Consider the following 121896-nt stretch of genomic DNA (forward strand, 5'->3'; position numbering starts at 1 on the left):
GAATCAATACATTTGGAAACCGTTGCCTTGCTTTAAAGGAGCTATAACTAATGGGTAAAATGAGTCTTAATGAGGAGAGATCCACCAAAAAAGAATAAGCTCTCTATCATATTCCAAAAAAGGTAAAAAACAAAGCAACTGGACTTGTTTTCCGTAGTTGAAGACGTTTCGCTTCCTCTCCCGGAAGCTTTCTCAATTCAAAAAGTCTGGAGTAATGATGAGTAACAAGCTTTATACCATACCAAACAAAGGCCTGTAATGGCTTAGATAACATGCAAATTCAACCGAAACAGGACCACCCCTTAGTAATGGGCGGTCGTAAAAACCATTAAGCCAGCGGAATGGACCGAAACTGGTCCACTCCTCTGTAACGAGGAGTCGTTAGAGTGTTATTGGCTTGGCTTAAAGGGACAATGTTTTAATCACCTGAATGAGGGTGAGAGTTAAGTTGACGATTGGCTGGAATTAATCCTATAGCTGTGTTATAGGTTTTTGAGAGTTGGAACCTAAGGCCTCCTCCTCTGTTTAAGGTTGGTCTTTCTCTCTTGACGTAGATGGCTTCCTTCACACCCCTTTCAAACCATCTGTCTTCTTTGTCCAAAATGTGAACATTTTGGTCCTCAAAAGAGTGTCCTTTGTCCTTTAGGTGTAAGTGGACCGCAGAGTCTTGACCTGAGGAGGTAGCTCTCCTGTGTTGAGCCATGCGTCTGTGGAGAGGTTGTTTGGTTTCTCCAATATAAAGATCAGAACATTCCTCACTGCACTGAACTGCATACACCACTCCGCTCATCTTAGGTTTGTAACCTTAGTAACCTTAGGTTAGTAACCGCCCATTACTAAGGGGTGGTCCTGTTTCGGTTGAATTTGCATGTTATCTAAGCCATTACAGGCCTTTGTTTGGTATGGTATAAACAAAAGCCATTACAGGCCTTTGTTTGGTATGGTATAAAGCTTGTTACTCATCATTACTCCAGACTTTTTGAATTGAGAAAGCTTCCGGGAGAGGAAGCGAAACGTCTTCAACTACGGAAAACAAGTCCAGTTGCTTTGTTTTTTACCTTTTTTGGAATGACCATGACCTGGATGACTGAGAATCTTCACCAGCATACTCTCTATCATATAACCCTGCAGTTTAAATTTTACCCTTCTCCTCCTCAAAGTGCTGTGAGATTGAGCCTCAGGGAAAACTTAGCTGATCCAGAGCTTTCAGCATGGGCTCATTCATTTTCCATAATCCCTCTCACATTTCACATATTTCCAAAGAATATTAAATTGTACATGTGCTCTCCGCAGGATGTGGTGCAACTCCGATTTTCTGAATGCTCCCCGTCTTCTCCCAGATGGCCGCACGAGCACAGGCTTGCAGTCCGACTTAACTCATCACAGCGTGAAAATTAGAAACCACTGTTTCATGGATTCTTTTTTTATTTTTTGCTTACAGCGGTCCGCAAGTCATCATATGGGCATCGTCTGACACACCACATAGAGAAACCAACCACAGGAATACCATATTTGATTCAACATTAGGAATAAAATCAATAATTCCCTATATAAAGGTAGTGAATATCTTAGCATTTCAGCAACAAGACCATGTACTAAATAGAGTTTCATCATGGATATAGGTTATTTATTGAATATTCACATCCAAGATCGATTTGTGCCCTAATGTAGACTGTATAAAAAAACATGTTCCTTTCTAGCTTATGGTAAAAAAAAAAACAATCAAGCAACAAAACAAAAAGGGCCTGAGCCAATTAAGTGAGTTAATATTTGTCACAGGTAAAATTTAAAGTTACAGATTCACATGTTGCTAATACACACACACACACACACATACATATATACATACATATATACATATGTGTTCCCTCTGTGCTCATATATATATATATATATATATATATATATAACAGATATACATATGTGTTCCCTCTGTCTATATATATATATATATATATATATATAGATATATATACAGAGCTAATATATAACTTATCGAATTATATATATAATATTATATATATATATATATATATTCATATTAACTACCATATAGAATAGATATATACCATATACATACATATATATATATATCAATAATAATATATATCTATATATACGATACATATTACATACATAATATTACAGATATATATATATATAATATATAATACATACATATATAAATATATATTATATAATATATATATATATATATATATATATATACATATACTATAGAATATAATATATATATATATATATATATTATTCTGATGACTTTTTATGCAATTTGATTTTATTATGTTACAGCTGTAGTTAGTATAAGTACAGAAAATAGATAGTATATATCCTTATTCTTTATTGTGTAACTGTTCATTTCTCCCTCATGCTTCCCTTTTCCTTGTTTCTTCCTCATGCCCTTCCTTCTTTGCTTCCTTTTGCCTTTACTTTTCCCCTTTTGTGTCTTTCTATCATTTCTTCCTCCTATCTTTCCATCCTTTCATCATAACTCCATTCTTTCTGTCTGTCCTTTGTTGGATGCTTCTTTCTTCTGTTCTCCCTTCTTTGTGTCATTTTCTTTCTTATTCCCCATTTTCTTTCTTATTCCCCTATCCATCTTCTCTTTTCTGTGTCCTACCTCCCTTCTTTGTGCCATTACTCACACACACAGATCAGTGATATTGAAAAACACCACTGGTAGGCTTTACAGTTCACCAAGTCGTGTTGGATTCTGTCGATTGATAGTTGTAAAAGTTTCCGCGTCTCCATACATTATGGGACTGATTAATATGTTTAACTTAATCCAAATATATGTATTAACCTAAATGAATTCTACGGGTACATCAGACATATGTTCATCATTAACTGTTGCTCATTACAAAGTGAATATGAAATGCCTGCAACTAAAAGTGATTCTTACAGGGAAAGAAGACGCATTATCTAATGAAATTAGCCCCTCCTCCACCCTGGTGGGAGATATCTCAAGGCCTGAGGAACATTATCAGAAGTAATTAACTAGGTCCTCTTTTTAGCTTGCTGGTGACTGGAAGCATAATAATAATCACTAAGCAAGAGATCTATTTTTTTTGTCCTGCAGCTCAGCATATGAATATAGAAACCCTTTTCAAAACAATTATATACATTTCATTTTTCTTATCAACCCTTAAACGATTGTTTGCATTTATCCTTATTCTCCTTTACCTAAAAACCTCATTTAATGTAGTTGATTGGCAGAATAAAGATGCATAGTGCACTCTGTATCAAACATATAGGGATGTGCCCTTTGACATTTAAAACATTTCCCACAGAAGCTGTAATTAATTTTGAAGAATTAATTACTGCCCAAACTCTGAACAAAACTACTCATATTTAAATCATAAGACTCACATTTTAGAGAGGCAACATAAACTTCAAAAGGTACATGCAAAGGACACATCACTCTTCTAAAAATTACTTGGCATGTGATCAGTGCTGCCCGGCTAAAATAAGCTTTAGCAGCACCTGGGATTGAGTTAAATATGACAGAAATGTTCTCCTTTAAAAGTTGTGACAATAGTTTCGCTGAAAACCAGCAAGTACAGTGTCTGCAAAGTTCAATGCTACCTCTGGTAAAGATGCATAAAACGCCTTATAGCATATTTAAAAACAATAGCTTTCAACAAAATCACCAGAGGCACAATTATTTGCATGCTGCTAATACAAGGTGTAACCCTCTTTTGTGAATAGGGCAGCCCCTTGTAACATTTATGCCGTGTTGCTCACTGGTTCCGAAAAATCCTGCGTATATTCAGGCAAACAATGGGAAATGCTGAAAAAATTGGAAAGTCTTCTTAGTTTGGAATAAAAAAAATAAAAAAAAGTCGGCCTTTGTGTTCTGGCTCCTGTAACATTAAACTAATTGGTATTTTGGAGCTGGAACAGATAACAGCACATTCATAATAGAATGAATGTGCTGTGACTTGGAGTAGGACAGGTCAAACAATATAACAAATATCTGTATTTGTCTACTTACATCAGATTTTTCCTTCATTTTATTTAATCACATCTTTAGTGTGTGGGTGTGCATGCGTGCGTGCGTGCGTGCGCGTGTTTGTGTGTGTGTGTGTGTGTGTGATCACATCCATTCTATGCATTAAAGACCCTTCTCTCTCTTGACTGGAAACGAATGGAAGAAAATGCAAGGTCCTCAGGAAGTCTGTAAAACACAGGTGTGTGTGTGTGTGTGTGTGTGTGTGTGTGTGTGTGTGTGTGTGTGTGTGTGTGTGTGTGTGTGTGTGTGTGTGTGTGTGTGTGTGTGTCTGAACCAATTGTACAGGTGCATATCGTTTCTCTTGTGTATGCACATCCTGCTGCTCCTCCTATCACACATCTTCACAACTCTTCTTCAAGGTCACAAATCAGGCCAGGTGGCCATTTGGAAAGATTAAGGACACATTCCAGAAGAAGAGGTGTGTCTGATTTATCACGCACTATCCCTGCCTTACAGGAAGGGGGTGGGGTGGGAGGTATCGGCAGACACCCAGGAGGTTTCAATCCCCCTAAAACCCTTCTAAATGTTACCCACCTAAATGTCTGCAATGAAACAGAAGGAGGGCAGACATGAGGGGGTAGAGTGGGATAAGGAAAGAGTAAGAGGAGGGAGAAGGGAAGCAAAATGGCATAGTGTAAATGAGACAGCGATATTAAACCCTCACTAGACCCTTTGACAGATGCTTGCCGGGGCGGCATGCGAGGGAGGCGAGGTCTTAAGGTGACAGGCGCCGCCATAGTAAACAAAACTGATAATGCCATATGGCCATAGGATGGCAGCTGTGGATTCCCGTCAAACAGGCGCGATCAAGGAATAATCCGCCCACTGCTGGTGCAGGTTTTTACCCTCCGTGTGGACGGAGGAAAGCGGGGAAAAAAGAGAGAAGGTTGGCAGAAAAGGAGACAGCAGGAGGAGGGGCTTGCTGCAGGGAAAAGGCCACCCTGATGACCCCCGCCTCTTCTTGTCGAACGAATCATATACCTTTCTCCTAACTGTGTCAGCTTTCAAGTTACACAAGAGCTGACATAACTATTGCTTGTGCTTCTAAAATCTGGTGGAACATGCTAGGATTTCAGCGGGAAAAGCACAGCCACGAGAATCTCTTGTGCCTACAGACTGCAGAGCAAGGATTATGCATTGTCACAGCTGACACAGAGGCTTTACGGAGCTGGCAACTGTGCAAAATGTCAACGCAAAGCCACCTTTTCCCAGGGTGCAAAAAGGGCCAGGGCGCACAGAGGAAGGAGAGGGGGCTCCTTGTGGCGAGAGCAGCATTTAATTTGGGATGAACAGGGACCGGGAGCTTTGGGGTTAGGCTTAAATGGAGCACGGCCAACGAAAGAGGCCGGGCCTAATTGTTTGATTGATTGGCCGCGACTGCAAGGCATATTTCTGAGGCCCCTCTGTGCCGATCAATGAGTCGATGAGCGCCTCGCCAAACCCAGCAGCTTTCAAGCCTCGCAATTCAATTATGCGGAGGCCTTGGTGGTCCCTACCTGCAATCATGTTACAGACGCAGAATACAAGCTCCCCTCGTCCCCCCCTCCCTTGCCTGTTTCCATCTTTAAACTCGGCACTTATTGCTGCAGATACAGGATGGGGGAGCTGAAGCCGTGTATGTGGAGGAGGAAAAGGGTTGAGAGGAAGATGCAAAGGGGGGGCGGGGAGATCTGCTTTATTAGATTGGTAACAGACACTACATACAGTATTGGACACAAATCAAGTTACCCTCCTAATCTGTCATTTAAACAAATTATCTTAGGTGGTGATGCATCAGCAGTATCGCTCCCCTCCAGGGGGTGGAGGTGAGGGGGAGGGATGGAGGAATGGTGAAAGGGCGGGGCAGTGATGGAGGTCTGTGTGAAATAGAGAGATAGGAGAAGAGGACACTTTATCAGGGAAGCAATGAAGGGGGAAAGAGAGAGGAGTTGATGGTGGCTGAAAAGCTATGCTTTTTGACATTCTTTACAACAAATAGGGTTTTTGTGAGTATTGTTGGTACAGCCGCTACATATAAATAATATATAAAAGCTGTTTGGTACTGGCAGTACTGGCACAGGCTAGTATTTTATGTGCACAGCCCACATATCCAACATTGCTGCAAAACCCAAAAGTGCATTTTCTTCATAAATGTGATACAAATTAAAGGGAAACAAGCAGGCTCTCAAACAGTAAAAGATGTATTGCCACGCATAGTTCTGAAAAAGAAATCTGCAACACATAAATTTCCTCACTTTCTGTGCTAAGGTTAGTACCACCGGCAAAACCTCAACTGACTGTTAAAAGGCAGAATCAACCCTTTAAGTTGTTTGTGGTTAATGAATGTCATCTACGAGTTTGATATCAATCTGGTTCCCTTTTAATGAACGGTGCTGTACTAGAAGAAGAAACATGGGCTGACTTTTAATGCGGCTGTCAGCTTCTACGTGTTTGGTTGAGGCCGGGTTCAAGGCTGAAGACACCCTCACCGAGAGCTGACAGGTTCAGACATAAACATATAACCATCCATCTTTAACGCAGTGCAGTGATCTTTGTATAGTGGTAGCGCGCTGTGTTAAATAAACTGCGACACAATGATCTATGGAAGCTGAAATTAAACTAGAAAGTACCTTGTGTTGATTCTCTGGCTGGTGGTATTTCTGATGACTTAACACTATAATTTACAAGTGAGGGTATGAAAAGTGAGGGTATGAAAAATTCACAGGGTTTTTATTTATTAGCTAACGGCTAGCTAGGCCATCAGCTAACAAGTTGTTCATATTGTTAGCCTCATATAGCACCGTTGTCAGTTTAAAACTGGGTAAACACTACTCGTTGTACTCAGATACAGCCCAAACTCCACAACGAAACCACAGGGTTTAAAAGTTCCCTGCTCATGATATCTGTTCTTACACTATGCGGCCCAATGCTCTGATGCGACCTGGCTGCTCACTCTGTACGTCCAATAACCACACATCGGACTCAGCCCAGTAGAGAGATGGCGCTTGTCGGACTCATCTAGCCAGAAGCCAAATGTAAACAGTAGAAGAAGAAAAAGATGGTGTCAATGCGTACTGTGCACATACTGTGAGCATGGTGGACTCAGTGTTAAAGCTCACTGTTAAATATGAGGCTCACTAGAACGAAACACGCTGCCTTGGCAATTCTACGAGTTGCTCCTCCATAGTTTGACTCCTTGTCACACGTACCGCCGCCATGCTTCTCTCCACTCTCACGTTTTCGTCTGAGAAGAAGAAGAAGAATCCCCTTGTTGGCACATGCGCAGTGCACAAAGTTGTGGGAAATCGGTTCGCAGACGCTTGTAGCTCTGCTTCAACAGCAGGACGCGCTCACGATCATCTCACGAAGGCCGACTGAATTTCAAACGTTTGATTTTCATCCGACCGTACGATTCCTGATGGGGAGGTGGTCGTGAGAGGCTAATCGCCCCTCGTTACTCCCTGTATACTGCACGACGCAGGACTCACGATGCAGCTGAAACTCGGCCCGATCCAAAGGATTCTCGCACGATGGAATAATCAGCCCAAAAAGCGCAAGCAATCGTACAGTGTATGCCCAGCTTAACCAATTGGAATATTTTGGAAACTTTATATGTTGAGTATAAATTATCATTTCATGTTGGCAGTTTTGCTAAAATCTGTGTGTAGATTAAAGAGATGTTCCTGTGTTACTTAAGAAAGGTTCCAATGATGAGTAAAACCTTACGAAATTCATGTTTTAAGACTAAGTATTTTAATGGGGAGATTATCTGTTTATAAGTTATGAAAAATTTTACTTGATGTAACAGTTCAACACGTTAATTCACCTATGATTTAATATGTATTGAATTGATTAGGCAAGATTTATTTATTTACTCTGTACAAAGTGTGCAGACTGTTTTTGGAGACCCTTTGATCGAGTGAGTGGAGACTTTGGAAGTGATGGTGAGCCAGACCCTCGGACGACGCTTGAAGAGTCCTGCTAGTAGACTGGACAGATGCTGCAGGGATTCACAGTGAAGTCATTTGGAATCAGGACTTCCCAGCTAAGGAAATACACATACATATACCTACACCGAGTAGGGTGCATGAGAGACATAGAACTGTACAAGAAACCATGGAAAACCCTCACTATTACAAAAAGGACTTAACAAAACAACTGGGGTTTGGAAACAATTTACTCCCTGTTCTTGTATTCCATTAAAATAATTTTATTTTGAAGGAAATAGCTCTATTTTGTTTTGTGTGGTGCGCACATGTTGCTGCAATAAATAAGCCAGTTGTTTCCTACCAATCATTTTCTTCCTTACTCCTCAGACCCTAGTTCTCAGTGGCATAAATCTTTTGTGAACTACAGAACAACTGCTACATATTACTGACTGAAAATAACTAAATCAATGTGTACGCTTGCATTTTAAAGAAGGTTTGTTGCTCTGCAGCAAAATTACAGTTGAGCTCGTTTTTTTAATAAAAAGACCCTCAACAATGTTGGTGTTTTTTGTTTTGTTTTGGTTTACTGACAAAATAATGCATTGAACTAAAATGACGCTTATACAACATTGCAATTGCTTGAAGAGATGCAAAAAATACAACAGGCCTCCGAGGCTTAAGGACCCCCTTTCAACCTCTGGATCTCCACCTAAAGAGTCCAAGGTCCACCTAAATCCCACTTGTTTTGCCCCCACGCCATCCTGTGTATCATGTCATGTGATGCTGAGTGCACTCTTTCCTATACTGCTGACACAGAGATGCAAAGGGTCAAGGAGCAAAGTGCTGCTTTCAGTTTGTGGCCACTGTTATTTGCACGACCCCAGCTATCTCAGCAGAATTAGTTTCCTACTGCGTGCATTGGTTTTTCATTATGTTTAAATATACAGTGTGTGTGTTACGTGTAGTTTCCAGACTGGTAAATGCCACTTTACATTTACCGGTGCTGGAAAACACATTGAAAGGTGAGAAAAGTCAATTGTTAACCAGGTGAAGACGCCAACACTGAGAAAATCTTGTATAGTCATCTCTCCACACACAATGTCTCTTGTACTCGAGTAAGAGTAGCACTACTTCAACATATTTTTACTCAAGTAAAAGTAAAAAGTTGTCAGTCAAGAAATTACTCAAGTAAGAGTAAAAAAATATTCAGCAAGAAGGCAACTCAAGTACTGAGTAACTAATCATAACAATTAATGATTTAATATTTAAAAATTATGTAATCAAACAGACAACTATATAAGGTTATGTGCAAATTCTGGTATTTTAAAGACAAAAATGAAAAAATATAAAAATAATAACATAACTCTCTAATAGCAAATTCAGGCAGAAGAAACACACTTCAAAATATTTTTGACCTCATTTGACTCAAAAGCAATACTTACAGAAGTTAATGTATATACACAGTATGTTAGAACAGTGCAAAGTACTTCCAATGACAATATCTACTGTTTATTGTACATTCATTCGACCTCAAAATGGCTCAATGAGCTCAGCAGATAAAATATAACATTAAAATGACAAACGCTTGTGTTCAAATAGGAAGTCTCACTTTGACATAAACTCTAGGTTTTTGTCTCTGGTGCATTTTTGGTTTAAACACTATGTTCTTTATTCATGAAGTTACTCACAGTAGAGTAGCTGGAAATTTTCCTCAAGAGTAGCAATACCTGAATAATAATATGACTCAAGTAAAGAAGTACAGTGCAGTAAAACTACTCCTAAAAGCACAATTTGTTAAAAAAGTTACTCAAGTAAATGTTACTGGTTACTACCCACCTCTGGTCTCCGTGTGCCTTTCTATCTCTCTCAATATCTGGTCTGGACATTTTATATTACACAAAGAACCAAAGTCTTCACAGGTTTCCCCACAGCAGCACACCCAATTCATATTTCTCAGACAACACACACATAAAAAGTTCTGCCCAGAATAAGCTTCAAGAGCATGCTGCAAGAACTCCTAAACCAGGGCTGCAAGAAAAGAATGATGTAATTTTGTTTTTGCACCCATGGGAAAGAAAACACATCTCTCTGTTCTCGCGGAGTATATATTGCACTTTAAGGCCTGTACATAATCTATGAGACCAGAGAATTGTATCTTTTGGTTGTATTTTGGGAGACATATGAAGGCAGAACTTTTTTTCTTGTGCTTGTCTGACAACTATTGAGTGATTGGCCAGAACTTTGAAGTAGGGGTGGTTATAAAACCAATGGACAATACAGTGAGAGTGCCTTATGAGGACTTCCCAGAAGTTTTACTCTGTTGTTTACTCTAAATTCTGAAATGTACTGACCTGAAAATCTTTGTACCTTATTTTTCGGATCATAAGGTGCACCGAAATATAAGGCGCACTATAACAATCTTTCAAGTTATGAGATGTAATTTTCTCTCAGTTGCTTCTAGGTGCTAAAGACGTTTGACATTGGACTTTAAGGAGTTAAAAGAAACACATTTTTAATTACATAAGAACACAGACTCTGGAGTGACAATGTCAATCACTCTGCTGCAGCAGAACATGTTTTCTAAGTCCACTGCGTATTTATTTATATGTGTGTGTGTGTGTGTGTGTGTGTGTGTGTGTGTGTGTGTGTGTGTGTGTGCTCCCCTCAAACAGAATCTCAGCCCAAGTGGCTGCTGAAATATGAATATGCGATGTAAATGCTCTGCTATCCACTGCCTCTGCAGTCGCCGCCTTATCGCAATGAGCTGTGACAAGGGAATTCAGGGAGAATGGGTTTGCATGAAAAGCCATTTCTGCTGCCACTAATTGTCTGTCACAGCACACCGATAGGCAGCAGGGCACTGACAGCGCTGAACATGGAGGGACACACTCAGATTCTGTGAACCCAGAGCAGAAAGTGAAGCATTTAAATTCCCTGATTATGACGATGGTCTACAGTTACAAGAAAAAGAAAAAAAAAATCCCTGAAAATGATAACATGCATAGAACTGGTAGATGAGACTTTATAACATTATGCAAGTTTAGTTATGCCTGCATCTCATCAAATGTAGTTTTAACAACTCAATTTAAAATGCATTTGCTTAGACTTCAAAAGCCTCATCAGGGGATTACAATAAAAATCTAAGCAGTAATGAGTTAATTTAAAATGGGGGTATAAACTATAAATCATGTTTGAGTTAATTACCAAAACAAAAATAAAACATTTAAGTTTGTCCTGTTTTAGCTTTGAAAAGTTAAGTTAATGGACGAAACTGACAGTTTCTTTGATGATTTAAAAGCCGCTTATTGTAAACGAGACTAGGCAAGTAGTAGCAAACAAAAAGTCAACTTGGTTTTCCAATGGTTTGTTTTCAATCACACTAAAGCTTTACTATAAAGTAAGTTATCAAATCAATACTTTTACACTGTATTTTCTAGCCAGTTGTTCTCAGACTCAATAATAAAATAATCTATTGACTTATCTAAAGGGCATCTTTGTTTGGGTGTTGAACTATGAGGGAAGTTAAGAGCGAAAACCTAATTGGAGAACAACAAAAACCTGAAAGAGAAAAAAAATCCATGGAAAGGCCAAGCATCTGCCTGTCATGACAAGAGTTCATGAAGCCATGCATTCTAACACGGTTGCTAGGTCCTTTTGAAAGAGAAGCAGGCCCACAGCATCACAGACCCTCTATCACTGTGTGCGGTGCAAAGATAATTAACGGTTCCTGTCAAGCCTACTGGCTAAGAGAAGTTGCCGTTCTGTCATGTCAAATTACTTACTAAATTAATTAATAACTAGAAGTTCCTAGAAATTCTGATCAGCTTAAAAAAAAGATGTGTTTGTCTTATGTTGTCTCTTTGGCTAACTGAATCATTGGAAATTATGCTTTCAAACATAACAGAAAAGTGGTATCAAGAGTAGTATTAACCTTGGTATAATATTTGATGCTGAAATGTGATTGGAGTCTTATTCTCATGGATTAATCATAAACGGTTGTTGCTTTTGGCAAAGAAACATTTCTAAGGTTTGAAATCTGGTGTCTAACGCTCAATTACAAATGATAATTCATCCTTTCATTCCATCTCATCTGGATTAATGTAGCAACCTTTCTATATGTTTACATAAAAAAGACGGTGGTCTCATTTATAAAACATTGACTAGGATCAATACTAAAAGACTGCATACGCCTATAAGCTGAAAATGGTGTATGTAGAAAAAAAAAAAAATCCTGATTTAAAAAACCATGTGCACGCACAACATCACACAATTTCTCTTTATAAATCACAACAGCACCTGAACGTTTGCGTTCCAGGTTCTGCCTCATGTGCTGCTCTTTATACGCCCACATTCAACAAGAAATGGTCAGTGCAAAGCATCTCATGAATGTTAATGTGTATTTAAATGAGCCTTTAGAAAATCCTTTTTTAAAAGTGTAAAAAAGGTAAAAGCATATGTTGTCCACATTAAAAGAACTAATTTTCCTGTCCCAATCAATAAGACTCTGTGCTCGGTGTAAAAGTTCCTGTGTATATTTAAATTGACTTGCAGGAGTCTGTGCATCTGGACCGTTAAAAATTTTAAAATGTCCTTAAGTGTGGCACTTGGAAGTCCTTTCGATGTGGAAAGAGTAGCAGCTCTGCTCCAATCTTCCTTGAATGATAAAGCTCAAAACCCTATCTCTAAGGATGACTCAGTCAACCTAGAGTGGAAGTCTGTTCTAGCCATTGTTGATGTCCCTAGAACATATAAATGTTCTGAATTTAAAGCTGCTTTGCATGAAGGAAATATAAGTCCATGTCACAATGACGCATTTTAATAAGTTGGATTTTTGTTTAGATAACAATTTTTCTTTCATTTTAACTTTGTTCTCGATCATTTAGTAGTTCAAACATTGTGACACCGTATTTTAGTAATTCATGTCTTATAAATGAAAACCCAAGTCTTGATGAAACTACCTACATACATAAAGGCTTAATAATAATAATTATGAATACGCAATTGTGAAAAAGATGATATCACCACCTCACCCCCTGCAGCGGAGCCGGCGGAGAGGCAGAAGGTGTGGCTGCCCTGGGCCCACGGTTATGAAGGGGCCCACGCTGCCCACCGCCAGACTGATGGGGAATAAAACAATAAAGTAAAGTCAGTCTCTTAAGGCTGGTTCACACTGCTGGATAATTGGCCCCAATTTTGCCCCAAACTTCCCCTTCCGACAGGCCCTGACTATCTTAAGATGTGTTAAGAGTGATCCAGTCCGCTCGGTAGAACGTTGATCTCAAATCGTGGATATTCAACATGCTGGATTTGTCTAGGCCCGGTGTTCCCTGAGGACAAACGAGCACGCAGCCTGATGAATGTGACTTGCAACCAACCAAAAAGCGAGGTGATGGAAACCGCGTCAGAGAAATAAAACAGGTCACCACTAATAAAGAGGGACCCCTGTTCACACGGTCTCCTCTCCTTTAACCAGCGGCTTTTCTTTTTTTTTGTTATGTTTTTTTTTTTGTAAATCAGCCCATAAACTATCGCCATTGTTCTTCCTCGTCGTCCATGTTTATTTTCTCTGAACTCACGTTTGATCTTGAGAGGTTTCACAAGATTTCCCGTCTGACATCTGATGGATTCTGAGTGAAATCTGTTCGTGTGGGATGTGTTGTGCTTGCTGTTGACACTGTACAAATAAAACTGTCCTATCTACGATTTCCCCCCACCACCCCCACAAAAAAAAAAAAAAAAACAATGCGAAAAGCATCTTAGGAAGTCGATGGTTGCTGAGAGCTGCATGGGTGTGAGCGTAGGTGCACCTGTGCTCTGGGGGTTGGAGAGCGGTGTTTCAGCACCTGGGTGGGAGGCGTAAGCCAGTCTCCCCTGCAGGTTATTGCACAAATCAGTGCTCGGTGTCTAAAGCAGCACATTAGCCATCATTGGCCAGGAAATATTTAACTCCTGAAACCACGTGTTCCTGCTAATTCTCCCATCTGCAAGGTCTTCAAACTGTGCCAATGCATCCACCACCGAGCAACATTACACACGAGTGTATTTGAGTGTTTACAGCAGTTAAAGTAGGCTAACTGCCTCACACCTTGACACAATAATCTGTTGATCTGTGGAACACATCATCTTGGTGATCATCGGGAGATGTGATAGTTGAAAACGCCAATGAAATGTTGTGCAGACTTTTATTTATTTGAATGGTCCTTTTGAATAGTTGTGCGTCACCAGCGGCAGCATGAACAACACTGATGATGAAGTCAATCTATGGAGTGAAATTGAAGTTTGAAAAGAATCATGATGCAGTTTGGCTGTGATTCACCACTTTACCATCTGCGTCGCCAATTTCCTGCGTCTCCAATTTTAATTTTAATTTTTTATAGATCCCAACGTTTGCGTGGAAAGTGGCATACTCCCGTTTCAGGCCCCATTTTGTGAGTACACAAGCTTTATCACCCAGAACCGTAATGTGAATAGTTAAAGGAAATAGCCAAAAAGATATAAGGGCCCCCACTGTATGTCCCCGTCTCTCTGTAAAGTGACACTGGCTCCGTGCCTGCTACCCCTCCCCATGCTTACCCTCGACCTAAAGCAAGTAAGGCATAAACACGTACGCCATGAGCCTTCTTTATTTCAGCTGTATTTCTGTGATTGCTTACAACACCAATTGCAGGCCTGGCATAGCTACCACAATTATTTGGCTGTTTTTGGTTATTATCCAATATGTTACCAATGGCTTAGAGCTCATCACCAAAGAAACTGCCAAACACCATTGGAAACATGCAAAAAGCTGGTCGGTGATTATAAGAAGCGTTTAATTGCTGCAGTATCATTCTTTACTGGGATGTATGCAAATAATTTAAAATGCCACCTCTGGCTCATAAAAGTTCTATATATTTCTGTAACCACCTTCATTATAGTATATCTGTTTGGCATAAAGAGCTGATTAGATGTCATTGCCTCAGATTTATGGGAAAAATACTTTATGTCTTGTAAAACCAAACAATAATCCAAGTAAACTAAAGCGTAAGTTACCTATTGTATAACATAATTAATATGTGCTTTTTTAACCACCTCTGAAACACATTCACAAAATTCAGCTATCAAGCTTCTTACTCTTTGCAGTTACCGGGATGTGACACAGGATGTTCCATATGGCATATATAAATTAAAGCTAAACTCCCAAAGTCAGGGTTATATTTACACTCGCTGGTGTGAGGTGGGAAAGGAGGAGCATTGCTTCACCTGCTGTGTTGGTGCTGGGTCTGACTGAGGTGTGAGAGCAACAGCAAACAAAAGGACAATGCAGGATGGAAAACACCTGTCTGGATTGCTTACACAGACTGTTAGGAGGCTGATTCAACACTGAGAGGTCTGAAAATATCCCTGAAGTGTCTGATGTTAGCAGTTTGGTGTGATTATCTCTATGGAAAATATGTTCCGTCTGGCATAAGAACCAGGACTATTTAGCTTCTTGGAATTGTGAAAACTGTTAGTTAAGAATGACTTGCTTTTTTATTTATGAAATATTTGGACAGTGAAACAAGTTTTGTTATTTTAGCTGTTTATGAAAACATTTTCTGGATACAATTATATAATCAGTATGGGTTTAAAGTGCAGACTATCAGCTGTAATTTGATCCAAGTTGGAGCAAGGGTTTAGGAATTACATCTCTTTAATACCTAGCCTGGACGTCCACGGAAGACAACATGGTGGATGATCGCAGAATCCTTTCCATGGTGAAGAAAAACCCTTCCAAACATCCACTTAAGTGAAAAACACTCTCCAGGAAGTAGGTGTATCAGTATCTAAGTCTACCATAAAAAGAAGAGAGTAAATACAAAGGATTCACCACAAGGTGCAAACCATTAATAGAAAGGCCAGAATTGACTTGACAAAAAAAACACCTGAAGAAGCCGGCCCAGCTCTTGAACAGCATTCTTTGTACAGATGAGACTAAGATCAACCTGTACCAGAATGATGGGAAGAAGAAAGTTTGAAGAATTGGAACAGCTCATGATCCAAAGCACAGCACATCTTCTGTGAAACATGGTGGAGGCAGTGTGATGGCATGGGCATGCATGGCTTCCAATGGCACTGGATGACCTGTATTTATTGATGATGTGAGAAAAGACAGAAGCAGCTGGCTGATTTCTGAAGTGTACAGGGATATACTTTCTCCTCAGATTCAGCCAAATGCAGCAGTTGATTGGACGGCACTTCACAGTACAGATGGACAATGATCCAAAACATACTGCAAAAGCAACCCAAGAGTTATTTTTTAAAGCAAAGAAGTGAAATATTCTGCAATGGTCGAGTCAATCACCAGATCTCAACCAATGGAGAATGCATTTTATTTGCTCATTACAAAACTTTAGCCAGAAAAACCCACAAACAAGCACCGACTGAAGACAGCTGCAGTAAAGGCCTGGCAAAGCATCACTGAGGAGGGACCCCAGCATTTGGTGATGTCCATAGGTGCCAGACTTCAAGCAGTCATTGCCTGCAAATGATTCTCAACAAAATATTGAAAAGTAAACTTTTACTCAGGGTTATGTTTTTGTCCAATTCCTTTTGAGCCCCTGAAATAAGGAGCGTCTGTATAAAAATGGCTACAATTGCTACATGTTTAATCATATATTTTTGTTCAACCCCTTGAATTAAACTTTAAAGTCTGCACTTCAGTTACATTGTAGTTGCTTCATTTCAAATCCAACATGGTGGCACGCAGAGCCCAAATCATGAAGATTGTGCCACTGTCCAAATATTTCTGGGCCTAACTGTATATCACATTTCCCTCCTTTTGTCTTCACATGTTTGAGTTTCTCCTTCCTCAGCCTCCAACTGAGTCAAAATTCTTTTTTATCTTTTCAGATAGCTGTGCCTCTGTGTAGTGGTACAGCCGTGCTGAGACACAAGCCCTGTGTATCTTTTTCTTCTCCTCTTTGAGGATCTGCGAGATGGGCAGCTGACCCAATCCAATTCAGATCCTGAAACCAAAGGAGATCTTACAACCAGCAGGCCTGGATGGATGTCCTTTGTTTTTTGCTTTTTTTTTATCTGAGAATTTTTTTTTTTTTTAAATTCAGACCGTTGTTGGTGTTTTCGCTGCATTGCGGTCATTCTGAACCCATCCGTTTTTCCACTGGGGAAAAGAAGCTGGAACAAAGAACAAAAGGGAGATTAGGATAGTGTGCAGGCTGTGAAAAAAGTGGGGAAATGCTAATAAAGGGGTTTTGTTATGCGTCATCCATCCCTTTATTCTTCAGAGACGGGTCTGCCACTGTGCTGAAAGCCACTGACAGGACCCATCCAAATGTTGCAGTCCAGGGCTCAGTTATGCGTAAAAAATGCCCTGATGTTCAGTTATTCCAATTTACCCTGTCTACCTTAGATTTATTGATCAATTCAATTTTATTTACATAGCGCCAATTCATGAAGCATGTCATCTCAAGGCACTTTACAAAGTCAAATTCAATCATGTTATACAGATTGGGTCAGATTATACAGATTGGTAAAAAAAAAAAATCCCATACAAGGGAACCAGTTGATTGCATCATAATCCCGACAAGCAGCATTCACTCCTGGAGAAAACAAAATTCTGAGGCCCATGCCGAAGACAGCAGGCCACTTTACAAAGCACAACTATTCAACTGCTTGTTAACCCAAACACAGAATCAGCAAATCACATGGCAGCAACTCAGTGCATTTAGGGCCCTCAGACAAGGTGATGCTTAAACTGAGCATCTGCATGGGGATTTACAAGACTTTGAAAATGGCATGGTTTGTCACAACAGATAACAATAATTCTCATGTATATGATAACTTAGAACTAGGCTGACCCACTTGCTCTCTGCTTCTCCATGTCTGCTCTCACACTTGTCTCCTCCCTCTCATCTTAGTATCTTTCTACTTGCCATGTGTAAAAATGAGTCAAAACAAAAATTCTTGTAACAACGTGAATTCATCTTTTGCTCTGTGGTTGAGTGACAAACAACCCACCAGTCTGCGGCCTAGTGTTTGGGGTCCCATGGTGTAGAAAATTTTTTTTGGCACTACCTGGGCCACTTAGTGCTAACCGATCATCAGGTAAATAGTAAATACCGCAGCCTATCTTAGTATTGTTGCTGACCTTGTCCGTCCTTTTAGGACCACAGTGTACCCATCTTCTGATGCCTTTTTTTTAGCAGGACGATTGGTGCAATGTTCTCCAGTGAACTGATCTCAATCCAAAACAGCAACCTGAGATGTTATCATGTAAGACCAGAATCTCCGAACAATGTCGTTGACACCTTATTGTTACAATGCAATGAAGAATTGAGGAACTTCTGAAGCCAAACACAGTACCAGCAACGTGTACCTAATAAAGTGGCCTTTGTGCCTACCAGGTATCCTAGTCTCCTGACACCCCTTTGGGAGAAAATTAAACAAGGCAGACCTATAATCGCCAGACTGTTGCCCTATAAACCCCTTAACTGGGCCACAGGTGGCAAGGGGAAAAGGACAGACAGGAACAGCTGAAGCAGGAGTGAGATAGTGAGGAATAATCAAAACAGAGGGCAGATGGGAGAGGAGAAAACAGAAAAACAAGAGACACGTATAGGAACATTGCTTTTTTTTCCCCTTTTCTTTTTTTTTACTTCCGCTGTCAAGCGGGCCAAACGCACCCACACGGTGAGATGTGACACATGGGTGTGTTGCGTTCGGCCCACTTTCAGATCCTGTGAGTGTCTGGTTTTCCTGGCCCTAATCCTCTCACTGAGACTGACACGATTCCTCTCCACCTACACAAACTGGACCACCAGCCCCCCCCCCCCCCTCCCCACCCCTCTTTCTTCTGTACTTTTACATGATAACAGCTTAATAGAGGGCAGACAAAAGATGTAAATGGTCCAGTTTCTCAAGCAATTGAAACACCTTCATTCTTTTTGACATGTTGCTGCAACAGGCCGACTCGGATAGAGGAAGGAAGCCAAGCAAAAAGGGCGCCGTGGAGAAGCATAACGAAAGAAGTGCCGTTTTTAATGCTGAGAGCAAAGACCGAAACGGACCGCACGATACAAATAACACCGAGCTTATCTGTGAATGTGATTAAAAAGTGCGGAGACACATGATGTTTAACCTAAATACCTGATCTCCTGTGATTACCACCTAGAAAGTCCCCTCTTATCTGCTAATAGACCTTTGTAATCCTTCAGACATACACGCACTGCATGCTGGCAGGTTTTTAATGAATGAGAATGATGAGTTAAATGAGAAAAATGAGAAAAATGCTCTACTAGAAAACAAAGGACAGTTAATTCTACAGCACCTTGTGCCTTGCAGATGGGTTGGAGGGCATGTGTGAACCTCAATTTTCAAGCATTTTCACAGATTTCCAACCGTATTTACATCTGGGTCGTTCTAACAGATCACTTTGCTGTGATTTAAAGCTCTGGACGTATGTTTATGGTTGTCAGCCTTTTGTGTGGCGACTATTACCTCTTTATCAAATCTCCTGCAGCATCCAACAGGTTTTCTTTAAAGATACATTTAGCGCCCTCGAGCTTCCCATTAACTCTGCTTTACCCATCATGATTGAAGAAAAGCATCTCCGCAGCTGTCACGAACATGTTTCTGTGGGGATGATGGGTACAGAGTGATTTGGTTTTACATTTAGTGTTTCGTATGCAGGCTGAATGTCAAATGCTGCTCTTGTGTGAGCTGCGACTCTTCTTCCCTAAGCAGCTTCCAGGTACCAGCAAATCAGACATCTTATGACTTTCTTCTATTCAATTCAATTCAATTTTATTTATAAAGCGCCAAATCATGAAACATGTCATCTCAAGGCACTTTACAAAGTCAAGTTCAATCATATTATACAGATTGGGTCAGATTATACAGATTGGTCAAAAATGTCCTATATAAGGAATGTCCTATATTCTGTCTCCTCTTTCAGGAAGGCCAGAAGGCCAGATTTGTGGCATGTACCAATAATAGTTGTAATGTTGGCTGATTCTCTGTTTTGCTCTCCTTGCCTGACCTGCCAGTTCAGGTAGAAGGCCATGCCTTGTTAGGTTTATGTATCACAAAGGGAACAATGTGAGGCCTTGACAGAACAGATGTATTTATCCGTGCAGGTCAGCTGTTTTTACTAATTAGTTGACTTCTAATGATTGGACTAGATTTTATATAGGGGTTTCAGAATAAAAGAGGCTCAACACAAATGTATGCCACACCTACCAGATTTTTATTTGGGGAAAAAATACTTGAAAGTAATTTTCTTATTTTCTTTCCACTTGGTCTTTCACATCCAGGTCTAATTAAAAAGAAAAAAAAAAACACAACACTCAGGGTTATAGTGAAACAAAAAGTGAAGTGCCACGGGTACGACTACTTTTGCAAGTCAGTGTATGTGCTATAAAAGCAATAACGGCGATAATCCGCATGACAAACTTAATAAATCACATTGGTGGAAAGATGGCACCCAAATTTCAGGCCACTCAAACACATTGTATACAGTAAGATTAGACTGTATGGTGTTCAAATAACCAGCTACAGATTTTTGTTCTCCTTTGGATGATCGTGAAAGACTGAAATCCCGTCAATCAATTGCTCGTGGCGAGTAAAGTGGACGAACAAGAGAGAGCGAGCGTGCTCCATTGGATTTGGGGGGGTGGAGAGAAAAAGAAAGTGCAGAGAAAAGGAGCCTGCAGAGAATGAGCTGTGGAGATCAGCAGTGTGACCATAACCACAAAATTAGATTAAATGAATTAGAGGGATTAGACTGAATGCATCTGGGTTGGAGCTGGTGCCTGTAATAATAATAATAAAAAAAGGAGCATATATGCGAGCAAATGAGAGGGAGAAGGAACAAGGGAAGGGGGAAGGGGAAACTTTCTTAAGGAGTCGAGCATAAAAGTCATATTGCAGCAGAGAGAGGGGCAGAGGGAGGAGACAGCTCAGCAGATTTAGCTATCTAGGGTAACTTTTAAGGGCTGGCACTAAAGTAAAGCAGTTGACGCTATCTCAGTTAGTGCACACTGCTGAAGGTTCACTTGGGATCCTCAGCTCCACATGACTGAGCTGAAGCTGCAGCGCCCCTTAGTGGTGAACTCAATGAACTTCTGAACATGGCTAGTTAAGGGAAAATAAACATTGTAAATGTATGATCAAATATGCTGAAAATCCTTGAAACTGCAACATGAACAGGAGGCCATCATCATCTTCTTGATCTAAAGCAATTTGTGAAGTCAGGGCCGTGTGTGCTTCAGACCGCATGGGAACGTGAGGATCCACAGGAAGGGAGAGCCAGAGCTTTAAGCAGTGGCGATGGCACCTTAATCAATCTGATTAATTCATGTTAATTGTTGCCCTCTGGTGTTAGTGCCATGCTCGTCGTTACTTTGCTGAGACACGTTTTTCCTCACCGCCCCCCCTTTTCCGGAAGATAAATCTCTCAGGTCGATAAAGAAACAGATCCAAACTCCTAATGCTTGCAGCTCTAGACTGCAGCAGCCTCTGTCTGAGACGAAGCATAAAAAGTGAAAATAACTAATCTCATTTTACTGATCCCCCACAACTCCAACCACGCTCAGTCCTCTATCGGAACATGGACGATATTAAGCTTGGTGCGCTGATGGATCATAGACAAACAGGAAGTGACAGGTTTTGTTATGAACTCTCCCTCCTGCATATTCCAGTGTAATTTAGAGGCTTTGCACAGCATGCGCTGCAAACCTAAAGGGCGTCGTCTGCATACTGATATCCTGCTCACAGGATTGGAGGAAACAGGGATATTAAAGGCTTTTCTGAAGGAATGCCTTCAAAGGACAAACGCACTCAGTGGCACAAGGACTTTTACACTGAGTCAAACCAGCTGATTTTAAAACAGTATCTGAGAAGAAACTTTCATTTCCCATCCCTTAGCCCTGGTTACAGTTTAGAAAATGAAGCTACATGAAGCACGAATTTGGCTTGTTAATAAAAATTGGATTAAATGTTTTTACACTTTAACTTAATTTATGTTTTTCTGTGTATGACTACATTATCCCAAATGGTGAGAAACCAGCAGTGTGTGTGTGTGTGTGTGTGTGTTCTTGTACTTGCAGCTGAGCAAGAGCATTTTTTTTTTTTTTTTTGCACATTTAACTAGTTTAATGTCTCAGCGGGCTTGACTTTTATGTAAAGTGAGGAGCTTTATTTTTGATCCTCACTTTTTTTTTGGGCTAGGGGTTACATTTAGGACTGAGGTGTCAATTAGGTTAGGGTTATATACTGGTAAAGGTTAGGTGTAGGATTAGGGGTAGGGATAGTGGTTAGGGTGAGTCCATTGAAAGGGTTGAAAGTGAAGGCAAGGTCCTTACTTTGTATTTAAAACAATGACGTGTGTGTAATGATTCGTAGCCACAAGAGACAAGTCTTCAACAAGCGTTACAAGCCTAAATCACATCATCCATCTGATGGTGCAGCATCACCCGGTGCTTCCACACGAGTTAAAGATTGCATGCCAAGGCTCGTCTGAAGCTAGTTTGTTACTCAAGTCAAGTCAATATCTACTAGATTATTTTCGAGAGAGTGCGCTCTGGGTTTAATGATACGGCCACATTGTAGCTGTCCTGTATGTGTACGTAAAGGTGCGTCTCAATATATTATAAAGTCCTTTTTCTAAGTCAGTTCAGCTCTAAATGAGAAGTTTTTGTATTATTCAGATTCTATAAACAATGATGCATTTTAAGCATTTCTTTTTAATTTTGATAATTATGGCTCACGTCTAAAGAAAACCCAAAATCAGTTGCTCAGAAAATCTAAATAAAGCTCTGCTTAAGATCAATAAAAAAAAGTATTCATCATACAGAAATGTCTACTGAATACTGACACTTGTATGCTGTGCAGTAGTTACACTTAATACTTGGTTGGGGTTCCTTTTGTATTGCTGCATCTGGGTGGCATGGCATGGATGCGATCCGCCTTTGACACAGCCAAGGTGTTAATGGAGCCCTTGTTGCTGGGCCTTAAAAATTAAAGGTGCATAGTGCAAGTTTTGAAGTTAAATATATTTTTCTTTCCCTCCTGAACATGCCCTTACAATTGACCGACATATAAAGTGAGTTATCCTCTGTTTACCACAGTTGCCTCTATAGGCTGAGTATTCAGTTCATGAGAGAGTTATTCAGGCCTCTGGGCATGCGTGTGATGCACTAAGCGCTCTCGTTCACCTGGCTTTGTTGTTGAGTCTCAGCCATAATTGATGCATTAGTGAGAGAACACAGGCTAACTTCAATATTTATGTCTTCCTTACCTCAGAAGACATCACGCCTCTAAACAAAAGATTTGTGTGGTCGCAGGTGCTTTTCCTCTTCTCTCATGCACAACACTGGTGTCACTGCAACTTGTCGCCAGAGGGGGGCAGACGTCTGACAAAATCCTGGAAATTACTCTATGCTCCTTTAAGTAACTGAATAATTTTGTGCTTCTTCGTTTTTTTGATTCAGACTGTAATACCTTGGCTTACAAATAAAATGTAAGATTCACTTTCGTGTGAAAAGAGGACTCAGGTAAGATGCTTGAAATGTGCTTCTAGTTCAGGAGAGGTACCTAATACAGTGACAGTCGTAGCTCAGGTCATATTCATGTTATATTCTTTATTTATTTCTCTCTTTCTGTTTTAACCTGTCTGGTTTTGCTGCACGGTGTTTGAATGTGTGTTGTTTTTTTAGTTTTTTTTTTGTGGCTGTCCTCCTGCAGACTACAATTAAAAAGTACCTTTTTCTAATTTGACATATTTACATTGATATTTTCATGAATATACAATGTTCCTGTTAAATAAAATAAATGGCCTGGAAACATTTCTGCATGGTCGTTCCAAACTCAAGCCTCAGTCCCAATTTTTTCTTTCACTCAACTTTCCATTAATATGCTTGGACACAAAACAGCGAGCTAGTTAGCAATGACTTTCTTTGGTCTACAGTTTTCTTAGATCGTGTCAATGACTCGTGTCAATGATTGTCTGCATGGACAACTGTCAGGTCAATAGTCTTTTCCATGGTTGTGTGTACCATAACATTTCTGTTCAGCAAAACATTTTGTTCTTCTGAGTTCTTTGGATTCAGAAGAACTGCAATATAATGTTTAGAGAGGCGACATGCTGGGTTTTCACTACATGAAAGCCATAATCATCACAGTTAGAATAAAAATACCTCATCTACACCGCTATTTGTGTCATTAATACAAATACGTTATGTGTTTACAGTTGTTGAACTTAATTACTAAAATATACATTTTTCAATGATATTCTTATTTACTGACGTTTCTGTACTTTATCCTTCACCCATGAGCTTGGCTTTTATTTTTATATTTCTTTGGTATGAAAACTGTTAGCATCCTTCATGGTTTGTTCCATAGGAGCTATAAATCAGCATCTGTGAATTTAAATAGCATAAAAACTCGGTGGAGAATTGGGTCACCGCTCATCTTTTGCAACAAACCCCATTTGTCTTATTATGCTAATTTCCAGCAGGTGTTGAGGTGATCTTTGAATTCCCCTTTTTGTTTATTCATAAAGGTCAAAGGGTAGATTTGCAAATCAAAAGCTACAAAAGTACAAATAATGTATATATATTTTGACCAAAAGTATGAAGGCCAGTATTTGACAGAATACAGATTGACACAATAGATAGTGTTAGGTAACGCTTATCAGCATAATAAATGATGATTCCAGCATATCTGACATTGCACTCCACAGGAACTCAAAGGCAGAGGGGAGAATTGGAAGAATGGACTGCTCAATTTAGAGCAAACAGCTGTTGTGCACTTTGCCTCACTACACATCTGCCAAGTCACTGTGGGAAAGAGCTGAGGTGACCTAAACTGCACCGGTCTGGATTTCTCCTTGGATCATATTTAAATTCTGCCTTTTTTCCCTCCCTCAGTGGGCTTGAGCAAGGAGTTACTGGAATCCACACAAGTAGTTGACAGGAAACATATCTAAGGAAGGTCAGAGGCCAATTCCAGCCTTCTTAAAAAGCAAGTTTAAAAAGATAGTTTAGATGTGCTGACTGTGTCTGGAAACTGCAACTCACTATTGGTCATACGGGGAATATTCACAGAATACATTCACTGCAAAAAGGGAACTGAAATTAAGTAAATTTTTCTTGAAATTAGTGCATTTTTTCCTCAATTTGAGCGGGTAAATATGACTATTTGCCAATGGAATAAGATTTTTGCACTTAAAGTAGGAAAAATTCATCTCCATAATCATTTTTCAAGTGCAGAATATCTAATTATCTTATTTCAGGCGTAGAACTACTAATCCCATTGGCAAATAGTCTTATTTACCTGCTCAAATCAATGAAAAATACACTAATTTCTAGAAAATTTTACTTACTTTTAGTTCCCTTTTTACAGTGTTTTAACTTTGGTGCAGTGTAATGTCTTGGCTGTTTACCCCTTGGAGATTAGCTAAACTGGAACCATGAAAGAATTCCTTATTGTCAGTTTATTGTTTTTTTTTAAATCACACATCATATTCGCTCTGATCATCTTTTACCAATAATCAGCATGGATGTTTGAGTAACTATCAAATTGCCTTAAAACGTAAAATCAATGAATAAAATATAAGCTTGTCTTTTTTTGAAACACTTTTTGCCACTAGATTATGAAAGAGTTGGAATCCTAGCTTCAAAAAGCGGGAGAAGAACACAGGAGAATCCATGCTACTGTGATGATGGAAAAACTCTTGGAGTCGACAGTGAGACCGCCCAGGTGATGGTGTCCTCTATTAGTACAAAACGTCTGCTGATCTCTGCCGAGTACATTGAATCGAATAACAAACGCTCTGTAAAGAAATTATAGTTTCGGTTGCCACTATTCACTCATGGGCGCTGTTTGTTTTTTTTACAGTCACTAGTTGGCTCCCTCATATTGTTTTGTATATAAAACTATTCTGAAGACACAGTTGTTAAGATAGGAGGAGCTGCCACACGTTCATCAAAGTAAAAATCTGGGTCATAACCAGGGCAAAAATAACAACATAGTTGAATGCTGCCAGATTGAGATTCTTTGATTTGGAATGTTTGTGACAAACATATGTTCATCACTGTGGTGAATTCTGGCAGAAGACCTTTACAGCCCTGGTGCCGGTTTGTTAGGTTTTCAGACATCTCCTCCCAGGACATAAGTCAATATAAACATTGAGATGAACAACTGCCTGTCCCCTTACATATTTGTTCTATTTTATTTTTTCCCCACTCTTAAATGGTCAGATCATTACAACAAATAATTCATAAAAAAACAAAGATATAATAAGTAAATACAAAGCGCTTCCATTAAGAAAAAACAAACTATCCAAACCAAACTATCCATCTGTGGTTAGCAGTTGATCAACCAAAATTACTCCAAGGGTATTGGAGGGTCGGATAATAATCAGGCTTGAGTTTGGCTTGTAAAATTAAGTTCTTACTTTTTGGATGATTTGGGTAGTTATGTTCCCTTAATGAATGAAATCATCACAACTAAAAAGGGAAAACCGAGATAATTTGAATTAAAATAAGTTACTTAGCTCAAACCTAAAATGTAGTGCTGTTTCTATAAATCAAAGAAATTAAAAGGTTTAAAGCATAATTCCTTTAGTCCAAGCGGTTTGTAGCACATGCTTAGCGCGACATTTCTCTCTATCCCAGTTTCTAGAATAAGTGGGGGGGTTGTTTGTTTTAGTAAAGACTTGATATGAGGTAAACTTGAGCCTTCACAAATAAATCTATTGAATCACAGCATAGTTTTTTTAAGTGATGATGAAAACTAGAAGTATAGTTCAGTTCATTCGTACTTCTAACCTTTGGGTGTAACCTGTAATTACTTCCGCTGAGCCTTTGGGGATGTTGGTAGATTAAAAATGAGGAGCCCTGGGGGCGGCTGGCTGGCTGGCTTCTCAGTGAGGCTGCTGCTAAAAGTCTGCTGAGGCTTACACTTCCTGTCTGAGAGGAATCCCAATGCACCTCTGAAGGTGAAATCTGACTGCACCAGCTTTCCAGTTTCCTGCAAAGATGCTTTAAGAAATAAGTTGGGTACTATGTGCCACTGATGGCAGGAGTCTCTTTGTATGTAAATCTAAATGAGCAATGAGTAAGACAATTACTATAAAAAATAACCAAAAACAATCTCATTTGTCACCCAGGATGGAAGAAACAATCCCTATAAATAATTTGTCCTCTCCTTAGTCAAATTGTTCCTCCTTTTAAAACCTAGACATTGGTACGAAACAACTTCGGTGCAGTGTGTAATCCATGTTTACTTCCTGGTTGCTGAGCCAATCATGAGTGTTCCCAGGGTTCCCAAATCATTTGGTAGTTTATCTTGGCAAACGAGCAGCAGGCTGCTAACTTGGAAGCCAGTAAGAGAAGCAGACCAGAAATAAAACAGAATACAACATCATATACCTATCCTGTATAAGTAAAAATTCAGTGGGATATTTGGCCGCGTTTCACAGCAGCGTCGGACCATTGAGGACACGCCATACGGCATTGTCAGAGGCAGGCTGTTTTGTGGATCTCAAGCTGTTTATTCAACAATAAGAAGTTACTTTGGCTGTATACGTTGGATTCAGGGATGCTAATTTTGCAACACAGAATGATATATTGTCATGATCTTGGCACTAGTGCTGGTCTGATTCACCATTTGACACCTGTGCAGCTCCGCCCCTTTCTCATCAGCCTTCACCAGGTCCACCTGCACCTCTGACTGTATAACCAGCTCTCAGACCAGACACTAGTGCCAGATTTTTATTAGCCACCATCCAGTGTTCTTGAATCCTGTCTGCCTGCCTGTAACCTGACCCGTTTCTGCATCCTGATTCTCTGAGCATGCCTAACCCTCATTGGAGCTGATTATTGTGCCGTCGGGATCTCTGACCTGCTTCTGTGCGCTGACTCTGCCCCTGGATTCTGTTTTGGATTTTCCCTGAATGTCTGATCACTTGGCTCTGACCCTGGATCTGCTCTTGGATTTCGGACTCTGGTTATTCCCCCTGACCATCCTGCCTGATTCTGCGATCATGGTTCTGACCCGGTGCCTGTTTTTTTACCACCAATTTCCTGCCAGTCCCAGGAGTAAGGTCCTTCAAGTTGCCCTGATGGGACTCTGGATCACATTGGGCTTCACCAGCCTTCACTCACCCTCCCAGCTTGTTTCCGGTTTGTGAGAAGTGGTTCCTGTCTCAGACGCTGGTGATTCACCCTCGACCTGCAGCAGTTTGCGTCTCAAACTGTTTCTTAACACCATCTTATCTTGTCTGGCTGAATTATGGGTCCTCTGTTTCCAGCCATTGCATATGCACTGTTTAAAAAAATAAATAATGGGAACACTTGGAGTTACATTGTGTTCCGTTTATTGAATTTTTTTGAGCAGTATATTTTGGTGTGATCTGAACAAATGTATAGAAGTCAATTGGTACTTTAGATTCACTCGTAGGTGTTTGTGAGAGTGTCCGTGTGTATGTCAGGTTTTTCCATAAGAAAAATGCTCAATAGCGGCTATGAGGAGCCAAAGACCCCCCTCCCCCAGAGCACCACGCTAAATGCCCGAGGGACCCCCTGAGTAAGGTACCCAAGAGGGGTTAACACAGGAAAACCTGCCTCCCCCATCCCGGGGAGGAGCAGAGATGAGCACCAACATTTGGGCGTTGTGGCTGTTGGGGATTTTTGTATTGGCCCACTTCCAATACAAAAAGTGAAAGTCACTTTATATAAATTCATAACATACAAAATAATAAATTTCAGCTTACAGAAATGAAAACTTGAAATTCAGCTTCCCAATAATAATAATAATAGCATAAATCGAATGAAATTAAATTTATAACAGAAATTATATGTTTATCAGAAAGACTGACTTTACAGTTGACCTGCAGACACACTCCCGACAGAGTTTACAGAAGATGGCTGTTCATATCAATGTTTTAAAACAACTATGCAAAGTCGTGTAGAAGGAAAACGTGTGGTAGACGAAGCTTCACAGGGATAAGTGCAGCCTTCGTTTACTGATGTAAGGTTATTTTGTGTAAAACTGAACTGTTAACATTACTCTGCATTACTAACAAAATAAATGATTGAAACATGTCCCTCGTGTGGAAATTCTAACTTTTAGAGTTGACTTATTGAAATTAACTTTTCAATTATGTTCTAATTTCCCAAACACACTTTGACATGTGAACGGCAGGCACATTTGACAATATACCTTTTAGGAATTGCACTCTTCCAGGGGCCCCAGTCCTGCAGGGGCCCCAAAGCAATTGCAAATGTCCCTTTATGCTTCATGCCAGCTTTGCCTACGCTGACTGTGGCAAATGGCAAACGGGACTTCTAATAGCTTTCTTTTGACGATGGCCGGGGTTAAAGCTAGTTCAAGAAAAGAAAATAATTTTCAGATTACTATTAATTTTTTAAACTTGCATTTTTAATAAATGATTACGAGGCTCTCAGTCATATAGTTTGCAATCTGACTTCATATGAAAAAAAATAAATGCTTGGCGGTATCATTGGCTTCTGGTTTTGCTCTGTCACTAAATGGAGCAATTAGCAATAGTGAATGCTTCTCAGCTCTTAATTTGCACATTCGATCCAACACGGGTATCACTGAACTAAATCACAGCGAAAATCAATAATCAATCCTGGACAGCAACAGGACATGGTTGGTGGGTTTTCCTAAATACTAGAGCACCCCTTAGTGGTAAAAAAGAGATGGTGTAATTGAAGGGGGAAAAAAAAAGCTTTATGGAAATAAAAACCAAGATGAGAATTTATTAGATTTTTAGCTACAAAATAGTATATGAACATACACTAAACTTGTGAAATTAGGTCAAATTAGACCACACAAGGAGCCTCACTTTTTTTAAATTACTGCGAGAGGAACGGCAAAAAGAGGAACAAATGCAAATGGTTTTCAGAAGGAGAGAAGGATGATTCACACTGGTTTGCAGAGTGAGTAATAGCAATGGAGTCCTGTGCCAGGACTTTAATGATGATTACTTCGCCATCTCAAGCCCTAAAATTTACAGATCATGTTTTTAAGCTGCAACTGGCCCTGCTTGTCACATTGATTTGCATCATTAATAGGAAGATGAAAATAGTGTTAAAATGAGAGAAGGGTGGGGTGGTTGAAGCAAAATGGATGCAGTCTGAATACTCAATAAAAAAAAAAGTTTCCCTCCTTCGGGAAAAACTGACATTTTTGGATGGCGTAATGGCAATTGATAAACTAACAGAATTTCTTAGTCAGCCTAACTAAAAGGTGAAAACAGTTACACTTCAGCTGAAGTGCTACTGACATTGCTTGATTGCCTCAAAATATCGTGCAACATCACCATGAGTTAAGGGTACCATAATCTTTCTCCAGGGGCCTGTCAAACAAAGTAAGAGTGACCAATTGCAGCATAAGGGCAGATAAAGCTGGGCTCAATCAAACCTCATCAGAGCAAAAGAGAGAAGCAGCTAGATGCCGGGTTTAACTAAACCTGCTAAAACATGACAGCTGTTTTATAAATCTACAAGGTTGATCGCAGAACTACTGATGCCGGCGTAGAAAAAATGATCTTGTTAACCTATTTTACATGAACAACACAGTAATGGACCTGAATGAGAATTCAAACTTCATAAGAACAAAAACAAATAAGTATATATTGAAAGAGATTGCCTAAATAGTAACTTCTGTGTTATACTCAACAAGACATTGTTCTGTCATAAATAAAGATGGTCAAGTAAATTTTGCGCCTAAAATAAGAAACATTTATTTTTGTTTCAAATCACACTGAGACACAGTTCTGTAAACACCAGGATCCAAGCACCTGTGGGAGTTTGTGAGAGTTTGTTTGTATATGTAAGGTTTCTCCATGAGAAAAATGCTCAGTAGCGGTTGTGAGGGGCCACAGATAAGGTGCCGGGGCAGACACCGGGGAGACCAGCTCCCCAGACGTCTGAAAGTGGTCCCGGAGTGCGGGAGCACGAGGAGGACCAACAAAAGGATAGCTGCATTCCCCCTCCCAGAGAAGAGCAGAGCTCCAGGAACCCCCCCAGCAAAAAGCTCCTGGAGAACTGCAGTAACGGCCCCGCGTGCTCCACCGACAGCCAGCTATGCAGGAGAAGATCCAGCCATGGGCAAAGAGACCCAAGGGCACACTGCTGCCCAGCAGGTCCCTGACAGAGCCAGGGGTCGAGGCCCCATGAAGCAGACGCCTGGAGTGAGCCAGCACACACCTGAGCACCCAGCCCTGGACACTGACAATAGTGTCATTCTAGTTTACCCCGTTTTATGTTTTTTGATCAAGAAAACAAAATTTTGAGGCCCATGTCGAAGACAGCAGGCCAAGTTACAACGTCCAACGGTCCAAGTGCTTGTTAACTCAAACACCGAATCAGCAAATTACATGGAAGCAACTCTTTTACTCTCTGGCGACCCACGGACCGGTCCACGGCCTAGTGTTTGGGGTCTGTTAGTGGTCTGTTAATGTATAAATATTTTCTTGACACAAACTGGATATAACAAGACATTTTGAGTAAGAGATTTAGTTTAGTGTCTTATGAGCTGTAAACATAGTTAATATTGAACAGCTTTGTAAAGCCATTTTCTCCATTAAATCGCCGCCTTACATTTGGTGGAGGGTATACAGGTTTCCAGAGTTTCCTTTTTTCACCTCAGGAATATCGCCAAAATTAGAAACATTCTGTCCAGGGGTGACGCTGAAAAAGTAGTCCATGCATTTGTTACTTCGAGGCTGGACTATTGTAATTCTTTACTATCAGGAAGGCCACAAAATGAAGTTCAAAATCTTCAGCTGATCCAAAATTCTGCAGCAAGAGTTCTGATGAAAATCAACAAGAGGGATCATAATTCTCCAATTTTAGCTTCCCTTCATTGGCTTCCTGTTAAATCAAGAATAGAATTTAAAATTATTTTTTCTAACATATAAAGCCCTTAATAATCAAGCCCTATCATATATCAGAGCTATGATTACCCCGTATGTTCCTAACAGAGCACTTCGCTCTCAGACTGCAGGTCTGCTGGTGGTTCCTAGAGTCTCTAAAAGTAGAATGGGAGGCAGATCCTTTAGCTATCAGGCTCTTCTCCTGTGGAACCAACTCCCAGTTTTGGTCGTGAGGCAGACACCCTGTCTACTCTTAAGACTAAGCTTAAAACTTTCCTTTTTGATAAACCTTAAAGTTAGAATGGCTAAGGTTACCCTGAGCTATCTTTGTAGTTATGTTGCTATAGGCTTAGGCTACTGGAGGACATCAGGGCCTATTTTTCTCACTCTACTGATTTCTACTTTTCTCCAGTTTTGCATTGCATTGCATTAAAATGACTATTGTCATTTCAGCTTTTAACTTTTTGTTCTCTCTCTCTTTTTTCTTCATAGTAGGTACACCTGGTCTGACGTTCTGTTATCTGTGACATCATCCAGAGAAGACAGATCACCTGTTATTACCATCTAATGTATAACAGATTACTGGATCAATGTGTGCTTCTGTGCTTTCTTGTTGTGTCTCTGCTCTGTCTTCTGTAACCCTCAGTTGGTCGAGGCAGATGACCGTTCATACTGAGCCTGGTTCTGCTGGAGGTTTTCCTTCCCGTTAATGGGGAGTTTTTCTTTCCACTGTCGCTTCATGCTTGCTCAGTATGAGGGATTGCTGCAAAGCCAAGGACAATGCAGACGACTCTCCCTGTGGCTCTACACTTCTCCAGGAGTGAATGCTGCTTGTCGGGACTTTGATGCAATCAACTGGTTCCTTTATAAATTTTTGACCAATCTGTATAATATGATTGATTTGACTTTGTAAAGTGCCTCGAGATGACATGTTTCATGAATTGGCGCTATATAAATAAAATAAAATTGACTTGAATATACCCATGAACCTGAGGGCTATGCTGCCTATTTCCTCTTTTGAATTGCTGTGGTCTCCCCTGCACGGCTCTTCTCGCCCCACCCAGCTCGACTCCACTGTACCCCGTCGGTTTTCAACAGACCCGGTAAGGTGGAGAAAGTCTCCACAACCTGAGGAATTTCCCACTCATTGTTTTAATTTTGTAAATACTAAATCATGCTGTGTAAAAATAATGTAGGAATTTAAAAATTAATATTAAAATAGTTCATAAAACAAGACATTTTTTAAAAACTAAACCATGGTAACTTAATATTTAAAAAATGTGCTGTAATAGTACTGTGTATGTCTCACAGTTTTATTTTGTAAATATTATAAAGAGAGACAGATAATGTCGGGTCTGTTATCATTAAAGACAATCATTAAATGCTGTGAAGCCATTGAAGACAACATAAACAGTTTCTTCCAGAGACCATGGATATAATGCCACTGATATATCCGCTGTACGATAGGACACAGTGTTTACAGACACTGGTGCTAAAACGTCTCCGTCTGTAGATATAGGAGGCACGCCGTTGTTGTCGGTGTTACTCACAGCATTACTACAATGGCACATAGAGCAGAATGCAGTCAATGCTGCACCGTAGAGAAGCGGAAGACAATGGATGGATAAAAGTTTCCCCAAATGTTAGTGTTTTGCTTCACTATCCCTGATTTAGAGTGATTTGTTATTGCATGCACCACAGCAGCGACAATGCTATAACAATAACTGCATGGCTAACAAACCAGTATTTGTTCAAGGTGACGAGAAATTATATTTTATTTTGTTGTACCCTTGAAAATTTCAAATCAGTAAATGTTGCCATTATTCAGCAGGTCCAGTTGCATAGAAGACTAACTCTGGGCATCCATGGTGAGCCAGAGGCATGGCTCAGTTCAGTGTGGTGTTGGATCTGAAAATATCCTAAATCATTTCTTCTAAAAATCTGAAGTTTTATCTTTGAGGTCTTTAATATCAGAAATCTTCCTGGGCAATACTGCTTATTTATTCATTGTTATCTAAAAACAGGTACTGTAAACAACTCTGTAGGGTTCTAAATGTAGGTTCATGCAATTTAAAACTGTACGTGTTAACATAAGCACACCAGAAGGCTTAATGCATTAGCTTCTTTTACAAAAATGCAAAATTCTACTTCCATATATATATATATATATATATATATATATATATATATATATATATATATATATATATATATCACTGTCAAATCCCAAAATTATTAAATTGTGTACCTGGTTTTACAGTAGTACTTTCATGGTAGATAATGAACAGTAAACTGCACATAAAATTAAAATAAAACTGAATTAATTAATGTAAACAGTCATTTGAGACAACAGCCAACTCCTGAGTAAGGATGCAATTTTCAGCTTTAGCTAAATCTGGCCTTAGGTCTGCTCCTGACCAGATCAACGTCCCAGAATACATCAAACTGATTTACTGATATGATTGCTTTTGTAAAACCGATTGAAAGAGTAGGGTAAATCAGATTAGCTAAGAAATCCCGACTAAATCCCTAATCCTGCCTTTGTAACAGACCCCAGACCAGTTCTATTAGTTTGTAATCCAAAAACATTCTGTTGTTTCTCTCCCTTCAAATCTTAGAATCAGCAATGGCTGATTCTCAGGAAAAAATTACTTTTGTCAGTAGCCATACCATTGTTTGTTTATTTTTTCGTCAAGGGCTTCAGCCATTTCAAAAATCCCTGTAGATGAACACAAAACAAAAACTAGATTTTAATTAAAGTCTTCAAAAACAGCTCCAACAGACTTTAGGTAAGGATCCATTATTTATTAAAGGTAACTTTGAGGAAAATGACTCCTGCACAATCACAGGTATCCTGTCCGATCACATAACAATAAAGATGATGAAGCTGGAGAACATGTGGCATCCTTTGTAGAGTTTTCTCTCCCATCTATTTTTAAAAGTCTGGATTACAAAACTGGAATATTCACCTACAATATATAAATTGTGTAAACACGACCTGTGGCAATTTAATGATGTCTACAAGCTGAGAAGGTAACTTTGCATTTTTCTCCCAATAAAACCTAAGAAAACACCTTTTGTTTTGTCACATAAGTGCAACATTTCTGTTTTAAAGATGATGGTAGAATCTAGTAGTCTTCAAACTCCACCACATGAGGGCAGCAGTCATTCCTCAAAAGCCAAGGGTGCAGAATTAATGGACATTGTGCACTGCTTGATGTTGAGCTGTTCTGCAAATAATTTTGCTGCAGTAAAAAGTAAGATTATATTGTCAATGCACAGAAAGAAACAAAAAATGTGCATGTTATAATTTTTTAAGTTATAAACTTTCAATGAGCAAAACACAGATCACACGCTGCAGAAGAAATGCCAATGAAAAATTGTTTTACTGTAATTGTGGACTTTATTTCACATGTTGCAACCATATAGCGTGGAAATCAGAGAGAAAAAAACAAGTGTTACAGCTTAAAGTGAAACTGAGCACATCAAATGGAGAAAGCGTCATAATAAACTATGAAACACAAAGCTGTTGGCACATTGTTTGAAAAGAGAACAATTTTGTGAGTTGATATACCATAGTACCAAAAAGCACACCGGTAGACATTATTTTTTCCTTTTTTTTGAAGCAGAAACACAAACCTTCAACCAGCCAGAAAAAAGGACCCAGAACAATAGAAATTAATCTGCATTTTATCAAAAAGCTAAACATCCAAGTGAGGCAAGTGGAACACTTCAATATGAACTCAACCGTGCTCTGCAGGATTATTACATCAGTGCTTTGTAACATAATTACTTTGAAAATGCAAAATATAAAAAAGAACCAGATACACCCTGACGATGAACTCAGAGGTCAGTGTGGGAATGTACAAATAACAAAAGAGAACAAAAATATCACACGTGGCCGCTGCCGAAGGAATTCATCCCTGATCAGCCCTCACCTCTTGGTGATTTCCAAATTAAATAAAACAAAAGCAAAGAAACTGGCCATTGGATGCTGAAATTGTAACTACAGCCTAGATTAATTGTATTTATCCCATAAAGGGACAAATTATCCCAAACAGGCATCAAGATATTAGTACAAGAGGTTGCTTTTCTTACAGACCAGAGGCTGGTTTAATGTATCGCCCCTTTGTAACATAAATTAATACAACATGTAATCAATATTCTGAAAAAACACCAACGTTAATACTTAATAAAAAAGAAAAAGTCTGCTGTTTTGTTGCTCCCAAAGAGAAATATGTCCATAAGGAGACAAAGTGTGTTTATCATCTACCTTCACCTTTTTGGCATTCTAGAAAAGGAAACATATGAACCGATACTGTACTCTTTAAAGTTAAGGACAAAAGGAAAGACTCAAGAGTCAAGCAGAGAAGGACGATTTACGCTAGAAATTGATATTCAGGGACAGACTCTCAGCTCCTTGAAGAAACTGCACCGCCCTGTTTTGGTTCCAGAATTTTGCAAAGAAGATACAGGCTTTAGAAATATATGTGCAACATATTTGTATTCAAAGCTAACAGAATCACTTATTTCAAAAGGGAAACACTTAAGAAGTTATTGACTTATAAATCAGCCTTTAAAACCCAGAATTACACATAAATAATTCCTAACAATCAGGAATAAGGTATTATTTGACTGGGAGACATTGCTGGCCAACTTTAGCCTCACATTATCTCAAAAACAATGTGTGCTCTGGGGTTATTACAATTGACTGAATTTTAGTAACTTTTTTTGGCAAATGGAAGCATAAAATTTTCTCCTTAAAGTCATCTCCTCTCCCATCTTCAGCACCTTGCAAGAGTTCGTGCCCCTTGCACACTGTCACATCACAAGTACAAAAAAATCAATTTGTTGTGTTATGGCCAACACAGAGTAGTGTATAAATGCGAAGTGGATAGAAAGGGGTAACATTTTCCAAAAATGCTTGATCAGAAATCTTAAAGCTGTGAGCGTTTGTTTTCACCCCACTTTCCTATCACTCCCCTAAATACATTTCAGTGTAATCAACTGCTGTACCTAATTAGCACCTAATTACTTAATGTGTTATTAAATCTTAGCTGCGCTGTCAAGCCCTCATAAAATGGGACATTAATGAACATACAGCAACATGAAGACTAACAAGCACAATAGACAAGACAGGTATACAGTTGTAACGTGGGTTTAAGTTGTTATTATAGATGATTCCAAGCACTGAACATCTCTTGAACCATTGTTCAATCGGAATCTGCTGACAGGACAAGTTTTAGTTGCCTACTCCATAAATCTGGCCTTTATGGGAGACTGACACATAGAAAGCTGTAAGGGGATCAAACATGGGGAGGAAGAGTGCCAAAGAGTGTTTGGCAGAGAACCAATACTGCAAATCAGCATGAACATACCATCTCCATCATTAAATCTGGTGGCATCATCGTGGTATGGGGACGCTTTTCATTTGCAGATAAAGGCAAACAGGGGGGAAGACGGACGGAGCAAAATACAAGGCAACCATGGAGGAAAAGCTGATCAGCTGCAACAGCTGAGACCGAGGTGGAGGTTCAGCTTTCATGAGGGCAACAAGACTAAACCCAAATGGGTTTATTTTAGAATGGTCCAGTCAAAGTCCAGACTAAAATCCAATTACAACCTAGATATGAACTGAATTAAAAATCTGTGTTTAAAGTTGAAAAATGCCATTCAGAGAGGCTTTCCATATGATTTTTGCAGAAGAAAGCGCAAGCATTAAGTTGTCTAGATTTACAAACCTGCTATTCCCAGACCCCAAAACATTTGGCAACTTTATTCGTGTGAAAGGTGAGTCTACAAAGTATCAACTCAGGTGGAGCTGAAAACGAATGCTCGGCTTTTCATTCGTAAAAATATAGAAACCCAGCTCCTACTTCACAGTTATTAAGTACTCTGTGTTCATTCATCATAAATTCCCCATAAATTAGATTAATCTTTGTGATTTCACTGTGACAAAAGAAGATTTTTTTTTTTTTATAAGGACAGGGATACTTTAGCAAGTCACTGTATGTGACGCATCACCAGTTTTAGGAATTTATCTGCTAGTAATAACCCAAAACAGTAAAATGTTAACATTGCTAACAAATATTAATCATATTAAAAAAGAAATGTAAAAAACAGTCAACGCTGGAATCCCTCTCATGTGCACCGACTGGTCTGTGCTCACACCTCCAGCACGGCTGGTTTTGGCAGTGGTCCTAACATTTGTGCTTCATGGCAAGCTGCAGAGAAGTTGGGGTGGAGTGGGGATAAAAGAATATTACGGTTAGAAAATACAAGAAAAGGATGCCAGTGCATCAAATCCTACCAGTAAAATACCACACTACTCAATAAAACACACAATGAGGCATAGGAAGAGAGAGCAGATTGCATCATTTAAGGCATTTCATAAAAATGAAAGCTGCGAGGTAAACCAGCCGGCCTGGAACTTAATCTGTCTTATTAACAGCAGTTCTAATGGGCTTATTAGGGAGGTGATTTGGGTCACCAATCAAATGCAAAGTCACAGGGTGAAAAGATGTAGGGGGAAAAAAAAACCACACACATGCAGCGACAACAGATGGAGTACAGAGCTTTGTGCCGTGAAATGAAAATAACTGAATTCTGCTGATTGATCCAGTGGGGGCAGCAGAGCATCACAGAGAAATTAGCAGTTTTGATTAAAAGTGAGCAGTGCAGGTAAAATTGTCTGCAGCCACGAGGTGAGCTGCAGAAATGAGATTGCAGAAACGGACCAGGAGGGAAAAAAAGTCAAGGTGACCTGCTTCCAGTACTGCAGTTTTCTTGTTGTGGTTTTTGTTTGTTTTTTGTTTTTTGCAGCATTTCCTCAGTGACATTAAAATACTATGGTTTCTTACTAATGAAGTACAATGTCAGAGCTTACATCATTTGTAGAATATATGTTGCTGTGCATGTATTTAATGTATATCAATGCCTAATGTGGTATATTTTCGTACCATCCATGGCAGGAAACATCTAGACTGGTTCTCTTGCTTAAATGTGCATGAATCTCCCATCCGTCAATCAAATTAATGCACTTTACAGAATTAGTGCAAGCAAACTGAATCTGTACCAGCACATATAAATGTGTTGAAAATTAAGGAAAGTCAAAGTGTTCACAATGCTTCCAGTAAAAACAGCATGGGTATTAGTAAAAAGAGCGCAAAGGATATAAGCTTAGTGGCAAATTGGATCAAGTGGGATGAGAAACAGCAGCAAATGAGTCATTCACTGTGGGGTTTATGTAGTAATTTTCTCTGGAAAAGAAACAAAGCAGTAGCCGCTTCTCTCTGCTTGTCACACTTTTTGTATCTCATCACTGCAGGGAATCTCATCTGTGAGCAGCAAGAGGGTCAAGCAAGCTTTTTCAATTTACTTTCAATCATGAAACCATCACTTTTATGGTGCATACGTTAAAACTGTCTGTAGTGGATGACTTTATTATGAAGGTAATTGACATCCTGCTTGGACTTGCACTTTTACAGGTAATCTGCAGACCTTAGTTGAGTAATTTATCCTGGTATTATAGTTTAGATGAAAGGTTTTTGTTTTGTTTTTAGTAATCAACTATTTTTTTTTTCAGTTTAGAAAGCAGCATGCTGTTGATTTTTATGGGACGTGAGAGGTTAGGAAACAACTGTAAATGGTTAAGAGTAAATGAGGGAAGAAGAAAAAACAATCATATTACAAATACAGGGATCATTACTGTTAATGGTGGCAATCACAGGGAAGCATCACTTTCAAATATCCTTCAATGTGAAACTTTTTTTTAAACAAATGTTTGTTTTTTCACAATATCCAACTAGGCAATAAGGAACTGGAACTGTCTTCAACCTGATCCAGAGCTTCTGCATTAATATGCATCTTGCTTGCGTACGCCTCACCTTGTGCGCAGTCACAGCAAACTGTTCAGCACTGTTCATCATCTCTGCTGTCCTCTCCTCAGTCCGACCTAATCGCTCACCGCGCTCATTCAGGGCCTGGCTGGCCTTCTGTACAGCACTTGTCACACTGTCTGCAGCTGAGTGTAGTATACTGTTACCTGCTGATAAGGGTGGGAGCAAAGCCATGAAACGGGGAGAGAAAAAAAAGAGACAAGAAGTGAGGGGAAAACAAAGGGGAGAATAGAGGAAAAGAACTTTGGTTATTTTGGTAGAGAGACACGGTTTTCTGACAAAGTCTTTGCTGTTTCATGTGGCGCCATCAGTGCCCCTGACCAATAGTGTTAATGATGGCGTACAAAGTCAGAAAACAAAACGGTCTCCGGCAGGTGCAATGTGGGCAGGTGGCTAATGAGTTTTCTTCAGAGCTGATCTTCTTCAAAGTAAGATCAGACGACTGAATTAACACTTTCTCTACGTGTAGACAACAGCCATCCACCCATCCATGATTGGGTGATGGGGTTAACAGGTCCAGGAGCGAGACCCAGACACACCTTACCCCGCAGCAATACTCCAGGCCCCAAAATGTTCCCTGGTCAGATGGGAAATAAATTCTCTCCAACAACTTCTGGGTTTGCTGGGGTCTCTCTTTTTTTTTGAAATAGGTATGCTCAGAAAATGTGGAAGAGGGAGGTATCCAGCAAGGATCGTTATCAAATGCCCCAACCACATTAATAAACTCCTTCTGAGTGAGGCACTTCAAGTCGCTACTGCCAGATCATGGAGACCCTAGTCATCTCTAAGGTTGAGTCCAGCGGCCCTACAGATTAGGGCTGGACGGCAAATCGATTTGATCGACTAATTCGAATTTACAAGTTAAGATTTAATTTTTGGAAAATCTGAATTTTATTTTGCCAATGCACTCACTGGGCTAAGACCAGCATTCAATGCTCAACATATGTTTAGAAAAATATATTGTCATATATTGTAAAGAGGAAACTTTTTTTTACCATAGTACGAGACACTTTATTTTACTCATTTACATATATTTTTTTAAGTTAGTTTGAAGTTACAAAAGTGAAGTCTGTTCTTAGCTCATTGTGTAAAACCACTAGCAGCAAACATTTTGTTATATTTTCATTGTTTACAATGGCAGGGCCGCCATCTTGTTTTACGAGCACGTAAACAGCTTGTATTTAGTTGCACTTTGAATTCAGGTCAACTCCCACATGAAATGCTTAAAATAAAAGTTTTTGAAATAATTTCTTAAATTTTTTTGTGAAACGAAAAGGAGGGAGATAATTCGATTAATCAGATTTTGGAAAATATTATTGCGCAGCCCTACTACAGATGAGACTAAGAAGCACAGTTCAGTCTGTTCTGTTACGTCAGAAACCCTAAAAGACACAGGAGGAGTTCTCCGTAATTACCCTGGATCACTGACTACCAGACAAACAGACCACAGTTTGCGTGTCTGACCTGGTGGTCAGCAACAAAGGAGGACCACAGGGAAGGGTACAATCCCCATGCCTTTTCACTCTGTACACCACAGAGCAGAACAAACGGGGCAGTTGGAGATTTCAGGGGAAACAGGAAAACACTTTCAAACTCAAAATCTCAAACACTATTTCCATCAATGGAAAAAAAACGAGGTGGTGGAGTGTACATACTTTGTGGTTCATGCAAGAGTGAGCTGCATACAAGGGAAAGAGCAGACTGTACTTTCCGAGGAAGCTTAGTTTCTTCAGAAATCACGGCGAAATGTTGCATTCCTTTTGTTTTTTACAAGTCAGTTTGTAGATTTGAATATCTGCTGCCTTCATTTCATGTGGTAGAAGTCAGTGAATTAAAAATACTGTACAAGCAGTTAAAAAAAGGCTGGCTCTACTCTGAGGACAGAGAACATAATAATAAGGGAGAACGTAATGGGCAGGCTTGATCATCCTCTTCATGACACAGCAATACAGCAACAATGTGTCTACAGTCAGAGGCCTCACAGATCATCTGGCACAGAGCCAGGTCATCATTCTTGCCCACAGCCGTCACCATCTCCAATGATTCTTCGAAGAAACCTAGCTAGTCCAAGTCATGACAACATTTAATTACATTTTGGGGAACCTTTCATTAACTGAATTGAATCATTTTACTCACTTGTATCTGGGATCCATATCTTGTGATCAGGTGAGGGTCAGAACAAGTAAATTGAGAGTTAAAGTTTCTGGCTCAGCTCCTGTTTTCACAATCCGAGACCAGAGAGACACCCATGTCCACGACACAGCTCCTAATTTGGTTAAAATGGGAGCGGACAGATCTTAAAAGCCTCCCTCCACCCCATTATACCACAGCATCTGCTGCAGCATGTTTTAGGAGACACAGTCAAGCCACTAGATCAATAAAAAAATATGGACTGTACAACCAAACTAACACTACCCCCTGGTTTTTCCACAACTTCTAAGCAGGCGATAGGAAGGAGTTTGCCACTTCCTTCATTTAATTTAGAACGTATTAAACCAAGCCTTTGTTACCCTCTCTCCTAAACTAAAGCATTATAAAGGATCGTCGGCCTCCTGGGAAACCCACTGATAGATATAAAGACAGAGAATATAGATAACTTCAGCAGCCCTGCGGGTGTTTTGACAAGCCATTCATCAGCCACACAATGGGAGTTCTGTTAGAACCGAACCTAAGGGCACCACGCTAGTTAAAAAGAAAAAAAAAACATCTGAGGTGTTTTTAGGTTGTCACCTACACATACATTTGGTGACTCACTAGGGGAAATGCATATAATGACTATGGGGAAACTGAGGGCACTTGGATACTGACAAGCTATTATTTCCCACATGTAACTATAGTAAGTGTGTGTCCCTTGACAGGTAGGCTGAGTGACAGATAATTGGGACAGCTCCACTGCACTGGATTATATGACAGCCCAAAAACAGACGGCGAGGCCAGCTGGCGCGCTTTCAAAATTAGTCAGCTTGATAAAACAAAATCATTTACGCACAGGCATGTACATTACTGCAGACCCATAGCTGGGCGGAGGTATAGACATCCATAATCACGCACTGAACTAAACAACAAGTGGAAACACAGGCACAAAATAACATCCAGTGTTCAACTTTCTCTAGGAGGTTTTAGGTCATTCATAGAAAGTTGGAGACCTTTTCACCTTTTGACAGATTTTTCTTAATCCCCTTCCTCCTCCTCTTCCAGGGAAGCCCAATGAGTCGTGCTCCCTTTATCCGCTGTACAACCCCCGCACTCCTCTCCTCACACTCAAAAGAACATCTCCATTTATTTGTCTGCCTACCATTTCCTTTTCTCTTGAGCCTTCGCTGCTCTATTCACAGAAATCCGTGGCAGGCTGTGGGACAGGCTCCTCTAAGGACTGTACTGCAGAATGTAATTAAAGAAATGCTGGGTGGGGAGGCTGCTGAACGGATTCTGAGGGAAGGGAGGGAGATGGAGCATCGCAACTCAAAATAGATGCACAGGAGCAATGTATGTCATGTTTTGCAGTTCCTGTGATTCAAACCGAATGTTGACATTTCACCTTATGGTGAAAGATGCTTAGCCATCAATATATTGGCATAAAATAGCAACAGCTGTAGTGCTGGAGAGTGCAGCAATAACCTCACAACAGGGAACCAAACGTGCAGGAGAGAATTAGATGGAGGAATGTGGAGTCACACCTGGAGGATAACGACTCACGGCCGGTGTGGCGGGGGATCCAGTATCTGACGAACTATAAAGATAACTCACCAACAATATCTACAGAGGAAACTGCTCCACGGAGGACGCCTTTGCAACCATTTTCCATAATGCTGCACACATAGAGCTACTGGGAAATTATGTTAGGTTGTTGTTTGTGGATTACAGCTCAGCATTCTGCACCATCATCCCTGACACGCTGGCAAAGTAGCTGGGAGATCTGGACATTGCCTCCCCAATCTGCTCCTGGATCGGAGCCTTCCTGACCAACTGAGAGTGAAGGTGGGGCAGCTATGCTCCTCCACTCTGAAGCTCAGCACGCAGCCCCTTCCTGTATGCTCTAGTCTATACCTCCCACCCCTCGAACACTATTGTCAAGTCCGCAGACGGCACCACTGTGCCCCCCGGCTGGTCACGGGGGTGGAGACGAGTCGGACTACAGAGAGGAATGACAGGAGCTGGCAGACCAGGGATCAGAGAGATGGTCATGGATTTCAGAAAGCAGAGGGGGAGAACATGCTACACTGTTGATCAATGGAGCTCAAGAGAAGAGGGTAACCTGCTTCAAGTTCCTGGGGATGTAAATATTGGAGGAGCTCACATTGGAGAGACAACACATCATGACTAGTGAAAAAGGCCCAGCAGAGACTCCACTTCCAGAGAGTGCTCAGGAGGAACCATCTGGAGGAGAGACTGCTGGTGTCCTTCCACCGGGCCACCACAGAACCAGTGCTGATGAGCTGTGGTTCACCGTCTGCTCCGCTGCAGACAGGAGGGCTCTGCAAAGGGTAACAACGACTGCAGAAGAGATGGGCAGCAGCCCTCCGCCCTCACTGGAAGAGGTGGCCAGCTCCCGCTGCCTGAGCAGAACATGAATAATAGTTACGGACGCATTCCAACCTGGACACAGACTGTTCAGCCTGCTCCCCTCGAGGAAGTGGTTCATGTCACTCAAATGTAGGAGCAATAGAATGAAGAACGGGTTTTATCTGTGGGATGTCAGGACCCTTAACTCTGTTTAAATGTATGTAGGTATTTTCTGTGCAATATGTTTGTTTAGTTCTTATAGCGTTTGATTTTCCCATTATCTAACTGTGTGATGTGTGATGACAATAAAAGCATTCTGAAGAAGTTTTTGTATAGGTTTTGTAAACCATTGTTCCTCCATCCATAACCCATCTCTTTCAACAATGACCAGACAGATGTCTAATCAAAATCTAGCATTTACTTGACAATAGAGACTCAGCAAATAGATTTATTTATTTTTTATCTTTTTGTCTAGCGAGAAACTTTCCCAGAAACAAGAAGCTCTGAACAAAGAGAAACAAAGCCAGGATGTTGGACCTCCTCCTCTTTCCAATTCTGCCATGGATTCCAAGAAGTCGACTAGAGGCTGAACTCCTGTGATACTCAGAAAACGATCTGATGGTTATCACTGGGAATATCATCCCAACAGCTGAGGCACATTTCTTGGGGGATTTATGAGATGAAATAGTTAACTCCAAAAACAAACACTGCAATACAAAAGATTCATGGAATTATGCGCAATGTAGTTTAATATGCTTTAATATTTTCCTTCTGGAAGTGAGGCTGATCTTATCTCTGCGCTGGATAATGGTCTAGGGTGTAATGTGTGGGGGCGTCTTAAGGGGAGTGCGTCTTTCAATCATTTTGTTTATGCAAAAACAAGCATGTACTTATCAGCCTTACAACAGGTTCCAACTATAATTTGCTGCATTATCTGATTACTCTTGATTAGGCTGCACTTCGTTATCTAAAGAACATCAGTAATTGATCCTTTCTTGCTTATATATGGTAAGCCTATTCTGGCAGTTCAAAAGAATATATATCTTTAATTTTCCCATTGAGATGTATAAAGTTTTTCTAAATTGAATTTGGACCCAAACCCTACTTTTATGGTACAAAAAAGTTTTTTCTCAGTTAATTCAAGGGATTCACATAGTTTTCATTAATTTATGGTATTAAAGGTACACTTAAATTTTACAAAATATGTTGTCTCATTTTTAACTGCACCATGATATTTTGGAGGCCAGAATGTGGATTGTCTCAGCAAGGCATCTGAAAGAGTAGTGGCCATGCTGGCCTCAACCCAAAGCTATAATGACAAAAATATAGGAACACAAATCACAGTAGCAGACGTTTGTTGTGTTCTGTACAGATTCACTATCCAGAAATTGTCATGTGCTAATAAACAGAAAATTAAAAAAAACAATGGAGGTGATTTCTCCTCTGTATTAAGAACCAAGGTAATAGCAGGGGTGCACAAAATGCCAATATTCAGTGTAAACGGGGCCTAAATAATGACATTTAAAGATCAGTAGTGAGATTTTGTACACTTTCAATTTGAATTATACCAAGTAAAAAAAAAACATATACATTAAAACTTTAGAGTTGATGGTTAGTGTACTTTCTTGTTTTCATCAAAGTAACCCAGCGTTTAGCTTAACATAAAACATGTCTCCACCTAATTTTTAGAAATGCATCATTTTGAAATTGCATGATTAGTTTCTCCTGCTTACCCTGCATTCACAAAAAGCATAAAACCCAAAGACATAGGTGGGGAAAATTAAACAATGAAAGATCAATTGCCAAAACAATGACAGTTTTTACCTACTAAAAAACAGAACTGGCTTCAAAAACATAATAGAATAAGCATAGTATTAAAAATTATAAATATTTGTAACTAAATGTGGGTGATCCAAGTTTTTCAACAGTAAGAATATTGTAGCCTGAACCAAAAAGATTATTTTTCGGGCTATATATGACCGGCAGCAAGGAAAAGAAGCAAGAATAAGGGCAAAGGACACCAACACAGAATCAGCTACATCTCTGTAGTAAATTAAAATTGTGCTACTGCTTCCTATTTGAATGAATCACATATCCACACTTAAGCGTACCAATATTTTATATTTTTAGGTTGTCTTGCATGAAAGTAAATTATTTAATAATTGGTATTAAATTAAACATCCTAAAGTTTGAGGTTAAATATATATGAGATAAAAGAAGAGATTCACTTTTTCAGTGATCCAGGTATGGAGTTATGACAAAGTTTTCAGGTTTACTTTAACTCTATGTTGAATAATTAACAGTAATTTAGTACAGCATTTAAGTAGGAAAACTGCTTTTTCATGGTTCTAAATGTTATAGAGAATGGAGAAAGAGAGACCCTCAAAACAAAACAGGCACCCTTAGGTATAGCTATGCTGCTCCAATAAAAAACCCTCACTGCAGTTTAATTAATGTAAATCTGGACTCCACTAACAGCAGCATAATTAAACTATATTGTGCTTCCGCAATGTTTCTAGATACTTTATTTAAATCCAAACATTTATATCCACTGTTATCCTGTAGTTTTTCTCCAATAAAGTCAATTAAATGTCTTGTAGAAGTCTCTTTTTCTTATCAAGCACAACCTATTTCTCTTACCCCAGACTTTTTTAAGGCAACATCTGTAACACTGATTACATACTTTACATAATTCATACATTAACTGTCTGTGTACAGTATTACATAAATAACATTCAGTTTGTTTACAATCAGGACATTTCTAGGATTTTTACATACTAAATTGTAAAGGCGGTATAGGATCTAGGACTGGTGTTTAAAATAATTCTTAGCATAACGGGAGAGAAAAAATAACTGCATCCTTAGAGACTTCTTCAGTTTGCATTTTGATCACACTTAAAAGTTTAAGATCAAAGAAATGTTAATAAAGAACTACTACTAATAAATGATGTTGTAAGGACAAAAAAGCTATCCAAAAAAGCCTTTCCCCTGTGTAAAAGTAATTTCCCTCTAAACTTAAAAATGGTTTGATTTCTGTAATGCCAACACAGATTGTTTCACCAAGTAATTACTGAGAAGGGCATAACTTTTTTTTTTGCCATACTACTTTTCAATAAAAAGGTAAAAAAAATGAAATCTATCAAAATCAATAGTTTATTTAAAATAGTTGAATCTTTTGAAGGATCCCTGTCTTATTTCCTATAAGAAACAAACTCCAAATTGATGAGGAGTCACCATACGGTGGCTTTGAACAGTAGATTAATGACACCATCACTCAATCTCCTAACAGGAAAATTGTTTTGGTTTCCAAAGACAAAAGAAATAAGTCATAATTTCCATCACTATTGGCAAAAAAAAACATAAAACATAATCTGACACATCCTACCCAACAGTGCTGAAGACTTAAAACAGTATTAGTGAAGATTCAAGCTATAACTGTAGTCTTTTAAAAGCTATTAAAAGTACTAATAAAAAATAAAATGCCAGGAATGCCTGTTAGTTTACTGAACTATGAGCACAAAGCCAACAAGTTTTTATTTCTATTTTTATCTCTTCTTTGTCCCAGCTTTGTTGCATTTTTCACATAGCTGAACAGCCTTTTCCAAACGTATTAGTACTTCCAGTTTCGTATTCTTCATTCGATTGTAGACATTACGAGAGGTATCCTATCCAACTTAAACAATTGTGATTCCTCCTTTCAACCATACATTAAATTATTGATGACATCAGGAAACAAACATACTTTTATTACAAGCTACAATTTTTTGTTCTGCAGAGCTTACCTTGTCTTTGCAGATGACCACGATGAGGCACTAAGTCTTTCCTCATCCTGTTCAAATACACCTTGCAGTGGTAAATGACTGTATCTAAGCCTTCTGCGATGAGAAAACAGCCATAAACAACTTTTTATTGATTTTATTAGAGTTAATGAAGTTTTAAATTAGTCCTCAGTTGTTTATTATTATTATTATTATTATTATTATTATTATTATTATTATTATTATTATTATTATTATTATTATTATTATTATTATTCAATTAGGAGTAAATCACTCAGAAGTTTAGTTCTCTCTTACTGTCAAGTAGCTATGGCAAGGAAAACACCCAAATAACTGATAGGAAAAACTACTTTGTTTAAGATCCAAATCTATTGATTACAAAGCAACAAGAAGCTTTAAAAAAAGTCATTGTGGCTGTTCAATATTAAGTCAAACCTAATTATAATAACCATTGAGCCGAGACCACAATATTTTTAACATAATTTAACTTATAAGATTCTGTCTTCAAAGAATAATCAACACACCAAACAGGAAGTTTTAGCCCAAATATCTGCTCCCATCATTATTTAAGTGGAAAAAAAAAATTCAATATTAACATGGTTGTTTGTTTGGTCATGGGAAATTTCTTTATAGTCTGCAGTGGAAATCTGATACACTCTTGTTTTCTATGTGTGGCACTACTTCAAAGCCATTGAGTATCTTAGGTTAGTAGCTGTTGCTTTGGCCCAATACATCTCTCACTGTCCCCTGCTGGGATACAAAACCTTTTTATGGCATTTCTATTAGTTGGATGATCCAAGTAGAGATGCACAGAGAAATTAGCCAGTGACCCAAAGCAGCTGATATCTAGCTCGATTGTACACACTAAAGGCTCTACTTGGTGTAGATTCTATTACTTTTAGCACAGAGCTGAAATAGTGAACATCATTAGAGGGAAGTTGCTCTATTTCATCCTTTTGTTGTTTATGAAAAACTATGAATTTTAGTAATGTTGACAGCCTTTGGAAATATCAGAGTTAAGATGCTGAACTATCAAGGGAATCCACAAAGAAACTGGTATTTTAGCTATTTGAGCCATGGGAACTGTTCTAATGGCTAATATAAAATAAAATTGTTTGGTTCAGCAACAATAAACTTGTCTCTGTTATAAAACGTTTTACAGTGAATGTGGGGCTAACATATACAAGATGTATAATTCCATATACTTTGAGTCATAGCTTTGATGTCTTCCCTATGAATCTATTTTTATGACTATGAAAGTCATAAAAATAAGGAAAAGCCATTGAATGACAAAGGTGAGTTCAAACTTTTGACTGGTAGTGTATCTTGGATAAATAGTTAATTGAAAGAGACATTGAAAGTAGCATTAATCTGCATCGGCAGGTCAAACCTTTTAAAAAGAACAAAGACTGAACATTTGGCCGAAAAGTTTGCTGGTGAATCATGACGTTTGACAATTTTCTGCTCTCTTGAATAGTCTGTCTTGTATTAATTAACATTATCTTCCTTTCAATTTAGGTACATTTATGTTTATCATTGACGCCATTTCTAAATTCATGAATGCTTGCAATCCCCTGCATGTTTTTTCTGCAGATAGAGTCCATCCACAGTTAGGGTCCCACACCTGAGCAGCGTCATCGTTTTTGTTTTGCACTGGTGTGAGACTTAAACTGGAGTAGACAGAATTGGTAGCAGACTGGGATTCTCCCTATTCTGCGTAAGTTATACAAGTGATTACCTGACATCTTAACCATCAATCATGTTCAATAGATCCAGAGAGAGCAAAGAGTTTATCAACAGATTAGCAGACAGAGATAGGACTTTCTGGTTAATGTCAGAAGAGGCCTTTGCAGGACACTTAGTTTGGTGCACAAAGTCTATTTCTTTTAACAGGAGAAATGCAAATGCTGATTTTTAGATCAGTGGTGGAGCAACTCTGCTTAACATGTTTCATTAAAATGCATAAGCTTCTTTGCTCTTTGGAAAACTGCAACCTCCCCACCTACACATACAGAAACCACACTATACGACGGGGGTCATCTGAAAAATGTTAATTATGGACATGGTCATGAATGTAGGAGGCAGGTCAAAGCAATGTGGCAGAAGGTTGGGAAGATATGGCAGCTTTATCATCAATGAACAGATAGTCTGTTCCCACACACACTGACAAACAGAGAAACGGGAACTGGATAAGTGATGGTAACACCAGCAGCTCATCCTGCTGCAGTGCAATCCATGTTAGATCATTCCTAACAACAGCAGAATCATAAATAAACTCCTCTGGTAAGTGACCCCTGTATCTGGAGATGGTGGGCGGGTTTAGGGTATTTTCCATAATAATACCAGAGCAGGCCGACTGATATTCTGAGATGGAAATTGAGAATAACCATACTATCTAATAACGCCTCACAGGATTATATTAAAGCACCACGATAAATATTAACAAGAGGACATTTAACATGTGTAACATTTGACACCTAGATGTGCTTAAGGCAAGGCACGTTTATTCATACAGCACTTTTTAGTAACGAGACGATTCAAAGTGCTTAAATTGTTTTAGCTGTGCATCTTTACTTAGCAAACAATAAATACATGCAGAGGAGACATTGTTTTTTTTTTTTTTACTTTCCCTCCAGTTTCCTTGATTTAGTATCAGTATGAGAAAGCAAGAAGTAGTAATGTAAAACAGTGTCATTTTATGTTATAGGGAGGGATTCTGCATTTAAACAAGTTAGTTTTATAAATGGGGACTGCCATTAACATTGTAAGGACAATTATGAAAAGTCAGACTAAGATGTTCTGAGGATTTCTTGTGCTGTAAAACCAGTTTATTTTTCCTCGAAAGATAATGTGAGTCTAAGTTGACTTCCTCTTTTGACATCTCTTCAACAGAGCACACAACAGATGCTGTGTACAAGAAATAAGCATTAATTTTCATGCACACCAGGTGCAAGTTGTCATCACACAATAGGATTCATGCTGGGCTTACAGCACATGGTTACATCAGTTGCTCTGTCCCTCTAGAAATTAGTCAAATCTTTTATCTTGGAGAAATCTTACCACCGAGCAGTTTTGACTGACAGTTGATGAACTCGGGTTTGCGGGCTGAGCAGTAGCGTTGGCAGGTGTGATGAAGAATTTGGATGAAGGTGCACTTCTCTCCCGCGGAGCTAGCCACCCACTGGTCCAGACCGTTGTCGAACATCAGGTCAAATTCCGGACAATCCTTTGTGTAAACAATTAAACGGTTATAGGTATGAGGTTAGAATGGGCAGCTGTGTAAAATACAAATAAACAAAACTTACTAAAAACAAGTAAAAACCAGCCATTCAGGCTGTGTAAACTTAGCAAAAGTTGTACATCAAATTAGAATTTATTTATCGATATTGAAAGTACAATATTTGTTGGAGGCCTTGTAACAACGTACTTTGTTGGAGTCAATGCCATTAACCTGTCGTAGCTGGTCAATAGTCCATTGAGACCTTTTGGTAAAGGCAGATGATCCTTGGAACTGCTTCACTTTAGTGAGGGATACATGGGACGGTTTCTTGTTTGTCACTGTGGAGACAAAAAGGAAAAAAAGATAATCCAAAATCAAATAAAAAAAAATACATCACCGCCACACCTCAAACAAAATCCAAGGATTTTATCCTAAAAAAAGTATGTAAATCTACCCTTAAAGTTGATAAAACAACATAGTAGAGATTCCATCATTTTGCCTTGATGGAAAAATCTGGGACAAAAACTAAGTACACCCTTAAAAGCCTAGATATGTAAAAGACCAATAATTCAAAATGGTAAATGGCTTGTACTTGTATAGCGCTTTAATTAGTCTTGACGGCCTCCAAAGCGCTTCACACTACAGTTTTAGTCATTCACCCATTCACACCCTGACGGTGGTGAGGTATGTTAGTAGCCACAGCTGCCCTGGGGCAGACTGACAGAGGCGAGGCTGCCGTACACTGGCAGCCACCGGGTCCCCTGACCACCGCCAGCAGGCAATGCAGGTGAAGTGTCTTGCCCAAGGACACAACGACAGAGACAGTCAGAGCGGGGGATCGAACCGGCAACCTGCCAATTGCAGGACAACTCCCTAACCTCTGCGCCACCGTTGAAAAAGGGTGTAATTTCTTTTTACTATCCAGAACAATTCAAGTCAGTTTATATACAGATTAATAAAGCTTCTTGCATATATACATCAAGCAGAGCACTATGGCAAAAGCAGTAAGGCTCCACTTGTGAAAGTAAAATCTGTTGGGCTCCTTTTGGCATGAAGACAATGATTCTTATTGCCACATTGACAGACAGGGTATACAATAAAGTTAAACTAAATAAAATATCCGTTAGGCAGCTGTCACACCATTCCTCTATCTTGGGCTTAACCTGGGAAAAAAGGAGGAATTCTGTCAAAGATGGAGGCCCTGTTACATCTTTAAAGGTACAGTGTTGCGTCTGATGCACTCCTGCCCCAAATACTGCATGAGTAACTGGGCTCAGTGGTGTAGAGGTCATGCTGTATCACTTTTAGTTTTAAGCACCCAGCATATTCTGAGTCTGACTAGTATAAGACGAGATAAAATGTTGTTATAGTTGGGCCATTTCTCTGATTTTTCTGTTAAGGTTGTGTTGATTCTGTAACACTGAGCTACATTTGCTGTTTTTATGATGTGTCGGGTTTTTTACGTCAAATGACTGGTGGCAGCTTGGCTTCTCTGGTGATCAAATTGTGTGTTTTACAGCTTTAAAAAAAAAAAAAAAAAAAAAAAAGCCATGCAGGGGAGTTATTTATACTCTTGTATCAAATTGTGTCTTATAACTCTGGTAAGAAGAAAATAGATTACACTTTGTTATGATATATTTTTCTGGGATGAACCCGGACACAGCACGCACACACAGAGTCAGTTCTTATGAGTGAGTTTTATTGAATAGTTTGGAAGATGGAGGATGAGACCAGAGTCTTTCAACGGACGGAGGTGAAGGGTGTAGAAGCTGGCTGGCAGGAGGAGTGTGGAGAGACTGACCGGGAGGAACTCTGGAGCCGAGCACTGGAGAGCAGGACATCTGAGCCGAGCAGAGGCGAGCAGAGCATCGGAGCCGAGCCGTGGCGAGCAGAACGTCAGAGCCGAGCAGTGGCGAGCAGATCATCAGAGCCGAGCAGAGGCGAGCAGAGCATCTGAGCCGAGCAGAACATCAGAGCCGAGCAGAGGCGAGCAGAACGTCAGAGCCGAGCAGTGGCGAGCAGATCATCAGAGCCGAGCAGAGGCGAGCAGAGCATCTGAGCCGAGCAGAGCATCAGAGCCGAGCAGAGGCGAGCAGAACGTCAGAGCCGAGCAGATCATCAGAGGCGAGCAGAACGTCAGAGCCGAGCAGTGGCGAGCAGAGCATCAGAGCTGAGCAGAGGCGAGCAGAACCTCAGAGCCGAGTAGTGGAGCACAGGATGTCCGAGCCGAAGTGGAGGGCTGAACGTCCGAGCCGAGCGGTGGAGGTCTGAACGTCTGAGCCGAGCGGTGGAGGTCTGAGCGTCTGAGCCGAACGGTGGAGGTCTGAACGTCTGAGCTGAATACTGGAGGAAACAAAACTGTCGGAAAGTCTATGGGCTGACTGAAACAAGACCAGGTGAACGGAGTCTTCAGGCTGACGGGTACAAACGGAGCTGACAAGAAAAACTGGCAGGGACTGAGCGGGAGTGAACGCTATGGACCGGCGACGGGAACCGAAAGAGGTGAGTCTGATAAAGCAGTGGGAACAGGTGGAAGCAGTTGTGGGTTAATTGCAGCCTGCCAGGTGAAACTGATCAGGCTGCGCAGGAACAAGAGAGAGAGAGAGAGGCTCAGCATGCAGCCAATAAGCTGCATCCTGACAGTACCCCCCCCCCAAGGCCGGACACCGGACGGCCCAGAATCCCCACGCCGGGCGGGTGGAGGGGGCCCAGGAAGGCGGGCAAGAGTCGAAACCGAACACTGAGGGACCAAAGAGCCTGCAAACACAAAAGGGGCCAGAGAATACGGGGAACCAAGGAGCTAGAGAACAGCGGGGAACCAAGGAACTAGAGAACAGCGGGGAATCAAGGAGCCAAAGAACACGGGGGAACCAAGGAGCTAGAGAACACTGATGTGCCAAAGCACAATCAGGGGACGGCACATCAGGGAAAGACACGAACGCTTGACTGCGCCGGGGAAAAAGCGAGAGTACTTGACAGCGCTGGGGAAAGAGCGAGCGCAACACAGCGCCAAAGGGAAGGAACGGGCGCAACACAGCGCCAAAGGGAAGGAACGGGCGCAACACAGCGCCAAAGGGAAGGAACGGGCGCAACACAACGCCAAAAGGGAAGGATCGGGCGTATGGAAACGCCAAAAAGGGAAGGATCGGGCGTATGGAAACGCCAAAAGGGAAGGAACGGGCGTATGGAAACGCCAAGGGGAAGGAACGGGCGTATGGAAACGCCAAGGGCAAGGAACGGGCGTGTGGAAACGCCAAGGAGAAACAACGCCGAAGCGTGAGAGGAGCGCAGGGGCCCAAGGGGCGAGATCGCCGGGGCGTGAGGGAAACGCCGAGGCGAAACGGACGCATGACAGCGTCACGGGGAAAATATAGGCGTACGAAAACGCCAAGAGGGAAGAACGGACGTACTTAACGCCAAAGGAAAAGAACGGGCGTACAAAACGCCAAGGGGAAAGAACGGGCGTACTTAACGCCAAAGGGAAGGAACGGGCGTACTTAACGCCAAAGGGAAGGAACGGGCGTACTTAACGCCAAAGGGAAGGAACGGGCGTACTTAACGCCAAAGGGAAGGAACGGGCGTACTTAACGCCAAAGGGAAGGAACGGGCGTACTTAACGCCAAAGGGAAGGAACGAGCGTACTTAACGCCAAAGGGAAGGAACGGGCGTACTTAACGCCAAGGGAAGGAACGGGCGTACTTAACGCCAAGGGGAAAGAACGGGCGTACTTAACGCCAAGGGGAAGGAACGGGCGTACTTAACGCCAAAGGGAAGGAACGGGCGTACTTAACGCCAAAGGGAAGGAACGGGCGTACTTAACGCCAAAGGGAAGGAACGGGCGTACTTAACGCCAAAGGGAAGGAACGGGCGTACTTAACGCCAAAGGGAAGGAACGGGCGTACTTAACGCCAAAGGGAAGGATAAGCGTACGACAACGCCAGAGGGAAGAACAAGTGTACGACAACGCCAGAGGGAAGAACAGGCGTACGACAACGCCAGAGGGAAGAACAGGCGTACGACAACGCCAGAGGGAAGAACAGGCGTACGACAACGCCAGAGGGAAGAACAGGCGTACGACAACGCCAGAGGGAAGAACAAGCGTACGACAACGCCAGAGGGAAGAATAAGCGTACGACAACGCAAGAGGGAAGAACAAGCGTACGACAACGCCAGAGGGAAGAACAAGCGTACGACAACGCCAGAGGGAAGAACAAGCGTACGACAACGCCAGAGGGAAGAACAAGCGTACGACAATGCCAGAGGGAAGAACAAGCGTACGACAACGCCAGAGGGAAGAACAAGCGTACGACAACGCCAGAGGAAAGAACAAGCGTACGACAACGCCAGAGGGAAGAACAGGCGTACGAAAACACCAAGGCTCAACAACTCCTGCTGGAACACGACTGGTGTACAGAAACGCCAGGGGAAAACCCGCCGGGGCGTGAGGGAAACACCGGGGCTTGGGGAAGAGAACGCCGGGGCGCCAGGAAGAAGAATGCCGGGGCGCAAGGGAAACAGGTATATCTAAAACACCAGGGAACAAGAACGGAGGACGTACTAACACGCCGAGGAACCGAGAAAAGAGGGCGTCCTAACACGCCGGGGAACCACGAATCAGAGGGCGTCCTAACACGCCGGGAAACCGAGAATCAGAGGGCGTCCTAACACGCTGGGGAACCGAGAATCAGAGGGCGTCCTAACACGCCGGGGAACACTAAATCTAAACGCCAGGAAAACAAGACCTAAACACCAGGGAACTAGAGGGTGAGCTAGGCAGCAACAGGCCAAGCGCGCCAGAGGGCACAGACAGCGACTTAAGCACCGGAGGGCTCTGGCGGCGACCTGCGTGCGCTGGGCAGCGACAGGTTGGCGCACCAGAGGGCTCAGCCGGCGACATAGGGGCGCCGGAGGGCTCTGGCAGCGCCTAAACAAGGGAACAACAACAAGAGGGTGAGCTAGGCAGTAACAGGCCAGGCGCGCCAGAGGGCACAGACAGCGACTTAAGCACCGGAGGGCTCTGGCGGCGACCTGCGTGCACTGGGTAGCGACAGGCTGGCGCACCAGAGGGCTCAGCCGACGACATAGGAGCGCCGGAGGGCTCTGGCGGCAACCTGCATGCGCAGGGCAGCGACAGTCTGGCGCACCAGTGGGCTCAGCCGGCGACATGGGTGCGCCGGAGGGCTCTGGCGGCGACCTGCATGCGCCTAAACAAGGGAACAACACAGATACACTAGGACAAGACAGAACAAAACAACTACTGAAGGGAACTAAACTAACCCAAACCGAGCAAAACATACAACGAAAACAGGAGAAGGGTGTAGGGACCTAGAAAGCGCAGGGACTTTTAAGAGCGCTGGACTCCATCCAACGCAGGACCCCATACAGCGCAGGAACCCAGACACCTAAATACTAAAGGGGGAAAAATAAAGACAAACAAAACTAAAAGAAAAAACAAATACAGAACAAGACTAGAACTACAGGGCTAGGACAGAAACTACAAAGGCTAGACTGGAATTACAGGGGCTAGACAGGGACTACAGGGTCAAGACAGGGACTACAGGGTCAAGACAGGGACTACAGAGCTAACGAAACTACAGGGCTGAAACCGGATCTACAAACAAGACTGACAACTAGGAAAGGAACCAAACGCTAAAGCAAAACTATGAAACGAAACAGAACAGGGAGATGAGGGCAAGTACGACTAAACTAATGAAAAACTAGATAACTAGAGCTAGAAATCTGTACAGAAAGCAAACAAGAAGTCTAAAGTAAAAAAAAACTGGAACTCAAAAACAAAACTCAGAAGACTAAGGCGAACCTAGAACACTAAATCAGGGCTATGGCTAAAACAAGAAGACAGAGAACAAAAACCCGAACTAGCTGACTAAGAAAACCAAAAACTAGACTACTAAAAAAAAAACCCGAATGACTAGAATAAACCTGGGACACAAAAACCCGGACAAAAACAAAATAAAACACAATACTCAAAAGCAACATAAATCTAAAAAAAAATCCTAAGTAAAGCAAAAACTAAGGTTGAGCCAAAACAAAGAACAGAAGGCGGAAATAATTCTTCTAAAACAATAAAAAATATACAAAAAGACTAGAAACTAAAGCAGATCTAGAACACAACACCAAAAAATAACTCCAAACAAAAACCAGAAGGCGCTGGGCAGCAAAGTCTGAATATGCTGGGCAGAAGCAAAAGTTAGCGCTGGGCAGCGACGGCGAGGAGCGCCGTCCTTAATGCTGAGCAGCGGGGAAGGCGGACCAGGAAAACAGAGTCAGAGGCGGGGCGTCGCAACTCTGCGACCCAGGCGAGACGAGACAGAAACGTGGCGTCGCAACTTGCGACCCAGGCGAGACGAGACAGAAACGTGGCGTCGCAACTTGCGACCCAGGCGAGACGAGACAGAAACGTGGCGTCGCAACCTTGCGACCCAGGCGAGACGAACCGGAGGCGAGGCAGATCCTACCAGCTTCTACACCAGGCTCTGTGCATGCTCGGGTTCATCCCTTGGCCGGTCCATAATGTTATGATATATTTTTCTGGGATGAACCCGGACACAGCACGCACACACAGAGTCAGTTCTTATGAGTGAGTTTTATTGAATAGTTTGGAAGATGGAGGATGAGACCAGAGTCTTTCAACGGACGGAGGTGAAGGGTGTAGAAGCTGGCTGGCAGGAGGAGTGTGGAGAGACTGACCGGGAGGAACTCTGGAGCCGAGCACTGGAGAGCAGGACATCTGAGCCGAGCAGAGGCGAGCAGAGCATCGGAGCCGAGCCGTGGCGAGCAGAACGTCAGAGCCGAGCAGTGGCGAGCAGATCATCAGAGCCGAGCAGAGGCGAGCAGAGCATCTGAGCCGAGCAGAACATCAGAGCCGAGCAGAGGCGAGCAGAACGTCAGAGCCGAGCAGTGGCGAGCAGATCATCAGAGCCGAGCAGAGGCGAGCAGAGCATCTGAGCCGAGCAGAGCATCAGAGCCGAGCAGAGGCGAGCAGAACGTCAGAGCCGAGCAGATCATCAGAGGCGAGCAGAACGTCAGAGCCGAGCAGTGGCGAGCAGAGCATCAGAGCTGAGCAGAGGCGAGCAGAACCTCAGAGCCGAGTAGTGGAGCACAGGATGTCCGAGCCGAAGTGGAGGGCTGAACGTCCGAGCCGAGCGGTGGAGGTCTGAACGTCTGAGCCGAGCGGTGGAGGTCTGAGCGTCTGAGCCGAACGGTGGAGGTCTGAACGTCTGAGCTGAATACTGGAGGAAACAAAACTGTCGGAAAGTCTATGGGCTGACTGAAACAAGACCAGGTGAACGGAGTCTTCAGGCTGACGGGTACAAACGGAGCTGACAAGAAAAACTGGCAGGGACTGAGCGGGAGTGAACGCTATGGACCGGCGACGGGAACCGAAAGAGGTGAGTCTGATAAAGCAGTGGGAACAGGTGGAAGCAGTTGTGGGTTAATTGCAGCCTGCCAGGTGAAACTGATCAGGCTGCGCAGGAACAAGAGAGAGAGAGAGAGGCTCAGCATGCAGCCAATAAGCTGCATCCTGACACACTTCTTCATTCTGTTGTGTAGTTCAAAATTCCAAAACCTAGAAAGTATTTTTCTACAATTCAATAAAAGGAAGACAACTAATCAGGACAAAGACAGCAAGAAATACAGATAGAGAACAAAGGAAACAAAAATAATCAAAAAGAGCAGCATAGGTTGAGTCACCCTGATGATAGAATGGCTGACATAAAAAAAACAACTACACTGCATTAACACACATAAGAAAACCAACATTGCAGTGGGTTTAAGAGGAGCACTAATAGACTAGATTTATTGCCTGATAGAACCACATGTCGGCATTGGATCGTGAGACATTTTGTTTGGTTCAGTATCAATTAATCATGCATTTGAGAATACTCTCACCTTTTCTTAAAGCTGTGGACATTAAAGCTTTTCAACCTTTTTTATAACAGCAACTTGCTTGTTCAAAGTACGCATCTTCAGTAATTTCCCTTCTGGGATTATTAAAGTATATCTGATTCTGATCTTGTTTTTTTTAGCAACAACTAAAAAAAGCTTTCTGACTTTTAGATATAAGTTTAAAAAAGCGTTAGAACCTGAACTTTGTAAATTTATATTAAATAAGTCATGCTGGCTGCAGCAATAACAGAGATCAACGCTGAACATTTCCCTTTGAGCTAGCAACAATAACACAATTTATTAGTCAGATCTTTGTGCTGTATCCTTGAAAGACGCTTTGAGTCAAAGCTGATGAATTTCTTTGATTTCATCCTTTGACTTTGACTATACTTCAACAGAGCACAAATATTTCACAGCTTGCTTTATAATCAGGAGACAGAATATTAACTCTGTTCTCAAGCCACATACAGTGTTTTGACAAATTTTCACACGCCCATAGTTTAATGGATCTCAAGACATGTTTATTTTGACAGCGCTCTACTTAACTGAATAGAAAATAATTTTGTTATGACCAAAGTAATGAACTGGTTGCTTTACTTTGGTATACCGATTGTGAAGATTTAACACCGTCTTTGAACAGCACCACCATCATTAGGTCTTTCAGTCAGATCTTTCTGCAACAAGTCCCGTTTGTCTTTTCTTGGTACAATTGCACCATTATGTTGCACTTCTCTACCCAGACCCGGAACAGAACACGTGCCACTGCTTCATCTCAGACAGAGGATATGGGTTAGTCTGTTTTATCTATTCTTTACTCAATAAGTCGAAGAAACATAACCGACAGCTGTTCAATATCATACATACTTGCTGTAGTTCAGACTCAATTCGCTCAGGGTGCACTGCACCCATTTCTGGGAATGTTTTACAAGGGAGGGTCTGAACATTACTCCTACGGCGCAAAAGATGTTTGGTTATCTTCACAGTATCCATTTTGACAGCTGAGGCTAATGCTTGAGGTGCAGTGGGTGGAAAGAAAGAACCATAGAAATATACAGAGACAGAATTACAGAAGCAAGCACTCATCTTCCTCAATCAAACAGGTGCAATGAGGACAACAATAAGTTAGCCTTGTGAGAGTGACACAAGGTGAGAAGATTTTACAAAGAGGATGACAGCTTGGTCCAATTGACCACCATGTTGAAGAAAAGAAGACTAACCACTGTCTAACAATCTGCCACTGGAATAATAGTAATATGTCTCCAAACAACTAAAATAGTGCTAATAATAATAATAATAATAGACAGGCTATGCAAAAGCTTCCAAAAAATTGATTAAACAGAAATGATGCTTATACAGGTTTTGTTTCATAAGTGCCAGACCTATGGCTGAAGTTTCCCAAGTAAAACTTGTAAACAAGTAATTATTTAAGTATATCATCAGGGGCCTCCCCTTCACATGAAGCAGGGGGTTTTAAGTTATCTGCAAACAGAAAACTCGCTTTAGGGAGAAACAAGCTAACTAGAGGTACAAAATAAATACCTACAATGACTAATATTCTACTTCTCTCCTGATTTTCTTTTCATGATAAGATGTAAAAGAACATTTAGATGCTCCATCAAACACAAATGCTGCTTTAAAAATAACATTTACCTATCGACAAACAATCCATTTCAGCACACCACTTCTGTTAAATAAAGTAGTGCAACAAGACCTCTGAAGCATACACAACAACAACTGATATCATGACTTATTCTCTAATCAATTCGGCTAATAATTATCTGGCCTTGTTGTAAGTGGTGGTGGGGGTGGAGGAGGGGCGTACAGCATTAACATTTAATTTCCAGGAAGTAGAATAAAATGCCATTCTGAAAGGATGGCATCCTGGCAAAAGTAATTCAACCCATCCTAATTGAGTTGAATAATACAATTAACATCTTTGATACCATTGCGCACACTAGGGCTGCACGATAATAGGAAAAGTTGTGATATGCGACGATGTCAGTAAATGTTGCAACAACGATATAGCTTGTTATAAATACAGAAGAACTTCAAGTGTTAATGTCTTTCTGCAGTAGGATCATAGCAAAAAATAGATAGATAATGAGTTCTCTATTAAGCTTCTAAAAACAATAGCATTCATCATTTCCATCTCATATCTTAAACACAAGGTTTTAATGAAAAGGTTGCTTATGTCCGACTTGTGATGTTTTGGCAATGAAACAATTTAGCTGTGGTTTTATCAACCTTACCTCCTCTTTACCTTTTCAAACTTTTTAGGTTGCATTAAACAACACATGCCACCAAACATATTAGGGCCACTAAGAGCCTAAATGGAGGTTGCTAAAATAACTAACACTTATTGAACTCCAGGCAATTTTTTGCGATATAGATATTGTAATCCTTGAATCCTTTCTTCTAGTTCTGGTCTACTCTGCACACCCAGAACCAGAACCAAACACGGAGAGGCAGCCTTTAGCTTCTATGCTCCACAAATCTGGAACAAACTTCCAGAAAACTGCAAAACAGCTCAAACACTAAGTTCCTTTAAATCAAGACTGAAAACCCACCTGTTTAGAGTTGCTTTCGACCCATAATAACAGGAGCATTGACCAACATATTTGATGTGTGTTAATGTTTTTACCTGATACAATTTATTGTTTGTTACTGGTCTCACAACCAGTGTCTGTTTTTATGTGTAACTGATGTTTTCATGATGTAAAACACTGAACCACAGTTCAAAGGCTAGGTAGAAAACAGTCTGACAGCAGCTTATCCACTGGGAAGTGTTTTGCGCTTTACACTCCGATATTTAATGTGAAAAAGGTTTTTTTGTCACTACTGCCTTGTTTCCGAGTAGTGTGTTATTTTACCAAACGCTATAAAACATACTGAGTTTTTAAGCAAATACTTTTCAGGAAATATGAGACTGGCACTCATAATTGCTTCTGACCAAAACACCCTGATCTGGAAATCCTAAGCGGTTACCATTACCATAGATGCTGAAGTTAGCAAAGTGTTTTTTTTCCCCTTATGCACATGAGCTTACACGTTTTTCTTTCATGGAAGACAAACATTACAAACAGAAACCTTTGAGAAAAACCATGTGAAAGAAAAGCTTTCTTTCCAATCACATTTTTTTCCACAGTTCCTTATCACAAAATCTGAAGTGAACCAAACCAAAACAGCCGATCACAGCAGGGCAAAGTTAATGAAAAATGATCACCTAAAGTGATTGGATGTTGAATACACTGTTCATGATTGAGCAGTGATAAATTTCTTCCTTATAGGACATCATTTGATAGAATAATAAAATCATGCATAAAGATCGTTAAAGAACTTTAGTATGTCTGCAGCAGCAGACTTGACTGACTCAGTCTGACACTGTCATCAAACAACACTATTAAAAAGACCAAGAAAAATTGCATAAAAAGGTGAAATACAAAACAAACCAATTCTGTGTGGGTATTTGCACACCTTAAAAAACCAAATCACAGTCAATATGAAACTATTTTGTGGCTTTTACTCTTTTTTTCTTCTTTTTTTAATAGAGCTTTGCATAACATCACTGAACCGCATCAGGAAATGTGTGAAAGACAAAACGTGTCAAGGCCATGGGGCTAAACTGTTGACACATCAACAAAAAAGTCTTAATCAAGCCACCAGACACATTTGATGCTCTCAAATCAATTTCATATTCAGCTGTTCACTCCCTCCTTATTAGGATAACTCCCATGACTATTAGGCATGGCTTTATTGAAATAGCAATCAAGCAAGAAGAAAATGATAAGTCAAGCTCTACTAAAACTAAACTTCCAAGCTGCTCTCATTGCAAATTGAATTAAACTTATGCTGTTGGTGTGAAAATGATATGCAGGACTATTATTCTAGCAATCTTAGATGCAAAATGACTGAATGCGGTAAGATATTTGGTTAAAACCTTTAAGCATGACATAAAAATCAGAGAGTAATCATGATTAATATCTTGTGATACTTTTAAGTTCTCTCTCAGACTGTATCTGATAACTGTTCAGCTTGGAAACCCTCCACACAACACTTGCCAATGTTAATGTTGAGTTTTCCAGTTATTCTGTTGACTTGAGTTTAAATTTCTATGGAGGCAAAGATCAATGAATACACTGCTGAAGAAAAAGAGAGAACACTCTCTTTCAGTTTAAGGGTGTTATGTATCAGGACAAAAAATGGTCTGTTCCTTACCAGGTTTGAAAAACATCTCAAAATCCAACATCAAATGTATAAACACGCTTTATTTCGTGAAATAAGGTGTGTTTACCTTATTTCACACCTGAAATCTAATTGCCTCACACCTTATTCATGAAATGAGGTGTGTTTATTGTGAATATTTGATAAACAAAAACAAAGCAAAGCAAGATTGAAAAGCCGTATGAAAAACTAAGTAAACAACATGATTCAAAAGTTTTCATAATCACTTTTGGCAGCAAAAACCTCCAGTAGCTATTTATTTTTTTTATTTTTTTTACTTTTTTGGTTTCTTGCATTGTTTTGGCCAAGGCTGCTTTGCAACTTGACTTCAGTTCTTTGAGGTTTGCAGAAATTGTCTGGACAGTTCTATCAAGGTCACACCACAGCATTTCAAACTGGAATGAGGTTTGAACTTTGATTACGCCATTTATTATTCATGGATAAGCACTTACAGAATTTATCATCAGGGATTTTTTTAAAAATAAGAATTGTAAGATATCATGATAACAAACTAACCCCACAAAATATCAGGTTGGCATGGGATTGCTACTCATACAGTTTGCAAGCAGCAAACAACAATTTATTTGAAACGGGATTGAATGCAATGATGCTTTTTTTAAATTGTGCAGTTGCACTAATTCATAGGTAGTTTATTTGATAAAGGGATAGATTTGTTTACAGCTTAGGTGGTACATTTTCGTTGGCAGTATCCTGGTGTTAGTTTCCTTTTCAGGTAAGGTGGACGAAGCAAAGATGTGCTTAGTTTCACCCACTATCATTTGAAAACAATGGTTTCATTAGGTCTGCTGGTCGTTTTTTATTCAGTTCAGATAAGATTTTAATAGTTTTGCAATATGTCACTGACTTTTTGTCCCATTATGCACACTCCAGGAACTGAAATAGGTAGTATTTTTCAACATTATTCCATATATTCCTCTCTATAAATAGTAGCTGATGCCACATTTTACTATGAGTATCATAGTAAATCACAGTATGAGTTTTTAAGCATACACTTGGTATTGATATATGATGATGAACTACCAAGAAAATGACTGTCTAATAACACCCTGAATGAGGCTACCAAACATGTTTCCATGTGGACAGGCTGTCCCAGGAAGGCAATGTTGGTGTTCCTTTCCTCCCATTTCTCATGCTTTGATAGTGGCATGCTCTCACTTCCTGCAGTGAATTATCCCTTGTTATCCTTTACTCTGTGTGTGTGCTACAGCTGAAAGGGAAACATGTACAGTACCTTTTACAGACTGCAGACATCACATGGAAAAATTCTCTGGATCAGCTTACCCTCAAGGAAATGCAACCACAGTCATGGTTGTTGAGATAAAAATGTGAGATACAAGATGGAAATGACATCATGAAAGCAAACTCTGCATGAAGGACCACCTACATGGGAAAAGACCCAAAAAAGTCCTTGTGCTTATACAATACTCCCAAACACTTAGTTTAGCTGTGATGGTTTTTAAAACATCAAAATTAATGATAAGTGCTACACATAAATTAAAACAAAGATAAATCACTACAGATAAACCAAGAAATCTGTTTGTAAGAAGAATCAGTCTATTTTATCTTTGACCTGCCCTTATAGTTAATTGCCTATTTCTGATAAGTGACTGCACAAGTGCTATCAGGTTGCTCTGACAACACCCTTGGGTATGGAAGTTGTGAGGGACCAAAGAAGACAGATATTTTCAGTATGAGTGACACATTTAAAATTAAGTTTTAGGAAGACAAGAAGTCATAAGAAGCTTCTGGAAAGGAAACATTATTTTCTGCTATGGTGTGTCAGCTCTTCCTTCAGGTGGCCACAACCTAACGTGGGTTAGACATCAACAAATAATAGAAAGCTTAAACATTGCGCAGAATATTGCTCTTTTCAACATTTTTTTAAATTCTGTTGTGAGGTATGCTACTTGTTTGAAGTGGTCAGGAAATCTCTGGTATGATAAGGACTAATTTACTTTACAAGAGACACAAACATGGACTTTTGTGAGTAAGACACAGCACTGTTGCAAAAGTAAACAGTCTCCTTCCATGTTTTGGAATCTGATAGCAGACCGCTTTGGACCAGCAAGTCATGGAGTTACTTGTAAAGACAAGGCCAACTATACCCCTCTAGATTAAATCCTACCTACATCGGAGAACCAAAAATATGTCTAATCAAGTGTCATATCTGTTTTGTTCTTACTCAGACTACCACAACCTAGAATGGGTCATGTGACCTACAGAGACACTCTAGGTCAAATGACCCATTTAGCGACGGATCCAACCCACTCAAGTTACATAGGCAAGTTTTTGAGAAGGGCAACCTGCACGGAGCATCGATACACACCAAGTGCTGTATATTGACCTGAAAAATAATTGAATGTATCCCAAATTAAGCTAATACATGTGTCAAAACTTAAATGGTGCAGCTTTAATGGAAACAATTTCATGTCTGAATCTGCCAGGGTTATATGCTGTGACTGCTTTTAGCTAGCTTGTTTTTATAAAGATACCATTACCTATAATGTCACATATTTACTCTAGGTTCATCAATATGTATTGTCCTCGTTATGAAAATATATAATAAAATCCCCCGGTCAGCTAAGCCCCTGGGAATCTGAAAACAACTGTGTCCAGAGAAAGGCGTTATCTCTCAACATAGTAAGTGGCAAATCTCCTGGTAAACTGGAAGCCAGCAGGAGTCTAAAAGAAATGTTTACACCCTTCGTTGCCCGCTGTAACACAATCGACCTACAACTACGGCCTTGGAAGAATGCAGACCAGGACACACTTTATAGTAAGCCGTTTATGGAGCAGCCAGGGAAACTAATAATTTTTTAGTGATTTTGCTGAAAAGTGTCATTATGAAATAAATACATAAATAGGCCATTGGAGAGAACACCATTATGAAATAAAAGAGCATTTAAAAAACAACATTTTGAAATAAAAACTGCTGGAATTAAATAAGAATGCTTCAATAATAATTTTATTGTGAAAAATATTAATGTGAAAGAATTTTTTTATAATACAAATTTTTAAAGACGAATGAAAAATATTTCATAATGAGATGAGATAAGCATTCAGTTATTTCACTATTTCATTGTCACTTTGAATATTTATATTTTATTTATTTAAGTAGATACTTATTTCAAAATGTATTTATTCATTTGATTTTGAGCACTTTGGCGTCCCATAATAACCTGGTTGGTTTGACTGTTTTCGTAGTTTCCAGTCAAAACAAGAGAAAGACAACTGTGTAATTTTGAGCCATCTTTCAGAAATCTTCATTACTATAAACAGTTAATAGTTTGGACATTAAAATGTCCTGGTTATTTGAAAAACAACAAAAACAATTGCTGCTATTTATACCTCCGTAAGGTAAGGCAAAAATCGGCCATCGGCTACAAAAACCTCTCATCGGTGCATCTCTACCAATCACTAAAAGTCAATAAAAAGAAAATGAGCTAAGACTCACTCAATAATTAAGGTAAAATAAGACATTAACAAAACAAAACCCCTTTGCTTCTGGACATGTTGGCAACGAACTTCCCTTTTTGTCAGATATGATTAAAAGGTCAAGAATACCTCGTTAAGACACTGGGAAAAGATGAAAGTAGTTCCTGAAGGTTACCTTAATGGCAGTCGGGTGCGTTTATGATCTCTTGAACAATGAAAATCAAGCGATTTCTTTCAGCAGTAAATCTTTACTTTGCTCATTCATTAAATACATGCAGTCGCCATGGTGATTTCATTTGAGTGGGACAAAGACACACACTCAGACAAGCAGACGGTTATACAAGGACAGCAAGTTGTGAGGGCCAAGGCCAAGCTTGATGTGTTGAATCCATTTACATACCGATCTGAAAGCTGAAGAAACTAATGGAAGCTAAGTGCTTCTTCTGGTGTTGGGCCTGACGAGAAGACCAGCTTTCATTAGAAAATATAAAAGTTACCAAGGGACAGACTATATATGCACTATCATCCCTGTGCAACAAATAGTCCTCAAAAAAAATCAATTGAGCGTCTTTTTGAATTTACTCATATCAGTACAATATGCAACAGCAAGAGATCAACTCCTGGTTGTTTCTTTAGTTATTTTGTAATAAGACTGATTTAATAAGTAAAAGCTGTCTCTAATGACATATTCTAACCCCATAACATCTCTTTGCAATACCCTGAAATCACATATTATCATTTATATTCAACAAAGTTTCCTCAACTATGCATAAGCCAGGAAACACTTATCCTCATAGAAAAGGCTGGCAATGCAACCAACTATAACACATGCAAGGCTAGCAATCATGAATCTGAAACAAAGGCCTTTCCAGTCCATTCATGGGATGGAAAACAATGAAACCGTTGTGTTTCTGGGCCTTCGTAGGCAGGATGGTTACCATGCAGTGGCAAGGCACCAATAGAATAATGGAGGACATTTATCATCGTAAACAACAGCCAGAGGACAGAGATCAGCTTTTTATAATGTTCATTGAACGGATACAGATACTATTGACTTAAAACAGTGACGATTACAGTTTAACTAAAAAAATAATAATTCAGCTAGACCAGCCTTGATTGCTAAACAAAAACTAAATCTGATCATTTGTCAAAAGTTACCGCTGAGAGATTTAGGACAATATATTTAAAAATCCTATATTTTCCATGATGAGTTAATACTTGTCAGTAGTTCATTCAGGCTGCAACAAACAAGCCAGAGCGGGGCTTCTACAGATGAGAGGGAGGGAGACATAGAGGACAGTAAGAAGCATTTCAGCAAGTCTCAGTTTTCTAGCATTGGAAGTTAAAACAATGTTCATCAGCCACAAAAAGGACTCATTCCTCCTTTAGGAATTCGTTGTTTTATGGGCTTAAAGCTTCTATACCACCGTCCGTCTCACAGCTAGAGTTTGAGAAGCATCTTACACCCATCATTGGGTCTATAACGGAAAGGAAAGTACCGATGCTAAGGGCATCTTTGTTGTTGATTGTTGTTCAAGTGTAGATGTTACTAGACTATCTGCTGGATGTTTTGGTCTTTTTGATTTGGCTATAGCACAGATATTGTAACTGTTGCACGTTTTTGTTGCTCATTAATGCTTCTCTTTGTGGTGGTCTTTCAAAGTCTTTCTGAGGACTTCAGCAAGGTCAGCTGCTTTGTAATTCTGGCATGTCAGTCAAGATCTTTGTTTCACCAATACTTTTCTGAATTCTCGTACCACATAAAAGCTGTCCAGTAGTTGTCCAGAAGGCATATGAGGAGGTCCACCTAGCATCACTCAGTTATGATCATTCTCACGATGACCCAGTGAATGTTTAAATCACCTCATTGTGAACAATAAGATTAGTGGATTTCTTCAATAATCCTTAATCCACTGATTGTGAACACACAACTCTGACATATTATTATTATTATTATTATTATTATTATTATTATTATTATTATTATTATTATTATTATTAATAATTATTATTATTATTATTATTATACATTTGTTTTACCAGGAAGTTCCCACTGACATGACAAACTTCTTTTCCAAAGATGTACTGACCAAAATGGGCAGAAGCAGTACAGTTAAGCTACATAGTTACAAAAAAAATAAAATAAAAACTAATATATCTTTCCAGCAAAGTGAACCAAAATGCAGCTTCCAGGACATTTTTTGACAGAGTCAACAATAATAATTATACTGTATATTTTTGATGAATTTGGTGAATATACATTTGCTTGACCCCCCCCCCAAGCCCCAGTAGATCCGCCTCTGCTCAGGTTCATCCTTTGAAATGAACATCTATAATTTTATCCAAGGCTCCTCTACACACATGACTTCTAAAGCTAGATGAGCAGTTCACTAAAAATGGTTGTAGCTGCATTTTGCCTCCAGTCACATCTGCTATCCATCCAATTATAACACTCATCCAAGGACAACACATTAAAGGAATATTGGAGGCTTGACAAATTGTGCGTGTCAGCCATTCCAATTGAAAGAATCTGTTCTACAGCACATAGACTTTATTAAAGTTCACTTCAAATTAAAGCCACTTGGAGAGCATGACATTTCAGGATGTGGCTTGAGGAAAATGTTTCTACAAAGTCACTTGAAATCCAAAAGGAAACATCCAGATTATATTATGTGGTGAATATATGAGCAAAGAACATACAACACTTAACTTCGTTGAAAGGGATTTCTCAAAAATCAAAAGGTCATTGATACAACAAAATCTTCATTACACAAGGACACCAGTTTGAGGCTTTCTTACTGTTTTGCTCTGGGATGGATTTAAGATAACTTTGAATTTGACAGTTCATACTAAATGCATATAACCCGGAAGAAAATAATTCATAACTCCTTTTATTCAAAATGTAATAATGGAGACAAAAAAAATCAATTTAACTTAAGTTATTTAGTAATCATTCAGATTATTTATGACTTTGTCTGCCTTTACTTTGATTCACTAACACTAGCTACACAAATAATTCAATGTATTGTGATAAAACAGAATAAAGAAAAAGGAATTTTGATTAGGCACATTGTTAATCAACTTGAGTTTTTCCCCAACTCCTGAGTTTATCATCATTATACTAGAAGTGCTTTGACGATTTAGACCACTTCAGCCTGTGAAACCTTCTGATGGTGAAGCAGATGCCATTTCTGCAATGTTAATTTTGAAACTGTAGCTCAGACAGAGCCAACTAATGGCTTAACAAAACTGAAGTACGCGTCATACACGGACAGGTATGGCTCCAGACAGGGCTTCTATGCAAACGGGGATTAGAAAGAAAACGGGTGTTACTTTTGTTAAAAATGTCGAGAAAAATTAGAATGCTGACGGATCTATATCATCAATGTCATACGATACGGACAGCCTTAATGCAGTGTTTTAATTTGATAATAGAGCCTTTTGTTCAACATGCTGGCTCAGATCTGTGGAGTTTAAGAAGTGGCTGTTTTATATTTTACATTTCTGGTCACTGTACAGTCTCATCACCAGGACCATGCAGGAAAATCAGCCACTAGGAAGACCAAAAGTTATTTTACATATCAGTGTATGGATAAAGGCTGTAAGATAACAGAAGATCTTGCAATGGCGATAATATTGGTAAATGGTATGATTGCTATATCAGTTGCTTTATAAGCCTGCTTTATAAGCCTGCATGCCATTTCCAAGGGGCGGGGCTAGCAGCAGCTACTCTCGGCAGCTTCGCGTTTCAGACAGTGTGCGACATACTCATCTGATGAGGAGATTTTAAATGTCATATAAAGCATTATATGCCCATTGTTTTCTTTCCTCTATTTCTCATCTATGCATCGTACACGCTGTCACATTTTGCAATTTTTAGCAATGTCATTTGCGTCCGATGTGAACATCTTCTGCCATGGGTTTCCCGACAAACTGGGCTAACATTACACTGTAAAAAAAAATCCGTTGTTTTTACGGAAAAAAACTGGCAGCTGTGGTTGCCAGAATAATCCCGTAGAAAATACTACAAAAATGTTAACAACATTACGGAACAACTTGTACATTTTACTGGGATTTAATGTACAATAAATGATGACTAAATGTACATTTTGCAGTTATTCAATGTACAATAAGCAGTTTTAGGATGTGAAATTTACAAGTTGTTTTGTAATGTTGTTTACATTTGTACTGTATTTTTAACGGGATTATTCTGGCAACCACAGCTGCCAGTTTTTTTCCGTAAAAACAACAGATTTCTTTTTTAAAGATGTTTACATTTGTACTGTATTTTTAACGGGATTATTCTGGCAACCACAGCTGCCAGTTTTTTTCCGTAAAAACAACAGATTTCTTTTTTTAAAGATGTTTACATTTGTACTGTATTTTTAATATATATATATATATATATATATATATATATATATATATATATATATATATATATATATATATATATATATATATATATATATATATTACAGTCTATCTACATTGCTTCAAATTACTTCTAAATGAAAAGTCAGGCTGTAACAAACCACTCGTCAGACATTATACAATTCACAATAATGCAAATTTATTGTTGAAAAAAATAATGAGAAAGAGATCATTAAAGTGTGTGTGTGTGTGTGTGTGGTTGCACTTGTGTTTGTGAGAGAGAGGAATTATGAGTGAGGTGTGGTAGTGAGTGAGTGAATAAATGTGAACCTTGTTAATAGCGAGCCACGAAAAAAGGTGATATAGGTGTTCATCGGCTCCATCACTTTGAAGGAACACCTAGGGGAATAGAGAAGAGAAACAAACACAATAATCTCCATTAGTTTCATTAGCAAAGTCAGTCAATAATCAAGGGCAGCAGTAGCACTAGCACACATACCTTTTTAAATAGCTCGCCATTCATGGAGAGCTTGTGAATCATGGTAAAGGCTTGATTAAGATGCAACTGCATTGCTTCTAGAAGAACATCTAGAGAAACATGGGTGTTCACGGTCAACTGAAGGAACAACTAATGGAATAGAGAAGAGACAGAAACACATATTCTCCATTAGTTTCATTAGTAAAGTCAGTCAATAATCAAGGACAACAGTAGCATTAGCACACGTACATTGAACACGTGGGAATTATGTACAGTGCATCCTGAAAGTATTCACACCCCTCTCAATGTTTCAGCATTTGTTGCATTGCATCTCCTTCAGTCAAATAAGTTCATTTTTTTCTCCTTGATCTAGACTCAGTGATACATAATGACAGCAAGAGTGTTATTGAGTGTTATAACATAGGGTGTGAATACTTATGCCCATGTGGATATTTCAGTTTTTTAACGATTTGCAAAAACTTCTACAATTCTGTATTTTGCTGTCATTATGGGGCACGGATCCTAGATCAGGGAGAAAAAAATTACCTTATTTGACTGAAGGAGATGACTGCAATGCAACAAATGCTGAAACATTGAGAGGGGTGTGAATACTCTCTGGATGCACTGAACATAATTCCAACGTGTTCATTCATAGTTTTGATGCCTTCAACGAGAATCTACAATGGAAATAGACATGGTAATAAAGGAAACATTGATTGAGAAGGTGTGTCCAAACTTTTGGCCTGTACTGTACCTTTTCAAACAGCTCGCCATTCATGGTTGAAAAGGTCATGAATCAAGTTACAGAAGCTTAGATTAACATGCAACTGCATTGCTTCCAGAAGAACATCTAGAGAAACATATGGGTGTTCACTGTCGCGGCCACTTGAAGGAACAACTAATGGAATAGAGAAGAGACAGAAACACATATTCTCCATTAGTTTCATTAGTAAAGTCAGTCAATAATCAAGGACAGCAGTAGCATTAGCACACATACCTTTTTAAATAGCTCGCCATTCATGGTCTGAGAGGTCCTGAATCAAAGTAAGGACTCTTGGATTCACATGGAGCCGTTTTGTTTTTGTTTGTTCCACTTTTGTCCCCTTCTCCGGATTAATAGAGAAGAAACATCTAGGTTAACAGAAGAGAGAAGAAACACATACTACTATAAATGATACAACCATCTCAACTAGTCAAATCAGTACAAAGGAAAAGACAAAAAAGGTGAGAATACGGGTTACAGTTTTCCATTAATTAAAGTTTAACTGGTAGGCGGGGAGCTAAGGGGCCAACCGTGAACCCCCCACATAATCCAACTTTAAAAAATATATATATATATTTTTTTAAAGGTCCCATCATGCTTAACATGAATTAAAATGTTTACATTGAAAATTTTGCACTACATGTTTCAGGTAGTCAGTGTATTTCCAAACATTGCAAATTGCATTGCACCTTTCCCTAGCTCATGGAGAGTCATGTTTCTGTAATGTGTTTCCATTGCATTTTCAATGTATGGAAATACATTGACTACCTGAAACATGTAGTGCAACCCAAAATGTTCAGTGTTAACATTCTGATTTATGCTCAGCATGGTCAGACTTTTAAAAGAAAGTTGGTTCCTTTGAATTATGGGAGAGTGAACCTTAAGGCCTATAGACATTAGACACTACACTCTGTCTATTGACATATCAACGTCTTTTTTTTTTCCTCTTGATGACAGACACCTTTGGTATAATGTATAGATTCCTAAGTTAAAGGACAACTTCGGTCAATTTCAACAAGAGCTCTATTGCTCATGCAACTTGAGACTTGCCAGGACTGAAGACGTAAGAAATTTTGGTCTAAATCCTATAGGTTTCCTTGAACAGAGAATTAGCACTGACAGCTAATCCATGGGGGCATAACTTTAAATTGTGAATTTAACACTCCAAATGTCAACGCCAAAGCTATGCAACACCAGCCGACACAATACAACACAACACTGTAATGTGTATGACTAGAAATGCTTAAAAAGTAGTTAAAGACAGTGTGTTTGTGCAAGCAGCCATATACAAAATTTAAACAAATGATATGATAAAACACAGTGTAAAGTTCTACCCCCATGGGTTAGCTATCAGAGCTAATTCTCTGTTCAAATAAACCTATACAAGTTGGACCAAAATGTTTTGTGTCTTCAGTACTGGCAAGTCTCGAGTAGCTTCAAAACTTGATATAATGGCTGTGTTAGCATTAGCAAACGGGGCTGGGACATTGTGCTTTCGATAGAAGTGACACTTAAATGATGCATATGTACAAAATGTCTGCCTGCAGTCAGTACTCTCACACTTGAACACGCAGCGTGGTTCGTTTCTATGAACCCTACAATGCAACACATAACCCTTTAACGTGTGCAATGTTCTCCCGCAAAAATGACAATGAATCATGGCGTGGGGAGCTAGAAACAGGCAAAATAGCTATTAGCTGCTAGCAGCCAGTATCAATGTGAAGTTGTCAGTTGTCCGCCTATGAGCCAGTGAAATCAATAAAAACGCGCCGTTTTGTTTCACAAAATTGTCTTTTGACTTAACCTGATGCTCGAACCAGAGACATTACTTACTCAAACTTGGTGTCTGTTAAGTGCCACTGCCAGAGAGCCGAACACGCACGTGTACCAACCTAGCTAGTAACTGTGTGGTGGGACGTTGACGCTGAAGCAGCGCAACTACAGCCTGTGAATGGGCGGAGCTAACATTTGAACCAAAATAATTTTATATTCTCCTGCAGAGAACAAAGTTTTTGTAAAATAAACTATTCTACATAGCAGGAATAAACAGAAAATAAAATTGTTTACTTACCAATAGTTGGTTCCATGAAAAATTCAAATATATGTAGAGCAGCAGCACCAGATGGCCATGGTTTGATTCTTCTTCTTCCTCTTTATGAATTTTTCTGGCGGTTGGCACGCAACGAAACGGTGCATTACCGCCACCAACTGGTTTGGAGTGTGGATCACAATGGTTTGATTCCGCTGCGTTTTCCATTCAAATATCATCATGGATAGGCATCCCGTGTTAACTAGACCTACATAAAGCTTCCCTTTCCTAATTTATTCTAAAAAAAAGTATTGTCTTTTAAACACATTAACAGTTATATTTGGTTTAGAGTTTTACGAAATGGTAAACGAAATTAGGTTAGGGATCAGACGAAGCGCAGCCCAAAGACCCCTTATGATGAGTACCATTAATGGACTCAGTGCTCCCTGCCTGTGGGATTCCAGAGCCAGCTGATGGGTATCGGCAGTCCAAGCGACATGCGGCTCGGGCGGTTGCCGAGGCAAAAACTCGTTTTATGAAATGTGCCAAAGAGCCTAGGCTACTGACTTTTTTTTAACAGGGCAATGATGTAATTTTAACTGTATGACTTTTTTTTTGGCATTACAGTTTATTTGTGTTTAAATTACATTAATTTGCAAATTATACAAAAAATTCTGATCTATTCAACATATTCTTACTGTAAAATGAACAGTTGTATTTGGTTAGGAGTTTTACAGTTTATCATTGTAAATTACACAATGCTTCATTGTTTTTGCATCTACAGTTTTTTTATGTCATGATTTTACAGGAATTCACTGTTAATTCTACGGATATTATTTACAGTGTACATGTAAAATGCAAGTTTCTAACTATTTGAATAAATCAGGCAACACTTTTTTCATACCAAACAACCTTTTATGATAAGAGTATTGTCAAAATATCTCTAAAATCGGTGGTGTGGTGAGCTCAACCATATTCTCTACCATTCACAAATTAAGAGATAATTTGGAAATTAAAGGTATTACATAAAAAAGATAACAAAGAGCTCTTTAATTGTGTATTTAAATTGATTGTTTTCTTTTTATTAAACTGCATGTTTGACTGATTGTTTTTCTTTCTTACAAAGATCAAGCATTCATGTATTAAATGAGTGAAATGATGATTATTTTAGTGCAGTCCAAGTGTCAGACAGGCTAAGGAGAAAATAGCTTGTGGAAAAAGGAAGTAGCGCTTGGAAGGAGACTGCAGCTGCTGGCTACAGGAAATCTGCCGAGAAGAAAAGAGGAAGTGGAATCAGATGCTTTGGTTCAATGACCTGCTGCCCTAGGGTCGGAGAAAGAGGAGCGAAAACTTTTGACTCGGCCAGAGATCTGCATAGGGTGAAAAGTTTATGAGGTGATAAGGTACTGGGTGCAAGTGTTCGGTGGAGACAGGGGGGGGTTGAGGTTTGCAACCTCCCAACGGCTCTCTCAGCACATAAAAGAAGGGTGATTTGGGTACTCGTTGCTCAGATTCTCATCTCAGAAGACATGCGGCGCGGAGCAGAAGAGAAGACCCAAGACGGAAGGATGATCGTGGAGCCAAAGGAAGAACACGGCGCCCGTGTCTCTGAGAACCGCCGAGACTGAGTCAGATTATCTATTTTTCGTGTTTTTCCACAATTCGGGGCCAACGATCTGCAAATCCTGTCAAGAAGAACTGCTGTGGTTTTGACCTGGTTGATGAGAAGATCCTAGATGTCCAGAAGATGCGAGTTGCTCCCATGAGATGTCAGCTCTGCAGTTAGACCAACCTCTCAAGCCAAGGAGACGCACCTCAGGCACGGACATCAAGGCAAAGGGCTCCAGGCGTGAGTCTTTGTGAGTGGGGCATCAACGGGACATCGGGTTTGCCATCGAGAGAAGGCACGTTGTTCGGCTGAACAACTCCTTATCCAGCAATCAAAGCCACTATAAGTTTCCATCTGAGGTTCGGGTCAGTTTGCTCCTCTAAATTTAAAATCCTCTCCTAAATATATTAGTAAGCAGCCTTAGATAAGAGATAGGATGTTGATTAAATATTCATTTGTAATCTGTTAAATTGCTTAATGCTGTTTCTAATCCCCTGCTAAAGCGTACTAATTAAAGAAGCATATAAAATTTTGTTCAAAGTTGTGGACATTCAATTTGTGAGTCAACATTTTTCCGAGTTCTTCTATGATTGTAAAATAGTCATGGTGCATGATTCTAGAAATATTTTGGAGGTCTTAAAAGGTTGCCTATAGCCCAAACTTTAAAACAACACCCTTAGGGACTTTTGAGTCTTTAAAAAATACTGATCGTGTAACAAGTGCTGATTTATAGGAGTAGGAGCCACCGTTAACTAGGGCGGTGGTCGGGGTACAGGTGGCTTCGGGCTACTAGGTTGCCTGACCTGTCCACTGCAGAAGGGTGTGGCCCTAGGACGAAGGTGGTTAGCTGGTCAGTCGTATCCTACTCATCTAGCTGAAAAGGTCTCACAGGAATTCTAAACAGGGTAATACTCGTTAGATTCAGAGGTCCTTAGAACCCCAGCTAGTTTGAGCTTTAACCCAAAATAGGAAGTATGTGGGGGAAGTGGGGTTTTAGTTCAAAGCCAAAAATCTGACAGTATGGTAAACACACATATTGAGCTGCACAATATATTGTACAGCTCTAGGGTAGTGTATGTATAGATATCTCCATAATTAGGTTTGAGGTACTGTTTTCATTTTTAAAAATGCTTCTTTTGGACCAGAAGTAATCTTACATTTGTTGATAATAGTAGCGACATGAATCTGATAGAGGATCTGTGGGACATGATAAAGATTAGGGTATGGCTGTGAGGCCTTCCAACCTATAAGACTGAAACAAACTTCCTAGTTGAACAGAGTTGCACAAATTATTGACCTCTCAATATCAGTGTTATCAAAATTAAAGCTGTTTTTTATGATGTAAAAACTATACAACTTTAGTTTCTAAAAGTAGAGTCGATTAGGGGAGAAGCAGAAAGCAGCTTATTGGTAAGCTTATAGTCTTCTTCACAGCGGAATACCTTTGCATCAACAACAGCAATAAAACCTGTATTTGTCCAAACTCTGCAGCAGATCCTTACAGAAAGCCCCTCACTGTAACTTAATTTGAACATGGCCACACAAAAGCATAGCCTTATATTTAAAATAACACACCCACACATACACACACGCTACTTATGTCTGGGACCCAAGTTGATGCGTCTGGAAACGGAACCCTGAAGGCAAAAAGAACTTTTATACCTAAGCCACGTTATATATTATTTAACAGAACGTTTCGATTTTGCATAAATTAGTTTGTGAGCTCATAGGTCTGGGGAATTTAAAACATCTAGATCTATACACAGGCAAATTGCCTTCATAGTCAATTAAAACAGAACGTTGATGCAACACTAGTCATTTCACTAATTCTATGCTGCTTACAAAAAGCCATTACTAAAAAAACGTTGATGAAGTTTGACTAAATACTTAGTTCTTATACTACATTTTATTCTTTAGAAAATCCAAAAATTACATTTCAGTCATGTGGCCAAATTTCATTTCCTGTCCCATCTGTCCTTTTCTAGACACTGTTTAGCAAAGCAAAACTTGTGGACAGAACAATAATGAAAAAAGAGGCAAACAATGTTAAAGTAAAAAAAAAAAAAAACAGCTTGTATAGTTTTTAAACAGTTCATACATTTTAACCAAAGTACAACTTTCTTCTGTTGCAACACAGAATGAGTGACTAAGTGGTTTTATTTGAATAGTTTAATTAAAATGATTTAAAGATCAAATCAGTTCATCATGACCAAAAGGTTTAGATGTAGACCTGTTGGCATATTGAAAACTGGACGCATGAGTCAGTTCCTGACACTGCCAAGGACTAGCCTTCGGGTTATTGGAAAAAAGCCATGCTGCAATAGGTTTTTCCTTACTATAAAATAATGTGGGGGAAGAAAAAAAAATCAGGGCACTCTACAAGAGCCCTTTCTTTCTGAAATGTTTCAACATATAAATGTTTAATATGCATTTTTGCAATACTGAAGTTCAAGTAACATTCAACTAAAAAGGCCTTTTAAAACATATTGTGAAATGTGAATTTAATAATATGGTGGGATGTAAATTGTGTCAACCCAACATTAATTTGCACTTAAAATTACTGAAGTTCATCCCATTCATCCGAACGAAGTTAGAGACTACCAGATGGCTACAAGAAGCCTCTCACAGAAGTTGTTTCCACCAAAATAGGTAAGACCAACTATTAGGGGTTGGGTGTCTTGAAATCTTATTCTGCTAGAGAAGACATTTTTGGCTTATATATATGGTTTAATGGGTAAAACTAGATTAATACTTTTTGTTTAAGGGCAGTTAATAGCATTCTTTTTTACCGCTGATGAATAAAAGCAAGAGATGATGCATGAACTGGAACATTTTTTAATAAGCAAATACTTCATAGGCTATTGTAATCTTTTCACATGACTGCACCCTCTCATGAACTTGGCAAGTGATCACAAACAAAATAACCTTCTACTTGAAGAAATGGTCATATTAAAAAGATCAAGGCAATTTTCTGATTACACACCACTAAAAAAATAAATAAGGAATTACTTTTATTCAAAGACATATAGTAAAGAATTCCCTCTGAACCGACTCTACTAAAGAATGTGTTACTCAGAAAATAACCACTTTCTCTTTAGAAGCTGTGTTCACTGAAAGGCGGCGGCTCATGGCAGAAATGTAGCCCAGTCCTCAGTCTAGAGTAGAAGCAGCTCCAGGGACTTTCTCTCCTCAGGATAACAGCTATTCTGAGTCGATCAGGTATACTGATATGCTGAGGGACACTTGGCCCAGCCATCCGTTCTCTTGCCACCTGGAGAACTGCTACTTCAGCCATATTTTGAACACTTCATTTATTTCAGTCTGACAAAAACCGACTCCAGTTGAGGATTTCTAAGGTTGCCAGTGTGATACTAAAACTGATGTGCCCTTCGAGACTGGTGGTATATTTTAGTTTCGCTGCAAATTATTACTTTTGTGCCATTTCTCCTGACAGTTAAGGCTCTTCAACATACAAAAAAAACCTCCAGCTTCTCTAAATCTTAAGTTAAAGTCAAGTTGGTCATTTCAGTCATTAGGAAAACATTGCATAGGCAGAGAATCTAATGTTTTATTTGGTGTCAATTAAAAATATATATTTTTTTTTATTTATTTTATTGCCAACAGCATCTCCTCAGGATGCTGGCCACCTCTTATGAAATTGTCTAAATCTTCATTTGATGAAATCATAAAGATCAAAAAAGTGTGACCTTGTCTGAATTATTTTGTGTGCTTTATAAAAAACATGGGAAAAAATGACATAGACCATTATTTTAGGAATGGTGGCGATGTTGTATAAAAGCAAGAATATAACAGACACATCTGAACGACACTGAATTTGTAAAAGACTTGTGTGTTTAGTGTAAATCTGTAAACATACATTGAACTGAGATATCCTCAAGAACATACTTCATTTGAAGAGTAAATCCAGTAAAGAGGTTGAGGACTTCTCCCTGAGTTTCGGACATCACACATAACTTTCAATATCACCAACATCTTTGAACTCAACATGATTAATTCCTTTTCTCAAAGCTAAAGCAGCAGGGGGAAAGATGAATGAAGCTGCTGTGATAATGCATCGAAAAGGGCAAAGAGGCTGACCTGGCAACAAACATATACAGATGTGGGCTGGGGACACATTTGTGCAATGACACATAATATGGTCACCGCGTCACAGAAGGTTATACCAGTAGTACACTGCAGCAGCAAACTCCTGCAATAAGCTCTCCACATCCACAAGGATAAGGAACAGCAGGCTATAGTACATAAAAAAATAATGTTTCCTGTTAATCCACAAGTAGAAGCCTTGGTCAGACTAGAGTGAACTGATTAGATTTTCTTCCTGGTGGGGTTTGCATATTATTATTATTTTATTTATGGTTTATATAACTGGAAAATATCTATTAAAATTTTTCATTTTGTTCAAAAAGAATGTCCTGGCCAAGGAGGAAGCGGCTCCAGACATTACTGAAACATAACACACACAACAATTTTTTACCCATAATGAAACAACAAATTATTCAAGTAAAACTTATCAATTTAAATTTTTACTCTAAATAACAAATACCAATTTAATCCTCAAAACCACTTATTATTTCATTCTATTATTTTTGGTATATTCCGTTTTGTAAGCATACCATTTTATTTTTTAAATGTATCCTGACTGCTTCCCTTTTCGGAGGCTGGACTTGCATGCTTTGTGCAGTTTTGCTCTGAAATGTCAGGACCGGGTGGCAGAAAGATCAGAGCAACAGAAGAAGCAGTGTGACCCTGATGGGTACGAACTGACTCGTGTGTTTGTTACAAAACATCTTACATTAGACCGCACCACATACCAAAACTATAAAGGTAAGAAATAGCAAAGAAGGGACGGGATCAGCAGCAAGCAAAAACAAAAGAAGGTTGAGTAAGGTCATTTATGTGGAAACGCTTTGGCTTGTAAGAGACGGACGCGGATCAATAACACATGATGTGCCCTATTGATCGACAGCTTGTGGTCCACTCAGCAACTCAACAGATTAGCGCAACCCCCTGAAAGTCAAACTTGGAGTGATATATGAGCAGCTAATACAGAAAGTGACTCAATCTGATGGAAAATATTTTCCAGAAAATGTTCAAAACTGTTCAGGAGTTGAGAGAAAACAAAAGTGAATTTGTCTGCTTGAAATGATTTGGTCTCATTTATTATTTGCACAGACAATTATTTTATTCTTACATTATTTATTATTCAGAATGTATTGATTTTGTAATTCCTTTTTTATTTCTTACTAATGTTTTGTAAGGAACTAAACAGATTTTTTTTCCCCCATTTAGTTTTTATATAGTACAAATATTGATACCATAACACACGCTAGATGTAAGTCGAGAAACACTGCATATCACCTCTAAAGAATCTGCTGACGTCTAACAGGATAATGAAGATGAAACAAAGGTGGACATTTCAGCCAGACATTGATTCTAAACACAACACCAATAAGAGTCTCAATGGGTCTCAGAGAAAGAAAATAAAGCTGCTAGAACACATCAGCCAATCACTTGACCTGAAACCTATAGCAAATCAATGGAAAGGATTAAAGCTCAGGATTCACAGACGGAGCTCACAGCACCCTGAGGATTTTAAAGACTCTTTTTGAGAACGAATGGTCCAAAACAACGCCTAAGAAACTCAAACGATTCAACCAAAACAGTTGAATCCAGTTGTTTCAGTATTGAACATGTTTTGTGTATGTTTAAACTCACTCAAGGAAACAAGTTCCTTCAACTGGGCAGTATATATGAAGGCTTTTATCTGAAGCTCAGTGTGAGCACTTTGTACCGTCTGAATAGAAATACAGTTTTAGAATGAATATGGTCAGCTCCTGCACCTTTTTGGAAAATCTAGCATGTTAGAAATGACAAAAGAAGACCAAGAACATCATTCTACATTTTCCTGATCCACCGTAGACATAACTACAGCTGGTACAAATTCAACCATAGTCTCAAAAGGAAAACAAGACTTAATTCTGATGAAGAAACCAAGTTTTATATTCAGTTTTTTGTCAGCTGTTTGATGTGAGAGTTCAATGATTACTAGAATAAACAGGCTTGTAATACAGGCTGGGACATTTTAATAATGTTGTGTTACCAAGTGCTGCTCTGAGGGGGAAATTACTTTGAAAATAAAACAGCATGATTATTTAATTATTGGCTGTTCACAAATATACATTTGTGAAAAACTGTGGCATGCATTTCTATTCAAACATTGGAGTCAGCACTTTGTAGAAGCACCTTCTAACGCATATAAAAGCAGCAGGTGTTTGGGGGTATGTCTCCACAAACCTTCCACATCTAGAGGCTGATTGTTTCCCCCCTTTAGTCTTGAGGTCAGTTCACATTAAATGCGAAAGGTGCCACCATGTTGGCACTTTTGCATGCTGTCGCTCGCCTAACATTATCACCGACAGTTCACACAGCGGGCGACAAGCCAGAAATACAGCAGTACAATGGCGCCATCTAGTGACGCTTTCACTCAACTATCACTCCAGTCTCCTCACTCACTTTTTTGCAGGCTTGGTCGGTTCTGGACTTGTCTCTGCAGTAATAATTGGTTGAGTCATACAACTGAGGCCGACCGCAGACCGCTATTATCATCTTCTTCTCCGCTGCTGTCCTTCATCCCACGTCACAGTCACATCTTGCTCCTGATTGGTCGTTGTGGTACAAGACACAAAAGTTAAGCTTTTTCAACTCCAACAACTGTCACTTAACACCCATCGTAGGTGTCGTGTTGCTATGGTTTTACTTTATTCGCCAAAATCACTCAGTTTGCTTTGCTAGAATTGCCTCTGTGGCCTCAGTGTTGCTTTGAGTCACGTCGCTCCTGTTTGGCACCTGTGCGTAGGGATATCATGTAACTATCACTCGGCCTGCAACATTCACGTTCAATGTGAACGCACCTTTAGAGATATAAGGCTGGTTTATGCTTGACGTACTTACATTCCGCATGGAACTGAGACATGCGGACACAACGTCTGCAGCACTCTTCGGGTTTTCTCCGAAGTAGCACTATTGTCCTATACTCAAGAGGGCAATGCAGGGCTCCTGCGCCAAGCATACTATACCCTACTACACGTAGAAGCAGAAAACACAGTTTCCAACATTTTAAAGCTTCTTAATTTCTTCCAAGAGTGATGGTGATCTCTGTCAAGGAATTGTTAACAATTTGCTTATTATAGTGATTTTTATGGCCCAAATCATAAAGATGTCTATATTTATGAACCTCTGCCAGATGGAGCGCTTGCTTGTCCGTCATGTCTTCAGTGTGGGACGGTCTGCGTAGTTAGGAATTTTCTTAGGTGCGTGGAGTGACGTGGTTGCCAAAATTATGTAGTATGACCACGTACACCTTGCGGATGCGTCAAACATAAACTAGGCTTTCAAGCTATTTCTCAAGCTCAATTATATTGGTTGAAGAGTATCCGTGAACATCAATTTCCAAGTATTGCCGTAGAGTCTTAATTGGATTTAGGTCCATCTTTAGACAGGCCCTCCCAGCTTATTAATATACATTGAGCTAAACCCTTTCATTATAGCCCTGGCTGTAAGTTTAGGATTGTTGTCATGCTGCTAGGTGAACTCTTCTTCAGACTCAAGTTGTTTGCAGCCTTCAACAGGTCTTAAAGGACTTTCCTGCATTTAGTTCCATTCATATTCTCATCTATGCTAACCAGCTTCCATGTCCCTGCTGAAGGAGAGCAGCCCCACATCATGGTGCCGCCACCATATTTCATCATAGGGATGGTGTGTTCAGAGGGATCTACTGTGTTAATTCCCCCCCTCCCCTAGTTCTATTTTGCTCTAATTTCACCAGAGGATCTGCTTCCACCTGTGACTAGTCTGTTGTTTTCCTTGTTCTTCATGATGCCATTTGTTGACTACTATTCACAAAAAAATCTTGCAGGCCTTCGTAAAACATCTGTAGCTATACAGAGATTAAAATATACATAGATGGACTCCATTCAGCAGTTGGATGTCTTCTGAAGGCAACTGGCTGCACTAGGTTTCATTTAGGACATCAAAGTAAGGGGGCTAGATAAATGGGACAGGCATATCACCTTTCTGGCATCTTTATTTATAGAAATTATTGAAAACCATGTATCCTTTCTTTAACTGCCTGGTTATAAACTATTCTAGGTTGGTCTTTGATATAAACTCCCTATAAAATACATTGAAGTTTGTGGTGGTAATGTGCTCAAAATGCACATAGAAACAGTGTCACTGAAGGGTACACATTGCTGCTCAGTCAGGATGAATCATTAACAGACTGTAAAAGTTTCACTTGTTCCCTGCCTCGGTTCCCATCTGGTCTTTCCACGAAAGACGTTCCACGTAGCAGGAAAACAGCTGGAGATCATAAGATTGATATTATACTGTGATGTATTTTCCTTCTTTACTTCCCAGGCAAGTGGGGGAAAAGACAGCTTTAACAGTTTTAAAATTTCCCCTTCAAGTGTTATGCTAGACATCCCACTAATACACAGCATGTGCTGAAGCTTTGTCATGGAGCCAGCTGGGATACTAAGCCCTGCCCTTAATGTAAAATACCAGAGCACAGCCCACATACGGCTTGACGGAGGAAGTCTTGGCTATACGCAATAGAGGCCCTGCAGTCTGCTGTCACCAGGCCTGTTCAGTCATACAGATGCCTGGAGAGAGTGAGATGCCAAGTTGCCAGTCTGTATCCTGTCTAACCTTTACGGCCTGACAGAGGCTAAACTTTAACATATCACATTGTTGGCTTAAAACACCTAAAGTGATGCACACCTCTAAGTTTAACAAAATATAATTTTTTGGTGTACTTCACTTCTGGGGTTTTCATCTCTTGGTGCTGTCTAGGAAATCAAAGCGATTTTTTTCACAATTGCAACACCTTCAAAAACTGTTTATCAAGCAATCTTTATGCCAATAGAAGGGAGCTAAAATTGACAAGCATCTTACATATCTGATTAGTTTCTTTATCTTAGAAAAATACAGTCAAAACCCTAGGTTTAATTTTGTGCTTGAACTGAGAGTCCTAATGATGACAGTTCCTAAAAAAATACACACATACAATTGAAATTTCACACAGAATCAGAAAACAACCTATATTTTGACTTTACAAGAGGTCAATGATTAGACAGAGCAGATTAAGCCGAAAATCACTAGCCAACTTCTCGGGGCATCTCTTAATAAAAATGGTAATTTACCAGATTACTAAGAAGAAGATGCAGGAGGATCCAAACCAGAATTAGTAGTGCAGTGGTAAACCTAGAAAGCAACCACATAAGAGAAAGCGCAGCAGCCCAACATTATTGCCATATTCCGAATAAATGTAAAGGCTACATTATCACAATAAGGAAATCTGTTGCATAGCTTACAAAAAGGCATCACATGCCATATAAGGCTTTAAGACAGACTTGGATGGATCTGCCACATATGGCGGGATTAATAACGTACATGCATTTGAAGTTTAAAGACCGTTAGAAAAGTCTAACTCCTTAAGAAGAGGTCACTGTACACGACTGATAGAATAACATTATGCATTTTTATCATCAAGCTTTGCATCAGCACAACCTTTGAAACTGCATCTGTAAATGTGAAAGCATAGCTCTGAAATGCATAATGAGAAAATGCTCATAGTAAAGCATAGTTTATAGCAGCAGACTGTTTTCCGCTTTCAACATCACTGCAGTCAATTTTTGTTGAAAGACGTAGCAAAAGTAAACCTTGAAAAAATAAATAAATAAATGAAAAAAATGTAACTACTGCTTCAAAATGCATTTGCACGATGTCGAGCAGAAAGCTGTATTTTTTAATGGCGAAATTGTCAGTACACTGGAATCTGATTTAACCTCCTTTCGGACAGCAGACATCACAGATCTTCACTGGCTCTGAGCTCAATGATTGAATTGCCCAGTGGCATGCCTGAAAGAGGTGTGAGGTTGTAGGTGGGCAGCATATGGTGTTTTTTTTTTGATATCCTGGTGAAAAATGAGCCAAGCAGCGACTTCCCTACAGAGAGTGTTGAAGACACAAAGAGGGACTCCAGCTGCTCCTCTGGGTGACCTTCATTACCACAATTAACATGCATGCCAGTCATGGACACACTAAACCCCATTTAATGTTGCTCTGTAAGAATGGCCTGACACAACGAAAGCGAGAGGCAGTCGTCCAGTGAGAAGGAAAAAAAGAAAAGGCCAGCATATGAAATGGAGTAATCAACCTAAGTCTATCTGATAAATTAGAAAATTATTAGTTTTCTAAATGCACAAGTAATAAGGTCTGTTTCACATATTAGTTCATGATTAACAGACTTACACATTGAGCATAGTCCAGTATCATATTGTAATCCTGAGAGTGTAGTACAACAGCAGCAAAACAAACGGAAATGGCAGAAAACACGAGATCCCTCTGTTGTTAATTTGAGTGAGCGGCATCCATATTTACTGCTTACATGCCTCAGCTTTCAGGGGTTGAGTCATTGAGGTCATCACGTCTGCAGGTCCAATGAACATAAAATCCCCTTACATACCAAGAGGGCTGAAGTATATTGTCTTTTTACTGTCACAGCGAAATGAGTTTCTACAATAAACATCGCAAAGGGCAGTCATATAAATTCCCCGATTCATAAAACTGACAGTTCCTGCTCCTCCTTTGGGTGCCGCGTCAGTGCTGCAGAGTGGCTTAATACACACACACACGTACACACACATACACACACAAATAAATAAAACAAATAGGAAATCTATCTTTGTATTTAACGCAAAATCAAAACGTTCAGAGCTACAGCTGTGTTCATTCATTTGCTCCAACTTTAAACTTGTAATAAAGCTGGTGAACTTCATTTGTTTATTAAAAAGTACATGTTTTGTTAAAGCCAAATTAAATCCAACACTTTTTACAAATCAGTTTTGTAAAAAGTGATTTGTAAATCAGTTTTTACAAATCACAAGATCTGGTCTTGAAGCTGCCCTAGCTAATCATAAATCACCAATGGAGCTGTTCAGGCCCCAATACCAGCAACCAATGGATGCAAGATGTAGTCCACTGACAAGAGTATTAAAGAGATTGGATGCCATAACCAGCTCCAATGACTCCTTAGGAAGAGCAGTGGATGTACTGTGAGCTGTCCCCTAGATGAAGAACCTTCTTTCATTGTCTCTAAAGCCAAGCTCTGCCACCCTATGAATAAAATGCATTTTAGCCATTTATATCTAGGATTTAGTGTTTTCAGCCAAGATCCATATCTCATGAACTAAAGTATGGATTAGAAAATAGAAAGATAACTAAAACCATTCCCTTTTTGGTTCCGCTGCACTTTATTCATCACAACCATTCCATGCAACCAATCACTTATGAACAAGACTTAAAGGAAACAGGCTCAGAGTTAGAACCTGACTCTCATTCCAGCTACTTCAAACTAAGCAACAAACTGCTCCAGAGCCCAAAGAAGGTCATGGCCTAAAAAGACCAACAGAACTACATCATCTGCAAAAGGCAAAGCATAGGTTCTGGGGTTCCTCAATCAGGCACTCATGACTACACATTGAAACACAGTCCATCAACACCAAGACCAGGATCTATGTGACGGGCTGGCCTGTGAGCAAGGTCTTACTATAAAATAGCCTGTAAAAGCATCCCTGACACCCAATGGACTCTGTAGCATCACCCACAACATGCATTGATGGATTCAGTCATAAGCCTTCTCCAGACGCACAAAACTCAAATGGACTGGACAACCAAATTAACAGCCAGATAAATGAGAGCGTGCAGCACCTCACGCCCAGAGGATTCAACTCTCACTCTCTCATGAACAGACTAATTCAGCCTGTAGAGGCTACTGCGGTAAATAGAGGATGACTCATACACGTTGGGCAATTGCAAGGGCATGTATGGGAAAGAAAATAAAGATTTAACTTTAAAACTTGAACTATGCACCTTCAAATATATGACTGGAATCAAATGATACTGCTTTGAACCGCTTTAGTTAAAGGAGCTATAAGTAAGATACTTGCGGTAGCATCAACCTAAATCATTCTCATTTGTCACCAGGGATAGAAGTAACATTCCCTATAAACAATCGGTACTCTCCATTAACAGTGTCTTAGTCACGTTTTTCCTCCTTTCAAACCTAAAAGTACGGTCCAGAACTACTTCACTTCAGAGTGAAGCCCGTGTTTACTTCCTGGTTCCTAAGCCAATCATATGAGAGTTCCCAGGGTTCCCAATACAGAGCGATGCATTTGGCATTTTTATCTTGGCAAAATCATTTTATCAGCCCACAAATGTGGAAGCCAGCAAGAGAAGCAGACCAGAAATAGAACAGAATACAACATACCTATTGGTAAACTTGAAGTCCCTGACCTTGTTTAGCAGCTACGCAGCAAATACTGTGATTTAATAGTTAAAAAAAAACTATAATAGAAAATAGAGAAATCTGAATGGCTTGAGTTCTGTTAGATCTGGCATAAAACAAACAGAGCGTTTAAGAATAACCACGTCATATTGATAGGCAGACATGGCAGTTACAGTGTGAATGGTTCTGCTTCGTGACCTGACCAACTGGGCAACCATGAAAAACATCTGTCAATGTGTGACTTCAAGCACAATTAGCTTATACCGCAGGAAAATAAGGATGCAAACCAGCAATTCCAACCCTGAATAACTTGAAAGAAAAAAATATTCAAGGTTTTTGATTGGCCTAGTCAAAGTCTTGGACTTGAATCCAATTGACATGCTGTGGCCTTGAACTTAGAAACATCGCCTGCGTATGAAAACCCTCCAGTGTGGCCGAATGAAAAACACTTCAGCATGGAAGAGTGGGCCAAAATCCCTTTATATTGATGTAAAAGACTCAGTCACCTGATTACAGTTGTAATCAAGCAAAGCAAAAAAAAAAAAAAAAAAAAGCTTTGCTTCGAGTACAGTCAAAAGGAGGCCCACATTCCCACTTCTTGGTTTCACAACAAAGACTCCAGCTTTTCATTACAATGGAATAACAACTGAAAAAGAACTGCATGAGCCAAAGGGAGAGGTGATGGTACATTCAAGCTGAAATAACTCAGCTATAAAAGTGAAGAAAGTAAGACAGATGGGTGGAGAACAAAGATGAGCCATCATAGAAAAGGATAAAAAGGCTGAGCAGATCAAAGTTGTAGAGTATTATGAGTTTAGACTGCAAAATAAACTGTCTGAACTTTTATTGATTTCTTGCAAGATAAATCTATGTAATCTACATTTTCAGTTTCAGGGTAAAGATGTAGCAAAGTAAATCATTGAGGTTGTGCGTGTGTGTGTGTGTGTGTGTGGGGGGGGAGTCAACTGTACTAAAGTAATATGCAAACTGAAAAAAACAATCTTGATGCTATATCAATGTGTCTAATAAAGGCCGTTTGAGCAGCATTATTGTTCTGGACAGCTGATATACAGTTAATCCGAAAATAATTACGTTTTTTACAGCCGTGTCACATTATTTTATCCACACCGTAGAACAAATAAGATCATATCAGGCCATTTTTTTATGTGTTCCTAGTTTCTTGATTGCCATGCCTAGATGAAACATCTGATTTACTGACATTTAAGTTAAACAATGGTCACGAGGATCAGACTTTAATTTTATATATCTTTCTAGCCTATTTTTTTCATTCAAACTTAGAGTCTTTTTAAATGGAATAAGAGCTTGTGAATTTGGAAAACTGACACCATACAAGGCCATTTCTTTCCCACAGTAATCTGACCTGCTGGCTGTGTAAAACAGAATGAAAAGCTAAAGGCAGAACCACAGGATCAGCAGTTTGTAATCTGTGTGTATCAACAAATGAGCCTGAGAAACGGGATGTCGCCACAATGTGCCGTGCTGTACATGGTTGTGTTGACCAACTTCACATGAAGGCTCTTACAAACTAAGCATTTAAATACATTAACTTCTTTTCTTTCAACTCTGGCATCAAAAAGACTCAAAACGTGATATAGGGCTTTGTTAAAGATTAGATCTGTAAAAACACAATTTAACTGCACTGTTAGACATAAAATCATTGCCAGTTAAATTATGATCTAATGTAAGTAAAGCAGAATGTTATATATAAAAAACATAAATTAGGCTAATCATGAAATAAAGCATTTTTTTATATAAGTAGTAGAATTTGATTTGAAGTTTTCATTGTCCAAGTTTTAATTTCTGTTTAGCCCTGATCCTTTCACTCTCAGCTTGCAGCTTTTCTAAAAGCCTGTGAAAGTAAAAGAACGAGACAAAGGATCTGCTTTTAGAAATACTCCTCACAGTGTAATTTAAGTGTCTCTTTTTTGAAAGACGAAAAACAGTGACTAATGAGATGCTTCACAGTACAGCTCTGCACATCTTCTTGCAGACAGCAGCAGCTGGACTCAGATGTGCTTGGAAGGCAGAATTCTCCTCCATTCTTGGGCCATAGATAAATCCACTCCCCGCCCTTAAAGAGACTTATAGAGTTAACTCCAGACGCACTAGGTCAGCAAATCTATGTGCCTCACTTCAGAATCGATACAAGTGGCTTTAAAATGATACAAGACTCCGTCAAGCTCAGCAAGCATATTCCTGTGGAATCAGATACGTTTCTGAATTCATTTCATCAGGTGGCATTACTCACTCAAAGAAAGGACCTTTAGCTGTTTCTTTGATGTTTTTCTTTCTGTTTTGCTGAGAAACACAAACAAATGTAATTTCCAAGAAGTACTTGCCAGTTAGATGCTTTGCACAATAGTTTGTTGGAAAATTGGCCCATTCCCCCCGAGCAGAAATGGTTTAACTGAGTCAGGTTTTTAGGATCCTTTGGTTCCCCTCATATTTTCTATGTGACTGAAATTAGAGCTTCATTATGGCCACTCTAAAACATTGATTCTCTTGTCTTTAAGCCCCCAACTAATTAACTCTAATTTGCCTGTATGATTAGGATCGTTTTCCATTTGAATTAATTCAACCGTCTGGCCGACATCTTAACATGTTACAATATTTCCACATAATGTTCTTTCCTCATGATGTCATCTATTTTGTGAAGTGCACCAGTGTTCCTTCTGCAGCAAAACATCCACACAACATGACACTGCATCCCCCTTGCTTAGAAGTTGGGATGGTGCCCTCCAAACATTTAGCTATAAACACACCACAAGACATGTCTCCAAATATTTGTTTATTGAAATAGGGTCAATGTACAGAAAAACAGAGTAAAGATGCACTACACCAGAGTCTAGCTTCTTTGCCAATTGTCCTTGTGTCAGATAGGAGGAGAAAAATCCAGGTAAATAAAATGTTAGCAAACAATGATAAATGGTCATTTAAGCACATGTAGATACCATTTATAATGAAATGTTCTCACTACAGCCTGCAGTGGTTAAATTGTAATGAAAAGGACATTTTAATTTCAATTAAAAAAAATTCAACGAATAGATTAAATTTATAAACGCAAATGCAACATTGGCAAAAGTGTTAACAAGCAAAAAAACAGGAAGAATATGCCTTATTTTTTTATATTTACTAATATGCAATGCAGCAGAACCTTTAAAAATTTTCATATATTTGTTTTTATGGACTGCCTAATTAGTGGGAGCTAGCCTATAACAGAGGATGATTAAAGTGTCTTATTAATATACTATCAAGCCTTTTTTAAGAGTCCTGTAATATAACCTTTATTAAGAGCCAGAAATGGAAAATCAATTGCAGATGACAAACCTCAACTGTGATGCATGTAAATTAGGCCCTTTACCTTGTCAAAAATACATTACACATAAAACATGGCTATGAATCAAGGTAAAGCCGTAAAATATTTATTGCGATAACTGCTTCGTAATAAGCACTTCAACAAATTTCCCAATCATTAATAAGTGAGTAACAGTTTAAAGAGCAGCAACAGTCTAAGTGCTTTTTTTCTCCATTTCAAGTCTGACTTCTTTCCAGTTCAGCCTGGAGAAAATTAAGACAGTTGGGACTTCCATCGCTTTTTAACCTAATATTTGTCCTCATTATTCCTCAGCATATTCTCCTCTTCCATTCTAGGTCATTACATACGACACTAAACACTGCAAACTGAACAGTTGTCTCAATCTATCTCTATCATGCAAGTACATTTTCCTTGTGTGTCGAGTCCTGACTGAACTGACATGCAGGTAAAATCTGCAGACAAAGACTACAAATCCCAGCCAATCTGATCTCAGACTCAGATCTGTTATTAAGAGATTTTTTTCTTTGGGAAATTATTTCAAGATGTAACATTTATTTTGAATCTTCAAATAACACTAAGATTGGATTTCTTTATTTGAATGTAGATTACTATAACATCTTATAAGAATGATTCTTTTTACATTTGCCCCCAAATATGTGTGACCCATTTTTCTGTAATCCAAACAGACAACAATACAAGAAGCAACAAATCAATCTGAGATTAGCCTACAGATGGAGTGATGCGATTCAACAAAGAATAAATAGAACAAAGACCTCCGAGCAGCTAACTGAGCCTATTGTTTCATCAGATCTCAGCGTCATTCATATCCTGACTCTCCTAGCTCACAGAGGGCAAGTGGAAAACAACCTAGTTTTGTTCATTCACTAAGCGGAGAACACATCTTTCTACAATATGAGATACCACGGATTACAAAAAAGCAGAAGTGAAAGTGTGTGTTACCTTTCTGTCTTACTGAAAAATGAAAGCAAACATCGGTCTGTGCCAACACAGAGTTACTATTCTGATCTTTTGTTTTTAACTTACTCAGCCTGCAATGTCTTGTGTAAACTATAATTATTGTAGAACCAAGACACCTGTGTCATGAGGAAGCAATGAGGAAGCTTTCTTTTTCTGTGACAAATATAGCTAAGCTTGACCAAAGCACTACAGCAACTTATAATTCAACCTTCCAATCTTTGGCCACACAGAAGGAAAATAGTATCGAACACGTCCCCATTTTTCTCAGTAAATAGTTTTCCCGACTGGTGGTATTAAGATGCAGTTTACACCAGATGTCTGTGACAAATTATAAATAATCTACACATACAATTCAGTCCAAAAATTAAGAGTAAAAAAGTCTAATCACAGGAATTAGTATTAAAAAAAATGACATGCAGAAAATCTATCAAAAGTTGACACAATAGCCAGAATATGTTATTATACAAGTAATTTTGCTTCTGCTCAGTGACTATATAGGTTTTTCATAGCTTATTAAACTTCTATTAAAAGGAATCATCATTACTAAGATACTGCACAGAGAGCATTTCATGATGGATATAAGCAATCAGCTCTTTCAAGACCTTTGTAACCATATTGTGAAACATACTGATAGCACAGGTTACACCCTTATTTATAAAATTCTTTATCTTCCACTGAGAATCACCAGGTTATAATCCTGAAGTGAAAATAACATTTCACTGGACACTAGGGCTGGACAATAATTGCATTTGCGATATAATTACAATTTTGCAAAACACAATTGCTAAATTGCAGAAGTCCGCAATTTTTGGCAACGTAACAATTTACCTGCCGGTAATATTGGTTTGCCTCCATATGGAAGGGAAGACATTACTTGTTTTAGAGTTTATATAATCATTATTTTACCAGAAGCTTTCAGGAATCTCACCATAGCATCAAGTACCGGTCAAACTGTTTAATACATAGTCTTGTTTGTTGGTTGCAGGTTGCACTTTATGTTCAACAAGGATTGATGTCCAACTCAATTAAAAGCTATTATCTTCAATAATAATATTCTGATTAATAAAAAACAGTTACAGTTGTGGATTTAAATAGTCCTTGTTTACAAACATCTTTATCTACAGGGTATTTTTCTTGCTTGTAGTTAATGCAGAGAAAAGTCAAAATTAAATCGCAATTATGGTTGAAACAAATCACAAATTTAATTTTTGGAGAATAGTAATAATAATAATAATAATAATAATAATAATAATAATAATAATAATAATAATAATAATAATAATAAATCACACAGCCCTACTGGACACCACCTACAAGCTGGTGTTAAAAGGATTTCTCACATCGGGTCAAAATGATGTTCAGCAGAGTTGTCCTAGAGCCGAGAAATGGTGGAGGAGAGCTTCTGAAAGACCTCTCTCATCACGTTTGCCTTAAAACATGTCAGTCCATAATTCCGATCATCACCGTAGGCTTTCTGGATGTTTGGACTCTGCTCATCCTTCATGGCAGTGCTTTCAGCAGACAAAGGTTGCCACCTCTGCACAGCCTCTCCATACATCAAGGGGGTCTCGGATTGCAAAACCTTGAAGACGCCTGCTCTAGATGACCATCTAGGCTATAGATACATCATCATGTACAATATAGCAAAAACGTTTGCACATCTTTCCTCTATGTATAAGCATATATTTTATTGTACTACTACAGTCTGTATGTATGTATGTAGATAAAGACACCCTTTTTTATTTATTTGTTTGGTATCTCATACCTTTCTTCCTTAACCCAGTGCTGTTAATGTAAGAGAAAGGATGTGGAGAACAAGCTTTGTGAACACATAAACAGCAGCTGGAAACACCATGATGTTAATTTTTTCCTCCCATGTAGATCTTTGGATTGTTACATATGAAGGAAAAATGCACCGGATCAAAAACGTGTAGGATGTGATGTTCTTCTCAGAATATTACTTCCCTAATGGTAACAATACCTCATTTACCCCGGCCATTTCCTGCAGCGATTGTGTCGACGACACTTCCACTGCATTCAGAGACCAGCACACTCCCTCGCATAGAAACCAGAAGGAAACAGTCAGTCCAAACAAATCTATCTAAACAACATGTCGTGTTCAAGTTGAGAATAATACTGTCTTATAGTTGAACATTATTGAAGATTTTAAGTAGGTCTTCTTTTCATATTTCATCTAACAACTACCAGCTAAAAAATGGGTTTTACTATACATTAATTACAATCACATGTCTTCATAGGATTTCATTGCACACCCAACGCATGCCAAGGGAATACAAATGAATATATAAGCGCCTCTGCACATCGTCTTTGAAATCAAACTTACCCTAGGCTACAGGAGAGTGAATATTAGACTGGCTTTTTCTTAGAGACTGCAAAACTCGGAAGTCTTCACGAGAAATGCCAAGTAAATGCCAACCCAGGTTGGTCACATTTTCTATTTGCTTTACTTAGTTATGCTAGTATAAATTATGCAAAACAGATACTAAAACCTCCAATAGAACGTGAATTTAGACTCATACATTCCAAATATACAGCGTTAATACATTTTATTTGATTAATGCAGCGTTGCAATATTTTATTCATTCTCTCCTTGTTTCAAGAGCCCTGTTACACAAGCTTGCTGGTTAGATTTTTCTGCCTTGCGGTGGCAACTTTCGCGGCTTCTAGAACATTACGACAAATTAACATTCTGGCTTGAATACCAATGTCTATTTGGTAAAATGTTACACCCTACAAGCATAAGGGCAGCCTTGACCAAAAACATTATCAGGCTCTGTAGTGTTTGTTTAAAAAGTGATTTTGATAGCATGTAAACAAGATATGTTCAGTGGTAGTGGGCAGGAGGAGCAGCTGACGGAGCCAGGCTGCTTGGCTTGTCCACAGAGAAGCACAATAAAGAGAGCTCTGAAAACCACTGTGGAATGCACAAAATTCCCAGGATACACACAGACCCGAATGCAGACACACGTGCTGCACTTCTCCCTGCAGACTGGACAAACAGGCTCACCGTTTCCACACAGAGGGCATTGTATGCACGATTCCACAGAACCCAACTTGCAGAGAACCCGAGCTTTTCATCTACAATCCACACCTGCTGTGGGCTTCTGTGTGCGAGCTGTTTGGGAGGACGAGTGACAGGGCGAGCAGAGAATAAGGTCGGCTGATCGGCTGCAAGTTCAGGAGACATTTTCCTTTTGTCTATCTCCAAATTTTGCAAGACTAAAATTCTCTGTCAAATAAAGACCACCTTTAGTCCAAAACTAACCCCTTATAAAGAAGCAATGTAGTTTTCAGAGCCCCTCTTAGGAGGCCACGGCAAAGGAGACAGAATTCCTGAAAAGATTAAATGTTTTGTTGCGGCAGGAGGTTGAAAAGCCATAGGCAAGTAATATGATTTGGATAACAAAGCGGCATCTGCTGACATTCGAATATCAACATCAAGGCTGTTGTAGCGGAGTCATCTATTGTTTTCTTACCAACCAACAAAGTAAATTGGGAGCAAGAATAACATATGATGTTCATGCAGAAAACGAAACAGCCTGCCAGCTGTTGTTCAATCCAGCCAACCATGTAATAAATAAACACAAAATTCAGAATAATGCTACACAGTAATCTGATACAGGCAAGCTCAAAAAGTTCATGACTGCAGCCAATCACGGCACACATGTGGAAGCTGTTCATATCTCATGTATCTAAAAGCAGAGATGCATAAATAAATTGGCCAGCGATCAGAATAAGCTAAAATACCCTTTGTTGCATCTGACTGGAGTCAAATAATAAAAACAATTGGATTTATTATCCCTCCTGTTTATTAAATGCATTAAAACTGCTAAAAAGAAAGCGATCTGTAAATACATGCAATAAAACACCCTGCTCTTCCAGGCAGTTTATTTTGAGTTTATTAAAAACAGCAACAAACAAAACAATAACGCTTGGGGACAAATGTGTTTATGTATAAGGGATGATCTTGGATTCAACACTTTTATCCAGGAACATGCTCAACATTGCTCCTTTTAGGTATTTAACAGTTTAAACAAAACACAGTTAACAGATAATAGTGCAGCTGTTTCATAGAGCTTAAAACAGAAAATCAGAATTGGACAAAATTAAAATATTCAGGTTAAAAGTAAATAAAAAAATAGCTGAATCAGTCAGTAAAGGTCTGATTAGTGTTACACCCTAAATATAAAATAAAGCCTTCAATTTGCTCATGTTACTTTGCCTCAGGCTTTAATCTTCTGAATCCTATTAAATTATTGTACATTGCTGTTTTTTTAATTACCACCAATTTTAACATTTTCTTCCAACAATTTACCATTCACGTAAAAAGTTTTACCAATAAAATCACAACAAAATCAAAGGGGGAAAACTGGTTATCGCAAATTAGAATCATAAAAAAAAAAATAATAATAATAATAAATAAAATAAAAAAATCAATTGTACTGAAGTCCATCCAACTGGTCAAATGTATTATTTGCTTAAAGAACATAACTGACCGCCATCTTTTAATACACTAACAAATATTGCATCCAGGCAGTGCACTTTGCAAATTTCATTGGCAACCTTTTTGTGAGCAAATTCAAACAATTCTTACCCAGAAAATTATTAAATCATGTTTGATTTTTCCCCCCATTGTGGGGCATTTGGTTTCCTTTTCCTCAAGAAACTAAAGTTTTAAATCCGGTCTTGAACTTAAAAGATGTTTCACTTTGCCAAAAGTAAATTTAAAGAAATGATAGAAGGAGAAGATTAACATTAAAAGGCAGGCCTGAATAAGAGTAATCCAAATTAATTTCATCAGGAGACTCAAAAATGAGCTCAGCTGGCAGGGCAAAAACATACTAGATGAGATCTGGTATAGCCCTCTAAAGCACAAAGAGGGGCTTGTGTGCATAGTATGAACACAGAAATAGGAACACACACAAACATATAATCCTGTATTAGTGTCATGCTGATGTATCTGGTCCTGGGTGAGGGGGCTGCAAGTGTCTTGCCTCTGTGTGTACAGGCAGCCCGGCATCAGTCACCGCTCCAATACAGCTGGAGGAGGCAGATCACAGAGCACCCACACACCAACGGCAAGCCTCACCTCGCTGATGGACATTTGGCCAAACTCCCAGTGATGGTTCAAACTATTATATTATAGATGAAGGAAACCAAACCAATAAAATACATAAAAGCACCTATAAAGTACAGGTGCTGAGCTTAAAGTCTAGTCATCTATAGTGTAAAGTATTTATCCCCCTTAGATATAGACATCCCTTTTTCACATTTGTCACATTACAACCACAAAACAATGTATTTACACACAGTAGTTCATAACTAAAGTGAAAGGAAGAAGATCGGTTTGAAGTGGACCCAAGCCATGCAGGGGACACAACAACCATATGGAAGAAGGTGTTCAGGTGAGACTAAAATTTAATTTTTTTGGCCTACATGCAAAAATTTGTTCTTGGAACAACCATAAAAAAATAGCCGGAACACAATATCAGCACAATAAAACATGGTGGCGGTGGCATGATAGTGCGGGGATTCTTCTGCGGGGACAGGGAAGGTGGTCAGATTAAGCCTAAGGACCTTAATCCTGGGTAATCCTGGAGAAAAACCGGTTAGAAGCAACCAGAAACACGAGGTTCAGCTTCCTGCAGGACAACCACCGTTGAATAGGTTTAGATCTAAGCATATACACCATGTTTTAGAGTAAAAAACCAAACTTAAATCTAATTGAGAATTTGTGGACCCATCTGATCTCTGTCCAGTCTGACTGAGTCTGACTCAATCTGCTATTTTGCTGAACTTTGATGTTCAGAGCTTGTAAAGATATTCACATTGTAATTGCAGGGAAAGGTGACTACAAATGTTAATTCAGGAAAGCTGAAAAAAAGCTCTCTACATTTTTCTTATCATTGTAAAATGCATATGTACTGTATACATTTCATGAAACTTTACATTAAAACTATGCACTGCTTTGTATTTAAAAAAAAATACACAGTTTTGTGGTTTTAACCTGACAAAATACTTCTGTGAGGCAAAGGAAAGGCTTGTAACTTGTAAAGAGGAACAGCGAGAAACCTTTGCAAAAATAAAACGATAAAGGAAATAAAATCAATGTAAACATGCTACAAGAGTGGGTTTTAAGGGGTTGCCAAGGTCAAAAGTGTTGTAGGTCTCCAAGTGGTCTGAGCGCTTTAATAAATCAGAGCTACAGATTCATCTTCCGGCCAATCAATAATCCCAGGTTCAGTCAAGATGACTGACAATAAAAGTACACAGATGCATTGCACAAACCTGTGCAGTCAGTGGCAATTTATGCTCTAAAGTGGCTTAAGTGCTGAAAATGTAAGGAAAAATTATTCGCTGATAGATTTATAAGTGAACATAGAGCAATAGATGCAAAAAACACTAAAGAGATTAAACATGTTAACCAACCTACAATATCACATGCGTGCATAAACATCTCATGCAGAAATACACCTGTTATCATGTCTACAAACTTTCCACACAAATCTGCAGGCAACGCAGAACATGACTGGAGCCAAACTGCTGGAAAAACATTTGCTAATATATTGGTTTCTCTTTTACTTCAGAAATCCCACAAGAGCTGACAATGTGTGATAGTCAAACACGCAAGCGCACACAAAAAGAGAAGTGAAAATAACAACATATTTTAGCTTAAAGGGAAAAAAAAGGGATGGTATCAGAACAGAATAATGAAAAGAAAACAAAGCTGACTAACAAGCTGCCTCCAGTGAACCTCACGCGCTTCTTATCTCGCTCAGATGGCCTCACATCTCTCCTGCCAAACATTCAGTGGGCGGCCCAGTGTTCGAGTTCAAAGGTCCAGCCGTAAAGGCACCGCGTGACGTCCAGTGATCAAAGAGGAACTTCATCGACCGACGCGGTCCATGTTCAGCTTCTGGCATACCTTCAGCATTCTCCCATGTCACCAAGAACCCTGATGTTAAGATGTTCACATGTTTCTGCGCGGACATGCATTTGTTTAAGATCAAAGCAAGTTTTCTGAAACTACACACAAAACAGGCTAACTTTGATATTGCTTTGGAAAAACAATTACGCCCTAGCTCGTATAAGTTATTTGTTTCCAATGCGGATACATAATATAAATTTATCTGCACTCTTTTTGCATCTGAATGTCTATTCCTATTACTGAATAGATATAAATGGATGCTTATGCACATTGGCTCGTGACAAGACGGTTATGAGTTACCTGCAGACCCTGTGCTTGCAGGCCGTTTCTCCCCTGCTGGTCATAAAAAGCTAGGAATAAAATAAAAAAAGAAAGGAAATTATGACGCCTGACTGCCAACCGTGGGCAGCACTAGCAATAAAATTAGAAAAGAAATACTATTTGCTCTTTGTATTATTTAGAGCACCGACATAAAGCATTTTGTTAGAAAACTTTTGAATTAGATCTTGAGGACTGAACAGACTCTAGAGCATATCGGTACACGGTGACAGGAAATATACGTTTATTACTGATCCCTTTTGCTAAGGTGAGACTATTTTCCCAGCTTCCCCCCTGAAGGTAAACAAGGGTTTGCCAAGTCAGCAGAACCAGTCCTGCTTTTTTTCCGAAGCCACATGTTATCCTGACACAACACGCTGCTCACCCAGTGCCAGCTGTCCAGGCTTTTCTTGTCGTTTGTTTCAGTGATAAATGAAACTCTCTGTCGAAGACAAACACGCTTTCAGAAATCAGACAATACAAACCCTCACAACCCCCCACCCTGACATTATAGCTAAAGCTAAATTATGCACCACAAGGACGGTTGCATTTAGCACAGTTTAGACTACAGCAACGGGAAGATTCATTTCAAACTCCAGTTTTAGAAAATGCTTGTAAGAACTTTTTCACATCAGCTAAATATATTCTGATTCTCTCATATTCGCTCGGAGCTTGTGACAGCAGCTCGGCTATGATCCGAGAGTGAGAAAAGCTGTGAGCGTGGCGCTTCAGCCGGCTCAGTTTGATAGTGAAGCGCCGGCAGTTGTCTTTACAGTACAGCTCCCAACACTGTGGGTTTTCCTTCAGTAATGACATCCCACAGATTGCGTAACTCTGCCGCTGCACGGCCCTCAGGCATCAACTATCTGCTACTGTAACCATGAGTGACCCCCCCACACACACACACACACACACACCATATACACGCACTGTGCTTTCAGACATAGCCACACACACATGCTGCACACTCAAAGTCCCATTGTATCTGAAATGCTCTGAGGAGGCATGTGCTGGCTGGTTTCACGCTCATGGTTTCAATATACATGACACGCAGAGAACGTCATGAGCAGAGCAATGCTTTGTTGGCTGAGAAAGAAAAACAGAGTAACAACGTCGCAACCCGGCCTTCGCTGCTGCGATCCCACGTGTTACAGCAGCCAAGTCAGGAGATTCCTCAACAAAAAACAGAAATCAGAAAAATTTGGAAAGCCTGTGTGAATAGCTCCTTATTTATTTTGCTGCCCTTTCTCAAATCTATTCATACATGTGGGACAGCTCAAAACACAACAAGAAGCAAAATCTTATCAGGAAATCTGGTCAGGTTAAGTCATCGGATAAGAAGCTTATTTTAATTTGATATACAAAATGCATGCCGTCATTATAGGATTAAAAAGGAATAAATGTCATTTCTATGTATTTTGTGTAAAATTTTGCATAAATCCTTGAAAGAATAAAACGGGATAAAAAATTATTTATTCATCTGTACAGTATAAGCAGTAAATAAATGCCCGTAAACTCAAACATTAACCTCCTCCATCCATACAGCCAGGCTCAACTCCAACACTGCAGTGAAGACTTGTGAGAATAAACCTATAAATCCTCCAATGAAACAACGTCGAAGAAATTAAATTTGGTTCCTATGAGAAAACACTTTAGGAGACTTGTTGGCAGAGCATGTTTTCTCCCTTATGAGCTGTAATAGACATGTCTGGTACGTTTATGAAGAAGATTTCTTTTAAACCTCGAAAATTGTTGCTTAAGCTTCCTTTACATTGCCCTGCAAAACTATTATCACTTAAAACAAAAAGAATATCTTTTATTGGGATTTTGTGTGATAAAGCAAAACAAAGTAGTACAAATTCATGGAGAGGAAAGAAAATTAATTATCATTTTTAAAAGTACCTGTTTATTCAACCCCCCCATTTAGATTTCCCCTGTGTGCAGTTTAATGTCAGTATAAATCCAGCTGTTCTCTGCAGGCCTCAGAGGTTTGTTAGAGAACATTAGTGAAGGAAACAACACCACGAGGACCCTGGAACACAAAAGACAAGTCCGAGGTAGAGTTGTGAATGTGTTTAAGGTACAGTTAGCTAAGGCTGGGTAATATATCTGGCTTTTAAAAATATTGAGATTTAAAAAAAAAAAAAAAAAAAAAAAGATGAGACTATAATGTTTATGTCAAGATGGTCTATGTTGTGTTAGAATTAAACGTTTGTATTCCAGTAGGTTGTTTTTCAGCCGTTGCTCATATTTATCTAAAGCTGCTTGTTAAAAAAATAACGTGCCTGTGAGACATTTGGGATAAAGCTTTGATTCAGAGATGCAGTTTTATAATTACTTTATGAAAAGAAAAACATATCCAGATAAATATTGTATTTATCGTAGGAGCCAGTTGAGGTGGCTCGGGCATCTGGTTAGGATGCCTCCTGGACGGCTCCCCGTGACCCGACCCCGGATAAGCAGAAGAAGAAGATGGATGGATGGATGGATCTCCCAGCCCGAGGGTTAGCTTTGGAAACTGTTCAAAAGCTCAATCATTAGAAATGTAAAGATTATGGCCCAACTGCAAACCCAACAAGACATGGCCATCTAAACTGAGAGGCTGAGAAAGTAGAGCATTAATCTGAGAAGAAGCCTGGAGACCCATGGTAATTCTGGGAGAGCTGGAGATATCTATAACTCATGTGGGAGAATCTGCTGACGAGAAAGTCGTGCACTTTACAAATCAGCTCTTCATGGAAAGTTCCAAGACCAAAACCCTCATTAAAATTTAACAATAACAAATCATTATAAGTCTTTGCCACAAGCCACGTAGGCAAAAGTAGATAATTAAAAAAAAACTCACATGTAGAAGAAGAGGTTACTCTGGTCACATGGGACTAAAATGTTACTTTGCAGTTTATATTCAAGATTCTATGTGCAGCTTAAACTAGCACCACCCAGTGGGAAAACTTTTATTCAGATCTTTGAGAAGATCATGCAGAGACAAACCCGAAAAAAAAAAACCTGTTAGAGGCTGTAAAAAGTAAAGACTAAGGAGGACCTTGAGCTTCCAAGTACAGACAAATGGTTTAGAGCAAAATATTAGAATGTCCTAGTCAAAGTCTAAACCTAGGTCCAATTGAGACTTTGTCTCATGACTTGAAAAATGCCCAAGCCCACAAACTCTCCATCCAATCTGACTGAGATTTAAGAATGGGTAATAATATTAATTTCTTTATATGAAAAAGACTCCAAAGAACTTGTGTCTATAATCATGGTGACAGGTGGATTTACAAAGTATAAGTTCAGCAAGATGCATACAAAAAGCATCCCACACTTTTCAGATTTTAAAAAAAAAAAAATCTTTAAATAACTCTTTAAAAAAAGACTGAAAAATAAAATATAAAAAGTTTTAAAACCATGTATAAATTTCCTCCCACTTCAATTATTCAACACTAACCCCCAGAGAAAGATTATAAAATAAAAAATACACAGAGGTTTGTGGTTGTAACATGACAAAATGTGGAAAGGGCTATGAATATTGAATGAATTTTTGCGCTGAAAACTTTTGAAAGGCACAGTACTACAAACATCTAGCTTTGTAGTGTCATCATAAGGATGCAGAAAAGCTTTTGTTACACATGGTTGCAATAAACAGCATAGTGGTTGCTAACTAGACAACGCCTTAAAGAGGAAGACAAACTAGATGAGTCTGCCAAAAAACATTGATGAATGTTGTAATCTTGCTTTCAAGTCAGCAAATAGAAACTGTTTTGTCTCCAGAAGTGGAAACATGCCTATTCACGTAATTATTGAAAGTGTGGTTTTCAACAAGTCAGAACTCATTGTATCCTTTTCTTTATTAACTTATATAAGAAGGCAATTATATCCTGTATATATAATATAAAAACTACCCTCATTTAAATAATAACACTTGAAAACATGTGGTCACATTTAGCTATTTTAGGTCAACATTTTCTACCTGATGGATGCTAGTGTATTAAATCACAGTCTAAAATCTTCCAGATGTCTGTGGTAAGTATCTGATATGATTCATATGATGTTACTCAAAATGCTTTATTTAATCTCATTGCACAGACTAATGTGACACTTAGGATAAGGGCTTCAAACTCCAGTTCTCTAGGGCCTCTGTCAAACAACCATTGGATATGATTGTTCAGGCTGTGTTTGAGCTAAAGTTTGTCATCTTAACTACAATAAAAAACATCAATAAGCAACAGGATTAGATCATTTGTGAAAAAGTAAAAAAAAAAATTATACTCTAAACACATGTTTGAGGATCCATGCAGAAAGCCTAAAAGCCTGCTCCTACAGCTCTAACAAGGCAAACATTACAAGCTGTAAATATTAAGTAATCATTTCCACATAAAAGGAGAAATGACATCAAAAACTATCCTGGACAAAAAAAAGTTTTTCTTCTAAGTTTTACCATTTAGAGAATCAAGGCCTTGTGAATACTGCAGACAAATTGTAAAAAAAAAAATAAAATACTTACGAAGGAGTCTTGTATTTTAGTCTTATAGAGAAACATAATCTACAGTTGGGTTACAATGGTAGTTTGAAGTACTGCCACTGAACTTCACAACCACAGCTACAGAAACATGACAGACAGACAGACACACACACACACAGTGGAAATTAATAAAAACAAGAAACAGCTCTGTTAGGAGGATATATAAAATAACTTATAAAAATGCACACCTTTACACTAATACTTTGATCTCCTTTGATGTAATTTCAGATTCCTATTTTTCCTCTGAATCACTTTTGAATTTTATTGTATGCAGCTGTAACTCCCTTCAATACATTTTGCAAACTTGCTGTAAAGCACATGCTATGGTGTAGCTGGGCTGCTTCTGTGTGAATTCTAAGTTTTAATGGTAGCAGCCGTTTTGGATACATAAGCCACAAACTGTCAGTGTTCAAAGGGAAACATTGAGTCCAAAATAAAATCTAATCATCTTTAAACAAGACTGGTAAGATAGTTTTTGTTGTTGTTGTTGCTGTTGAATTTATTGAGAATGGCATTATATTGGCGGAGCAAACAACATGCCCGTTGGTGAAAACATCAGTAAAACAGTAAGGATTGCCAAGCTGAAATGGCTGCAAGAGGAAAAGAAATGCAGACAGATGAATATAAAAGACGCTCCTACCTGAGAGGCAGATGAAAGTCATGTAATCTCCCTGACCACCAGTGGCCAGGAAAGGTATTTTCTTCTTCGTCCTCCTCTTCACCTGTACACCAGCAAGCATCTTCTCATCGTGAGGTGTGAAGAGCTCCTTGTTGATGGCCGACTTGGCGCTCATCTCTGATACAAGCAGAAATAAAGAGATGGAAAACAACTAAATGAAGATATCCAATAGAGGGGAAAAAGAACAACCACAGCAAATTTAAATAGCTGAAAAGAAGAGATTCTGGCCTAGACAGTCAAACTCTAATTCACATTTCTGAAAGGGCATAAGATGTAACCCCTCGCTCATATCTCACTCATATCTTAAATATTATGAGGAGTGTATACTCAAGAAGAGCAAAGCTAGGGATTCAACAGACTGAGGAAACATTCAGTGGCAGCAATTTGTTTTAAAATATAATGACGCATTCAAAACAATTTGCATGTATTTGTAAAAAACCATAAATGTATTCAGATCTTCTTTGGCTTGGTTTATATATACACACAACATTTTGGTGCAGCAAAAAAAAAAAAAAAAAAAAAAAAAAATCAAAGGAAAGGAAAGCAAAAACTTGATAGCTTAAAACGTGGATGGCAGAGATATTGATTGTTGCTGATGTGTCAGTATTTGACTTTACAGAGGGAAACGGTTAGATCATTCAATGCAGAGAACATGAGGAACAGTGGTGGGCAACAATTTCATAATTTGTCACAAAATGTCCATGTATGTCAAAAATACATGCACATAAACAACATTACCATAGTTCAGGACTGACTGAAAAAGGTCCCATGACCCATCTTTGAGGGACACCTTCAGCTAAGTTACGGTAGCTGAACATCCTCCTTTTTTGAATTCACACAGTGAGATCTGTTAACGAGATAAATTTTACCACAGTCTAGACCATGAATATATTAACATCACAAGATAGATGTATCTTATTTGCCTGATTCAGACAACCATTTATTTTTACCAAAAATAGGTTTCATCTTTTTTAACTTCCTCTGACTGGAAATTGGCACAATCTTTGGGTCTACTATGTTAACGATCTGGCGTATTTCCATCTGTAAACACTTTTCAGAAGAAGCACTGCATAAAATCTCAGGTCTGCTGTACTAGCCCTCTGTCAAACCACAAATATTATGCAGGGTGCATCTCACCATTTGCATCTTTACTCACAGTAAAGATGTGAGTATTTTCAATGTAATATAAAATGGCATGGTATACTTTTGTGGTAGCGTGTACATCATAAAGTTTTTCCATCAAACCATTTCCACTGAGAAATTGGTTATAGCGCCTCGTTGGCAACATTTCTTTCTGCTTCCACTGGAGAAAACCTGTGCTGTGTGAAAGTCATGTTCACAGGGCCGGTTTACACCCGTCATAGGTGCAAAACACCAGTCAGCATCATTAAGAAGAACTTCAAACGCACACTGCTGTGTAAAACAGCATTTTGCATTAATTAGTGATACAGGTGATGCAGAGGATATGTCACAGGGAGGATGTGACAAAGAACAGGTTTGCATTAATAAACCATCTACACTGCACTATGGTCCTGTAACAGGAATTCAGAAAACAGCAAAGCAAAGATCAGACATTTGGCAGAGACAATTCTTTAGTGACAGAACACCTCTCAGGATTTGTTTTCTACAGCCACAGTAATTAAAAATGTGCTCAAGCATAAGTTCTGGTCTGGTGCTACTTTGGTGGATAAACCATAACGTATACGTGTATTTAACCAGCACAAAATCTGAGACAATCAGGAAAATAAGACTGACCATGAACAAAGTGTCAGCTGAATCGCTACACATCCATGGCTCACATCTTAATACTTGCAACTTGCTATACCTAATAGTTGCTATGTTAAATCAAAACTGAAAAGTGAAAGAAAAATTTAAAAAGACCCTCTTAAAAACAGATGATTTTTTTTTCATTCATTGAAGCCATTCTTTAAATTCCAGATAATTATTTTGTGTTGTGCTCAGAAGGCACTCACCAAAATGAAATAGCTTTGGCTGAAGCCATTTAAAGTACTTTTACTCTGCCAGTAATCATTTTCCCGTTATTACACAACAGCATCCACCTGTAAACATACATTTTATACACTGGTGGGATCCGTTGAGGACAAAGCTGGATGACTGATGTCAGGAATAGCTGTACTCACTAGGTTTAACTATCTACAAGTGCAGTATATAGTCATAAAGGAGTAGGTTATTTAGAGCTAAATGCCCTCAGGAGTCCTGTGGAATGTACTCATTGTCTCAGCCACTGGCATTCATTTGAGACACATCATATAGCACACCTTATTGCATCAGTCTAACCCAAAGGATGAAAAACTCTACAGCAAAGCATACCACTAAACAATCCCAGCATCAAAAATACTTGCAAACCAAGTGGTTTTTAACTACGTCATTGGAGGTTTAAAATTATTCTTCCCTTGCAAAGCAGAAAGCAAAAAAGACCAAATTTACTGACAAAATGACTAGACCATAAAGTGCAAGAAATGAGTTAACTTGAATGTGCTAATCTATAAATTTGCGTATTGCAAATCATGTCATTGCGACATCCCCCTTCAGTGTCACACTTTGCAGTGTTTCCTGATATTTTGCAGAACTAGTGTAGCAGATGGTTGGATGAAATCCATTCATTTTAAAAGTGTAATTTGATGTAGTGATGCCGAAAATGTCAATGTTTTAAGCACCAACTAGTGTTCATGCTCAGAGCTGCTAAACTGAGAAAAAAAAAGCTCTTGACAGCTCTTAAAATAGGCAAAAACCAGGGAAATTACTGAACAGTGAGGCAAATAGGCCACCAATCCAAAACTAATTTTCAGTTTCTTTTGGTATCGGAGTATTCATTTCTTCTACATTATTCAGTAGATTGTTATTCTGGTATAAATCGACAAAATGTAAATCTATTTTGATCAAAATGACCACTACATAACTGACTGAGGGATTTAAAAGTCTAACACCAAAGACTTCGAAAATCAATGGACTAACCACAACAGCAGCAGAACTTCATCCCAACATAAAAATGAACCTAAACCTAAAGTTAAGATTTACACTCAGTCCCTCAGGCAACTTGTATCCTGAGAAAACAGATCGATAAAGCAATAACAAGTTTTTCCAGGCCCAGAAAACCTGCGAGTTTGCTTGCTCCATACGGCTCAGCAGGAACCTGGATCACAAGCTTGTGCACTTCAACTGACCAACTGCACGAAAAGTCAGAAAACAAACTCTCAAAGTGACTTTTTCCTGGTAAAAACAACATTACATGCCATTTCTTTTTCCTTTCCCAGTTAGCTTATTTTTTGTGTGTTTTTGTTTTGTTTTTTTTTGCTATTGTGGCCGCCTTGAAGTTTCTTTACTCTATAAAAGGGGTGTCCAAACTTTTCAGCACATTGGCCGAAATTCTCAAGTCAAAAGCACAAAAAAATAATAAAAATAAAAAAACAAATAATTGTTCCGTTGTCAAATAATTTTACGTCCTCTGCAAAATGTGATCATTTTAATAAGCAAATAAGTTGGATTTTCTGTACGAAAAGGCTGTGTAAATCATTATAGATCTAAATGTCGTACCTTATTAAAAGATGGTCCTCCAGCGTGCAAATTATTTTGGGCTCAGTTGAAAGAAACGGAGTTGTTTTTGGTCTAGCAATATAAGAACAGGACTTGGGTCAATATTTTATTGAATAAACTTGATTTAGTAAGTTTTGATAAATAAATTTAAGGCAGATTGTAATGCCCAAATGTCTGCATAGGAGTAAAAGTCATTGGATACATGTCCTATTTACTATAAAATGGTAAATAGGAGAATGTAAAAATTAGTGTTGCACCGATGCCTATTTTTGGCCCCGATACCTGGCTGTGCAGTATTGGCCGATACCGACACCATCTGGTTGAAATTGATGTGTGTGTGTATATATGAAGAACTGTATACTACTTAGGGTAGTAGAACTTTTTATTGCCTACCTGGAATGGGTGACAATAGTTAAATAAACTTTTGGCTCTCAAATGCCAAAATAGTGCAACATTCATGAAATTATAACATGTATAATAGTAGCGCAACAGTAAGACAGTAAAATTACATTAATAATTGAACTTATATAACATGTATAATACTAGTCAGGAGAGAGAAGGCTGCATTCAAGTGACATACAAACATCAAAATGGTATCGGTGCCTATTTGTTGGTGCTCGCCGATGCCGATACCACCATTTTAGTGCTGGATCGGGGCCCTGTCCGATACTGGTATCGGTATCAGTGCAACACTAGTAAAAATGTGGTCCATTAAAGACGAATGCTTCATGTTGTTCGTAACATTTTGAATTGTACGATTTTACCTTGTCTAGTAATTTTGCCCCAATTAAAAATAAAAAGTTTCCAACTGCACTAGCCACCTGTGCTGGTGGGGCAAGTCCTTCTTGAAATGATGTTGGGGGGGGCCGCAAAATAATCTGTACAAGGGCCGCAAACGGGCCCAGGGCCGCACTTTGGACATGACTGCTCTAGAAGATTCTCTTTCTCCCCAACATCATGCAGCTGAGCAGAGAGACTGAGCACATCACCCCTGAAGCTGTCACTGGCACATATCTTCCCTCAGGTGGCCCAGCGAAGCGAAGCATCATGGGGAAGGGATAATACGACAGGGACACGAGGCAGAAAACAAGCAGGAATTTGAGGAGGAGGGGGACAGAAACCTCCAGGCGGTGAAATGTAGCCAGCTAGTGTGCAGCTTATGGTTTGACTTTGCAGACTTACGCAACCGCTAACGACACAGGGCTGAGCGGTTGTAGCCAAGGAGCTACTGTGCCAGTGAATGCAATGCACATACATCCAGCACAGCCTGTCACCCCATTTTCACTCAAAACACTTCATTAACAGGGGGTTATGTGGTGCAAAGCAGTGGAAGGACCGGCACTTTTCCTTTGCTCCACTCTCGCTTCGTGGTATATGGTTCTTACTGCTCTCTTGGGGCCACAGTGGAGTGTGGTCTGTAGATTTAGGCTTCTCAGTCACTTCTTTAACAAGAACACAGTCCTGCTCTCAAGACTGGGCAGAAGAGGAGAAAATAGACCTGAAAGGTGAGGTCTTGACATGATGCAAGGAAAAAAAAAAATGTTTAACTTAAGACAGCCAGCACGTGGAAGGTACATTCCCAGGGTTCTCGCCGCCGCATTTCAGCATAACGGGCCATGATGTTGTCTGTTGTCAAACTTACGCTGCAATTAGGCCGTTATGCTGACTTTCAATCAGCGTAACGGCTAACGTGGGCTCCCTTTCCGTGTAATTCTTATGTCAGATATTGCTCATGCGTGGAGTCTGTTCCTTCTTTCTTTCACCTCATGACCCAGTGTGACTTCTAACGGCAATGGTTTCTAAAATCACGTTAGCGTCAAATCGTTGGCATATCAACAAAAGGAAAAATCTATTAAAATTAATATTAGGGCGAAATAAAGCGTGTTTACACGTTCGGCATCATTTACAATACAGCTCTGTGGTCCTGATCCAGCAGCATTCAGGTTTTAGAGGTATACATTATCTTTTATAGGTCTCTACAGAGAAGGACAAACAAAGGGTCTCAAATATCTATACACCCCTGCTAAAATACCAGCTTTGCAGTGATGTAGAAAATGTTACCAGGATAAATCCTTAAAAACCCTTTTTCACAGGCGCGCTAGTGGCTCAGCTAGTAGCACGACCCATGTACGAAGGCCTTAGTCCTCGACGCGGTCGACTCGGACCCACAGTCCTTAGCCACATGTCTCTCCCCCTCTTCCACTCCCTTCCTGTCAGTCTACTGTAATGAAAAAGCGAGCCACTAGAGCCATGAAAAATCGTAAAAAAAAATAACTTTTTCACCATCCGTGTATTTATCCTGTACAATTCAATTGTACACATATCTAATGGGAGGAAGAACTGAAAAATAAGTTGCATTAACCATAAGCTAAAACTTTATTTAGCCTCCTACTGACAGAATTTCAGCCATCAGGTCTTTTTTTGGTAGTTCTCCACATCTACCGGATTATATGGACATCTCTTGTCCTCAGCTTTCTTCCGCATCTACTATAGATTTTGTAAAGGAAGTTTACTTCTGGACTCTAGGCCTAGGCCGGTCATGATAATAAATCAGTAAATCACACAACAAATTTTAATCGCATGATTAATTAAAATAAGAGATTATTTGCATATGCGTGCTTGCCGTTTTCCCCCTAGTGTTTCCCTCTCCTCTCTCTGAGACTGGATAACAAAAGGTTCCAGCACAGTGCATCGGTGTCTACTCACCGCTTCCTTCTCGTTTCCTCGGTGTAAGGGGAGTTAAATCTTGTGTCAGGTAGGCACATGCTCAAGGCTTAGCATGAGAGCCTTGTGAGGTAGAGCCAACGAAAAACGCGGGTTTGAAAAGAAAATTTAATTGGTGTCAAAGCTGAACACGACCGCTGCAGTGTGGGATTTAACCAAAATGACGGCGGCCACCCGCTTACTCTATCTAAGGCGGTATTTAGAGAGGATATACTTGTGTTATAATGCAATTATCATATTATTTGAAAAGGGTCTCCAAATGACAATGCTATGCTTTATTGTGATAATATTTTTTGATTTATTATCAGACCTACCTGGGCCATTGCAGACTTTACAGTTTCCTCTCATGGAAGCTTTCTTTTTTTGTTTAGATATATGCATGGATTCAAAGTGAAAAAGAAAGATAAAAATTATCTTTATCTCCCTCTTTCTACCAGACAACTAAGAGTTAGGGGCTGGATTTGGCCAGTGTTTGTAATTTGTTAAAATTGTCATCCAACAGAACAAAAGAAACCCAGTTCCAGGGGTCCACGATACTTAGTTCATCTTTAGCTGGAACAGAGATGTATCTGTTACTTGGGAATACCCAGAAAGTACTGATTACAGTTGCTAATGCTAATTGTGCAAATAGCTAATGTAAGATGCCAAAAAATTTCAACTACTTGATTATTTTTGTGTGTTTTAAAATAACAGTAAAACGTTGTTCTACAGTGAGTTCTCTCACAATGCAACACCTGGAAATTTTCCAGATTATTATAAACAAACAGATAATGACCACTGAAAAAAAAAAAAACATGCTAAATGGTGGTAATTGGCTAAAAGCGGTATCTGCTTTACATAATTAGAAGATTGGAAATTGACTCCAAAACTCCGATTGTTGCATCTCTAATCTAAATCTGCGTAGTTTAAGTGCGTGCAGTGGCAATACCTTTCTTTTATTTATTTTTTTATGTCTTGTTTTGTTGTTATTACGCTAAGGAGTTGTTTCTGAGTTAAGGGCTTGTTGCAGGGACACAGGATTAGAACGAGGCGCAGGCTATAAATAACATCAAGGGTTAGCAAATCAATGAAAGCATGTGCATCAGAAAGATTTATAGCATGGTGAAGGGCCTTTTGCTGTCTTATTGGTTTCATTTGGAAGGAACCGAATGGAAATCAGACTAAAACTAAAAATTTTAATCTTCATTTAAAATCACATTCATGTTCATGTATTTTTAGTTAGCTATGAGTATTTTGAAAGCCATTGGGAGCATTACTACTCAAATGAGCTTTTGTTAGTAGACATGATGACACAATGGTATGTGCTATGTCAACAAATGCGCGCGCACACACACACACACACACACACACACACACACACACACACACACACACACACACACACACACACACACACACACACACTTCTGGTAAGGCTGCAGCAATGCTAAGAATTACTGTGTTTGACCAGCAGATGAGATCAAGCAGGACAGCAGTGGTGGGAGTTTCAATTGAATTTGGGGTGTGAACTAAGCATTGGTTGAAGTAATAAGATCTACAAACAGCTTTATCTGAAAGTAAAAGACTTAATGTTTTGTCAAGATAACCTACAGAAAAAAATGATTAAGTGTATTCTTTAAGCTGCTGATGTCGACTACTCATACTCATACTTGGCTTGCTTTGGAAACTTGGGAGGACAAATTAGTTTCTCTCATTCTCTGCTGAATGCTCTGAGAGGTATGAAAAAAATAAAAACACTTTGCTTCATCTGCAGCCTTTCATGCATGGCTTTCATGTTGACTCGAAGCTCTGAACAAGACCTTAGGGGGGAAAAACTCCCACAGTTCCCCCCATCTTCAGGAAAACAAATCATCAGAAGTTCAGATCAGTCAGAGCAATTTTGAATGTAGTCCAACATGAACATATTAACAGATGGTGAATGTTGCCAGTCAGAAAATAATTGAGAAATACATCGTTTTTAAAGGTTTCAATGCCAGTCTGTAATAAGTTTACATTTTAACTTGTAGAACAGCACCACTGAGCTGTAATAACAACCCAAACTCTGTGTTTTAAGGCTAATAAAACCTTTTTGATGAAATCAAAAGGATAATACTACATTTGTTGATCATGCCCACTGCTTATTCAAGCCACACATGCCACATGGACAAGAGGGAAGACATCCCTTTTTTCACCAACAGCTCAACTCATTCTTAGAGATCCAAAGGCGTTCCAAGGTCAGAAGGAAGAGACAGTCCCTCCTGCAAATTCCTGCATCCACCTCACAAGATCAAGGGAGGATCCTAGTCAGGTGCCCAAGCCACTTAAACTGAGGCATCTTGATGCGCAGGTGCAGCCTTATTCTGTTTTTTTCCTAGATTACAAACCGCCCCAACCTCTAATGTGGAACCCTGCCAACATACAGCCAAAACTTATTTCGGTAACTTGCCTGATTAATGCATGCAAGGCTAGAGGTACAGTTATGTCTTTAAAATTCAGTTTTTAAAATCAGGTATCAGGCCCTGATCCCTTTCCGATGGAACCTCCTATTTGACCCTGTCCATCAGTTGTGTGCCTTTCGGCTTATGGATCATAAACCAGCCCTCTCAATCACAATACAATTTCATTCTGATGGTAATTTTTGTTGATTAAGCTTTAAGTTTTAATTTGCTAACAAAGTCTGAGTGAAGGTTCTGTTTGGGAGAGAGGAGCAGGACTCTAGAAACAAGAGTCTTTATTGTTGTTATGTAACCATAATGAAATTTTGGTCACACTCAGAATGACCCAAATTAAAAGCCCAGAAAAACGAGACATAAGCATCCCTGAAGGACATCTTAAAAATGTAAAAGCTTCAGAAGAAATACAAAAGTATTAAATATCTAACATCCTTTTTGACTCTTCAAAGACAAATTAGAAAAACTTACAGAATAAACATCCTTGGAAGTAAAATATGTAAAAGGACAAATGTAGCATTTATTTAAAATGCAGCTTGTGCTGAAACAGTCTATGAAATGGGCTGGAGGTTAATTTGATTATCAGAAGTGGTGTTTTTCCACTGGTTGCATTGTTATGCCCAATTATTTTCCCAAGATGCACCAGAACAAGGGTGAGGTTCAACCAAACTGCATTGAATCCCAAGTTTTCCAGCTTCACTTCTGTTATGTTAAATCGCTGTTCATATAGACCAGTTCATTGTTATTGTTTTGAGGCGGGTTTTTCGCGCATGCGCGCCGGACCGGTAGGCAAAAGACGAACACAATGGCGGACGCAAACAGAGAAACTGACGAGTTCTCCGCGTATTTTTCTTCTTTAGATAACGTACTACAAGATCGTTTTAAGAGTAAGTTGATGGTTGATGGTATCAGATTGCCAGATCCACACAGCAAAAGCCTGAAGGGACGGAGCGAGTCTGTGAAATGCTGACCAAGTGCTCCGTACCGCGACATACAGCTGCCTTATAAACACGGCAGGCCAGTACAGACAGAGAGCACGAAAGCCCCTTAAACCACTGGACGGCTACAATTATTTTAAATCGGGAAAAAGGCTCCAGCAACGCCCGCGACGCCATGAGGGATTAAGCGGTCAGAAAATGGATGGATGGATGGATGTTGTTCACACATGTTTGTGCAACAGCACAAAGCGGCGTCGGACACAGGCCGCGTCTCAGCAGAGGCCCGGTAGGTTAAAAAAAAAAAAAATTTCACTGCGGATTATTTAGGTGTTTTTGTCTTGTTAAAATGGGTGGCGGTGTCGGCGACATTGCAGCGTAAACACAAGTACTAGCGCCCGTGAACCGGGGCGTAATGGCAGCAGCAGCTGCTGTAGCCCCTGCTGCTAGCTGCTGCTAGCCGCCCCGGCCCGGCCCGTGTAGCCGGGCCGCAGGGCCGGCCCATGCAGTGTTTACGCAGCAGCCGCTGGCTGCTGCCGCAGCCCGTGAACTGGCAGAGCAGCCGCTGCCTGCTCCGCCGCTGCTGCTTGGCTGCTGCTGCTACCGCTTCTCCGGCCCGTGTAGCGATCTGTGTACCCTCCGCCGCTATTTAAGTAGAACAATGACTAGAGCAGAATTAAGTTGTATTTACCGGAGATGAAGTGTAGACTGCAAATTCTGTCGTAGAATGATCGCTCCCCCAGTCCATTGGGAGTGTCTGCCTGCGCTCTTTTCATTGAAAATATCCATTTCTTTCTTCGTCCTTTCTCCTTCGGTAAACGACAGAAACGTACATCCAACGATTTGGAATGCCTCTCTGTGCAACCGGGAGCACAACAAGTCGTAGGCATTGCTTAGATTCCATAAATAAACGAAGTAAAAGTACGCTCTAAATCACCCGTTTTGTCATGTAGTAGACGAGAACAGTACTGTTTTCTGCCTACCAGCGGGACCCGGATGTAGCGCTGACGTCACGCGGGACGTCACGCGTGAACTACCCTATAGACAACATTGACTATTAAATTACTGAGTTACTATCTAGTTAACATAATATTCTTTGTTTGAAGCTAAATTATTTATTACCTAATATTATTGTAACAGAACACCAAATATATCAACTTGTTTTTGTGAGCTTATTAGCTCTGTCAGTCCTTTTTTCCTAAATAGAACATTTGACGTTTTTTTTCCGTCCCATTCATCGTAAAAATAATCGATCGATTATTAAAATAATGGTTAGTGTCAGCCCTGTTGAACACATGTCCTCTGTCTCAATTTGGCTCTGAATCTCTAAATGTTATTTTTGTTTTCGTAGATAGCCTTCTTAATTTATGCTTTATACAGGAAAAGCATTTTTTCTTTCATTCAAAGTCTGCAAAATTGTCATCGTACTCTATTGGACAAAAGACAAACAACAATGTACTGTTGTGCATTGTACTTTAAGAACAAAAGAAACCCTAAATCCTAGAGAGAGGTATAGCTCTCCATTAAAGTAACATACTGAACGACCCCCCCCCCCCCCCCCCCCAGAGTCTTTTCCCTATTCCAAGAAGTAGAGAAATTAAAGCACCCATTCACTTTTTCCTACATGACTCGTCTTATGGTGAAGGTAATATAGAGCCGAGGAGAATACAGGCTTAGTATGCATCATTGAATGACACACACCAGCCCCCCCAAATGACTTCTTTGTTTGTAGGCCAGCACCTTCCAGCGGGAAGACACTAGAGTTAGAACTGGGTGAATGGCATAAAAAGCAAATGCAATGTACTTACTAACTGATATCTCAAACAGTGCAGGGATCATTACCACAAACACTCTGTTATATGACGAGGCCCCAGCACGAGGCATTAACAATACAAATGTGAAAGTGCATTAGGCAAATTCAACAAATCTATGTCTGTGTATGCACACAGCCAAATGGTACATCCAGGATTATGTTGTTAGAGGGGGGGGGATGAGCTACAACTGTGAGGTAAAGATGATGTATGTACTTATGGTGCCAATTTTCTATTAAATGCATCCATAAAACAATCAGTTAAACACATTCACAGCACTAGGATAACCACTACTGTAAAAAGAAGAATGGCGATTACAGCCTCAGAAATGTAGCTTCCTCAAGGACTTCCAAAAAAAAAAAAAAAAATAAAAAAAAAAATGTCAATTTGACCGGAACACAAAGAAGGCTGCATACCTTCTCCTTTTTCTTTACAACTTCACAGAACAAAAATATCTTTATTTCTTACCTCAAGAAAATGTTTCATCCAGTAACCAAAGGAATGGGGTTTATGGACACAGGGCCATCCACTGCTCTGCAAGGCCACTTAAAATGTATAAATAAAAAAAAAAAATAAAAAAAAAAAAAAATAAAAAAAATCAACCCTATGATGTATGGGGAGGTTGTGAAGAAAACTGCACTACAGCTCCAGTCCAGAGGGTGGCAGCAATAACAACCCAAAGGCACCCCCAGCTGTTCCCCCTCCTTTTCATCAGGGTAACTTCTGTCACCTAGCAACAGTGACAGCATGAAGCGCAGAACTGTGAAGCCGTAAAACTGCAGCGTTTTAAGAAAGCCAAAACATGTACCGCTTGAACCAATAGGAAAATTCAACAGCAATAGCCATCACTCAACTCTTAAGGCCCATTCATACCCTACGTTTGGCCTGCACGTCCGTATTTCTGTCCGTGCGTTCTATCCGTTGAGTCCTTCATACCTCCGTCCGTTGAGGTGCGCAATAACCAATATTCCCTCTAGGTGGCAGTGCTGAGCGCCAATGATTCGTCACTGATCAAACACGGCGACGGTCCAATACGTGATTTTGTTGTATTTGCTCCGTAAGTAAACTTTTTGTTTGTCCCTGTGCCCCGGACACGACACATCATATGTGTGGGTAGTTGCGGACAAGCTCCGCAAGTTGTTCCTCGAATCCCGCCATTGTTTAAAGCCCAGAATTACAACCTTCTTCGTGATTTTGTTGACATTTTGTACTACAAACTCAATAGCGCCCCCACCGTTTCCGGTAGTATTGCTCCGTATTGATCCGTTTCGTCCGTAAGCGTAAGCTCCCAATTTTCGTGTCAAAGTACGGACGAAATCGACGGTTAGAACGTATGAAACACTCCACACGTATCCGTATCCGTCTTTTACGTGAGGTATGAATGGGCCTTTAGAGGGCACTTCAAAAAAAAAAAAGTAAAAAACAAAAAACAACTGGACTTGTTTTCCGTAGTTTGAAGACGTTTCGCTTCCTATCCAGGAAGCTTTCTCAATTCAAAAAGTCTGGAGTAATGTGGAGTATCAAGTTTTATACTACTGGCCAGCAAAGGCCAAATAACATGCAAATTCAACAGAAACAGGTCCACCCTCTTAGTAATGGGCAGTCGTTAAAGTCATTAAGCCAGCAGATTGAACCGAAACTGGTCCACCCCTCTGTAACGGGGAGTCATTAGGGTCGTTATTGGCCTGGCTTGCAGAAACGATGTTTTAAGAGGGCACCACTAAGACGATTTTAAGACAAATATTGCAGAACTAAATAAGTTCACATGAAAATGTCGAAAAATGCATAGTAACATTAAAATAGCACCTTATGCCCAGTTTGTCTGCAAAAATTACTCAACCCAAAATATGCTAAATCCGCTATTTCTATAACAAAGAAAGGATCCCCGGATCAATGTGTGCTTCTTTTGTGTCTCTGCTCTGTCTTCTCTAACCCCCAGTCGGTCGAGGCAGATGGCCGTTCACACTGAGCCTGGTTCTGCTGGAGGTTTTTCTTCCTGTTAAAAGGGGAGTTTTCCTCTCCACTGTCGCTCCATGCATGCTTGACATGAGGGATTGCTGCAAAGCCATGGACAATGCAGACGATTGTCCGCTGTGGCTCTACACTCTTTCATGAGTTGGGAATGCTGCTTATCTCGAAGCTGGGTTTCCTTAGATAGGACATTTTTTTGACCGATCTGTCTGGATGATTTGATTGAATTTGACTTTGTAAAGTGCTTTGAGATTACGTGTTAAGAATTGATGCTATATAAATAAAATTTTATAGATTTTTTTTAATAAAGCTGTGTGACTTAGATGTACCCAAGAACATAACCAGGCACATCTAAATAAATCTGTACATCATTAAGAAAATGAATTTCAATAATTCAATGCAAAAGTTTAAACTCCTGTACAAATGTATTACACACTGCAACAGAGTATCTGTTAAATGTTGATGATCATGGTTAACAGCTAATGAAAACACAAAATTCAGTTTTTCAGAAAAACTAAAATTTCTAAATATAAGACATAGAAAAAGAGGAATTGATCAGGAAATGCACGAAGATGAGGAAGACCGCTGACATGACTGTTCTACAGCAGTCACTGACGCCCTTCAAAGTAAGGGTAAACCATTGTCAAAGGGTAAAACAACAAAGGAAATCACAACCTCAAAAAGGTGTTGCTCATTAATTTGATTCTGGGACCTTAATTTGAAAATCAAGGTCCCGGAATCTGGCGAATAAGTGGAGGAGCACATAATCCAAATTGCTTGAGACATTTCTGCAGAGCGTGATGATTTGGAAAGACATGCCTCATGCTAATGTATTTCCACTTTGTCCAAATTTGGCACAGCCATCTACCAGACAACCTAAAAGCACATCATACTTCCATCAAGCTTCATGTTGATGTCTATTCCATTTTCCAGTGGCACTTGCACACACTGCCAAAGTACCAATAACAGTACTGATACCATGGTCATCACTGCACTTCATTAGCCAGCAAACTGGACTGACTTAAACCCGAGAGAATCTATGAAGGGTTGTCAAGAGGACGAGAGATATCAGAACCAACGACTCAGAGAAGATGAAGCCCCAACCAACGGTGTACATTTACATTAATTCAACAGGCTGACAATTGTTTTAAAAATACATTTTATTTTTGTTTCCTATTTTGATTAGCTGAAATTTGGATTACGGTTTAGCTCTAAACCATAATAATGATCATAATTATCATGATTCTAATCACTCTGTCACGATTTGATACAATTTGCATTTTTTTGTATTGAATTGCTGAAGAAATTTACTTTTCAGGCACCTGTATGGGATTCACAAATACTATTCCACTAAAACCTATTCATGAAATGCAACCAACCTGGCGGGGAAAACAAAAGTCTAGAACCTCACACTGCAATTCACTAAAACCACAAAAACTACATTTAGTTGAGAACGTAATGGATTAAATGTGGCTTTAATTCAACAGTTAATGCTGTGATTGGAAATCAATGACGCTTTTTGGGAGATGATGCAGAAGCAAAGCCCACAGCCCTGACTGGGAGCTATTCCATTTGGTTTGGACAACACCCAGATTTCACTTTGGGCTGGCAGGACTTCTCGCAGGCATATTTTAACTTCCAAGTCACATATTTGACAGGAAGATCTCCCCGTCTGAGCAAATATTGGAGGGTTAAAAAAGCTGGGCGCTAGAATTGAGCAGGCTACGTCAAAGCCGCGAAAACAACCTGCAGAGTTGATGAGGATCGAAGCAGAAGATGACAGTAGGGGGATTGACCTTTAGGAATCCCACTATGGATTCTTCACGCAAATTGTCCCGAGTTCGTCAAAAACACTGAAGACTTTCTCACACCGTGTGCTGTTAGCTGGGACGCTGGTCCAAATATTTGCAACAACCACGGCTCATAAAGCCTGGAACGTGACGTTCAACCAAGTTTTTTTTTTTTTTTTTTTAACGCAGACAATCACGCGCGCAGTCTGTAGGTGAGCGCGTGCGTTCGCTGTGTTATCGCCGCAAAGTGGCAGAAAGCTTCCTGACGCAGTCGCTTATCAAACACAGACCCAAGGTAGAAAACACACACACACACAAAAAAAAGTTTTGCTTTCCGTTTGCCTTCGGTAAAACGTCAGGTTTCCATGCAGTTCTTCAGCAGGTGTGAAGCTTGCGTAACTCACCTGATGTGTTTAAAGCGAGCCTTTTTTTTTCTCTCCCCACGTGCGGTCCTCTAATCAGTCGCTTTATGTCTCCAGCTGTCACTGCTCACCCACTCCTCAGTTCCTGCAGCCTCTTCCTTATTGGTAGCTGTCTCCTCACACTAAACGGTAGCATGTCGGGCTTGACATCGCGTCGACTTCACGTCTTTGAGAGCTGGTGGTTTCTCTGGTAGCGGCGGGAGGAGAGTTTTTTTTGTATCTCCCCTCCTCTGCTGCGAAGCCAGCCTGTGTCTGACTGTGGGCTCTGTGTGTGTGTGTGTGTGTGTGTGTGTGTGTGTGTGTGTGTGTGTGTGTGTGTGTGAATGGGAAACCAGTAGCAGGTCTCTCGACACACCACCACGCAGAGCGTGTCACAGCTCCACGTAGCCTATAGCCTCCTCCTCGTGCCTGCCTCACTTCATGCGAACAAATACAGTTTTAAAAGCTCGTTTAAAGATGAAGCTGGCTTTTTTTTTCTTTTATTGAACATTGGCAGAATACAACACAACTCAATCTAATTCTATAAACTGGCTGGAAAATGGAATGGCCAGTGACGGTCCTTGCTTTAATGCTGCCCTGGGCTGAGGGAACCCCTCCTACCACCATATACCTGGGGGCAAAAAGGACCCTAAAGGCATTATATCAGTTATTTTATAAGGAATGATGTTATGCTGATATTTATTATTATTCATGTTGGCGTGGTTGAAGATCTTGTTTCAGTCATTTTTAACGAGCAGTCAAGAAAATTTGTTTTAGCAACAACAAACCAAATATCACCGGAAAAGTACACAAATAAATCAATAAATACAGTTTGACTAAAAAAATAATAATTCTTGATTATTAAGAAAAAGACCACAAGGGAGACGAAGGCTCCATCCCAGTACGGCTTTTGGGTGACGACTTTTCAGCCAAAGCAGAAGTGCGTCAGGGTCGCCATGATTAGTGCTGTTCGAATAGTGCAGTCAGTAAGGAAGGAGGTAGGAAAAGGAGCCTGTATGTCCCTTACTGGCGCTAAGGAGCTATAAGGAATCCCACATTTATTTGCGTGA

The 121896-nt window shown here is 39.5% G+C and overlaps 1 protein-coding gene and 1 long non-coding RNA gene across 4 annotated transcripts; both read right to left on the minus strand.

The window, feature by feature from the left end:
- Positions 1-35205: 35205 nt before the first annotated feature.
- stxbp6 (syntaxin binding protein 6 (amisyn)) lies at positions 35206-121120 on the minus strand. 3 transcript variants are annotated; one of them, XM_036150596.1, is made up of 7 exons: positions 120830-121120; positions 105172-105327; positions 51433-51563; positions 51066-51231; positions 48009-48101; positions 39712-39872; positions 35206-38049 (listed from the first exon to the last, which is right to left on the minus strand). In XM_036150596.1, exons 2-7 carry the CDS (start codon positions 105323-105325, stop codon positions 38026-38028), a joined length of 729 nt encoding a protein of 242 aa, XP_036006489.1. In that variant the 5' UTR covers positions 105326-105327; positions 120830-121120; the 3' UTR covers positions 35206-38025. The 3 variants fall into 3 exon arrangements, with proteins under 3 accessions (XP_036006489.1, XP_012717016.1, XP_012717015.1); XM_012861562.3 differs by lacking the exon at positions 48009-48101 and having other exon boundaries at positions 39712-39869; XM_012861561.3 differs by lacking the exon at positions 48009-48101.
- Positions 71296-74398, minus strand: LOC118566938. The gene is made up of 5 exons (XR_004933373.1): positions 74259-74398; positions 72660-72793; positions 72417-72560; positions 71684-71812; positions 71296-71583 (listed from the first exon to the last, which is right to left on the minus strand). It is a non-coding gene; the product is annotated as an uncharacterized LOC118566938 (long non-coding RNA).
- Positions 121121-121896: the final 776 nt, after the last annotated feature.

The sequence above is a fragment of the Fundulus heteroclitus genome, chromosome 19 (genome assembly GCF_011125445.2).
Source record: "Fundulus heteroclitus isolate FHET01 chromosome 19, MU-UCD_Fhet_4.1, whole genome shotgun sequence".
Classification (NCBI taxonomy): domain Eukaryota; kingdom Metazoa; phylum Chordata; class Actinopteri; order Cyprinodontiformes; family Fundulidae; genus Fundulus; species Fundulus heteroclitus.

Bases quoted from the DNA above. Each gene is read 5' to 3' on its own strand.
- stxbp6 (XM_036150596.1), bottom strand. From the start codon at position 105,325: ATGAGCGCCAAGTCGGCCATCAACAAGGAGCTCTTCACACCTCACGAT. The intron at 51,232-51,432 runs GTACGTTGTTAC...GTTTACACAAAG, and splicing joins ATGGCATTGACTCCAACAAA to GATTGTCCGGAATTTGACCT. The intron at 39,873-48,008 runs GTAAGCTCTGCA...CACCCTTATCAG, and splicing joins TGGTCATCTGCAAAGACAAG to CAGGTAACAGTATACTACAC.